This window comes from Dreissena polymorpha, chromosome 8 (genome assembly GCF_020536995.1).
Source record: "Dreissena polymorpha isolate Duluth1 chromosome 8, UMN_Dpol_1.0, whole genome shotgun sequence".
Taxonomy (NCBI): domain Eukaryota; kingdom Metazoa; phylum Mollusca; class Bivalvia; order Myida; family Dreissenidae; genus Dreissena; species Dreissena polymorpha.
In genome coordinates, this window is record NC_068362.1 from 87,820,330 (window position 1) to 87,964,508 (window position 144,179).

The 144,179-nt window shown below is 36.6% G+C and overlaps 5 protein-coding genes across 6 annotated transcripts; 2 read left to right on the forward strand and 3 right to left on the reverse strand.

The window, feature by feature from the left end:
* Nucleotides 1–385: 385 nt before the first annotated feature.
* LOC127842192 (uncharacterized) lies at nt 386–66,019 on the forward strand. The gene is made up of 22 exons (XM_052371551.1): nt 386–539; nt 1,198–1,356; nt 2,356–2,500; nt 4,073–4,207; nt 6,087–6,168; nt 9,818–9,893; nt 11,121–11,191; nt 12,296–12,374; nt 15,303–15,421; nt 19,587–19,717; nt 22,454–22,500; nt 31,788–31,963; nt 32,850–32,965; nt 33,752–33,926; nt 38,620–38,700; nt 39,620–39,712; nt 42,715–42,822; nt 44,593–44,745; nt 46,387–46,512; nt 51,130–51,328; nt 53,813–54,017; nt 64,520–66,019. The coding sequence occupies exons 1-22, from the start codon at nt 482–484 to the stop codon at nt 64,578–64,580; spliced, it is 2,595 nt and encodes an 864-aa protein (XP_052227511.1). The 5' UTR covers nt 386–481; the 3' UTR covers nt 64,581–66,019.
* A 3,110-nt stretch (nt 66,020–69,129) lies between these two features.
* Nucleotides 69,130–89,743, reverse strand: LOC127842026 (EF-hand and coiled-coil domain-containing protein 1-like). The gene is made up of 8 exons (XM_052371339.1): nt 88,229–89,743; nt 87,548–87,750; nt 85,013–85,116; nt 84,233–84,474; nt 83,929–83,969; nt 82,611–82,735; nt 81,581–81,812; nt 69,130–69,807 (listed from the first exon to the last, which is right to left on the reverse strand). The coding sequence occupies exons 1-8, from the start codon at nt 88,861–88,863 to the stop codon at nt 69,731–69,733; spliced, it is 1,659 nt and encodes a 552-aa protein (XP_052227299.1). The 5' UTR covers nt 88,864–89,743; the 3' UTR covers nt 69,130–69,730.
* On the forward strand, nt 71,254–79,746 carry LOC127842025 (uncharacterized). Of its 2 annotated transcripts, none has more exons than XM_052371337.1 (3): nt 71,254–71,665; nt 73,269–74,518; nt 76,344–79,746. In XM_052371337.1, the coding sequence occupies exons 1-3, from the start codon at nt 71,295–71,297 to the stop codon at nt 76,709–76,711; spliced, it is 1,989 nt and encodes a 662-aa protein (XP_052227297.1). In that variant the 5' UTR covers nt 71,254–71,294; the 3' UTR covers nt 76,712–79,746. The 2 variants fall into 2 exon arrangements, with proteins under 2 accessions (XP_052227297.1, XP_052227298.1); XM_052371338.1 differs by having other exon boundaries at nt 73,269–74,506.
* A 2,984-nt stretch (nt 89,744–92,727) lies between the features above and the next one.
* LOC127840970 (uncharacterized) lies at nt 92,728–94,122 on the reverse strand. Its single transcript, XM_052369442.1, has 2 exons — nt 94,051–94,122; nt 92,728–93,404 (listed from the first exon to the last, which is right to left on the reverse strand). Exons 1-2 carry the CDS (start codon nt 94,058–94,060, stop codon nt 93,040–93,042), a joined length of 375 nt encoding a protein of 124 aa, XP_052225402.1. The 5' UTR covers nt 94,061–94,122; the 3' UTR covers nt 92,728–93,039.
* A 989-nt stretch (nt 94,123–95,111) lies between these two features.
* LOC127840711 (monocarboxylate transporter 12-B-like) lies at nt 95,112–128,730 on the reverse strand. The gene is made up of 4 exons (XM_052369126.1): nt 128,588–128,730; nt 109,037–109,314; nt 99,306–99,449; nt 95,112–95,926 (listed from the first exon to the last, which is right to left on the reverse strand). Exons 2-4 carry the CDS (start codon nt 109,263–109,265, stop codon nt 95,112–95,114), a joined length of 1,188 nt encoding a protein of 395 aa, XP_052225086.1. The 5' UTR covers nt 109,266–109,314; nt 128,588–128,730.
* Between the last annotated feature and the right edge of the window lie 15,449 nt (nt 128,731–144,179).

Here is a 144,179-nt window from a genome sequence, read left to right on the forward strand (position 1 = left end):
AAGGGACAGTATTTTAGAATCATTCATGAAATGATTTTCCCATGATTTTCTCGAATGTCGTATTCTTCGCACTCCGTAGCCGTTTAATTGAATATTTTTTTTGAAACCTCTCAACTGTTAACAATGAGAACAAAATACAAAAATAAATATAACATTGTTTCAAATAGGAACAGGGGGTGTTAAACCTACTTCTAAACTCCTGGTTAATTTTTTCATGAACTCCTCTGAAAAAAAAACAAATTACTTTTTTCTCGGGTACATATTTTTATGTTATAGTTTTAATGTTTTTTGACACCATGATGCATACATTTAAGGAAGTTGTTTTCCACTACCTAGCATGTTGCAATTGTGGATATAAGTTTCCACAACGAATTTATAGTCGATAACGATAGCCAAGTTCGATAAAACAAAGCACCTGCATTTTGAGCGTGCATAGCAACAATTAGTCTGTTATTTAATTATTTCAAGTTGCAATACAAAAATGAGTAAAATTGATAAAATAAAACGCGAAGCAAGTGTTTTACAAGGTCACTCTCCAGGTTAGCAATGATATATTTCACTGAAATAAGCTGGGAGTGACAAATTGATCGTGCGAAAAATTGGACATTAATCCGGACAATATAACTATTCGGACAAGTTCATGATTGTTTTATATTATTTGTTTTGCAGAATTAAAATTAATTATTTGAAATCCTAAGTTAATTTCATCAGTGCGTGCATATTTTGACTGGCGTGTAATATACATTTAATTAAATGATGAGCACTAATAATTTTTAACCATGTAAAATTAGCACAACTGAACATCAGGCATATTTCTTAGTTTCAATGCATGATTAGAAATGGAAGTAAGAATGCTGGTAGAGAAGTTTGTTGTTTTTTTACATGAGGACTAAGATCACAGAATATTTTATTATTATTGTAAGATCATCTGCTGCCATTTGTATTTTATTTAACTAATATCACTTTGGTATTTGAAGGGTTTCAAAAAAAATAAAAAATTGATACCATGATGTGTGGTCTAGTTTTTTCCCTTGGGGCTTTTGTAGCAGGTTCCATATTGTTTCAATTCTACTGTCTAGCTTGTGATTCAGATAGGCACACTCTTTGACCGACATGGGGTGGCACTTAAGATTATGTTTTAAATACCCTTAGACCCTTGCAGGTCAAATGTTATATTGTGTCAATAAATCTTTGCAGTGAACAAGTATGAGTTGCTGTGTGTGGAAAGAATGTCTCGTGGCCAGTTGGGCCCAGATGAGGAGAAGATGCAGTTGGCTTTCCAGGCCTTCGATACCATCATTCCCAACCTCGGAGTCTATATAAGGATTTTTAAGCGCCTGAGAGACGATTTGTTTGGTAAACATTCACGTTTATTAGACAGATTTAAATTGGTTAATGTTGTTTGATGTTGACTTATATAAGTAACAATCACGCTCAAAAATATCAAATATTTTGTTAAATAAAGCTAACCCATAAAAAAATCAATGTTCCTTTTAGCAAAATGCAAACTTTCAACGTTAGATGTTGTCTGGTAGAATTGATTTAACGAGATACAAAATGCTCATTTTTATTTTTTTGTGGCCACAAATAATTCCATTTATATCTCCCGTGAAATATCCGAACATTTACGGGTGGACACGAGATTGGATACGGTAAGCGTCGGAAGCATGACGTAGCTCTCATGAATAATCATTCTGTGAAATCAAAATGAATTCTGGGTAACTGGAACTTAGCGAATGCGAAAATGACTTGTATAAATTATGCAAATGAAGGCAACCCGAATGAATCCGATCCTGACTCGAAAGCGAAAGTAGATTACATCGTGGAACGATATTTAGATATTTAGATGCTTAAAACTTGCCGAATGCTTGTAATATAACGTTTTTACATCAATGTTACTTGTTTTTAGGGTCTTCCTATTGTAATTAACCATCGTATGCTACTACTTGTTGTCGAATGTTTTTATATAGCATAATAAAGTAGCAGTATGTATTGGTGATAGTGACTTAAAGTTAATCTTTTGGTGTTCAGAAAATAAATGACTGTATGTTGTATTTTAAAATATATGGTAAGAGTATGATTTGATAAGTCATTGATTTTGATCTGTGTATACTGTATAATGATTTTGTTTAAGCCATTCAAACTGCAATTCTGTTTAAAACAAATAATAAAAGTTTCAATCAAAAATGTAAAAAATACCATGTATATGCCAAGTAAAATTCTTAAATACCAAATAAAGCTTGTTACATTTTGAAAGCAAGTGCAATTCTTCTTATTTTTGTGTGAACAACTTATGAATCCGGTAAGGACAATGATAAAATAGGGCTTTTTCAAAGAGCTTGTTTTCTTTCCCAGAGGCTGTTTACAGCGATGACCTGACTACAGCACAAGATGGCAGTGTTACCCCGATACCATACTTCATTCACATTGCTCGCCGTCAGAACACACAGTCAGAGAAAATGGATGAAATGGAGGAACAGCTAGAGACAGTTAAAAAGAGGTCAGTTTCTTTTTTCTCTATTATTAAAATGGTTTCAGTGAATGTATTTTAGGTCATTTTTAAATATTCTTTGGAAATTGAAGGTTTTGAGTCTCATCCCACAAACTGATGATAATTTTAGTGAGTTCTTGTTATTTGCTTTTATTTTAGGTAACATGCTTTTATTAGCTCGACTTTTATATATGAAATATATATAGTGGAGCTATCCTACTCACCCTGGCGTTCCCGTTAGCATAAGTGTGCAAATGTTAAAGTTTGCGTACCACCCCAAATATTTCCTAAGTCCTTTGACATATTGCTTTTATATTTTGCATACTTCTTTACCAACATGATCCCAATCTATTAACAAGAGCAGACAACTGTATCAAGCATTTTGACAGAATTATGGCCCCTTTTATACTTAGATAATTGAACATTTTGCTTAATTGCCATAACTTCTTTATTTATGATCACATTTGATTCATACTTTGACAAAACAACACTTACCTGACATACCACAATGCACTCCACCCAAACCATCCCCCATGCCCCACCCCAGAATCCCCCCCCCCCCCAAAAAAAAAAATTAAAAAATATTTGTTTTCCTTATTTTTGAAAGTTCATCTATTAAATGACCACACACCCACATTACACCTCTCCCCCTCTCCATGATGGCTTTCGTTATACTGCCAAGCACTCGAGCGCGCTGTCCTCTGACAGCTCTTGTATTGTTTGCGTTCAAGTTATTTGCTTGTAACTAATTTGAATTCTGGTACTTTGATAGTAATTTCTGTAAGTTCAATGATGATACTTGTATTTCAGCTTATTTGCTTGTATTCGCTCAAATTTGATGCTATTTGCTTGCATTTCATATGACTTGGTTATTTTATTTTTATTTCAAATTATTTGCTTCAATTTTATGTTATTTGCTTGTATTTGAGGTTTCCTGTGGATATTTGATTTCATTTAAGGTTGTTTGATTGAATTACATGTTATGCAAATGCAAATTCATGTGTTTATAGTCTGATTACTATACTAGACTCATATTCAATTGACTTTGACATTTGCCCCCCAATCACTGGGATATAAGTCGTCCGTTTACATTCGGCGCAGTTTGCAGCCATGGCACATTGGCTTTTTTCCCTCACAGGTACCCATTTATACTCCTGAGTGGAGAGGAGCAAGCGTGGGATTAATTTTTTGCTCAGGAAAATTACGTGGTCTGAGCGGGATTTGAACCAGTGACCTATCAGTTCCTAGACCAGCATCCTACTTCTAGACCATGGTCCCATTATTGTATTGTGTTTCAGGATATTCGCTTGTGTTTCAGGTTATTTGATTGCGTTTCATGTTATTTGATTTCAGGTTATTTTATTAAAGCTTAATTGATTGTGTTTTTTTATTATGCTTCAGTTTATTTGCTTGTAATACAGGATATTATCTTATATATCATGCTATTTGATTATTTTTAAGATAATTTGCTTGTATTTTAGGGTATTTTCTTGTATATCATGCTATTTGATTGTGTTTTAGATTATTTGCTTGTATTTCAGGGTATTTTGTTGTATTTCATGTTATTTGCTTGTGTTTCAGATTATTTGAAAAGCACAAACAGCTCGAAGAAAGTCACAGAGAGAATCTGCAGCTCAAGCAGACCGTGGCTGAACTCAAAGAGGTCATTGCAGACATGAAGGAAAAAATGGTGGACAAACTGGCTGACATTGAAAGGTGCGGTGCAATTTGTAACTCTTTTAATCAAACATTTTTAAAAACTCTTCCTCACATATTGGGCATGTTCAATTACATTTCAGCTTGTATAATAACAACTGAATCATATTTTCACAATTTTACTCTGCAGTGAAAATAACCAGAATGATTGCATTCTTGAACTGTCTAATTGCAAAAAAACGGATTCAAGCCATTTAATGTAAACATTTTAGTATATGGATTGTGCAACAGTGTGCTATTGTTTAATATTGAAATATGAACCTCTAATTGATCTTCTCAATTCTTGATTGACTGTATCCGATAAAAGCCTCCAAGAAAGTCCAGCTACCATTTAACCCTTTACCTCTTAGAAACATGTTTGGACATATTTGTATTCCCTTAGTAAATTTATTAAATTACAGACCTTTCTTACTAGATTCAAGTTTTAAAGGCTTCATTTTCAACAATTAGATACTGATGAGCAGCAAACAGCATAAAACCTTAACAGGCTGTGAGCTACTTGGTTGTTCTGGTTTTATGCTGTTTGCACATAGCAATTTTTACTTTGCTTCTGAGTGGGAAAGGCCGGGTTAAAAGGCCTGGAATAAAACCATTGAAAAGAAACATTAACACTGATTTGAGTCTGTCTGAAACTATTAACATTATTGTCATCATTTTTTAAATAATTGAAAAAAGCTTATGTATTATACAACACCTGGCTGATAGGCATCATTCCATCCATGTAGCATGTTTATTTGTGTGCATGCCTCTGTCTGTCACACACTTTTCTGTGAACAACTCATCCAGCATTTTACCTACAAATATTATCAAACTTACAAAATGATTATCTCTAAATGCTACAGCACAAATTGTCAAGGTTTTGCGATTCAATTCTTTTTGAAAGGAGTTATTGCCCTTGGTTTACACTCGCATATAAAGCTTTTGTGTGCAACATCTATATTTTGCATGTTAATTTTGTCACTCTTAATAATTATCTGCAAGTGCTAAAGAAATTATCAAGTTTTATGAATGTGTTATTTTAAAGGAGTTATTGCCCTTTGTTCAAAATTACATATGAAAGCTTAATTCTGCGTGCAACTTTTATATTTTGCATTCCATTTTCTTTTGCTATTGAGTTATTTGTGATGAAGTTGCTGCTGTTCATTTAATATTTCATTTATAAGCTAATTTAAACTCATCCTAAATTTTGAGTGAAATTGTCATCAAACATTTACAGAATAATAATTTCCCAGTGCTGCATGGTTGATAGTCAAGATTGCAGGATTGCTAAAAAAATTACGGAGTTATCGCCCTTTGTTTAAAGTTATTATAAAGCTTCTATGTGTGATATTTGTGCTTTACTTGTACAGAATATTTATCTGTTATCAGCATAGGGACCCGGCACACAAAAAATCATATATGATATATAATATATAGATAAGGTTATCGGTACAGCATAAATTGTCAAGGTTTGGTAATTAAGTTATTTGTAAGGAATTATTGAAATTTGTTTAAAATTACACATTCGATCTGCTGTGCGTAACTCCTCCTACATTTTGCATGCGATGTTTGTCAATCTTTTAAAGAATAATTATCTGCAAGTACTACAGTGCATATTATAAAGTTTCTCCAATGCAATCATGTTTATTACGTTACTGCCCTTTGTTAAAAATGACATATTAAAGCTTCTGTATGAAACTCCCCCTATTTTGCATGCCATTCAATTTAAATGTTTAAGCAATAATTATCTCAAAGTGCTCAGTATATTGTCACATCTGATGATTGCTTTTTATTTAAAGGACATATTCCTCCTGTACCCTTTTGATAACAATGCGTCCAAGGCAAGTAGTCAGTGTCTGTGACAGCTTCTGGTTTATTTATTGAGTTTATTTATTTGCAGTCTAAACAATGACCTGGTGAAGGAGAGAGACAATCGCCAACGTGAGAAAGAGCGTATGATGGCTGATATTAACGACTTAAATGTTAGTAATTAACTGAAACTCTGAGTGTGATATGCATTCAGGGCGCAGTGTTGAAAATGTGAAGTAACTAGTATGCACTGCCCTATCTGACACAGGTCAATATGTAGTAACTCGTATGCACTGCCTTATCTGGCAGAGGTAAACTTGTAGTAACTAGTATGCACTGCCCTATCTGGCACATGTCAACATGTAGTAACTAGTATGCACTGCCCTATCTGGCACAGGTCAACATATAGTAACTAGCATGCACTGCCCTATCTGACACATGTCAACATGTAGTAACTAGTATGCACTGCCCTATCTGACACATGCCAACATCTAGTAACTAGTATGCACTGCCCTATCTGACACATGTCCACATGTAGTAACTAGTATGCACTGCACTATCTGACACATGTCAACATGTAGTAACTAGTATGCACTGCACTATCTGACACATGTCAACATGTAGTAACTAGTTTGCACTGCCCTATCTGACACAGGTCAATATGTAGTAACTAGTATGCACTGCCTGATCTGACCCATGTCCACATGTAGTAACTAGTATGCACTACCCTATCTGACACATGTCCACATGTAGTAACTAGTATGCACTGCTCTATCTGACACATGTCAACATGTAGTAACTAGTATGCACTGTCCTATCTGGCACAGGTCAATATGTAGAAACTAGTTTGCATTGCCCTATCTGGCACAGGGAATCATGTAGTAACTTGTATGCACTGCCCTATCTGGGACAGGTCAACATGTAGTAACTTGTATGCACTGCCCTATCTGGGACAGGTCAACATGTAGTAACTAGTATGCACTGCCCTATGTGGCACATGTCCACATGTAGTAACTAGTATGCTCTACCCTATCTGGCACAGGTAAATGTGTAGTAACTTGTATGCACTGCCCTATCTGGGACATGTCAACATGTAGTAACTAGTATGCACTGCCCTATCTGGCACAGGTCAACGTGTAGTAACTAGTATGCACTGCCCTATCTGACACATGTCCACATGTAGTAACTAGTATGCACTGCCCTATCTGACACATGTCCACATGTAGTAACTAGTATGCACTGCACTATCTGACACATGTCCACATGTAGTAACTAGTATGCACTGCCCTATCTGGCACAGGTAAACTTGTAGTAACAAGTATGCACTGCCCTATCTGCTACATGTTCACATGTAGTAACTAGTATGCACTGCCCTATCTGACACAGGTAAATGTGAAGTAACTAGTATGCACTGCCCTATCTGGCACAGGTCAACATGTAGTTACTAGTATGCACTGCCCTATCTGACACATGTCCACATGTAGTAACTAGTATGCACTGCCCTATCTGGCACAGGTAAATGTGTAGTAACTAGTATGCACTGCCCTATCTGACACATGTCCACATGTAGTAACAAGTATGCCCTCCCCTTTCTGGCACAGGTAAACTTGTAGTAACTAGTATGCACTGCCCTATCTGACACATGTCCACATGTAGTAACTAGTATGCACTGCTCTATCCGGCACAAGTAAACTTGTAGTAACTAGTATGCACTGCCCTATCTGGCACATGTCCACATGTAGTAACTAGTATGCACTGCCCTATCTGACACATGTCCACATGTAGTAACTAGCATGCACTGCCCTATCTGACACAGGTAAATGTGTAGTAACAAGTATGCACTGCTCTATCTTGCACAGGTAAACGTGTAGTAACTCGTATGCACTACCCTATCTGGCACATGTCAACATGTAGTAACTAGTATGCACTGCCCTATCTGGCACAGGTCAACGTGTAGTAACTAGTATGCACTGCCCTATCTGGCACAGGTCAATTTGTAGTAACTAGTATTCACTACCCTATCTGGCACATGTCAACATGTAGTAACTAGTATGCACTGCCCTATCTGGCACAGGTAAACGTGTAGTAACTAGTGTGCACTGCACTATCTGACACATGTCAACATGTAGTAACTAGTATGCACTGCTCTATCCGGCACAAGTAAACTTGTAGTAACTAGTATGCACTGCCCTATCTGACACATGTCCACATGTAGTAACTAGCATGCACTGCCCTATCTGACACAGGTTAATGTGTAGTAACAAGTATGCACTGCTCTATCTTGCACAGGTAAACGTGTAGTAACTCGTATGCACTACCCTATCTGGCACATGTCAACATGTAGTAACTAGTATGCACTGCCCTATCTGGCACAGGTCAACGTGTAGTAACTAGTATGCACTGCCCTATCTGGCACAGGTCAATTTGTAGTAACTAGTATTCACTACCCTATCTGACACATGTCCACATGTAGTAACTAGTTTGCACAGCCCTATCTGTTACAGGTCAACATGTAGTAACTAGTATGCACTGCCCTATCTGACACATGTCAACATGTAGTATCTGGTATGCATTGCCCTATCTGACACATGTCAACATGTAGTAACTAGTATGCACTACCCTATCTGGCACAGGTCAACGTGTAGTAACTAGTATGCACTGCCCTATCTGGCACAGGTCGATTTGTAGTAACTAGTATTCCCTACCCTATCTGGCACATGTCAACATGTAGTAACTAGTATGCACTGCCCTATCTGGCACAGGTCAAAGTGTAATAACTAGATTGCACTGCTCTATCTGACACATGTCCACATGTCCACATGTAGTAACTAGTATGCACTGCCCTATCTGGTACAGGTCAACATGTAGTAACTACTATGCACTGCCCTATCTGGTACAGGTTAACATGTAGTAACTAGTATGCACTGCTCTCTCTGGCACAGGTCAACCAGCTTATCCAGAAAAAGTGTGAGAAGGTTTACTGACTGCAGTTGTATGACTTAAACACGGTTGAAAACAATAAGACAAAAAGCAAACCATTTTTAATATTGTAAAAGGTTGTGACTCTGGGAAAATTTATGGGTGTGGGGGGATCTTTAATAGTTCTACTGCTTGATATAGATATACTGAAATATGCATGCAAACTTTTTATAATGATAATGCAATATTGTAAAACCATTGCTTAAGACATGAACTTCAGCAATAAAAGCAAGTTTTGTAGGCTGAAGTTTGAATCCAACTGGAATTTTGTGTATGAAACAATACCCCCACCCCCCAATTTGAAGGTATTTAATGATTAGCATAATATTTGTCCGTCAGTTAGTCCATGGATCTCAAAGGTTGTTTTCAATTCCTCTTTTACTTAGTTTAAACCTATTTATTTTAGCTTGATTGCATTGACAGTAATACTACTTATTTGAAACGCTATCAGGTCCGTTTCCTGGAACTAGAACCAGTACTTGTTGTCTATGGGGGAGGTCTAAAGAACGCTCCCACAGTGGGGATTGAAACCGTGACCTCCCGATCGCAAGGCGGACACCATTTCCACTACATTACGGGGACATCTTTTACTAATGGTTCATGTCGCTCAGATTTGGGCAGATCTACCTGAATATTGTGATATAATTGCAAAGAAAATAGTTTTGGTTTTGACCATTTTTCACTACAATTATTGCCCTTTGTCTTTTCCACTATATTTAATGGGGGGGGGGGGGCATCAATGTCTATGACACATTAGGGTCTGATCGTTATGTCCCTGTAATGCAAATTGATAAATTTTGAAATGACAAAATGAATTAAACTAACCTGGTTTTCCTGTTTTAGACTGCTCTACAAGAAAACAAGGAAGAAATAGAGTACCTGTCCACTTTCAAGAAAGGCTATGATGATCTGTCAGTCGGTGAGTACTCATACACAGTGGCTACTTATCCAGGGCCCATTTTCAACAATTGTTTCTTAGACTTAACCCTTTCAGCACTTGAACCGAATTTTAAAGGCCTTTGCAAACAGTTTGGATCCAGATGAGACGCCACAAAACGTGGCATCTCATCAGGATCCAAACTGTTTGCTATTCTGATAGTATTCTTTGAAAAAAATCGAAGAAAATGCTAATTTTAGAAATTCAGCAAACAACATTTTAGAAGACGACAAATTTCCCAGCATGCAAAGGGTTAAGACATACAGTAAAGAATATTCTTGAAACTATTATACTCTTGAACTTCTTAAAAGTTATGTTTATCAAGGCAGTTTATAACACCCATAATTTGATTATGCCTTATTAAGAACATTAGGTTGATGACTGGAAGACCATTTTTAGCCTCTTTAAGTAGCTTAAAACTTAAAACATTCAAACTTAAAGTAGCTTTTCTTGTTTCTAAGTCTATTCTTCATTCTTAAGTCTAAGAATGGGTTGGTGAATGCCAACCCAGGGCTTTCCTAAGGTTTGAAAAGTCAAGAGTCAAAACTGCTTTGTAGGCTCACATATTTAAGAATATTTTGTTGTTGTTTTTTCTTCTTTGTCTATTATTTGTTAAACTCTTAAGTTGTAAAAATTAAGAAATTACATCTTCTGAAAATCAAGAGTAAAAAAAGTTAAAATAGATATAAAGGAAATCCCTTATTACCCTTTCGCTTATACATTTATGAAATAACCCAGCAACCCAGCTTTATTCCAATCATGTTGAAAACAAAAACACATGAGGACCTCATTTTATTTCATGACGTCAGTTGATCTCATCTTTTTTCGTCCTTTTTATATATTCACAATATAAAGGCAGATAAAACTGATATTTTTTTCCTGAGCACAAAAACCCAAAGACACTGACCTATCTGTATGCAATAAAAACTAAGTGTTCTTTACTTCTTCAGCTATGAATTAAGTATTTACTTTAATTAATAAACAATTAAAATATTCGGAAATGGTTTGAAAGGCTTGGAAATGGTTCTATATTTGGCATAGTTGTGATCCTGTGTTGATAAGAGATTAAATTTAAATTTCAGCTTTTACTGAAAATTTTATCAGCCTTTATTTTTCAGCCATTATTAAGTTTATTTAGATTTTTTACTTTTTTAACAGTATTGAAAGCTTTATTAATCTTGTTTTCAGTTTTTTCTGTTTTTGTTTCAGCTTTTACTGATCAGCCTGAAGATTCTGTAACACCACGAAGTCAGAAAAAGCCTGTGGTATCCACAAAGCGGGTATAAGACAAGTTACCAGTAGTTCATTTTATAACACAACAGGTTTATATAACCTGCCACACGTGTAACCACATGTTTGTAAACAATTTCTAATTTTAAGAGTATAATTATCATGCTTTTATGAGATTCAAAACCCAAAAATGTCATACACGATTTAAGATTTATGACACATACATGTAGTTTGCAGTTATTGGAATAACTTAATTTTAAAGGATTGAAAGTCTATAAAACTAACAATGCAGTTACTAAATGCTATATAAATCCTGAAGTTCGAGTCTTTCAGTCCAACATCATGACCAATATCCAGCTTGCCATGTACTGCAAAATCATGATTATTCAAAAGACATGATTATTGCTAATTGTGTGCGTTGACTTTTTCATGAATTTAATATCCCTATGAAAAACTACTCTCAATGCTTTTAGACCAAGTTGCAGTAGGCACAAAAGATATTAACCCTTTCCAACTAAGAAGCAAAGTTATAATGGCTATGTGCAAACAGCATAATACCAGAACAGTCTGTAAGTAACTTGCAGTCTGTTCAGGTTTAAAGCTGTTTAATTGCTGCTCATCAGTATCTAATGTTTGGAGATGAAGCCTTAAAACTTGAATTTAGTAGTAAAGATATATGATTAAATTTAACTTTCTATGGGACTACAAATGCGTCAAAATACGTATTTAAGTGGTAAAGGGTTAAAACCCAAGGTAATCCACACACACACATGATGCGTTTGATTCACAATACACATTGTACACAATCAAGAATACATCACATAATGTACATTTCTGGCACTGACATTTCCTCATAAAACTCTTAAAGCAGTAATGCTCTATCAATACCCTTGACTTCAGTGCTTAGCATTTACCGTTCCAAGGCAGTGACCTCAATTTTATTCTACTATGTTTGTATGTTGTTTCGTATTGTGCCGTACTGTTTTGGCAATTGGTTACTTGCCATAAATAAAGAACCACAAACGTGTGTATTATAGGAATGTAATACTGCTGGACCAACTGGAGTTTCACTTCTTTATATTTGTTTAGGTAGATTGGTAAGGAGCAGCGCTAATTGTGTTTTCCAGAGATGCTAACAAGTTCATGTCTTTTAGGCCAACATCATGACTAATATCCAGCTTGCCAAGAAGCTGGAAGAGCAGATCATGACAGTTCTCAACACGGCAGTAGAAGGTATGAATTTCATGGAGGTGAAGCATTTGGTGGAATTTGATAGTATTCTTATGTTAATGCAGTAACATATATATTTCTCGTTCCCTTCATTGATGTTTGAATATACCTCATTTTTTAGCTCAGCTGTTTTCGGAGAAAACCCGAGGTATTGTCATAGCCAGCGTGTTGTGCCGTCCGCGTTGTGCTAAAACCTTAACATTTTGTCAAGGTTTTAGCATTGGCTATAAAATCGAAGAGCTTCCTCCTACAACTTTGAAACATCATATGTAGCTGCACCTTGATGAGTTCTACACGCATCACCCATATTTGGGTCACTAGGACAAAGGTCAAGGTCACTGTGACCTCTAAAAAAAAATTAAAAATTCTGACAAGCTTTCATTTATTAAAAAATTCACCCGCAGCCGAGCGTTGGCACCGGTTATGTGGAGCTCTTGTTTTACTTGTTTATTTTCACAATGACACTGTTATAGCATGTAGATTTGAATTCAATGCTATTAATAATAGCATTGAATTCAAATATACAAACTGTAACAGTGTCATTTAATAATTATTGATGTTCATGATACTATTGTTCTTTCTTTGACATATTGTTCTGAGCAATCCACAATCAGCTTGTGAAAAAACAAAACACAAGAACGCTACAGTCACCTGCAATATTGCATGCAATAATGAAAATGTAATTATCTTCCTTTTAAGTTTTGATATGGCACCAAAAACAAAAGACATTTAATATATTCAATCAATTATGCATAACACCACTACACTGTAATATTTCCACCCTCATTCAGTGAGTTGATTTTAAATATCACACTAAAAGGTCAATATAACTGTCAGAGTTTGGAAAGTTTAAGGAGACTTGTATTGCCTATGATGTTCACACATCAATAGAAGAACTAAAATTGATCATATTAATACTTTTCTTAAGTGTTTATTATTTTATTATTAGATGTTTATAAGGCAAATGACGTTTGCATTGTTTATCTCAATTGACCAGTCGCCAACTCCGCCCACATTTTGTCGATCAGCCAATCAGATATCGATTTTTCACACACCCCTCAGCAACGCTTATCTGGCCGCCATTTTGTCCGACAAACAAAGCGTGTTGTACATATGGAATGGACGTAATTTTTAAGAGTTTACACAGATTTTATATCAAATGCATGATCATTACTGTTCGATCATTATTCAAAATTGTAGGTGCTATACATACTTTATAATAGGTTATTATTTGATCTTTATTTCTTGAACATATGAACGAGTAATGAGAAAACAAACACAATGAATAGTTTTACCACACCAGGTGTGTGTTCTATAAAACGTGTTATACCGTTTGATGCACAATATTATTAAGAAGTTTGGGCAACATAATAATTGCCACACGTGCTTATTAATCTCAGCATAATTGTCGATGATTAATAAATAACAGTATGTTGCGTGGATCTCAGAATGAATGAACATTAAGGCATTGTTAGGTACTGTACACAAGAAAAGAAAACTATTTAATTACTTAAATGATTTCCAATTATATATTTATTTTCTGTGGATCATAAACAAGGGAAATCATTATAAATTGTTAACTTAAATATTGTTTTAACTAAAGTAAAAACAACACAAAGGTGATTTCAACGCGGCTTAGCCAGCTTAAAGCGACTTCAAGTGTAAAATGTACGGCTTATATTACAACAACAACATTTCTTATACAACATATATTGATACGGGGAGAAATGTGAAAATTGCAATTAACATATAAGGGCCATCTTGTTATAAATAAGCAAATGCATAATATGCTAAATGTATTCAATTCGAATGTTCTTGAACAGCACCGTAATACCAACATTTCATTTTTTCATAGTGAAATGTAACAGGTTCGCATTAAACATAAATGTAATAAAATGCATATTAGACTATCTGTTAATGAAACCACGAAATCAGGCATGTATTAAATTATGGTTACAATCAAAATTTAATTTATATCTAAATAAAAAAAATCGGTGTCTTTTTAAAAATAACACAATAAAACAAAGATCTAAACATTTTTAATAAACAAAAAAACCATCATGATATGGATATGTCATTTGAATTTAATAAAAATATTTTCAAAATTATATATGAATAGCCACCGGGTTCACTGTCAGACGGTTGAATACAAGTTCAAAATCAATATGAAATAAATGCTCATTTTTACAACGGATTTTTCATCACCTCCCTATATAATATGTATAAGAAACGTTTCTGATAGTCAGTCTGCCGTTAACTCATTTATTTTGATTACGCCATTTCTCTCTAAAGTTTTTATGATTGTATTAACGTTTTACAAAGCAGTTTAGTTTAGTGTGTGGCATTAATAATTTATTTTATAGAAAAGAGCATAATACATCATTACAAATATAGAATTTCCCTCACGGTATTCGCTATAATTGCGATCTGCTTGTCGGAGTTTTCTAATCACTAGACCACGTGACTTTGTGGGCGGAGCGATCGATAATTTGGCGACTGGTCAATTGCTTATTGAAAGTCGTATAAATGGAGGTTTGCCAAATTCTTGAAACATTTGTGTTTAGATTGTTTTTTTTAAGCAATTCTTAATTGAAGCAGAGGCATATAGATTTTTTAAAGCGTTTGAAGACATTATTAAACTGATCAAAGAGTCTGAGAGGTTTTGGAAACAAGTGGGTGTTGTGTAACCCAATTTAAATGGGTGATATTATACAGATGGTCTCTATCCCTTTAAATGAGAATCCTCTCTAAACCGGAATCAAGTCTAAACAAAAAAATTCTCATTGTCACAGGAGCGTCTGGTCTCAAGGTTTTCCACTGTATATCACACTTACACGCTATAAACCTACAGAGTTTAACCTGCAAGTATGAGTGAGTGCTATACCAGCTTATGTCTCACTCACCACGCTAATATGCAATTATACCCTCCAGAGTTTGACAAATTCCTGGAAGGCCACAAGGAGGAGTTGCTGCAGTTTGAGACGCACGAGGAGCAGACGGACGCAGAGTTTGACGCCCAGCAGATCGACATCGACAACGCTGACCAGCAGGTGGGTGGGGGTCTTCGTGGGTCTCGTACAGGGAAAACTGGGCTTAATGTATCTACTGTCCGCACAGGCTAATCAGGGAAACACTTTCTGCCTAGACTAGACTTTTTTTTGTTTAGAAGGGACTTCTAATAAATGAAGCATTCCATAAAAGCGGAAAGCCGTGTCCCTGATTAGCCTGTGCTGATTTCTAAGGCGAATCTTGGACAACACTTTAGGCAAAAATGTTTAGCTCAGTGTTCCCAGAATAAGGCTTATATAATGTTATCCTATAAGGTAAGATTGTCAAGGTGACATTGGTCGTATTCAGGGTCGTGCAAACTCTATGAAGTTGTAGTCTCTTTGTTAAATGACCAACAGAAAGAAATAGACTGCTGTAACCAGCAATTGAGGGTCTGTGTCAGCTTTTATTATATAAGGCATATCCTGTGACAATCAGTCATATGTCACATACTATACCAGCCCTTGGTACAATTTTAAAGAATGGTTCTATTTTGATATGTAAGACCATACAATTGGTGACATTGCTTACAAATGATCCCTACTGTATTTCAGTTAGAGGCTATTCAAGAGAGGCTTAAGAACACAGTGGGTGACATTGGCTAACGAATGATCCCTACTGTATTTCGGTTAGAGGCTATTCAAGGGAGGTTTAAGAACACAGTGGGTGACATTGGCTAACAAATGATCCCAATTGTATTTCAGTTAGAGGCTTTTCAAGATTGGTGTAAGAACGCAGTTGGTGACATTGCTTACAAATGATCCCAATTGTATTTCAGTTAGAGGCTATTCAAAAGAGGTTTAAGAACACAGTGGGTGACATTGGCTAACAAATGATCCCTATTGTATTTCAGTTAGAGGTTATTCAAGAGAGTTTTAAGAACACAGTGGGTGATATTGCTAACAAATGATCCCAATTATATTTCAGTTAGAAGCTATTCAAGAGAGGTTAAAGTACACAGTGGGTGACATTGCTAACAAATGATCCCAATGTATTTCAGTTAGAGGCTATTCAAGAGAGGTTTAAGAACACAGTGGGTGACATTGCTTACAAATGATTCCTGTTGTATTTCAGTTAGAGGCTATTCAAGAAAGGTTTAAGAACACAGTGGGTGACGTTGCTTACAAATGATCCAAATTGTATTTCAGTTAGAAGCTATTCAAGAAAGGTTTTAGAACACAGTGGGTGACATTGGCTAACAAATGATCCCTATTGTATTTCAGTTACAGGCATTTCAAGAGAGGTTCAAGAACACAGTGGGTGACATTGGCTAACAAATGATCCCAATTGTATTTCAGTAAGAAGGTATTCAAGAGAGGTTTTAGAACACAGTGGGTGACATTGGCTAACAAATGATCCCCATTGTATTTCAGTTAGAAGCTATTCAAGAAAGGTTTTAGAACACAGTGGGTGACATTGGCTAACAAATGATCCAAATTGTATTTCAGTTAGAGGCTATTCAAGAGAGGTCTAAGAACACAGTGGGTGACATTGCAAACACATGATCCCTATTATATTTCAGTTAGAAGCTATTCAAGAGAGTTTTAAGAACACAGTGAGTGATATTGCTAACACATGATCCCTATTTTATTTCAGTTAGAAGCTATTCAAGAGAGGTTTTAGAACACAGTGGGTGACATTGCTAACAAATGATCCTGACTGTATTTCAGTAAGCGGCTATTCAAGACAGATTTAAGAACACAAGTGATGACTTTGGCTTATAAATGATCCCAATTGTATTTCAGTAAGAGGCTATTCAAGAGAGGTTTAAGAACACATTGGGTGACATTTGTTACAAATGATCCCTATTGTATTTCAGTTAGAGGCTATTCAAGAGAGGTTTAAGAACACAGTGGATGACATTGCTTACAAATGATCCCTGTTGTATTTCAGTTAGAGGCTATTCAAGAAAGGTTTAAGAACACAGTGGGTGTCATTGCTTCCAAATGATCCCAATTGTATTTCTGTTAGAAGCTATTCAAGAAAGGTTTTAGAACACATTGGGTGACATTGGTTAACAAATGATCCCTATTGTATTTCAGTTAGAGGTTATTCAAGAGAGGTTCAAGAACACAGTGGTCGACATTCGCTCACAAATGATCCCATTTGTATTTCAGTAAGAAGCTATTCAAGAGAGGTTTTAGAACACAGTGAGTGACATTGGCTAAAAAATGATCCCAATTGTATTTCAGTTAGAAGCTATTCAAAGGTTTTAGAACACAGTGGGTGACATTGGCTAACAAATGATCCGACTTGTATTTCAGTTAGAGGCTATTCAAGAGAGGTTTAAGAACACAGTGGGTGACATTGGCTAACAAATGATCCCCATTGTATATCAGTTGGGGGCTATTCAAGAGAGGTTTAAGAACACAGTGGGTTACATTGCTAACAAATGATCCCAATTGTATTTCAGTTAGAAGCTATTCAAGAGAGGTTTAAGAACACAGCGGGCTACATTGGCTAACAAATGAACGGACTTGTATTTCAGTTAGAGGCTATTCAAGAGAGGTTTAAGAACACAGTGGGTGACATGGCTAACGAATGATCACAATTGTATTTCAGTTAGAGGCTATTCAAGAGAGGTTTAAGAACACAGTGGGTGACATTGCTAACAAATGATCACAAATGTATTTCAGTTAGAAGCTATTCAAGAGAGGTTTAAAAACACAGTGGGTGACATTGCTAACAAATGATCCAAATTGTATTTCAGTTAGAGGCTATTCAAGAGAGGTTTAAGAACACAGTGGGTGACATTGCTAACAAATGATCCCAATTGTATTTCAGTAAGAGGCTATTCAAGAGAGGTTTAAGAACACAGTGGGTGACATGGCTAACAAATGATCCCTATTGTATTTCAGTTAGAGGCTATTTAATAGAGGTTTAAGAATACAGTGGGTGACATTGCTTACAAATGATCCCAATTGTATTTCAGTAAATGGCTATTCAAGAGAGGTTTAAGAATACAGTGGGTGACATTTCTAACAAATGATCCCTATTGTATTTCAGTTAGAGGCTATTAAAGAGAGGTTAAAGACACAGTGGATGGCATTGGCTAACAAATGATCCCTATTGTATTTTAGTTAGAAGCTATTCAAGAGAGGTACACAGTGGGTGACATTGGCTAACAAATTATCAAATTGTATTTCAGTTAGAGGCTATTCAAGAGAGGTTCAAAAACACAGTGGTCGACATTTGTAACAAATGATCCCAATTGTATTTCAGTTAGAGGCTATTCAAGAGAGGTTCTAGGGCACACTAAGTGACACTTCTAACGAGCTCCTGCTTCTATTTTAATATGTCAGACCATGCAATTGGTGACATTGCTAACTAATGATCCCGATTGTATTTCAGTAAGCGGCTATTCAAGACAGATTTAAGAACACAATTGATGACATTGGCTTATAAATGATCCCAATTGTATTTCAGTAAGAGGCCATTCAAAAGAGGTTTAAGAACACAATGGGTGACATTTCTAACAAATGATCCCTAGTGTATTTCAGTTAAAGGCTATTCAAAAGAGGTTTAAGAACACAGTGGGTGACATTGCTTACAAATGATCCCTATTGAATTTCAGTTAGAGGCTATTCAAGAGAGGTTTAAGAACACAGTGGGTGACATTGCTTACAAATGATCCCAATTGTATTTCAGTAAGAGGCTATTCAAGAGAGGTTTAAGAACACATTGGGTGACATTTGTTACAAATGATCCCTATTGTATTTCAGTTTAAGGCTATTCAAAAGAGGTTTAAGAACACAGTGGGTGACATTGCTAACAAATGATCCCTATTGAATTTCAGTAAGAGGCTATTCAAGAGAGGTTCAAGAACACAGTGGTAGACATTGCTTACAAATGATCCCTATTGAATTTCAGTTAGAGGCTATTCAAGAGAGGTTTAAGAACGCAATGGTTGACATTGCTAACAAATGATCCTTATTGAATTTCAGTAAGAGGCTATTCAAGAGCGGTTCAAGAACACAGTGGATGACATTGCTTACAAATGATCCCTATTGAATTTCAGTTAGAGGCTATTCAAGAGAGGTTCAAGAACACAGTGGGTGACATTGCTAACAAATGATCCCTGCTGTTTTTCAGTTTAAGGCTACTCAAGAGATGTTCAAGACTACAGTGGGTGACATTGGCTTACACATGATTGCTATTATATTTCAGTTAGAAGCTATTCAAGAGAGGTTCAAGAGCACAGTGGGTGACATTTCTAACGAGCTCCTGCTTCTCAAGCAGCACAGCACTATGCTGATGGAGCAGCTACAGATCCTGGAGGAGACACACCCCACCATCATGTGAGATCTGAAATCAGGGCAAATATTGTTATTTTTTGGAACCCTGAGAAAACTTATTTTGTCTAATTATTTTCATCACCGCCATCATGTGAGAAGTGGAATTGAAGCAATAGTTGTTTTTAGCTCGGCTGTTTTCAGAGACAACCCGAGGTATTGTCATAGCCAGCTCGTCGTCCGACGTCAGCCGTCCGACGTCAGCCCTCCGCTGTTGGCGTCGTGCTAAAACCTTAACATAGGCTTTAAAATCAAAGTGCTTCCACCTACAACTTTGAAACTTCATATGTAGATGCACCTTGATGAGTTCTACACGCCACACCCATTTTTGGGTCACTAGGTCAAAGGTCAAGGTCACTGTGACCTCTAATATAAAACTTTAACATAAACCTTTACATTCGCTCTAAAATCAAAGTGCGTCCACCAACAACTTTGAAACTTCAAATTTACATGCACCTTGATGAGTTCTACACGCCACACCCATTTTTGGGTCACTAGGTCAAAGGTCAAAGTCGCTGTGACCTCTAATATAAAACTTTAACATAGCCTCTACAATAAAAGTGCTTCCACCTACAACTTTTAAACTTCATATGTACATTCACCTTCCTCATTTTTACAAGCCACACCCATTTTTAGCTTGGCTGTTTTCGGAAAAACCCGAGGTATTGTCATAGCCAGCTCGTCGTCTGCCGTCAGCCGTCCGCTGAAGGCGTTGTGCTAAAACCTTAACATTGGCTCTAAAATCAAAGTGCTTCCACCCACAAATTTGAAACTTCATAAGTAGATGCACCTTGATGAGTTCTACATGCCACACCCAATTTCGGGTCACTAGGTCAAAGGTCAAGGTCACCGTGACCTCTAAAAAAAACCAAACAAAAAACTCTGACAAACTTTCGCAGCCGAGCGTTGGCCCCGTTATGCGGTGCTCTTGTTTGGAACTTAGAGCAAACTTTATTTGAGAACTGAAATTTTTATGAAGATCTTTTTTGGAATCTGGGGAAAACTTGCTTTTTTCTGTTTATATATATGAGGTACAAAAGAATGTGCCATAAATCCGTGGTCTGGTGATAAGAAATCAAACTTAGGTGACCTAAACACACCCCACTATCATATAAGGCCTGACATAGTAGCAGTTTTTCATTTGACTTTCATGAGGTACAAAAGAATAGACTGGTGATACCGTCTACCAGCTTTTGTCCTCAAATATACATTTTTTAAATAAATGAATCAAAGAAACATCGTCAGATTGACGTTAATTTACCCTTTTCATACAGAAATAATTATTTAGTTAAGAGTTGATGCATTTTTGCTCAGATATCTGCTGCATTATACACCTGGTCAACATTCATTTGATTTGTTGTGATGGTACCGTCCACCAATGCATTAATGATATCTGATCTGGATGGTTGCTAGAATTTACTGCAGTTTTGACTTTATGTTAACAAACAAGAGTAAAGGTTAGATGAACAAAATATATAGTGATTGACATTTTATTCCTTGTATTTCTGCATAATTTACCAAACGTCAACATTTCTTCCTACTTAATCCTTAAATAACATGTCAAAGTTAGTGTATATTTTGACCATAAAATCATATATTGTAAAAATAATTGTATCATACTATCATTATGTAGGCCAATATTGATCTTTTATACCGAATATGCTATGAGAAAATATTGGTTAACACTCAAACCAAACATAAGAAGTAAAAGAGCAGATATATGGCAAGTTTGTGATTACATTAGTAGATGGTACCAACTGGTAGTATACATTAATTTGTGGGGTAAATATGTATTATGATTCAAAGTAATGTGACCTCAATCTTAAGGGCTCCATGTGGCTTTAAGGTTTATTTTGAAAAATTTACCTTGCATGTCTGATTTCTGGATATTTTATGGGTTTTATGAAGAAACATGTGTAGCCAAACAAATATTTATATTTTGTAGACATTAGCTAAATTGGCAAAGGGCTTATAAAGCGCATATTTTTTGTCAATATAGACATTTTCATGAGGCTCTAATACATAGCAGTAAAACTTTGTATGTACCTAGGCATAAATTGAGTCCTTTAAAGGCCTGTTTGTTTATTATGTTGACAGAAATATTTTGCCCTATTTAGAGACATATTATCTGCAGTAGAATTCAATGTTGAACATTAAGAACCATACAAAACTGAAATATTTAGTTGAAATCACTTTTTATGTCCCCCAACACTATAGTAGGGGACATATTGTTTTTGCCCTGTCTGTTGGTTCGTTGCTTTGTTTGTTTGTTTGTTTGTTTGTTTGTGCAAACTTTAACATTTGCCATAACTTTTGCAATCTTTAAGATAGAAACTTCATATTTGGCATGCAAGTGTTTCTAATGGAGCTGCACATTTTGAGTGGTGAAAGGTCAAGGTTATCCTTCAAGGTCAAAGGTCAAATGTATGGATCAAAATCGCTCATTTAATTTACACTTTTGCAATATTGAAGATAGCAACTTAATATTTGGCATGCATGTGTATCTGATAGAGCTGCACATTTTGAGTGGTGAAAGGTCAAGGTCATCCTTCAAGGTCAAATATATGGGGACATAATGTTACTGGTACACAAACACATCGCTTGTTATTTAAATGTCTTTTTTTACGGAACAAACAGTAGTAAAATTAAAAGTCTTCTTATTACACAAAATATATCAATATATTGTCTGCATTTGAAATTTTAAAATATTGTAATAAGAATTTTAACTTTTCTTTTTTTTAGGAGAAAGGGTGAAAAGCTGAGAGTAGAGGCAGGTGTCTCTAAATCAGGTACAAACGGCCTTTTTTCTTATAAAACTGGGCTAAGTGCATGTGCAAAAAGGGTTGTCCCAGATAAGAATGTGCATTGACACGCGTTTATCAGGGACAATACTTTCAACCTAAACTAGATTTGCATTTAAGATACTTCCTTAAAATAAAAAATTCTGTAACAGCAAAAAGTGTTGTCCCTTATAAGCCTGTGTTGACTCCACATGCTCATCAGAGACATAACTTTCCACTTAAACTGGATTTTCATTCTTGAAGAGACATCCTCCAAACAAAAAATTCCTTAAAAGCAGAAATTTTCATCCCTGATTAGCCAATGTTAACTGCACAGGCTAATCTGGGACAACACTTGACTCACATGCGTTTAAGTCAGTTTTCAAAGAACGAGGCTTACATGGTTCTCCGACAATGTGTTAATGCAGTATCTGTTTCCTGTGTGTACATCATGCATACTTGTTGTATCATAGTGATAATAGAAATAATCGCTATTCATGCAATATCTGCTTTGTTGTATCATAGTGATATAAAAAATAATCGCTATTCATGCAATATTTGCTTTGTTGTATCATAGTGATATAGAAATAATCATTATGCATGCAATCTCTGCTTTGTTGTATCATAGTGATATAGAAATAATCATTATGCATGCAATCTCTGCTTTGTTGTCTCATAGTGATATAGAAATAATCATTCTGCATGTAATCTCTGCTTTGTTGTATCATAGTGATATAGAAATAATTATTATGCATGCAATCTCTGCTTTGTTGTATCATAGTGATATAGAAATAATTATTATGCATGCAATCTCTGTTTTGTTGTATCATAGTGATATAGAAATAATTATTATGCATGCAATCTCTGTTTTTTTGTATCCTAGTGATATAGAAATAATCAGTGTGCATGCAATCTCAATTTTCGTATTGATAATGCATTTACAGGGTTTATACCAAGGTTGAATCAATATCAGTAGAAATCATCCTGAGCGTAAGGATAATGTTGAATAAGCATGGTAAATGTACAAACCTTTTAAAAGTTCAGACGAAAACATCGAAAAATCAGCCATTGGCCGCCATTTTGAGCCCCAGTTACTTTTGTACAATCTACCGCCTGTCTTACGCAGCATGGATAAAAAACATGCTGTAAATTTGTAATGATGTAGATGTCAAGACAATTGTGTTGTGCGTGTGTGTTTTGTAAATAGTGCAGCTGAATTTTAAAGGTGAATTTTTTATAAATGACATCTATATAACAATTTCTATGTCAGAAAAAGAAAATACATAAAAAAAATCAATATTTGGTTAACAGCGTAATTTTATATTAACTTATTGGATGTGATAACTTTTCAGCAGCAGAATGTTCAGGTAACTTTATTAGGACATAGGAAATAAGTGATAATAAGGTTACTTTAACTTGCCCTGTTTTATGATTTTGATGTCTTCAGATCCTTACAGCAAAATGTTTTAGAGTAACCATAAAGAATTTTAATCAAATTTCATATTACAGTTTGTACATATAGTCCTTTGATAAGTTTGTATATTTAATACCAAAAAAACAACAAGATAAAAGTCACATCAAGTCTTCATAAAACTGTAACTTATCTATAAAAAGGAAGTTTTTGATAAAAATTAAAAATATAATTGTTATTGTTTCACTTGACCAACAGTTAAATATTTTCATAAATCACTGGCATTTTCCATTTTTCCACCTCCAATCAACACAACAAAAATTTCTGACATGGTTCAGGCGATCTGCTGCTCACAAGAGACCAAGAGAGGCGTGTGAAACGTCTGCAAGAAGAGAGTCTCAAAATCCAGGAGAATTTCATAACTTCTCCGTTTCTTAAAATATCCGATGAGCATTGGAAAGAGCTGCTAGGTTTGATTCTGCACCATGTGCGTGGCTGGGAATGGTGAATGAGAGGCACAGTTAAAAAAAATGTTTGCTCTTTTTACGAGATATTTTTAGCGTGCTAAAGACTTATGTGTTTTGTAAGCTCACTTGTCTGTAAACTTGTAATTCAAATTAGATCCTCTTAACCGCTTGCAGATTTTAACCAAATTTTACAGCAGCAATCCTTGGAGGACCTTGTTTCAATGCTTTTTCCAAAAAGTTCTTGTGTTCTGAAATGTTCACTGTAACAGGGTCAGCTGGGGTTTAATATTTTGTGCAAAACATCGTATAGTAGACCTCTACTAAGTTTCTTCAAATCATGCCCCTAGAGTTAAAACTGGTAAGGACCTGGGGTCACATGTTTTACATAGATTTATATAGTAAATAACTTTTAAAATGTTCTTGCCTGAAACTTGAAACCAGGGTCAAGTGACATCAGGTAGTAGAATTCTACACAAATTGTTTAAATGTTAACATTACTTTAAAAAATCTTCTAAGATCTAGAACAACAAAGTCATGAGGCGTAATATTTTGTATGCAACATGATATATAGTTGTTCTCAAATTAGATTGTTAACCCTTTCAGTGCGGGAACCGAATTTTGAAGGAATTTGCGAACAGTTTGGATCCAGATGAGACGCCACAGAACGTGGCGTCTCATCTGGATCCAAAATGTTTGCTATTCTGATAATATTCTTTGAAAAAAATCGAAGAAAATGCTAATTTTAGAAATTCAGCAGACAGCATTTTAGCAGACGACAAATTTCCCAGCATGCAAAGGGTTAAAATCATTCCCTTGGGGTCAAAATTGGTTATGGGTGCGATTTTTTCTGAGGTAAAAAATACTAATAAAGGCACTAGGCACTATCAATAGACATTTTTGTAAGCACATTCTTTTTCCTTCTTATGAAGAACAGTTATTTGTGAAACTTAATATTGTTTTTTTGCAGTCTCATTTTTGTATGTGTGCACAATTATGACAAGGGATGAAGTTGCACATTAAAAAAGTAAATTTGTTTATTCCCTTCTGCACAACAGGAGGTTATAGGAATGTGCAGTTTGTGTATCTTTTTTATGTAAAACAAAACATGTTTGTGTCTTTATATATTTCCATCATAAATCCTTTAAAACATTATAATTAGGTGAGTCTTAGAACAAAAGAACTGCTAGGCTTGCTGGGCTTGCCGAGCTTCATAAAATAAATTGGGCTTTGCTTTGTGTAAAGGGGTTTAACGCAAGTGAGTAAAGTGTTGTCCCAGATTAGTCTGTGCAGTCAGCACAGGCTTATCAGGGACGACATGTTCCGCCTTAACTGGATTTTTGCTAAGAAGAGACTTTCTTTTAACAAAACATATCATAAAAGCTGAAAGTGTCATCCCAGATTAGCCTGTGCAGACTGCAAAGGCTAATCTGGGATGACACTTTACGCACATGAATTAAACCTCATTTTCACAGAACATGGCTCAAATATTTTGAAGAAATGAGGGTAAAATATTTTCATCTGTGAGACCATTTGCAGAAAGGTATGCACAAGGCATGAATCACCAGGTCAATATCAACATTTCAAGCCTCTCTGTTGGTAGTGGATTGCACAATGCTGTTGTTTATATCAGCCCCTGAAATCTTTCCATAAATTCTTGCTGAAAATAAGCCTTGTTCTGGAAAAAAACAGGGTTTTATGCATCTGTATAAAGTATCAGCCCAGATGAGTCTGTATAAAGTATCAGCCCAGATGGGTCTGTATTAAGTATCAGCCCAGATGAGTCTGTATAAAGTATCAGCCCAGATGAGCCTGTATAAAGTATCAGCCCAGATGAGCCTGTATAAAGTATCAGCCCAGATGAGTCTGTATAAAGTATCAGCCCAGATGAGCCTGTATAAAGTATCAGCCCAGATGAGCCTGTATAAAGTATCAGCCCAGATGAGTCTGTATTAAGTATCAGCCCAGATGAGTCTGTATAAAGTATCAGCCCAGATGAGCCTGTATAAAGTATCAGCCCAGATGAGCCTGTATAAAGTATCAGCCCAGATGAGTCTGTATAAAGTATCAGCCAAGATGAGTCTGTATTAAGTATCAGCCCAGATGAGCCTGTATAAAGTATCAGCCCAGATGAGCCTGTATAAAGTATCAGCCCAGATGAGTCTGTATAAAGTATCAGCCAAGATGAGTCTGTATTAAGTATCAGCCCAGATGAGCCTGTATAAAGTATCAGCCCAGATGAGTCTGTATAAAGTATCAGCTCAGATGAGTCTGTATTAAGTATCAGCCCAGATGAGTCTGTATAAAGTATCAGCCCAGATGAGCCTGTATAAAGTATCAGCCCAGATGAGCCTGTATAAAGTATCAGCCTAGATGAGTCTGTATTAAGTATCAGCCCAGATGAGTCTGTATTAAGTATCAGCCCAGATGAGTCTGTATAAAGTATCAGCCCAGATGAGTCTGTATTAAGTATCAGCCCAGATGAGTCTGTATAAAGTATCAGCCCAGATGAGTCTGTATTAAGTATCAGCTCAGATGAGTCTGTATAAAGTATCAGCCCAGATGAGCCTGTATAAAGTATCAGCCCAGATGAGTCTGTATTAAGTATCAGCCCAGATGAGTCTGTATAAAGTATCAGCCCAGATGAGTCTGTATTAAGTATCAGCCCAGATGAGCCTGTATAAAGTATCAGCCCAGATGAGTCTGTATTAAGTATCAGCCCAGATGAGTCTGTATAAAGTATCAGCCCAGATGAGCCTGTATAAAGTATCAGCCCAGATGAGCCTGTATAAAGTATCAGCCCAGATGAGTCTGTATAAAGTATCAGCCCAGATGAGTCTGTATTAAGTATCAGCCCAGATGAGTCTGTATTAAGTATCAGCCCAGATGAGTCTGTATAAAGTATCAGCCCAGATGAGCCTCTGCAGTGTGCACAGGCTGATCAGGAATAACACTCTATGCCATAAATGGATTTTGATGTAGACGAAAGCTAAATCAAGTGAAAAATTCAATAGAATCGAAAATTGTTGCACCTGATTTGCTTGTGGGGAATGCACAGTCTAACCTGGGACAACACTTTATCCTCATGCATAAAAAAGCTGTTATCCCATATTGAGTGCGCAGGCTTACCTGGGAAGACACTTTATCCTCGTGCATGAAAAAGCTGTTATTCCATATCAAGGCTATAATGTTTTGTCCAGTCATGCCAACTAAAGGTCAAGGTCACACATAGAGGTTTATTGTTTGAGTCTGCATTGTCCCGTCCGTTCTATATCCCCTGTCCCCCTGAAAGGATTTTAATAAAGCTTGCCTTTTATTGTGTTTCACTATGGGTAGTGGTTGCATAAGTGGTTTGTTTTAGTACATGTATTTATTAGTACCCTTTACCCTTTCCCCCATAAGAAGCAAAGTGAAAATGGCTTTTGCAACCAGCATAAAACCAGAACAGCCTGCCAGTATTTTGCAGTCTGTTCAGGTTTTATGCTGTTTGCTGCTCATAAGTATCTATGGGTTGGAAATGAAACCTTTAAAACATGAATTTAGTAAGAAAGGTATGTAATTTAATTTAATTTTCTGAGGGTCTGCAAATGCGTAAAAATATGTATCTATGTGTTAAAGGGTTCAATTATGTGTCCTGTGTGATAAAGTTTCCACTAGACTAGTATCTATGTGTTCAATAGGTTTATTCTCTGCAAAACAACTGAATAATCTGGTTCATTAAATATACTATAAAATAATTTTTATTTATGGGACATTATCATAAGTACATTTCGTGTGTTAAAAGATACATGAATTTAGCTCAAGCACATCGCAAATGACAGGTGCAGATTCCTATTTTTTTCTCAAATCAGACATAAATCCACATAATGCAATAATGTTTGTGACCACAGAAGAGTCACTCTTTTAAAGACCACACATTTTCATGTTAACAATATAAATGATTGTACAGTACTTCTTTAGGATTTCTTCAGATTGATTGTATGCAAAATCGATATATTCTAGAAGACTAATTTGCATGTACTTTTTTTATTCATATTTGAAAAATGACAGATTTGCTAAGGTCATTCATTACCTAAACTATTCTTTACAGCTAGATGGACTTTGTGTACAAATTTCATTTTTATTAAAATGATATGACGTTTTTAAAATGTGTTCTGGTTTATTTGTGATATTCTGTTCATCAAACTTGTTTCCCTCCATTTTCTACAGATGAAGTATTGAGTGGAAAAAAAGGTAGGGCTATTTTGTAGTGAAGTGTGCTATACCATGGGTCGTGGATTGCACAATTATATGGGTAGTGGATTGAACAATACTATGGGTAGTGGATAATACAATATTGTGGGAAGTGGATTGCATTGTGGGTAGTGGATTACACGGTATTGTTGAAAGTGGATTGCACAATACTGTGGGTAGTGGATTACACAATACTGTCAGTAGTGTATTGCACAATATTTTGTTTAGTTGATTGCAGTATGATGTTGGTAGTGGATTGCACAATACGGTGGGTAGTGGATTGTGTAATATTTTGGGAAGTGGATTCCACAGTATTGTGGATAGTGGATTGCACAATAGTGTGGTCATTGGATTGCACAATGTTGTGGGAAGTGGATTGTTCAATATTGTGTGAAGTGGATTGCACAATATTGTGGGTAGTAGGTTGCTCAATATTTTGGGTAGTGGATTCCTCAATATTGTTGGTAATGGATTCCACAATAGTGTTGGTAGTGGATTGCTTAATATTGTGGGTAGTTGATTGTGCAATATTGTGGGTAGTGGATTGCACATTATATTTGGGGAAGTGGATTTCACAATATTGTGGGAAGTGGATTGCACAATATTGTGGGAAGTGGATTGTACAAAATTATGAGTAATGGATTCCTCAGTATTGTTGGTAATGGATTCCACAATATTGTTGGAAGTGGATTGCTTAATATTGTGGAATAGTGTGGGCAGTTGATTGTACAATAGTGTGGGCATTTGATTGCACAATAGTGTGGGCAGTTGATTGTACAATAATGTTGGAAGTTGATTGCACAATATTGTGGGTAGTGGATTGCACACTAGTGTTGGCATTTGATTGCACAATATTGTGGGTAGTGGATTGCACAATATTGTGAGTAGTGGATTGCACAATAGTGTGGGCAGTTGATTGTACAATATTGTGGGTAATGGATTTCTCAGTATTGTTGGTAATGGATTCCACAATATTGTTGGTAGTGGATTGCTTAATATTGTGGAATAGTGTGGGCAGTTGATTGCACAATAGTGTGGGCATTTGATTGCACAATAGTGTGGGTAGTGGATTGCACAATATTGTGAGTAGTGGATTGCACAATAGTGTGGGTAGTGGATTGCACAATATTGTGAGTAGTGGATTGCACAATAGTGTGGGCAGTTGATTGCACAATAATGTGGGTAGTGGATTGCACAATATTGTGGGTAGTGGATTGCACAATAGAGTGGGCAGTTGATTGCACAATAGTGTGGGTAGTGGATTGCACAATATTGTGAGTAGTGGATTGCACAATAGTGTGGGCAGTTGATTGTACAATATTGTGGGTAATGGATTTCTCAGTTTTGTTGGTAATGGATTCCACAATATTGATGGTAGTGGATTGCTTAATATTGTGGAATAGTGTGGGCAGTTGATTGCACAATAGTGTGGGTAGTGGATTGTACAATAGTGTGGGCAGTTGATTGTACAATATTGTGGGCAGTTGAATGTACAATATTGTGGGTAGTGGATTGCACAATATTGTGGGTAGTGGATTGCACGATATTGTGGGTAGTGGATTCCACAATATTGTTGGAAGTGGATTGCAAAATAGTGTGGGCAGTTGATGGCACAATATTGTGGCTAGTGGACTGCACAATATTGTGGGTAGTGGATTGCTCAATATTGTGGGAAGTTGATTGCACAATATTGTGGGTAGTTGATTGCTTAATATTTTGGGTAGTTGATTGCTCAGTATTGTTGGTGATGGATTTTACAATATTGTTGGTACTGGATAACACAATATTGTGAGTTGTGGATAACACAATATTTTGGGTAGTGGATTGCTTAATAGTGTGGGTATTGGATTGCACAATATTGTGGGCAGTTGATTGTACAATATTGTGGGTAGTGGCTTTCACAATGTTGTTTTAGTGGATTCCACATTAAAGTGGGTAGTGGATTGCACAATATTTTGGGTAGTGGATTGCATGATATTGTGGGTAGTTGATTTCAGAAAACAAAAGTGGGTTTTCTTAAGCAAACAATCATTTGAGGATGGCCCATTTTACATGAATTGTTTCTTAAAATATGGAGTTATGCATTTGCAATTTGTATTATTCCACTATTAAATAATACCTTGCTTATTTTTAATGTTAAATTTGTATCACATGATAATTCAAATATGCTACATCAAACAGGCATTATACAGGTATTCTTAATTACCATAATACGCTCTGTGCCCAGTATCAAGAACTTTCTCTTTTCGCTCAACTCAGAAGATGATAATTAAGTATCCACTCAGCTGAGTATTGAGAATTTAAGTCAGCTCATTAACAATCTCAAATCTCCATGTCAGAACATGCACATATTCCTCCTCAAACTCAGGGTTGAGTCTGAATTAAAACTCAGAGAGAAATTGCTTTTGTGCATTGTTTCCAAATCCCATGATTTTCTGCAATTTTTTCCTGATTCCAGATTCCATTCTTCCTTCCATTGTTTCCTGATTCCATTCTCTCCTTCCATTGTTTCCAGATTCCATTCTTTCATCACATTGTTTCCAGATTCCATTCTTTCCTAACATTGTTTCAAGATTCCTTTCTTTCCTAACATGTTTTCCAAATTCCATTCTTTTCTGACATTGATTCCAGACTACATTCTTTCATCACATTGTTTCCTGATTACATTCTTTTCTCACATTGTTTCCAGATTCCATTGTTTCCAGACTCCATTTTTTCCTCACATTGTTTCCAGATTCCATTCTTTGATCACATTATTTTCAGATGTCATTCTATCATTTTATTGTTTCCAGATTCTATTCTATTATCACATTGTTTTCAATTCTTTCCTCCAATTGTTTCCAGATTCAATTCTTTCCTCCCATTGGTCCCAGATTCCATTCTATCCTCATATTGTTCAAAGATTCCATTTTGTTCTCACAATGTTCCCAGATTCTGTTCTTTCCTCAATGTTTCCAGATTCCATTATTTAAGGTTTCCTCATGTTGTTTCCAGATTCTGTTATTTTCTCACATTTTGTTAAGATTCCATCTTTTCATCAAATTGTTTCCAGATTCCATTCTGTCCTGCAAATGTTTCCAGATTCCATCTTTTCTCACATTGTTACAGATTTCATTCTGTCCTGCAAATGTTTCCAGATAAAAAATTTCCTCACATTTCCCCCAGATTACATTCTTTCCTTTTTCCAGATTCCATTCTTTCGGCGGGTCTGGGTGAGGATGAAGATGATGCTGACAACGACCCATTCATTCCACAAGAGCGGGTCTTCAGCAAGTATGCCGCCATGGTTTACACCTCCAACAACCAGGGCAAATCATTTGAGGAATTTAAAGATGCCAAGTTTTGTCAAAGCTGTGGTGAAAAGGTAAAGTGTACATTGTTAATTTCTAAACTCTGCTTCTACTTTTTATTCAATTTGAAAGTCAGCTTTTTTGCTTGAAGTACATGCAGTCTGCCGAGTCTTGTTTTAAAGTGTTGTGCGTTTAATTTCTTTAACAAACATGTATGCAATTATAAAATTCAATCAGGGCAGCAAAGTCTCTTTCCATAACACTGTGTTAAAAAAAAAAACATTTTGCAATAGTTTTCTTTTTTACAAAATCTTGGTTTGAGTGCAATTTACCATATCAAATTAATTAATTCATAAACTGTTTATGTTGGTAGCAGACCTTATTGGCAATGCATTTGAAACCAGATGGATCAAGTACAATGTGACTTAAAGTAGAAAAACTGTTTTCCGTGCATTAACTTTGTTTGGATGGAAGTATATTGAACTTAAATTTTGAGTGTAGGAAGCTGAAATGTAGACTAAGCATGGAATTGCACAATAATTGAAATTAAATAAATAGCTGAAAGTCTGGTTTTGTGGCAAAGCCATGTTGCATGTTTTTGTCCCCTACCAGTTTCACCGGAGCGGACTTATGGTTTGTGCTCTGTGCGTCTGTCTGTCTGTCACACTTTTCTGGATCCTGCGATAACTTTAAAAGTTCCTCATATGTTTTCATGAAACTTGAAACATGGATAGATGGCAATATGGACATTATGCACGTCATTTCATTTTTGTTTCTACATCAAAAATTCTGTTGCTATGGCAACAACAACAAAAATCTGACAATGGTGGAGACGGATGGGGACATATATTGCTTTGCAATAGTCTTGTTATTACTGTGTTTCTTGATTGCTGGTTTAATCTGCATTAAGTATTGCAGTTAAAAAAACGCTTCCCTTTGTGAAGATGTTGTTTGTTTCAGACTGTGATTTGTCCTCACAAGCTCCCAGGTTCAGAGAAGGTGTTCCCGTTGCCCATTAACTGCACCCACATCAAGATTTCACGTCCAAAAGTGAAAATCAACAAGGAGTTGATGAGGTAAAACATGTACTACATAACTTAAGTAAATGTTTTTGTGTGGTGCATGATTCTTTAAGTATAAGAGTGTGTGTTTTGTTACTGTTACATTATGGTAACATAGATTTAACCATTTTTGATACAAAATGCTCGTTATTATTTTTTGTGTGACAATATATTCCATGTGAATTTCTTGCGACTATCCGAACATTTACGAGCGAAAGCGTGGACCTAATCTATTTTACCAGACATCATCTAGCGTTGAAATTTCACCTATTGATATAAGGAACAATGATTTTTATGCTCCTGAAGGAGGGCATATAGTGACTGCACTGTCCGTCTGTCCGTCCGTCTGTCCATCTGTCTGTCACACTATGCGTTAAGGTTTCGAAAAATGCTCATAGCTTTTATGTCGCCTTAGATGTAACGTTCATATTTTGTATGCATGTGTATATGGACAAGGCCTTTCCATACGCACACAAATTTTGACCCTTGTGACCTTGACCTTGAACTTAGGGTCTGTGTTTAGGTTTCGAAAAATGCTCATAACTTCTATCAAAGCGTTTTTGGGGGCATAAAGAGGAAAGCATTGTCCCTGATAAGCCTCATTGTGCACATGCATATTGCCTGGTTATCCTAGAGCACATAAAAGTTTTTTAACCTCCATTTGAGAGAGCTATTTTTTAACCTCCATTTGAGAGAGCTATTTTTTAACCTCCATTTGATAGAGCTATTTTTTAACCTCCATTTGAGAGAGCTATTTTTTAACCTCCATTTGAGAGAGCTATTTTTCAACCTTCACTTTAGAGAGCTGATGAAGGCCCAGGATGATGAGGAGGTGTCCTTTGATTTCCCATCCTCTGTTGGCAAGCAGTTTGACACGAGTCGAGAACAGAGTGTCCGGGGTGGTCCAGGCTCCTTAGTGTCCATTGACTCGAGTCGAGACGGGATGACCAGTGGGGCAGGCAGTGAGATTCACATGGTGAGAGATGTTTCAGTGTTTCTGTTGTTGATGATTGTTTTAAAGCTCAAATTGTCTCCTTTTTACTCTTGAGGGAAGGCAGATTCCTTTTGATTTTTCAAGATATATTTAACCAGGTTTTCCGAAGGAAAAAACTGGTCATTAGATTGGCAAATGTTGGCGGGCTAGCTGGCGGGCTAGCTGGCGGGCTGGATGGCTGGCTGGCGGGCAGAACACGCTTGTCCGGGCCATAACTTTGTCTTTCATTGTGAGATTTTAAAATATTTGGCACATTTGTTTACCATCATTAGACGTTGTGTCGGGCGAAAGAATTACGTCGATATCTCCAAGGTCAAGATCATACTTTGAGTTCAAAGGTAAAAAATGGCCATAAATAAGCTTGTCCGGGCCATAACTATGTCATTCATTGTGAGATTTTAAAATCATTTGGAACATTTGTTCACCATCATTGGACAGTGTGTCGCACAAAAGAATTACGTCAATATCTCCAAGGCCAAGGTTGCCATGACTAAAAATAGATTTATTTTGAAACAAAGGGGGTTAATTTTAAACAATCAATTCAGTTTGACTTGTCTCCCTTTATCAGACTTTTTTTTTCAAATTGAAAACCTGGTTGTGTGACAATTTTGTCCCTTGTTTAGGATAAGGTCACAGAGGCATGCATATATCATTTAACATATTGAAGGCTGTGCTGGAAGTCAGGGCCATATATTTTCTATATCTTGTGTGATTTTAATTTTCACTTAAGCAAAGGTCTCCAAAAATGTTTACAAATTCTGCATTTAAATAATTTGTAATCTTGCTTTACTGGATTATTTTCTAGAATATTTATAAAAGCAATGCTGTTTACTGTATAAAAAACATAGACACATTTCGGAGGCAAGGTAAAACTGAGCACATGATTGTTGTTATAGAAAATCACCATGGTTGCACAATTTTGATGTTTTCACAAAATAAAAACTAGCAAATCAGGCAGTTGCCATCAAAGCACCAATTTTATTGATAGACAATTTGATGTCTGAAATACTGGATTTTTCAAACCACCATCTTAAAGTTTAAAAAAATAATGTTGTTTTTTCAAGTACTTAACAAAATTTAAGCAGGCATTGTCTATTGGTAGTTACCATTTAAACTAATGATACAGAAGATAAATATTTATCAAAACATGTTTACAAAATTAACTTCTATTTTGAGGTGTATTTATAACAGACTTCTTTTAGTATAATACTTTAACATAAGAGTTCTTTCCTAGAGCTGCTTACAACAATCTTTAATTTATTAGTATGCCACCACGGAATGTGACGCTTTAAGCATTGCACTTGTCCTTCCATTCTGTTTGTCTGCACATCCAGTAGCTGGTGTTTTTAATGCCTCCTTAAATACTGTGTGCCTCTTGCTTAAACTTTCAAAGTTGAATGTATTGTTGATCGTAAAGAAAGGAATTTTTGCTGTGACAAGTTTTGTCAGAATAACATCCCTTTATCTGTGTTATTTTTGAAGGAATATATAGTCCCAAAATATTGTGTCGTCAGGTCCTCTTATTGCTTGGTGGATTTAGTTCAAACTTTCACAGCTTAATGACCTTTAAGTTAAGAAAGGAACTCTGACTTAAACCAGTCGTGGAGGAATTATGGCCTTTATTCTTTTTGTCCATTATAAAATGTATAGTGGATTTGTCTCAGTTCGAATATGTTTTGTGGAGGCGTCAGTGTCTGTAACACTTTTATGTTGACACATGCTTTTTGAAATAGGTGCATGTCACACATTTTGTTGAAATTTAATATGGTGCATTTCATGTATTTTTGTGGAAATCGATGCACTTCACATTTTGTTGTTGAAATGGGTGCATTTCACATATTTAGTTGAAATAGGTGCATGTCACATATTTTGTTAAAATAGGCGCATGTCACAAACTTTGTTGAAATAGGCGTATGTCACACATTCTTTTAATATGTGCATTTCACACTTTTTGTGGAAATAGGTACATTTCATACTTTTTGTTGAAATGGGTGCATTTCACTCATGGTTTGAAAAAGATGGTATTGGAAAAGCCCTTTAAATGCAACACATACATTTTTTTTTATAGGTTTTCAATTATTTATGAGTGGAATTTGTTTACATTTGGAATCATATGTCAATAATTCCAAGAATTTATTTGTATAAATCTACTTTTTGAAGAATCATCAATAAACAGCATTAAAACTCTAAAATAAAAAGTCAGACTATGACAACATCTTAAAATATTTACTTTCAGTGATAATCATTAAACAATTAATCTTGTTGGAAAATGCACTCAAAAAGACTGGTTGCTGAGTAAATGTTAACTCTTTATTTTGATGACTGGTTTACACCTTTATCTTCTAGAGGACTAATTATATTGACTGAATTCTCTTTGAACACTTGTCCATTCTTTAATATGGGTCCATTCAAGATAACATACACTACAAAGTATTCAAGGTTGTGTCTTTATGCCTGTGGTGAACTTGTTGCAAAACTGTTAAATGATTTTTGGATGGGGTAATGTTTATGTCAGAGCATATGTCTGTCATGTGTTATGTGATACTTTTGTAATGCATGTGTCGCATGTGGGGGAAGAGCTTAGTGTGTTCCACAACATGGTTGCTATTATGTTCTACCAGTCTGCAATTTGTTCTCGAAAACATTCACTTTTAATCAACTATTAAAACACATTTTTTGTATTTTCAATCATGTTTTTGTTAAAAGCAATAATAGGAAAAAGAACATCAATGTTGTTCATGTACATTCATTTGCGCGTGCAGCACAAGAAAACCACACCAGCCTTAATTGGTGCCAGGAGAGTCATGGATGAATTATTTAAATGTAACTTTGTAGAAAATGTGCGTAATTTCAAGTAGATATCCTGAGCCATACAATTTTTTTATTTTTTTTTGTAGCATTACAAGTGTCTTTGAGTGTATTTGTAAAACCAAATATGAAGCAAGTCACATCATTTGTAAAAACTTTGTTGATTTAAGCAGCCTGTTCACAGATTTTTATATTTTTTCAAAATGTCAAAAATGAGCTTTGCTTTGGCAAACTTGGCTGAATGCATGTGTAGTCCAAGCAGGGTAACCCTTTCCCACTTAGAAGCAAGGTGAAAATTGTTATGTGTGTAGCCGGGGTTTGAGATTATGACGCAAGGGTTTCAAGTTCCTAGCTTTTAATACATTATAGTATAAATGATGGTCTGAAGCATGAATTAGAATCATGTTATAATTAACAACCAGCATGTAACCAGAACAGCTTGCACATAACTTGTAGGCTATATGCAACAACAATAAAACCAGAACAGCTTGCAAGTAACTTGCAGGCTATATACAACCAGCATGAAACCAGAACAGCTTGCACCTAATTTGCAGGCTGTTCAGGGTTTATGCCGCTTGCTGCTCATGAATATCTCAGGGTTTATAATGAAGCCTTTCAGACTTGAATATAGTAGGATAATTCTTCAATTTAAATTGATTTTCTAAGGGACTACAAACACATGAAAGTGGGTATTTTAGCATAAAGGGTAAATATCCATCTGATTTAATTCTTTGGCATCAGATCTCCTGATGGTAAGCTGTTTTTAGCTCACCTGAGCAGGAAATGCTCAAACTGAGCTCTTGTAGTTAGTCTATGTTCCGCCTGGAGCTTGGTGTGTTTTGCATTGTCAATATTGTGCTCTTAACCACTCTAGTAGCCATAGTTTATTCTTAATTCTAAGGAAACTTAGTCATAATGTTTATCTTGACAATATTTAGTTCAAATCCAGGTCAAGTGGGTTCAAAATCTAGGTCACAAGGTAAATCCCTTATAAACACGTATTATCACTCTTATGGTGTCATTTGTAACCTACTTAAACTTAAACTTGAATGTTTGTCTTGACAATACCTTAGCCAAGTCTAAAACTGGGCCACATGAAAACAAAGTCATAAGGTCAAATTTAACAATTGTTGTACCACTGGAATGTTTAAGGGCCATGGTGGCATTCTTGTTTACATGCAGACAAATGCAAAAATAAGTTCAGGGGCTTGACATTATGTTTTGTTTTTTATAAAATGATTGATAATTGATTTAAAATGATTGATTATTGAATAAGCCTTTTTTTATGGAAGAACATTACATGTAACACAGCTAGAAAAATGTCATACCACAACGGGGATTGAACCGGGGCTTTACTTGTTCCAAGGCAGACACTCTACCGTGTTGCTATAACATCCAGCTAATAAAGCAAGGCAGAATAAGTGCTGCTTATACGTGGCCATAATACATATAAAACACAGTTTTGTCTTAATTGTAAGGAAACTTAGTCATAATGTTTAAGTTGACAATATCTAGTTCATATCCAGGTCAAGTGGGTTCAAAACTAGGTCACAAGGTTAAAACCTTATAAACACGCATTATCACTCTTAAGGCGTCATTTGTAGCCTAATTAAATTTAAACTGGAACGTTTGTCTTGACAATACCTAAGCCAAGTTTAAAACTGGGTCACTTAAAAAAAAAGTCATGGAGACAAATCTTCTACAATTGTTGTACCACTTGAACTCAGATGTGTTGACATTCATATTATGTGTAGTTCAGGTGATTGACATTATGTTTTGAATTGAAACATGATTGATTATTGATGAATGTTTTATGTATGAAAGAACATTAAGCAAACACACTTACAATTGTTAATGTTGTTTTCAGAGATACAGTCTACTGTCGGTGTTTGATGACTTCAAACAGAGGTCCAGTCTGGAGAGGGATGTTCCACGGCCAATCCCTCTGGTATTTGTTTGTTAATAACAGTCTCATTAAAAAAATTATTATTAAGGACCTTTTCTGCATTATTTAACCCATTTACATCACATATAGGCATTTTGACTTATGTATAGCCCCTAATAAAATAAATTGTATTCAATACTTTTCTTAATGGGTTTAGGTTTAACAGGCTTGACATTTCCAAATCTCAGAAACTGGTGAGCAGCAAACAGAATAAAACCTGATCAGCCTGCCTCTTTTAAACAAAAACTACCATTAAAGCAGAAAGTGTCCTCCCTGTTTAGCCTGTGCAGTCCACACAGTCCAATCTGGTACGTTACTTGACGCACATGCATTAAGCCCAGTTTTCCCAGAGCTTTGCTCAAATAGATCTAAAGTTTTATACTTTATGAAACCTGTGCCTACGTTGAATACTGATTTGCTATAGGGCAGAGATAAACTGGTTAGCTCAGATATCAATTGATCCCCGTTGGTTGCCCAATGGAGGAGATCAAAAGCAGTAATTTTTTTTTCGCTTTATATTTTACAGCCTGTGTCTTTTTGATTGGGAAAAAAGCGAGACCATAAATTTGGGAAAAAATTAACATTATGAATATGATTATAAATAACAGTATACCAATTATATATAAGTGCATATTTAACTGCTGTCTAAAATTTATATTATGAAGTGCTATGGAATTAAGTTGCTGTATAATAAACTCAATAAACCAATTATTGAGTTTGTTGGAAAAGTTTTGCATATTTTGTGGGAAATTTAGTCAGATTTTTGGGATAAAATGTTACTTTTTATTATTGGGAAACAGACTTAAATACTTTTTGCAATTGCGAAACAGCCTGTAAGAGGCAGTAATTTTTTTACAAAAAAGTCACTGTAAAGTAAAAGCATTTACATTTTATTAAATATTTGTATGCTTGCTTTGTTTAGGAGAGGTGCATTTCCATCATAGAACAGTTCTGGACGTACGTCATATTTGAAGATGACAACGGTAAAGAAGAGGACATGCACGATTCTATTATGGTATTGATTGATTATGTACAAATTTGTTAGGGTCAGTTGCATAGCCGTGCGTAGGCAGTGTAGGCACGTGCCTGCACATCATTATGAAAAATAAAAAAAATAAAACGCCGAAAATGCAAAAAAAAAGAAGACTGTGGGGGGTTACCCTTAGAGAATTCAAACATCAAATATTATACTGTTTCAACGAGTTCATAGTCAAAACTAAGAAAGCAAGCGTAGCCTTTTTACTCTAGTTGAATGCACCCAAATTAAGAATAGATAGCACATTTTTAATAGTATTATGTAACCTCTCCAGCGTTTATGGTTTAAAACCATTATATTGTTAAGACCGTCTGATTGAGTGACCTGTGTATGTAAATAGCTGTAAACAAAGTTTTTTACTGTGCCGCAAGTATTTCAAAGCAATCAATTCCTGTGATGTTCCAACGTCATATCCAGATCCATGTTGTTCAGTTGAAACGGTGTGGATGATGACCAACGTCATATCCTATGCCTCTACCAAGAGTTGGAACATGCAGTTCCTCTAACCAAACTTCAGCTATGCTAGTGAATTGCCATCTTTCAAAGAAACGAATAGTTTATTATGCTCCCCCAAAATTTTTGGGCGGAGCATATAGTCGCCGCTTCGTCTGTCCGTGTGTCCGTCCGTCCGTGCACAATTTTTGTCCGGGCTATTTCTCAGCAACTAATAACCGGAATTCAATGAAACTTTATGGGAAGCTTCACTACTAAGAGGACATGTGCATATTATCAGCGGGTTCTAGTCAGATGATTTTTCACAGAGTTATGGCCCTTTGAAATTTTCCATTAACTGTACATATAGTGCAATTCTTGTCCGGGCTATTTCTCAGTAACTAATGACCGGAATTCAATGAAACTTTATGGGAAGCTTCACTACTAAGAGGACATGTGCATATTATCAGCCAGTTCTGGTCTGATGATTTTTCACTGAGTTATGACCCTTTGAAATTTTCCATTAACTGTACATATAGTGCAATTCTTGTCCGGGCTATTTTTCAGCAACTAATGACCGGAATTCAATGAAACTTTATGGGAAGCTTCACTACCAAGAGGAGATGTGCATATTATCAGCCGGTTCTTGTCGGATGATTTTTCACAGAGTTATGGCCTTTTGAAATTTTCCATTGTACATATAGTGCAATTCTTGTCCGAGCTATTTCTCAGCAACTCATTACGGGAATTCAATGAAACTTTATGGGAAGCTTCACTACCAACAGGAGATGTGCATATTATCAACCGGTTATGGTCGGATGATTTTTCACAGAGTTATGGCCCTTTGAAATTTTCTATAAACTGTACATATAGTGCAATTCTTGTCCGGGCTATTTCTCCCCAACTACTGACTGGAATTCAATGAAGCTTTAGGGAAGCTTAACTACCTTGAGGAGATACGCATGTTATTTGTAGGTTCTGGTTAGATGATTTATTTAGAGAGTTATGGCCCTTTGAAAGTTTTAAGTTTCTAAACCATCCATCGTATTATTTTGTCCAAAGTTATGCCCCTCAAGACGTTTTCTTTTATCTGAATATATAGTGCAATATTGTGACAAAAAAAAACTTTGGGGAGCATCACCCGTCTCCGATGGTTTCTTGTTTTTAAAAACTATAGTGAGAAAAAGTATGTCTGCGCCCATTACTGCCATTTTTTCCCAGGGGTTGGAGGTGGGAATTCCCCCGGACCACCTAAAATGTTCCTTCACATCCTTGGTGGGCTCGCTATGCCCTTGGGGGTAGTACTTGTTTCGCGCTTTCTGTCTGTCGCCTTTGTTTTATAAAATCTCAAACTCAAGATTTTCTTGTCCAGAGCATATCTCACAATTAAGCTATTAGAGGTATCTTGTAACTTCATACGTAGGTAGATCTCATTGAGGCGGTGTGCAATGCACAAGATCCATATCTCTTTTTTTCCCTTTTCTCAATGTTATATCCAGTTGTTATTTGTATTCTTACATCCTCAAACTATTAGAGGCATCATTTTGAAACAATGTAGGTACGTAGATCACATTAAGGAGGTTTGCAGGGGGCAATAACTCTTGCTGTAAAATTTTGAGAGTTATAGCCCTTTATTAATTTATTCTATTTAAATGTTGCTTGGGTAACATCTAGCAAAATATTCAAGGTATCAACTTGACATTTCATAGACAGATAGATCTCGATGATTGGATGCACAGTGCGCAAGAGCCCTCCCTACTGCTTTTGTAATTTCACAGTTATTGCCCTTGTTAATTTTCATCCTGAAATTTTGACCAGGGCATAACAATATTGTTATATGAGGTATCAAGGCAAAACTTCATAGATATGAAGCTTGCATTGTTGGGAAACCAGTTCTTAGTACTGAACTGCCTATGCCCTCTGACAAAGTGATTGCCTCCTCATCATCATCATCATCATTATCAACGTCATCTGTTAAAATAAGTCCCAGTTTTTGTATGTTGATTCATTATCTGCTGTAACAGTTCAAATGTTTTTTAGCATGATGATGTTGTTTTGACAGCCATACTGCAAATATTACCTTTTTTGTTAAAAGACCTTCAGTGTGTGTTTAAATCTAGTAATTATTCTTATCTATTTTTATTTACTTCAAATATATAATATGTCCATCTTAAAGAAACATATTCATCCTAATTGTCTTTTTGTTTTGCCCAACAATGCCAGGTGTGTTTTAAATATCTTTTAAGAACTTTGATAATACAGATTTTATTCCCAAACGCTTCTGTAGTTTTTGAGCCCTATTCTAGGAAAACTTGGCTTAATGCATTTGCATAAATTGTTGTCCCAGATTAGGCAGTGCAGTCTTCACAGGCTAACCGGGGACGACACTTTCCACTTACACTGGATATTTGCTAAGGACAGACCCCCTTTATACAAAAAAATCCATAAAAGTGGAATGTGTTGTCCCTGATAAGCCTGTGCAGACTGCACAGGCTGATCTGGGATGACCTGGTAAGCACACGCATTAAGCCCAGTTTTCACAATTACAGGACAAGCTGTACAAGTTCATGGAGGAGAGGTACATTGTGAAGGACATAATGCTTCTGTGTAACTATGACTTCCTGTCGGCCATTGTGGAGTATTCAGAGCAAGATAAGGTAAACACAGAGAAAGATAAGGTTTATTCAGAGCAAAATAAGGTAAAGGCAGAGCAAGATAAGGTTAACACAGAGCAAGATATGGTTAATGCAGAGCCAGAAAAGGTAAATGCAGAGCAATATTAGGTTCTTGCAGAGCAAGCTATGGTTAACGCAGAGCAAGATAAGGTAAATGCAGTGCAAGGTAAAGTAAATGCAGAGCAAGATATGGTACTGCTAATTGCAGAGCAAAATTTGGTAAACACAGAGCAAGATAAGGAAAAAACAGAGTTAGATAATGTAAACTGGAGAATATTTTGAAGCTTCTATGTAAACTTTGGGTAAAATAATGTTTTATGATTATAAAAGGTCAACATACAGGACAGAAACAGTAATTATAACTGTCTAAGGTAAAAATATCAGAATAAGGTAAACATATCAAAATAAAGTAAAGGTCACCTTTAAAGGTCAGCACTTAAATATGAGCATTATTCATCTTTTAACCAACTGCAATTTAAGCCTTATTGGGCATTTTTCATGCAACTTATGGTATGTGTTCTTCAATTAAAAACAAAGTGCAACATTTGTATCAATATCTCCAAGGTTAAGGTCATGAGCATAGATTAAGTTATCAAAATATGAACATAATAAAGTTAAGTAGGTTGTTACATAAAAATTCCAACAGCAATTTCGAAATATTTGATGCCACACATGTCCAGCCTTATGAGATGACAGATGGTGCACAATACCTGTTACCCCAAGCTTTAAAGTAAAGGTTGCACTCAATTTTTAGCTCGGCTGTTTTCGGAGAAAACCCCAGGTATTGTCATTGCCAGCTCGTCCTGTCGTGTCCGTCGTCGTGTCCGCCGTCCGCGTCGTGCTAAAACCTTAACATTTTGTCAAGTTTTTGAATATTGGCTCTAAAATCAAAGTGCTTCACCCTACAACTTTGAAACTTCATATGTAGCTGCACTTTGATGAGTTCTACATGCCACACCCAATTTTGGGTCACTAGGTCAAAGGTCAAGGTCACTGTGACCTCTAAAAAAATTAATTCTGTCAAGCTTTCATTTATTCAAAACTGCAACCACAGTCGAGCGTGGCGCCCATTATGCTCTTGTTGATTATTATAATATGAGTGGAAAATTTACCAAGGGGCTTAACTGGTTTCTGACAGTATGTGAATAGCAGCAAACCATTCAATACATTAAAGTTTTATTAAATAGAAAAGCAATCGTTTGTAACGATATGTCTCATAACTTATAAATAGTGCAATACACTGATGTCTCATAACTTATAAATAGTGTAATACACTGATGTCTCATAACTTATAAATAGTGTAATACACTGATGTCTCATAACTTATAAATAGTGTAATACACTGATGTCTCATAACTTATAAATAGTGTAATATACACTGATGTCTCATAACTTATAAATAGTGTAATACACTGATGTCTCATAACTTATAAATAGTGTAATACACTGATGTCTCATAATTTATAAATAGTGCAATACACTGATGTCTCATTACTTATAAATAGTGTAATACACTGATGTCTCATAACTTATAAATAGTGTAATACACTGATGTCTCATAACTTATAAATAGTGCAATACACTGATGTCTCATAACTTATAAATAGTGCGATACACTGATGTCTCATAACTTATAAATAGTGTAATACACTGTTGTCTCATAACTTAATAAGTGCAATACACTGCTACAAACGAACACATTTGTTTACTTTTCATACATATTAATCCAATATTATTACCGGTGATCTGCAGATAGTCCAGCTGTTTGCCCACATCCTGGTGGGTAACCTAGAGGGCGCCGTGTTCCGCTACACGATGCTGCTGTGCGACTTCATTGACGCCATCGACTGGCATGAGGTGGAAGACTTCAGGGCGTTTGCCTCTGTTGTCTATCCATTCCTAGGGGTAAGAGCCGCAGAAATACATGGGCTGCGCTCTGTGAAAAGGGGGTTTAATGCATGTGCGTAATTTCCGCTTTTATGGTACTTATCATTTACAGAATGTATCTTACTTGCAAAAATCCAGTTTAGGCAGAAAGTGTTGTCCCTGATTAGCCTGTGCGAACTGCACATCTGGGACAACACTTTATGCACATGCAATAAACCCCCTTTTCACAAAGCACAGCTCATATATGAGTTAATTTTCTGTAAAACCAATGTTATTCAATTATATAATGTCCTTTGTCTGGTATGAACTTGATATTAAAGGGTGTTTACATGGTTGTCTACCCTTTCCTTGGAGTAAATAGTCCGCAGAACTGAATGAGTTTTTGTGTGTTTAATGTAATGGAAATTTTAATGAGCCGCCCATTAAAGAACTAGGCTTAACTCATGTATGTACATGTACTTAACTGTTGTCCACTCTGCACAGGCTAATCAGAGACACGTTACTGTCTGCTTTTACATTGTTTTTGGTTTGAAGGTAGTTGTTTCTGAACAAAAATCAAGCCTTGGCAGACAGTGTCGTCCCTGATTAGCCTATGTTGACTTCAAAGGCTAAGCTGGGACAACACTTTACTTGTATGCAAGAAGCCCTGTTTTTCTGGCTCAATTTGATGATATTTTTTGTCTGGCACGAGGTTTGTGATTTTAGGGTTATTTCATTGGTTTACAAAAACCTTAAGAGTATCCCTATGTGCTGCTCATAATTTGTATGCACCCATGAAGTGGGAGGCATTAAACATTGCCCTTGCTCGCCCGTCTGTCCTCACGCCCCAAAGCTTGTGTTTAAAAAAAAAATTGTGTGAAATTTAGGGCCAAAATTCAGCCCTGTTCCTAATGTCAAAAAGTGTATATTTATCCCAAATGACAGCCTAAAATTCCTATTTGAAGGTAACGCAAAAGTATTTTTAAAAAGTATTATATAGTATTTATGATTTTTTGCAAATTGAAACATTTAGATAACCTTTCTATGCATGTCAGTAAGTTGCACTTTTGTAAGTATCATTTTGAAAACACTTAAATTTTTATGCTCATTTTTTTTGTATTTGTAAGCAGAACATTGACCACTGTAGACCACTGACTGCTGACCACTGACCACTGACCACTGTTGACCACTACCCTCTGTTGACCACTGACCACTGTTGACCACTGACCACTGTTGACCACTATGCTATGTTGACCACTGACCACTGTTGACCAATGACCAATGTTGACCACTACCCTCTGTTGACCACTGACCACTGTTGACCAATGACCAATGTTGACCACTGACCACTGTTGACCACTACCCTCTGTTGACCACTGTTGGCCACTGACTACTGTTGACCACTACCCTCTGTTGACCACTGTTGACCACTACCCTCTGTTGACCACTGTTGACCACTGCCACTGTTGACTACTACCCTCTGTTGACCACTGACCACTGTTGACCACTGCCCACTGTGGACCACTGACCACTGTTGACCACTTACCACTGTTGACCACTGACCTCTGTTGACCACTGTTGACCAATGACCACTGTTGACCACTACCCTCTGTTGACCACTGACCACTGTTGACAATTGACCACAGTTGACCACTGTTGACCACTGCCCTCTGTTGACAGGAAGATGATCTGGAGACCCTGCAGATGAACTACACGTCATTCAGCGAGAACAAGGTGTCCAAAAACATGGTGTCCCAGTTTATCATTCGTCTCATACTGAAGTACCGGGAACCGCGCATACAAGATGTGAGTGCATATTGTAGCCCGTTTGGTTTTGTTGGATGTATACATAGTGGATAGCAGAGCCTCTGAATATAGTGCGCGATTGCGCAGGCTGAGCTGGAGTTATGTTTGCTGCATATTGTATATGACCCATTTTTGCATGGTGTGGCTCATTAATAAGCATTATAGCAATGTACTGGAAGGGAACAAAGGCAGGAATAGCAACACACTGACAGTCAAATCTATATAATAGTTGGTAAAAGCTGTTTCTTAATCCATTACCACTTAGATACGTATTTTGAAGTATTTGTAGTTGTTTAGAAAGTTTAATTTAGTTTAAGACCTTTCTTACTAGATTCAAGTTTTAAAGGCTTCATTTCAAACCCTAAGATACTGATAAGCAGCAAACAGAAGCACACCTGAACAGACTGCGAGTTACTCCAGTTACTCACAGGCTGTTCTGGTTCAATGCTGTTTGCACATAGCCATTTTTCACTTTGCTTCTGAGTGGGAAAGGGTCAAGTACAGAAAGAGAAGCGAATAATCATTAAAAAGCCAGATGGCAGACAATCTGGTTAAACAAACAGTCAAGCCTTCTTTATTATTAGGGATGCAAGAGGTTACAAAAATCATTAACCGGTTAACCTTTTTTCCGTAACCGGTTATTAACCGGTTAACCGAAACACCTTAAGTAGTAAAAATGATTAATGGTACGTAAAAAATGTCAAACCGCTCGAACCGCTCTGTAGAAACAAAAGTAATTTCAAATTTGAAATCGTTTGTGTTGAAAGCATGCCAGTTTCGTAATAAAATGTATTATACAATTAATTTAAATGATTTTGTAAATGTATGCTATATATTTTATTTATTTTTCCTTTGTTAATGCATAGGAGTAAAAAATTAAAAAACTACTCAATATTCATTTTCACGTGTTATAAACTTATTTTTTGGTTGGGCCGCTTATATTACGTTTGCGTCGTATCGCTCAGAAAAATGGTGTGTTCCTTTGTTCATTCTCTTTTAATTTTTGAAACTCAAATTGGCTTAATATGGAAATGTGTTTTTCCCCTTTCAATTCGACGTAAAGTGGGTCATGTGTGTTCAACAAATTTGCATCTCTTCTTTTTTTGATAATTGCATATTTTGTTGTTTGCATTTTAACGTTTGTAGCCGAAGTAGTATCATTTGATTTTCATTATACAATTAAAAAATGTGTGAAATAAAAGACACGAATGCAAATTAAATTCATTTTGAACGAAATGAAAGTTGAATGTTTAATATTATCAGTACATTTATTTAATAGCGAAGTAATCAAGTATTATGATCTCAAATACTGATAGTTACGTATGTTTGTTAACGTACCATTACGCGCAAATTTAAAGCAATTACACAAATACTAAAGCTAACGGTTTTATTTTTATGCTCCCCCAAAAAAATTAGGGAGGAGCATATAGTCGCTGCTTCGTCTGTCCGTCCCTCTGTGTGTCCGTCCGTGCACAATTTTTGTCCGGGCTATTTCTCAGCAACTAATGACCGGAATTCAATGAAACTTTATGAGAAGCTTCACTACCAAGAGGAGATGTGCATATTATCAGCGGGGTCTGGTCGGATGATTCTTCACAGAGTTATTGCCCTTTGAAAACTTACCATTAAGTGTACATATAGTGCAATTCTTGTCCGGGCTATTTCTCAGCAACTAATGACCGGAATACAATGAAACTTTATGGGAAACTTCACTACCAAGAGGAGATGTGCATATTATCAGCGGGTTCTGGTCAGATGATTTTTCACAGAGTTATGGCCCTTTGAAATTTTATATAAAAAAATTCTTGTCCCCCAACTACTGTGCCCTCAAGGCATTTTCTTTTATCTGAATATATAGTGCAATATTGTGACAAAAAAAACCTTTGGGGAGCATCACCCATCTCCGATGGTTTCTTGTTTAAATATATTTAATTGATTTTTAATTATTAAATTAGTTTATAATTTTCTTTCTTAAATAAAACTTGCATCGGGCGGTAATGGTGGAATCGTTGGACGTAACTTATCATTATGATATTAGTTTTTGATAAACAAAACAACGTTAACTGGTCAAGATTTTAACTACGAATGCAATTCTTCATAAAATTGTTACTTATAAACACGGTATTTTTGCGAGCAATCAGCAAACATCAAAATAAGCCGTTCAATGTCTCAGCTGTTTTTTATCGCAAGTTCAATAAACGTGTCCAATACGTCTTCGCTAATAGCTCCCACTCACCACAGTTCGCTATTTTAATTTTAGCGAGTCAAAAAGCAATAGTGTCAGTTATCAAAACGTACCCCCTATTTGTTATCACAACGGTATTGATTAATTGCTTTATTACTTGACACGTTCTTTATTACAGTCGATGGTGCGGCATGTTGTTGTAGCTAGTCGCCAGCGAAAGTTGGCAGCATGTCACGCAAAAAAGTAAAATCGAACGAATTATTCCATAAAAATACATAATCAAATATTTTTTCTAGGTTAACCTTTTCCCGAAAATGTAACCGGTTAACTGGTCGTTTCGGTAGGTTAACCGGTTAACCAGTTAACCTCTTGCATCCCTATTTATTATGTAATGTTCTCGCTCCCTGAAAGATGAAGTAAAAATACTAAACCATGCAATTGAAGATACAGCCTGTGCGGAAGTAGTCTGGTTTGACCGCCTCGCTCTGTTAAAATTGGGCTTAATGCAAGTGTGTAAAATGTAACAAAGTCTCTTGGAAACTAAAATCCTGTCAAAGCAGAAAGTGTGGTCCCTGATTAGCCTGTGTGGACGGCACAAGCTATTCATGAAGGACACTTTACACACATGAATTAAACCCAGTTTTTCCAGGGTGCCTCTATTTATTTTTTTTGGTCATAAAGATGCCTTTCCAGTAACAAACAGATTGTATTTATCAGCTTTAACAGAGTGGTAGTCAAGGCTACATAAAACATTGCTCAGCTTTAACAGAGTGGTTGTCAAGGCTACATAAAACATTTCTCAGCTTTAACAGAGTGGTAGTCAAGGCTACATAAAACATTGCTCAGCTTTAACAGAGTGGTAGTCAAGGCTACATAAAACATTGCTCAGCTTTAACAGAGTGGTAGTCAAGGCTACATAAAACATTGCTCAGCTTTAACAGAGTGGTTGTCAAGGCTACATAAAACATTTCTCAGCTTTAACAGAGTGGTAGTCAAGGCTACATAAAACATTGCTCAGCTTTAACAGAGTGGTAGTCAAGGCTACATAAAACATTGCTCAGCTTTAACAGAGTGGTAGTCAAGGCTACATAAAACATTGCTCAGCTTTAACAGAGTGGTAGTCAAGGCTACATAGAACATTACTCAGCTTTAACAGAGTGGTAGTCAAGGCTACATAAAACATTGCTCAGCTTTAACAGAGTGGTAGTCAAGGCTACATAAAACATTGCTCAGCTTTAACAGAGTGGTAGTCAAGGCTACATAAAACATTGCTCAGCTTTAACAGAGTGGTAGTCAAGGCTACATAAAACATTGCTCAGCTTTAACAGAGTGGTAGTCAAGGCTACATAAAACATTGCTCAGCTTTAACAGAGTAGTAGTCAAGGCTACATAAAAAATTGCTCAGCTTTAACAGAGTGGTAGTCAAGGCTACATAAAACATTGCTCAGCTTTAACAGAGTGGTAGTCAAGGCTACATAAAACATTGCTCAGCTTTAACAGAGTGGTAGTCAATGCTACATAAAACATTGCTCAGCTTTAACAGAGTAGTAGTCAAGGCTACATAAAACATTAATATGAACCTCGCTCTGAGAAAATGTGGTGAACATCGCAATAAACAACCAACATCGCAATAAACAACTAACATCGCAATAAACAACCAACATCGCAATAAACAACCAACATCACAATAAACAACCAACATCGCAATAAACAACCAACATCGCAATAAACAACCAACATCTCAATAAACAACCAACATCACAATAAACAACCAACATCACAAAAAACAACCAACATCGCAATTAACAACCAACATCGCAATAAACAAGCAACATCACAATAAACAACCAACATCTCAATAAACAACCAACATTGCAATAAACAACCAACATCGCAATAAACAACCAACATCGCAATAAACAACCAACATATAACCAGAACAGCCTGCGATTATCTCTCAGTCTGTTCAGGTTTTATGCTGTATGCTGCTCATCAGTATCTAAAGCTTTGACGTAAAGGCTATACTTGAGTCAAGGAAGAAATGTCTTAATGTTTTTTTTAAGGGACTACAAACACCTCAAATTGTGTATCGGTGTGGTAAAGGGTAAACAGATTGGAAGTCAAACCTACATAATACATTGATATGTGCAGTGCTCTGTGAATAGGGGGTTTAATTCATGTGCGTAAAGTGTTGTCCCAGATAAGCTTGTGCAGTGTGCACATGCTAATCAGGCACAGGCTAATCAGGGACGACACTTTCCACTTAAACTGAATTTTTGCTAAGAAGAGACTTTCTTTAAACAAAGAATGTAATAAAAGCAGAAAGTGACGTCCCTGATTAGCCTAACCAAACTGCACAAGCTAATGTGGGACAACACTTTCCGCAAATGCATTAAACCCCCTTTTCACATATTCTTATTTTTCCTGCACAGATGGAGAATAGGATCATGCCGTTCCAGACGCAGCCGGAGGGCCGTCAGTCTGGTCTGACCGAGCGGGAGTTCAAGGAGGCCATCGACAACATCCTGCCGCTCACCAACGACCAGCTGAGGCGCAGGCTGTTCTTCGAGACCGAGAAAATGGTGCGCCGAGAAGGGACGCTGAACTGCGTGTCCGTCATGAGGTGTGCACGTATCCTTTGTGGGGGCAAGTTTGGGTTTGTGAGGTTTTATGTTAATCATTAGTTATATATGAGACTTATTCTTGAATAACCGAGCTTTATGCATGTGTTTGAAGTGTCCTTGCAGATTGGATTGTGTAGTCAGTACAGGCTAATTAAGAAAAAAACTTTCCGCCTAACTGGATTTTTGCTTAGAGATGACTTCCTCTAAACGAAAAACACTATAAAAGCAGGGAGTATTGTCCCTGATTATTCTGTGAGGACAGCACAGGCTAATCTGGGACGACACTTTGCATACATGCATTAAGCCCCCTTTTCACAGAGCACGGCTAAAATCTATATTCAACCAAATTCAACAAATATCCTCTATATAACTAAATTGCTATGATAGTATAAGATTCCAAACGTGTTAACACTCCAAACAAATGTTGATGACTCTATAGTGATACTTAGTGATCTAAACAACGAGATTAGAAAAAGAGAACCACCGTTTTATTATTACCCTTCATAGATACCATCATATTCTGCCTACTTGTTTTTTAAAGTCAAAACATAAGTTTCTGGAATAAAACGTGTACTTGATAAAACTAGTTTGGATAGTTAATAATTATTATGTTAATTTTGTATTTGTAAAACAAATCAAGCTATGAATTCTTTTACATTTTAAACGCATACATGTTTTAACACTACAAATTTCTGTTTGCCAACACCAACTTTCCACAACATTAGATACCAGCACACCTAATACAAACATGTTGCTCAGGATCCTCATACACCCATAATCCCACATTGACATATGAGCCATTTTCTGAGAAAACAGGGTATAATGCAGGTTCATAAAGTGACATCCAGATTTAAGTCTGTGCTGTCCGCACTTAAAAAACCCGTAGAAAAGTGAATTGGTAGATTTCTTATTAAGAAAAAAATGAAGAGGGACTTTGCATTGGTCATTTTCTGATGTAATTGTGTTAAAATTAAGGAAAACAAGATGAGTTTGTGAAACACTATGTCCCCCCCATATATTTGACATTTGACCTTGAATAATAACCTTGACCGTTCCCCACTCAAAATGTGCAGCTTCATGAGATACACATGCATGCCAAATATCATGTTGCTATCTTCAATATAATAAAAGTTATGGCAAAAACAATATGTCTCGCAGTATAGACTGGGGGACATAATTAATGTCACACAAATGATAATCATTTGCAGCACACAGGTGATATGTATAAGTTATGGAGGGGAGTTATGGACGTGAGCTAGATAATGCTGAATAACATGTTTGTCATAAGGCATGTACATACCATTTAGGTTGGCAAGAATAAAATGCATATGAGCAACCTGGGGGTCATTATTCAGGGTTTTTTTACCGGTATTCTCCCAATTTTGAATGCCCTTTTAAAAATATTGAAAACTTACGTACAAATGCTTGAAAGAAAATCAAATTGTTAAGAAGTTTAACATGTGTGTTAAATTGTATCTAATCAGTTAAATTTGTGATCAAAATGTTTAATGAAACTCAACATATAATTGTTTTTGAGAACTTAAATTACCTATGGGATAGAGCTTATATGCACTTCTAAGCAGGTTATTATTTTTGCCTCAAGTAGTTAGTGTACTACATATCTGTGTTTAGATTGGGCACATTTTCAAGTTCGCCTATATGGATTCCAAATCTTTCGATCGAAACCAGATACTTAAATTTCTCAAAATTCCCAAATCCTGCTAAATATCACTGTAGCTTTTTATGCCCCCGGATAGAATGATCGGAGGTATATTGTTTTTGGCCTGTCTGTCTGTCATTTTGTCCCAAAACATTAATCTTGGTCATAACTTTTGCAATATTGAAGATAGCAACTTCATATTTGGCATGCATGTGTATCTCATGAAGCTGCACATTTTGAGTGATAAAAGGTCAAAGTCATCCTTCAAGGTCAAAGAAATAAAACAAACATTTCAAAGCGGCGCATTAGGGGGCATTTTGTTTCTGACAAAAACATCTCTTGTTTTGTTTGAATGTGATGCCTTTGAAAATTAATGTTTTAACTGTTAGAACAAACTCTTATAAAAAAGACATTGATTTTGCAGCTATAGAATTTAAAGATAAAATAATCTGAACACACAATGCATCATTTACATGGTTCATGTATATAAAGTTTTAAAACGTAAAAAACTGATGAATTTGTATGCATCAATTGAAAATAGCATTTTTAAATTAATAATATACATTAAACTCTTTACCAAGTGTTGCCATTGCATAGTATAATTATGGTGTCCCCCTAGCGACCGTGAGGTCCCTACTTTCGGAGAGTTCTTTAGATCTTACCCAAAAACATCAAGCACTGGTTTTACTCAGAAAATGGAGGGAGCATTTAAATACGCCCAAGTAATCTTATGCAATTGAGCTTAAATAAATAGGTTTGACTAAAAACTTAAAAAACGAAAGATGAAAAAAGCTCCTGTATTCATCGTGGTCCTTAACAGACGTGACTCAGAAATTGCAAGTTACCTGGGACTTCTCAATATCACGAACGTCGTGCGGGACACGATCAATGGCAAGGTCACAGAGTGGCGTCGTAGACCAAGCAGCTCTGGGTCAGCGCGTGTGGTCCACGAGCACGAGGCTCATCTGCTGCATGATGATGATAGTAAACTGATCACTATGTCCAAGGTGAAACTCCTCTCAGCAAATATCTCAAGGTATGTGAGAATTCATTTGTGAACAATGTCACAATTGATTGCTCTTGTTTGACATTTTCAAACAGACATGTAATTATGTCTGCATAGCCAGTTAAATAAGATTGAGACTTTCTGGGAAAATGGTGTTAAATATGTGTGCGTAAAGTGTTGTCCCAGATGTCCTTGTGCTGTCTGCACAGGCTAATCAGTGACGAAACTTTTCGGCCTACTTTCTGTCTATCCATCAGTCTGTACAACACTCTCACTTGCAGGCATTGCTCCATCTGGTATGAAGTCTTGCATGTTCAATTTTTATCATCCTTTGTTAAACATTACAGAAGTTACGCTCCCTTTTTAGCTCACCTGAGCACAACGTGCTCATGGTGAGGTTTTTTGATCGCCATTTGTCCGTCGTCCGTCGTGCGTCGTCAACATTTTACCTTGTGAACACTTTAGAGGCCACTTTTATTGTCTTATCTTCATGAAATTTGGTCAGAACATTTGTCCCATTGATACCTCGACTGAGTTTGAAACTGGGTCATGCTGGGTCAAAAACTAGGTCACTAGGTCAAAAATAAGAAAAACCTTGTGAACACTGTAGAAGTCACATTTGATGCCCAATCTTCATGTTAATTTGTCAAAATGTTTGTCTTAATGATATGTTGGTTGAGTTTTAAAATGGTTCCGGTCCGTTGAAAAATATGGCTGCCAGGGGGCGGGGCAGTATTCCTTATATGGCTATAGAGAAACCTTGTGAACACTCTAGAAGTCACAATTTTTGCCCAATCATCATGAAACTTGGTCAAAACATTGATTTCATTGATATCTCGGACAAGTTCGAAAATGGTCCAGATCGGTGAAAAAACATGGCCGCCAGGGGGCAGGGCAGTTTTCCTTATATGGCTATAGTAATACCTTGTTAACACTCTAGAGGCCAAATTTATTGTCCAATCTTCATGAAATTCGGTCAGAAGGTTGGTCTCAATGATATCTTAGATGAGTTTGAAAATGGTAACGTTTGCTTGAAAAACATTGCTGCCAAGGGGCGGGGCATTTTTCCTTATATGCCTATATATGGCTAAAGTAAAACCTTGTGAACACTCTAGAGGCCACATTTATTGTCCAATCTTCATGAAATTTGGTCAGAAGATTGGTCTCAATGATATCTTGGATGAGTTCGAAAATGGTTACGTTTGCTTGAAAAACATGGCTGCCAATGGGCGGGGCATTTTTTCGTACATGGCTATATATGGCTATAGTAAAATCTTGTTAACACTCTAGAGGCCACATTTATTGCCTGATCTTCATGAAACTTGGTCAGAAGATAAATCCCAATAATATCGTGGACGAATTAAAAAATGATGCTGGTTGGTTGAAAAACATGGCCGCCAGGGGGTGGGGCTTTTTTCCTTATATGGCTATAGTAAAACCTTGTTAACACTCTAGAAGCCACATTTACAGGCCTTCAACCGTTCCTAATTTTAGCTCACCTGAGGACAAGGTGCTCATGGTGAGCTTTTGTGATCGCCTTTTGTCCATTGTCCGTCGTGCGTCTTCAACATTTTGCCTTGTGAACACTCTAGAGGCCACATTTATTGTCTGATCTTAATGAAATTTGGTCAGAACATTTGTCCCATTGATACCTCAACTGAGTTCTAAACTGGGTCATGCTGGGTCAAAAACTAGGTCACTAGGTCAAAAAAAAAGAAAAACACTGAACACTGTAGAAGTCACATTTGATGCCCAATCTTCATGTCACTTTGTCAAAATGTTTGTCTAAATGATATATTGGTTGAGTTCAAAAATGGTTCCGGTCCGTTGAAAAACATGGCCGCCATGGGGCGGGGCAGTATTCCTTATATGGCTAAAGAGAAACCTTGTGAACACTCTAGAAGTCACAATTTTTTCCCAATCATCATGAATTTGGTCAAAACATTGGTTTCATTGATATCTCAGACGAGTTCGAAAATGGTCCAGATCGGTGAAAAAACATGGCCGCCAGGGGGCGGGGCAATTTTCCTTATATAGTTATAGTAAAACCTTGTTAACACTCTAGAGGCCACATTTATTGTCCAATCTTCATGAAATTTGGTCAGAAGATTGATCAGTATGATATCTCGGATGAGTTCGAAAATGGTTACGTTTGCTTGAAAAAACATGGCTGCCATGGGGCGGGGAATTTTTCCTAATATGGCTATAGTAAAACCTTGCGAACAATCCAGAGGTCAGAAGATTGGTCTTAATGATATCTTGGATGAGTTCGAAAATGGTTACGTTTGCTTGAAAAACATGGCTGCTAAGGGGCGGGGCATTTTTCCTTATATGGCTATAAATGGCTATAGTAAAATCTTGTTTACACTCTAGAGGCCACATTTATTGTCTGATCTTCATGAAACTTGGTCAGAAGATTCATCCCAATAATATCTTGGACAAGATAAAAAAAAGATGCCGGTTGGTTGAAAAACATGGTCGCCAGGGTGCGAGGCATTTTTCCTGGTATGGCTATAGTAAAACCTTGTTAACACTCTAGAGGCCACATTTATTTTCCGATCTTCATGAAACTTGGTCAGAAGATTTGTCCTAATGTTATCTTGGATGAGTTGGAAAATGGTTTCCGTTGCTTAAAAAACATGGCCACCATAGGGCGGGGCATTTTTCCTAATATGGCTATATATCATGCTTTTGTAAAACCTTGTTAACACTCTAAAGGCCACATTTATTGTCCGATCATCATGAAACTTGGTCAGATAATTTGTCCCAATGATATCTTGGATGAGTTCATAAATGGTTCCGGTTGGTGGAAAAACATGGCCGCCAAGGGGGCATGGCATTTTTCCTTATATAGCTATAGTTAAACCTTGTTAACATTATAGAAGCCGTATTTATTGTACGATCATAATGAAATTTTGTCAGAAGATTTGTCCCAATGATATTTTGGACAAGTTCGAAAATGGTTCCAGTTGCTTGAAAAACATGGCCACCAGTGGGCGGGGCATTTTTCCTTATATGGATGTATGAATCTTCATGAAACTTTGTCAGTATATTTATTTAAATGGTATCTTTGATGTGTATTTTGGTCTGTTGAAAAACCTGGCTGCCAGGGTGTTCACTAGTCATGAAAGTTGGTAAGAACATTTTGTTCTAATGACATCTTGGGCTGCACAGAACAGGTCAGTTCCTTTGAATCTCAGGTGAGCGACTTTGGGCCTTTCAGGCCCTCTTGTTTCAACTTTTACATTCTATGACATCCTGCTTCATATGATGATGTTCTGATTTTTTAGGGGTTCTTTGATGCATTTGAAGCGGTTTGGAAAATCAAATTAAATTTAAGTACATGCTTAATAATATTCAAATTTGAAAGGCTTCATTTCCAACCCTAAGATACTGATAACTACTGGTAGCAAACAGCATAAAACCTGAACAGACTGCGAGTTACTCGCAGGCTGTTCAGGTTTTAATAGCTTAATTACGTTACCTGCTATCTAATTGCTTCTTACTCCGAAGGATCGTATTTTATCCGGAAGCTTTCTGTCAGAATCCCACACTTGTCATAAACCTATCAGGTCAGGTCAGAACGGTCACATTGTGCCGTGTAACCAAAACGGGATATTACCCAAAAACCTTCACTCTTATTCCGGATAGCGTTAAACAAGGCCGACATTTTTGTTGTTTACTTAATTGTTGCTCTGTTTCGCTGGATTCTTCTGTTTTACAGAACTAGAGAAGTTTTGAATTGTGTTAAAATATTCTCCTTATATATATCCGATTATTTCTGTATTGTTTTGTGATTTTGTTTGTTTGTTTAAGGCAAAAAATGCCTCAAACACGTGGTTCGTGTGGCCACATTAGAGCAGCTTGGGACAACCATGAAAGCCGCCTTTTGTGTGCCGGAGGCAACAAGGACAACTGCTGCCCTTTCTGTGAGAATTGGTCAGTAGATACCTGGGTCATCAAGCGTAGACCATTCAAGAGCCGGAGACGCAACATGTGTGGCTCAGGTAAAAGTCGGGAAAGTTCAGTTAGCCGTGACTTTTTCCCACACGACCTCGACCACATGCCATCAGGAGATGCCATGCATCGGTCCTTGCCCAGTGACGACACCGGTCAAAATTTGACCGGTCCGTTCATCGGGAACGACCAGTTGACCGGTCCGGAGACTTCACCGGTCACCGGTCAACATGACCGGTCCGGTCACCGGTCATGCTATGACCGGTGTTGTCACCGGTCAACTGGTCACTGACCGGTCCGGTCACCGGTTATGCTATGACCGGTCTTGTCACCGGTCATTGACCGGTCTGGTCACCGGTCATTGACCGGTCCGGTCACCGGTCATGCTATGACAGGTCTGGTCACCAGTCAACCGGTCACTGGTAATTGACCGCTCCGGTCACTGGTCACGACCGGTCCGGTCACCGGTCACGACCGGTCCGGTCACCGGTCATGTTATGACCGATCCGGTCACCGGGTACCGGTATGTGCCACAGACCGTTCCGGTCACCGTAGATGTTGACACTACCTTGTCAGTACTCCACAAAGGTAGACGCAGCCGCGTTTCTACTGTGAGTCACAGACGTAAACGTGTAGTGTCTGATGTTTCCGACTACTCCTCCACCTTGGGCTCTTCGTCGTACGACTCATCGTCTACTTCAACTAGCCCTCATCATTATCGGAGTGGACGTCGTTCACGCTCACCGAGTGTTTCTCGGCGTAGATTGCCTCGTAAAGAGCGATAACGCCAGCGCTCTGGGAGATGTTCAATCAGGAAACATCATTCCCAGCGCCGCGGAACAGTGTCTCGGCATCGCAGGGATAAGGGACATAGACCTTCCTCTATTAGGCGCTCTCGCACTCCTAGGTCCCCTAGGCGATCCTTCTCTGAGGAATCTAGTGACACCCTTCCACATGTGTCGGCCTCTATTTTGGCCTCAACACACTCTTCAGCCGTTCCTACAACCACTGAGCATAATTTGTATTCAAACACTAGTTCGCATACATATCAGGTTCCAGGTACAGGGGTTAACCTAACCACTTCGGCTGCGTTTTCAGCCCCACGGGTCTCTTCCACATTGCATAGAAGTATACCCGGGGCTGCCGCTACACCATCAAATCCCAATACTTTGTGGACCGCTGTTATTCAAAGTGAGTCTGCTGACCTGATCTCTGATAGACCTAACTCACCAGCTATATCTTTGATGGTGCCAGAAAACAATCCTCTCATGATAGAAGCGGATGAATCTAGTATTCCTACTTCTGTATCCACCGGTTTCAATCAATCCAATGCTCCCGCAAACGGTTCGATTGAGGCGGGTTCGGAGTCTGAAGAGGCCGAACTTTATTATTTGGCCTCTATCAATCAGGTTTACGAACTAATGTTCAATACCTTAGATGAGGACTTCTGCCCCCGCCCTTCCTTGTCTCTCACAGGATCTGCGGTTACCGCTACAGAACAGGTAGCCCGCAGACAGGAGCCCGGCAGGATAAGTAAGGCGACTTCCCGAGTGGATCTCCGCCTTCCTATTGGCTCTTCCACAATGGCTGTATTCCAGTCACTTGAGCCAGCCAATAAACCTTTGCCATCTCCATGGAAAGCCCCTAAGGAGCTGACGGAGCCTAAACAGATGGACGGCGGTTAAAGTTATAAGACCCCGGTACCGGACCCTTCTACCGGTTTGGACCTTTCCAAACTTCCGGTTCCTGATGCTGACATTAGTAAGCTGTCCCTTACAATGCCTTCATCATCTACCCATACAGCAGTCCCTCTTTCCCTGTTGGAAAATTGGGAGCTGAGAGAATGCCGTTCCATAGGTCTGGCTAACCAGCTAAATCTCATGGCAGCCACAGCCTTAGACTTGGTTTGGGAGCTCTCTGATTCAATCCCAGAGGAGCTCCGTGCCTTGTTGATACACCTTTCACGTACTACGCAGTGTTTATCACACAATGCTGCGTCGTCTATGTCTGAGATGTTAAGGCTTCGGAGAGACCTCATCCTCTCTTCCTTGCCCAACAATTTCCTTTTGGAAACAGGCGTTAATCCCTTCGAACTGCTCCACTAACAGCAGATTCTCTTTTCGGAGGGAGGATACAGTCGGCACTTACTGCTGATTGTGAAGATCAGATACATGGGTCCTTAGCTAGGAGCAACTCTGGCCAGCGCCCTGTGGTTTTTAAGCGCCCTGCTTCTAAGCCCCCAGGAGCCCCGCCGGCCAAGAACGCTAAAAGGGACAGTTTCCCTACTAAGGGTCCGTCTGCTCCACGTCAGCCCACAAATAGGCCTCCTTTTCAGAACAGAACATCTTCCTATCGGAAGCCGTCTGTAAACCAAAATTGGAGTAAGGGCAAACCCAAGCGGACAAGAAGTCATTTAATCCTTCTTCCGGCAAGGGTGGACCTCCAAAAGGTCAGCCTTAGGTCATACCCATTTCTACCGCCACAACCTCCGATGCCGGAGGTACCAGTCGGGGCCAGACTTATGCACTTCGCAAATTGATGTCTCCAAATAACTTCGGACGCGTGGGTTCATTCCCTTGTCACACAAGGCCTTACTTTTCAATTCGAAAAAAGGCCCCCACTCTCTCGCGTCCCAATAGATCTGGTATCTCCGCATCCACAACTTCCAGACTCCATTCTCGGACTCCTGGAAAAACAGGCAGTAGAAAGGGTTCACGACCCTTGTTCTCCAGGATTTTACAGTCGCCTTTTCCTTGTTCAAAAGAAAAGCGGCTCCTGGAGACCAGTCATAGACTTAAAAGTGTTCAACACGTTTCTAGTCAAACCTACTTTCAAGATGGAGACTCCTGCCTTCATTTGGCGCTCCATCAAACCCAGGCACTGGGGGGTTTCCTTGGACCTGGAAGATGCATTCTTCCATGTTCCTATCCATCCCAAGTACCGGAAGTACCTGCGCTTCTCCTTTCGAGGCCAGGTCTACCAGTTTCGGGCGATGCCCTTTGGATTGGCCACAGCTCCACGAGTTTTCACCAAACTCATGGCCGCAGTGGGCGCACACCTCCGAATACACGGGGTTCAACTGCTTCAGTATTTCGACGATTGCCTCTTACACCAGCTCGATCGTTGACTGCTTCTGCTACACCTAGAGTTCTCTTGGAAGGAGCTCCTCTCTTTAGGACTCCTTCTCAATGCAGCCAAGTCAGACCTCATTCCCTCTCAGGATTTCATATTCGTGGGAATGAATTTTCTGACCCACATCAATCGGGTCAGGGTCTCACCGCAACGTGTATCAGACCTCCTTTTGAAGGTCAGATGGGTGCTGTCCCAATCTCATACCACAGCTCAACATTTCCTCTCACTCAACGGTATCCTGAGCTCTGTAGCAGACTTCGTGCAGTTGGGATGTCTCTTCCTACGTCCTCTTCAGCACTATCTCTCAGCTCGATGGAAATGGTCTCCCGACAATCTGCTAACACAGGTTCCCATCCTTCTGTCCTTAGTCCCCCACCTTCAATGGTGGCTAGACGAGGAGACCCTGTTGGCAGGAGTACCGCTTCTTCCCCCACAACCTTCTTTACACCTCATAACGGATGCAAGCATGGAAGGTTGGGGCGCTCACCTGGAACCCCTTCAACCTGACATTATCAGGATTGTGGTCTCCTCAGGAGTCTCACCTGCACATAAACAATCTCGAAATGCCAGCAGTCTTTCTAGCTGTTTCTCAATTCCAATCACATCTTCGGGACTCCTGTGTGATGGTATCGACAGACAACACATCAGTCGTGGCTTACATCCAGAAACAGGGAGGTACACACTCTCACTCCTGTATCTGGAAACAAGGAACTTACTTGTTCTTTGCAAGAGCCTCAACGTCTCTCTCTTGTCCAAACACATACCAGGTCGTCTCAACGCCCTGGCTGACGGTTTGTCTCGCAAACACCAGTTACTTCCATCGAAGTGGACACTTCATCAGGAAGTGGCCAACCAGATTTTTCTCACATTCAGTTATCCACTGGTCGACCTGTTTGCGACCAGAGACAACCACAGACTTCCTCTGTATGTGAGTCCAGTGTACAAACCAGCAGCGTGGGCGGTAGACGCGCTTTCGTTCGATTGGGATCAACTGGACGCTTACGCTTATCCCCCACCCATTCTAATTCCCCAAATCTTAGGGAAAATCAGTGTGAGCTCTTGCCGGATCCTCCTGATAGCCCCTTGGTTGCCCAGGAGATCCTGGTTCAACGACCTTCTCGGTCTCCTGTGCGAATTTCCCAGGGAACTCCCGCACAGGTCAGATCTCCTATCTCAGAGAGGCAGACTTCACGTGGATCCTTACATGTTCCACTTACACGTCTGGCCGTTATCAGGCAATCCCTGCAGAAAAAACGCTTTTCTGTCAGGGCTTCAACGCTCGTTGCCTCTGCAAGGAGAAAGTCCACCAGAGCAGTCTTTGATGCTCGCTGGAAACTCTTCTCTAATTGGTGTGTTCGAGGGAAAATTGATCCCCTCAATCCCTCTGCTAGACGCATAGCGGATTTTCTAATCTATCTATTTGATGATAAGAAACTTTCTCTTAGCTCCATCAAAGGATACAGATCTGTGCTTTCGCATACCTTGGCTTTTCGTAAGCCATCACAAGTCTGTGCTGACCCAGCACTTTCGGAACTGATCCGAGCCATGGAACTTAAACGTCCTGTGTCTCGTTCTCTTACCCCCAAATGGGATTTGGCTTGTGTTCTTGGATCGCTTATTAAAGCTCCCTATGAACCCCTTAATCAGGCTTCTTTACAGTTCCTAACCTGAAAGACCGTTTTCCTTCTTACCATGGCTTCATCCAAACGTAGAAGTGAAATTCATGCTCTTTCTATCGAAGAAAGCCATCTTCGTTTTGATTCCTCCGATGGCTCCATCACTTTGTTGTGTCAGCCAGGATTCCTTGCTAAAAATCAACTCCCTTCAATGGCTTCTAAACCCTTCAAGGTCCCAAGTCTTTCTAGAACTTGTGAAAATGAAGATGAAGATAGACTCCTCTGCCCTGTCAGGTCTTTGAAGTTCTATCTTAGTAGAGTTAAGTCTATTTGAGGTTCTCGCAAGACACTCTTCATTCCCTTAAAATGGGGGGGGGGGGCGATGTGTCTGCGGCTTCTATTTCCCGTTGGGTAGCCTCGACTATTAAAAGGGCTTACTCTTCTCTTTCATCAAGGGATTCATCCCTTTTTAAGATTAGACCGCATGAATTACGAGCAATGTCGGCTTCTTGGGCGTATATTAATCATACCCCACTCTCTGACGTGCTTCAAGCTGCTTTCTGGAGGAATCAGACCACCTTTTCATCTTTTTATCTTCGTTCTCTGGAGTGCCAACAGGACAACTTGTATCTGTTGGGCCCCCTTGTGGTTGCACAAACGGTAGTATCTTCTACGGCATAGGTATATTACGCTTATCCGTGAATTAAGTTAATACCAGAATAACGAAGATTAGCTGAGAACCCGAGATATGGGTTCCGCTGTGATGGGGAGATTTTCGCGAACCTTCCCGCCGCAGCTGCAAAGTCAGCAATTAGATAGCAGGTAACGTAATTAAGCTATTAAAACACATTTTTATAGTAAAATTCATTTTAATTAGTAATTACTTACCTGCTATCGGTAAGTCCCACCTCCCACCCTGCTCATCGTCTTATATTTTCATATTGTTTATTGGAATAAGAGTGATGGTTTCTGGGTAATATCCCGTTTTGGTTACACGGCACTATGTGACCGTTCTGACCTGACCTGACGGGTTTATGACAAGTGTGGGATTCGGACAGAAAGCTTCCGGATAAAATATGATCCTTCGGAGTAAGTAGCAATTAGATAGCAGGTAAGTAATTACTAATTAAAATGAATTTTACTATAAAAATTTGTTTTAGTCTGTTTGCGCATAACCATTTTCACTTTGCTTCTCAGTGGGAAAAGGTTAAGTTATGTAGATTGTAATTGGGGTACAATGTCTAAGGTGAACATCTCCTGGCCAACTGGGCACTCTTGTTTTTATGACAAGAGACATTTCATCTGTAATATATAAATATATATATTTATCACATGTCATACCCTGTTTCCCATGTAATATAACCATTACGAATATTTTTAGCTTACACATGTGTAATATACTTTTTAAGCGTTTTGATTGGCTTAGTTTTCGTTCGATTTACCAATCGCATTTTGTTATTTTGCTGAAATGACGTTGCAACGTCAAATGAGGTCACAAATGTAAACAACATTCAGGATTTATCATTATGTTTGCGTAAATATTTATTTAATTTGCTCATTTAAAAGCATTTGATAAAAAGATCTGACACTCGTTGTCATTTCATACCATATTTTAATAATCTCGTCCAGGAAATTCTTTAGTAATCTCACCAAAGGCTCGCTTACTAACAAAATTCATGAACTCTTTTAATAAAATATGGTATGATATGACAACTTGTGCAAGATCCTATATATATATATCATCTTATTGTCATATCTGATGTTAATATCAGCCCTTCAACTATATATATACTTGAACTCAATACATGTTTTGTGTTTTTGTCTCAGGCGAATACAGCTTCGTCAAGAACGCTACGATGTAGCCGAGGACCAGCCATACTACAACTGAACTGATGAAGGGCACTTATAATGGAGTCACAGTTCAGGGGCCTGGTACTCACAAACATCATCTTAAAGGCACTTGTTCACATATTGTGAAAATGAAGTTTTTCCTACTTTTTGTCATGGCTTCAAAACAGAAGGACTATGTGCATCAGGAAGCAAAAAAACAACTAATGATGTACACTTGCGAGTTATGATCATTTGAAATAGATATGGGCCATGCTCTGTGAAAAGCGGGTTAAATGCATGTGCTTAATGTGTCGTCCCAGATTAGCCTGTGCAGTTCGCACAGTCGTATACAGTGAATCTGATCTTAGCAAAAATCCAGTTTAGTGGGAAAGTGTTGTCCCTGATTAGCCTGTGTGGACTTAACAGGCTAATTCGGGATGACATTTTACGCACATGCATTAAACCCCCTTTTCACGGAGCACGGCTCATATTTGAGTATAATTAAATGAGTATTTACTTATGTTTCTGCTGTTTTCTTTACATTGTGTGACATATCATGGATGCCTTATAAACAGTTTTAAATGCATGTTGTGATATAATATCATAGTATGGATTGTTCAATGGTTAAAGAATATCCTTTTTATCTAAGGTCACTGGTTCAAGTCCTATGCAGCAAAAATAAATAAATTACTTTTAAATTTTTTTCATTGTTATTATACAAGAGCTTTCTAATTTAATATTACATTCATCAATTCAAAGCATATAATGAGAAACTTTTAAAACATTCCAAAACTCTGTGAACACAACCCTTTGAATTATTTTGTTCTTCAGGGAGCATTTCGGATAAAATGTTCAATGGTTTGCCGAGATCCAAATTTGCTAGTTATAAATTCTTAATGCTGAAGTTTAACCTTGAAATTTTAAACATGGAAACAATACTTTTTTGCTCAAAGTTTCAATGCAGAAGTTTGATACATGAACATTAGTAAAATGGTTTCACAAAATTCACATAAAACAAGTTAAGGTCAATAATTACTTGCATTCATATTTTGGTAACATTCGACTATATGGCATAGGACAAATAGTAAGCGATATTTACCCTTTCCCACTCTGAAGCAAAGTTAAAATGACTATGTGCAAACAGCATAAAAGCAGAACAGCCTGCAAGTGACTCACAGTCTGTTCAGGTTTTATGCTGTTTGCTGCTCATCAGTATCTATAGGTTGGAAATGAAGCCTTTAAAACTTTCATTTAGTAAAAAAGGTCTTTAATAAAGTGTAACTTTCTAAGGGACCACAAATACGTTGCTCGCAGACTGTTCTGGTTTATGCTGTTTGCACATAGCCATTTCACTTTGCTTCTGAGTGCAAAAGGGTAAAATGACTTGTTCTATAACAGTCTTTGTTTGTTTTGTGTTGTCTGATTAAATCATGCATCACTGTTATATACATGATCGTGTTTTAATTTTTATGTTTTGTGATAAATCTTATTTTGTGATATTATTATTTATATGAATACCCCTGCTTTAAAGGTATGTTATTTTACATTATATTCTGTATGCGACATGCCCATTTACAAAAATTACTGTGACTTGTTGACACAGAGTTTTGTGTTTGATGCATATTGAAATACCGGTAATAAAAACTGAATCTTTACAAATGCTTTGATATATGGAAGGCAATAAATACCATAATCAGTATGTGACTAATTCAGCGCAAGATAAGAATGGAAGATTGAGACGAAAAGGAGGTTTATAAAGGGAGGGTAAGGGAAATTGAGAGGGAGGGAGGATCATTGGGGGAGATATGGGGGGACTTAGAGGAGAAACGGCGGTGATTGAGAGGGAGGGTTGAGGATCATTGAGGGGGATAGAGGGGGACTGAGAGGAAAAAGGGTGGTGATTGAGAGGGAGGGTTGAGGGGGACTTAGAGGAGAAAGGGTGGTGATTGAGAAGGAGGGTTGAGGATCATTGAGGGGGATAGAGGGGGACTGAGAGGAGAAAGGGTGGTGATTGAGAGGGAGGGTTGAGGGGGACTTAGAGGAGAAAGGGTGGTGATTGAGAGGGAGGGTTAAGGATCATTGAGGGGGATAGAAAGTGACTAAGAGGAGAAAGGGTGGTGATTGAGAGGGAGGGTTGAGGATCATTGAGGGGGACTTAGAGGAGAAAGGGTGGTGATTGAGAGGGAGGGTTAAGGGGGACTTAGAGGAGAAAGGGAGGTGATTAAGAGGGAGGGTTGGTGATCATTGAGGGGGATAGAGGTTGACATAGAAGTGAAAGGGTAGTGATTGAGAGGGAGGGTTGTGGATCATTGAGGGGGATAGAGGGGGACTGAGAGGAGAAAGGGTGGTGATTGAGAGGGAGGGTTGAGGGGGGCTTAGAGGAGAAAGGGAGGTGATTAAGAGGGAGGGTTGGTGATCATTGAGGGGGCTAGAGGGGGACTTAGAGGAGAAAGGGTAGTGATTGAGAGGGAGGGTTGAGGATCATTGAGGGGGATAGAGGTTGACTTAGAGGAGAAAGGGTAGTGATTGAGAGGGAGGGTTAAGGAGCATTGATGGGGATAGAGGTTAACTTAGAGGAGAAAGGGTGGTGTGAGAGAGAGGATTGAGATCATTGATGGGGATAGAGGGGGGCTGAGAGGAGAAAGGGCATTGATTGAGAGGGAGGGTTGAGGATCATTGGGAGGGATAGAGGTTGACTAAGAGGAGAAAGGGTGGTGGTTGAGAGTCATTGAGGGGGTAGAGGGGGACTTAGAGGAGAAAGGGTGGTGATTGAGAGGGAGGGTTGAGGATCATTGAGGGGGATAAAGGTTGACTTTGAGGAGAAAGGGTGGTGATTGAGAGGGAGGGTTGAGGGGGACTTAGAGGAGAAAAGGAGGTGATTAAGAGGGAGGGTTGGTGATCATTGAGGGGATAGAGGGGGACTTAGAGGAGAAAGGGTAGCGATTGAGAGGGAGGGTTGAGGATCATTGAGGGGGATAGAGGTTGACTTAGAGGAGAAAGGGTAGTGATTGAGAGGGAGGGTTAAGGAGCATTGATGGGGATAGAGGTTAACTTAGAGGAGAAATGGTGGTGTGAGAGGGAGGGTTGAGATCATTGAGGGGGATAGAGGGGGACTGAGAGGAGAAAGGGTGGTGTGAGAGGGAGGGTTGAAAATCATTGAGGGGATAGAGGGGACTTAGAGGAGAAAGGGTAGTGATTGAAAGGGAGGGTTTAGGATCATTGAGGGAGATAGAGGGGGACTGAGAGGAGAAAGGGTAGTGATTGAGAGGGAGGGTTGATGAGCATTGAGGGGGATAGAGGGGGACTGAGAGGAGAAAGGGTGGTGTGAGAGGGAGGGTTGAGAATCATTGAGGGGATAGAGGGGGACTTAGAGGAGAAAGGGTAGTGATTTAAAGGGAGGGTTTAGGATCATTGAGGGAGATAGAGGGGGACTGAGAGGAGAAAGGGCATTGATTGAGAGGGAAGGTTAAGGATCATTGAGGGGGATAGAGGTTGACTGAGAGGAGAAAGGGGTGGTGATTGAGAGGGAGGGTTGAGATCATTGAGGGGGATAGAGGGGGATTTAGAGTAGAAAGGATGGTGATTGAGAGGGAGGGTTGCTGATCATTGAGGGGGATAGAAGGGGGGACTGAGAGGAGAAAGGGTGGTGTGTGAGTGAGGGTTGAGGATCATTTAGGGGGATAGAGGGGGACTTAGAGGAGAAAGGGTGGAGATTGAGATGGAGGTTTGAGGATCATTTAGGGGGATAGAGGTTGACTTAGAGGAGAAAGGGTGGTGTGAGAGGGGGGGTTTAGGTTGACTTAGAGGAGAAAGGGTGGTTTGAGAGGGAGGGTTGAGGAGCATTGAGGGGGGTAGAGTTTGAATAAGCGGAGAAAGGGTGGTGATTGAGAGGGAGCGTTGGTGATCATTGAGGGGGATAGAGGTTGACTTATAGGAGAAAGGGTAGTGATTGAGAGGGAGGGTTGAGGATCATTGAGGTGGGTATAGATTGAATTAGAGGAGAAAGGCTGGTTTGAGAGGGAGGGTTGAGATCATTGAGGGGGATAGAGGGGGACTGAGAGGAGAAAGGGCATTGATTGAGAGGGAGGGTTGAGATTATTGAGTGGGATAGAGGGGGGCTGAGAGGAGAAAGGGTGGTGATTGAGAGGGAGGGTTGGTGATCATTGAGGGGGATAGAAGGGGACTTAGCGTAGAAATGGTAGTGATTGAGAGAAAGGGTTGAGGATCATTGATGGGGATAGAGGTTGACTTAGAGGAGAAAGGGTAGTGATTGAGATGGAGGGTTGAGATCATTAGGGGGATAGAGGTTGACTTAGAGGAGAAAGGGTAGTGATTGAGAGGGATGGTTGAGGATCATTGAGGGGGATAGAGGGGGAACTTAGAGGAGAAAGGGTGGTGATTAAGAGAGAAGGTTGGTGATTATTGAGGGGGATAGAGGTTGACTTAGAGGAGAAAGGGTAGTGATTGAGAGGGAGGGTTGAGGATTATTTAGGGGGATAGAAGAGAAAGGGTGGTGATTGAGTGATGTCAGAGTGGTATTTAGAGGAAGTAACCCCCTTCATATAGCATATTTAGATTAAATGCATAACATGTTATCATTAATCATGTTAATGATTCATACACTTTATTGATCCCATACACATGAACAGAATACTTTTTATATAATAATGTGATATTGAGCTATGTAAATTTCAAATGTGCACATTGATCATTATTGGTATATTATATATGGAGTATTGATTGTCCATTATCAATAATGCAGGTACATACTAACAAGTATATATAGCTTAACATTTTTTTAAAGTTGAAAAATCATATTTAACGAAAAATAATTAGACTAATGATACTACCAATGGAAGCAAATATACATACTGGTTCAATAATCTTTTAAATAGATAGTCAACAAGCAAACAATTGTGTCCGAAAACAGAACAAAACGATTTCAAAATAAAATATTTTGACACGTTTCCTTCTATACTGATACCTAGCTCACAGTCACAAGCATGGTCTGGTCTGCGTGTGGCCATTTATTAGTATGAGCCACGCCCTGGAAAAAACGGGGCCTAATGCATGAGCGGTCCTCACAGGCTTATCTCTGTGACGCTTTTTTACGCTCATGCACTAAGAAAGATTTCTCAGAGGAAGGATCACATATGTTCCTTGCCTGGTCAGTCAGTCTCTAGATCAGCGCGAACTTCTCTAAACGGATCACGTTGCCATTAGAAACAGCGGACAGTCGGACAGCGTCTTCTGGAGGATGCGTATGAACTGATCGGCCGTCATGTCTGAAAATAAACGAAAACACCATGGTTCTTTTTTAGGTTGCAAGTGATTTTTTATGCATATCCTCATATTTGAGAATCGGCTTAACAATGAGTTTGTGATGTTGGTAATTAAAATTAGATTATTACTAAACCATCAACAAGAAACAAAACCAGGCGTTCGACGTCTTACCAATCAATTTACTGTGCAAGTTCAAGGCAAGTCTTAATGCAAACTACTAATCGGTACCCCTCGCAGATTATCATTAATCCGATGTTTGACGGAAAGGGCCGGGAATATGCGATTGGCAAACTACATACGCATCTATTTTAGCACAATACCTACCATTGTAAACTCAAGTCATTGGAAGGTAACTTTCTCATGGAAGGTGATCTATTTTGACCACCCCATGTTAATTGCTTAAACTTTAAGCTTGTTAAAACTATCCAATTTCGATGAAACTTGGTCAGAATGTTTATCTTGACAATATCTAGGCCGATTTTGAATCTGATACATGTGCATAAAAAACTAGGTTATATATAAGAAAAACAGTCTGACACTACAGGCCACATTTATGACTGTATCTTGATGAAACTTGGATACAATAGTAATCTTTCCAATAGGTAGGGCTAGTTTCAATTTGTGTTACAGGTCTGCGTCAAAAATCGGATCACCAGGTCAATCCCAGATAAAAAAAACTTATAGCTTGTTAACAATAGAGGCCTTTATTAAAACCCAATATTGATGTAACTCGGTCAGAATATGTATATTGACAAGATCTCCCTTAAAAAAATATTTTAGCTCTATTGACCTACATATGCAACCCTCTTCAACAAGTAAAACAACTATGAACAACAGTCACCGAAGGATCATTCCTGTGAAGTTTCATAGAAATGCCCAACAGTGCAGGAAAAATATTGTTGTTGAAAAAAGTTATTGGACGCTTGCAAGCACTGACTGAAGCTTTAATCAAAATGTTTTATTAAAAGCATCAAAGAAGTTCAAGAAGTTCATGAGGGAGAGTCATTAGAAGAAAAAGATAACGCACACATTCATGAAAGTACTGACCGATGACGGACAACGTGTTATCCTTAAAGTTACCCATGAGCACCATAGGCTAATGTGAGCTGTTCACTTTCCCCTCTAACAAGTTTCAGGTCATACTTATAGCTCTTGATATAAGAAGCATGTATATTTGACTCAATTTTGATTGTATTCTACGTGTTCATTTTGCATGAAAACTTGTTTAGTTTCCTGAAGTTATCTCTTGCCATGAATAAATGAATAAAAAAATACCATGTTTATTTGAAGATAAATCGATTATTGGTAAAACCTTTACAAACAACTTTTACAGCATAGGAAGCGTTCTGTAAACATTTTAAATAATAAAAAGTAAATAGTTTAACGTGTTTGCAAATAAATTCACTGATAAGAGTGTTTATTACAACGAAAGTAGGACAAGACATGTAGTCACATATCACCTGACATCGGTTACAAAGATTGCATTTCAATGTTTAAGCTAACAACCAAAGAAGTTATTAATAGTGACAAAATGGCTTCCAATATGGAGAGTTCAATTAATATAGGATCAGAATCATTCTTTGGCTTTTCTTGTTTCACATGTCAGGAAGATGACAAAAACACAAAGGCTGATTTTTACTGTGAGGAATGTTATAAATTTTACTGTAGCAAATGTGTTGAGGATCATAACTATCTTTACAAAAAACATCTAATTTTGGACAAGAAAAACATCAGCCAGTGGCGTGAGACTTATGTTATCCAACTAGAGCAATGTCAGGAGCACAAGAAAGAAAAACTGACAGGATTCTGTGAGGACCACAGTCAGCTGATATGTCATGCCTGTCATGTCCACAATCACCAGTAAGTACAGGACTGCACTCTTTATAAATATGTTTTATGCGTATGTTTCAACTAACTTTTGACCATCCTTAATATCTCTCCCAATGTTGTACAGATTGCACAAGAGTGCCCCGAAGGACCTAGGACGCTCATCTGATACCCTTTTTCAACTGCGCCACTGGTGAAAATATATGTTCTATGATCACTCGTGAAATAACAAACAATCTTACACTGACATGAACAAATATCCTCTATTTACATAAAAGAATGTAAATAAATTGGTTCAAAATGACAATGACACAATATATAATTATTATTATTGTGTACTACTGCTTCTTTGTAAAGCGATACACAAATCAAGCATCAGGAATACATAAATCAAGCGAAATATGAATACAGACATCAATGTTACCAATAAGTTCATAAATGACAACAATTAATTATAAATACCTATCTTAGTGGAAGACCAACAACTTGTAAAAAAAGGCTGTAATCTTATTTTGAAGTCCACATGTAATAATTCGCATACAAAATGATTCATATAAAGGAACACAAGATGCATTTTGACTCTTGAAAAAAAAATCATGTTCTGCAATATATTAGTCGTAAATTGACGTATTTGTTCTGTAGTTAACCTGACACCACATGATCACCAAAAGTTTAAGACTTTACCTGGTGATCTATCTGTGACCCAACTTGACCTAGATTCAATCATGGCCTCGATTATATCAAGATAAATATGCTAACCAAGTTTAATCAAGAACGAGCCATATATTGAGACAAGTTTCTATTGTGTGACCAACTTTTTGGACGTTAATATTCCATATTCAATTCAGGCAAGGTTATGTCAAGATAAACGTTCTGTCAAAGTTCAGACATGATTAGATGACAAATGTGGCCTCTAGAGTGCAAATGAGCTAAAATAGTGGTAACAAGGTTTTTCTAAGATTTGAGCTTGTGAATTTGTTTTTGGGGGTATCTGACCCAGTTTTGAATTTAAACTAGGCCAAGACAATGTTAACACTATGAACAATTATCATCAGGATTTAGTAATACATGTGTCCTTTAGAGTGGTAACAAGATTTTTCTGAGATCTGACCTGCATGGTGACCTAGTGTTCTGACACATTATTTTAATGCTTCTTTAATCACGATATTGTCAAGATTAATGTTCTGGCCTTGTTTCATCAAGATTGAGTCGAGCATGTGTCCTTTAGAGTAGTATCAGTGATTATCTAACAACCTACTGACCTTATTTCTAGACATACATGACCCGCATTGAAACTCATTCTAGATATTGTCAAGATAAACATTTTGACCAAGTTTAATCAGTATCTAACTAAACTTAGCAAAGATATATATTTCCTTCTTAGGTGTGTTACTAAGTAAAATATTATTTAATACCATGTGCCCTTCTGGTCTGAATTACAGTGTCAAAATATTTATGTTGGAAATTACATCAACAATCTTTATTAAAAATTTTACAGCCACATATATGTGATTAAAAATGTTTTCGTTTTTTTATAGATAGTCCATGGTTTCAAATAATAAAATTCAAAATAAATAACAACTCTGGGAATATTTAAAAACACATGATGTAAATTTAAGTGAGTTCCTTTTTGCAGGAAATGCAGTCATGTTGTACTTATAGCTGACAAAGTGAAAGACCTCCATCAAAAAGGAGACTTCAAACAGTTGTCAGCAACAATTGATACACAATACCAGAAGTTGATACATAAGAAAGATAACTTAGAGGAAAACATGAAGTCTATTGAGAAATCATACAATAAAATTCTGGAAAGAATCAATGCTTTACGAAAGACAATAAATGATGCCTTGGATCAACTGGAAAAGAATACCAAGAAGGAGTTGGACACACTACTGGAAACCACGAGGGCATCAATTCAAACTGACATAGAAAACTGCACTGAGTCCATCAAAAATATTACATGCTTAAAAGAAGGTTGGATGAGAATAAAAGAAAAAAGTGAATCACTGAATTTTATCAAGTATAGAAAATGTTTTGTCCATTCCATCAAGGTAGACGCAGTTTTACAAGAAATAACAAAAAATAATGAGATCAAACTTATCTTTAGACCTGACACAACTATCCAGCAAAACCTGTCCACTCTCTCAGTATTGGGACTATCATTTAGCTCAGTAAAAACTGTTCAACCTGCTCAAAGGATTACACAAAACCAGAATAAACCTGAAGCATCCAGCCAGTCTGACCCTGGAAACCAAACAACTTCAAGATTAAAGGAAAATAAAAATATTCCAGATCCCAGTTCATCTAGAAAGTACACACGAGGAAACCGAACAAGTGATCTGACCAAGACAGGTCAGGTGTCTGATCTAGAATCAAGTTCATCAGACCAGCTGGTCAAGGGATTTCAACCAGGGGCAGTAAGCAAGCCTGATCAAATAATCAAAATGAAGAGTAGAAAGAACTACGGTGTGAAGCTTAAAGGTGATAAATACAATTTTTGCGTGATAACTGGTATCTGTGAGGCAGCTACTGGAGGACTCCTTATCACAGATCAGAACAACCGTAAAGTGAAGCTCCTGGATCAGACTTACAACGTGGTGGCCCACTGTGACTTGCCTAATGAACCATGGTCCATGTGCAGCATTGACTCGAGTTTGGTGGCTGTTACTGTGGATAACAATGATGTCCACTTCATCGAAGTGACCAATGGTCAGTTGATAAAGGATAGGATACTGAATCTCCGACATTACTGCAGGGGTATTACCCATCAGCATGGTAACATGTACATTACAGATGGTAGAGCTCTGTATCTCTATACTCTGGAAGGAAGAATGGTGCGTGAGATGTATAGGGATACATCATGTGGACGGCCAGGTAATAAGCCAGGTAATAATTATTCCTAGCATTATTCTAATGTTCAGAACTTTAAGGTCCATGCTTCTACTTTCATTGCAATCAAGAAGTAATAAGCTACATATACCAGTAATCTTATCAAACAAAGTTATTTTTTTGTAAATAATGAGCTAAACATGATCAACCAAATACAAAATTGTAGTGTTTTATGCATATTCACACAGGCAGATGACTTTCAAATGAAAAAAAATATTTTTATTATCATAAGTTAACAACTTTATATTGAAGTTAGACAATGATTTGTTTGATAACTATTTCCAAAATAAATAAAGAACCACACTATATCTCATTCGTGATACAACTGGTCTTTATAGTTGATATTTACTGCACTTTATGTAAAATGTGTTCTTGTATGTCTATTTATTCATGTTTATTAATGTTGTGTTTTAGTGTGCACTAAGGATCGATTGGTCATTGTCGGCTCGGGTACTACTTACATGTACCCCGGGTGCTCTTAAGTATACTTAGATGTACCATGGGTACGGTAAATATACTTAATCGTACCCGGTCGATACTAGACTGTACCCGAGTTGTATTACCGCCCAAAATCCGATGTAAAACGCGCTACCGATTATCTTAAAGCCACACATCTTGAAATGAAATACATGTTAATCAATACATATAGATGCAATTTGAAAGCGTTCTAATTGTCATTAAATTTATAGCTTAGTCGGTAAGTTATTTATTATTTTTTTAATTTTTAAACCGAAAGTAGGATTTCTATACGTATACGTCCATTTCGACAAACGCGATTATTTTTTAAATGTTAAAGAGCAAATAAGACGGATTTCTACCTTGAAACCACCAGATATATTCTAATTGGCATAGATAAAATTAAATATATAGCCTAGTTAGCAAGTTATTTATTTATTTTTATTTTTTAACCGAAAGTAGGATTTCTATACTTATACATCCATTTCGACAAACGCGATTATTTTTAAGTTTTTAAGCACAAACAATGCGGATTTCTACATTGTAACCACCAGATATATTCAAATTGGCAAAGATAAAATATGTTTCTTATTTATACTTAAATTTACATTCATTTCAAGGTTTGTGGCTTTGAACAAAATTCTCTTTAAAACAAAACTGCACAACATGCTTTTTGTCCCCTACCGGTGAAACCAGTCGTTCAGTCAGTCAGTCAGTCAGTCAGTCAGTCAGTCAGTCAGTCAGTCAGTCAGTCAGTCAGTCAGTCAGTCAGTCAGTCAGTCAGTCAGTCAGTCAGTCAGTCAGTCAGTCTGTCACACTTTTCTGGATCCTGCGATAACTTTAAAAGTTTTTAATATGTTTTCATGAAACTTGAAACATGGATAGATGGCAATATGGATATTATGCACGTCATTTCATTTTGATCCTACGTCAAAAATTATGGTTGCTATGGCAACAAAAAATGACAATTGTGGAGTTTCACCGGCAGGGGACCATATTGCTTGACAATGGTCTTGTTGAGTATGAGTTTCGATAATATAGAGGCTATTATACAGAAAATTTACATAAATGTGAATAAAATTGATTTTAAACAAATAGCCGACAATCACCGATTTAGTGTTAAATTTCCCGTGTACGTTTTAGTATATTTACTGTACCCGGGGTATGTGTAAGTATACTTAAGAGTACCCGGGGTACATGTAAATAGTACCCGAGCCGACAATGACCAATCGAGCTGCACTAAGTTCCACAATAAATTTTATAAATTAATTACATAACAAGAACATCAGACTTACTACTTTTTCTATCACACCGTTCATTTCCACATAGTAACAACATCTCATCATCCATGTCTTCCATACCACAGTTGCCTCCTGTGCAGTGAGTCCAGATGGAGACAGGATATATGTGGCCAACATGTCCAGTAAACAGCTGGTCACACTGTCCAGGGATGGAACAGTGATCTCCACCCTGACTGACACTGCACTGGACTCACTAGGAACACAACTTGGCCTACATGTGACAGATTCAGGACAAGTTCTGATGTGTGTATACTGGTCTTCAACAATCATCCAGGTGGACAGGGATGGGAGACAGATACTGGCAGAGATGGTCACAAAAAATGATGGTGTGACTCGCCCTATATCTGTCTACTACAGTAAGCATACAGGCTCAATCATTGTAGGAATGGGGGAAAATAATAAAATCATAGTCTTTAAGGCACTATTGGAGTAGGATGATGTTCATTTATAATCATTTAATTATACACTCACATATTAAGTGTCATGTAATGAGTGGTACAGTTTTGAATACATGGTTTTATGTTAGAAATGACTGTAGGACATATTCATTATTTTGTGTTTTAAGCTATTACAAGTTTCCAATGACACCAGTCTTTACCAAGCCTGTATCAATACGAACTTTAATTGAAATATGCTCAGATATTAATAGCAAAACAATAAATAAATTATTAGTTTGAATGTAACAAGTTTTATAAGGATTGTTTGAACATATTAGAATAGTCTATTCATAGGATTATATTTAAGAGAATACATTTATTTGTTGCTTATAAAAACTATATTCTTGGATTGTTCATGGCGTGCAAGTGAAGTACTGTTATTGAGATGTTTATGAATATATTGTCTGAGTCAGTATGTAAAGTATCATTCAAACTTATATGTATGACGTGAATATGATATCATACAGTTATCTTTTTACAAACTGCACATTTAATGAAACCAATATGCAAACTCTGCCACCAGTAATGTCAAGATACAAGGCAGTGCTTTTATGGCAACTTAGGGGCCGATATTCGGCCCCATTCCCCTCAAGAAAGAGTATATATTTTCCCCCAATTTTGTAGAAAAATCCCCTCCAAAAGATAAAAAATTTTTTTTGTTTTTAGAAAGAACTGTCAAGTGATAAATATATCTCAAATTTATTTTATAAACAACTAAAAAAGTATATAACCATAATTAATATTATTTTGAATTATTATAAAGAGTTATATTAAATTAGTTTTTCCCAAATCAGTTGACTTTTCACATGAATTACATTTCTTTCCCTAAATGGCCAGGAAAAGGCCTGATGTATCTATATTGTGTCAATATGTGTTGATAGAAACATTCCAATTTGGTCCATTTTATTCCTAAAATTCGCAATTTTATCGATTTAAAAAAATCCCAATTAGACTCAAAATGATTAGGAAAACTGAGACTGTGCATGAAGGCTGAACTGTCTGAAACTAATGTTGAAAAAATCATTGATATATATTTAAGAAAAAGGACAGAGACATTCAGCTGTGAACATTACATTCATACATACATGTGTATTCATATATTAAACATCATTACATATAAAAGAGTTGTTTTTTTATTTTCCCCTTTTCCTAAAAAACAACTCGTTTTTCCCCTTTAGACGGGCCCCGCCACCATTCCCCTATAGGTGAAAAGAAAACACTGATGAAGGATTGAAATCAAAGGATAAAAATGTTTCACCGACACTGATTCATACATATCGTATGTTTTAACACAAATCCACTATTTATTCTTTAGTAGATAAACAAATAATGGGCCATATTATGCCAAAAACTGGTCGCACACACTATTACTTTTTGTTATGATGATCTGCACATTAAGATCATTCAACTGTGAAAGTTTGATCCAGATCTACCCAATATTTAAACAGAAGTTGAAAACTTAACATGTTTGGACTTCAGGGACTTCAATTGAAGCAGGTTCCAGCTTCTTGATGCAAGCATTTAAAAATCTTCTCTCTTTTGACTCCTGACAAAATCTGCCTTGAATCATTTTGATGCAAATGTTTCCAAGAAGCCAACTCCAAAATATATCTTTTATCGCCCAATTAGCGCTGTCTGCATTATGAGTATTTTACTTAAGTTGATGCAAAACAACATCTTCAGAGTATCGGTATGCACAAACTTTCAGAGACGAAATAACTTTTGACTAAAGTAAGTTGACCCCTGAACATTTCATAAGAGACCTGTAAATATCAAGCACGGGGTAGTTTGACTCCTGGTTTTCAAAATCTATTGAAAATAGTGCAAAAAGCGCTAGGTTACTCACTTGAGACATGGTGAGACTTAACTTTTATGTGCAGATTTTATGACATTAAATAATAACTGTGGTTCCTTACAAGGTTTTTAACTCTGTAGGACAAAGATTCTAATTGTGGAGCGTCGTGAGAAAACTGGGCTTAATGCATGTGCTTAAAGTGTCGTCTCAGATTAGCCTGTGCAGATCGCACAGGCTAATAAAGAGACGACACTTTCCGCCTAAATTGCATTTTTGCTAAGAAGAGACTTCATTTAAACGAAAAATATCATAAAAGCGGAAAGTGTCGTCCCAGATTAGCCTGTGCGGACTGCACATGCTAATCTGGGGCGACACTTTACGCACATGCCTTATGTCCAGTTTTCTCAGAACGCGATTCTATGTAGTTTGAGACATTATACGATTTTATTAATGTTTTTACTACAAACATATAAAAAAATAGTGCCTAAAAGCCCTAAGTTGATCACCTGAGAAATATACTAACTAAACTAACCTGTTTTGTGTAGATTTTGTGATATTTGTGTAATAACTATAGATTTTATTACTGAGTTTTTTTATTCTGTATGACTCAGACATAATGAGTTATGAGACATTATTATTACAAATTTGATTGAGCTCTTACTACTTACATACAGAAATCTTTGTATTTCACAGCTTTGACCTTAGTTCGTACATGTGAGACGTTGTCTTGATATATTGATATCGAGCTTAGTTCCTGCATGTGAGACATCTTCTTGATATGATGATACAGTTTGCCAATTTATTTCTGAATTTTTCATCATTAATATATTTTGCCAATTCATTTCAGAATTCCATTACGCACGAAAAATACCCATCAGTGACATATAGATTGCTATCACCATATATATAAAGACACACATTTCAATTGAGCGTCCACTGTGACCTTTACCTTTATGTGATCAACAGTTGCTGCATTTTGGTCAGGTCACGAGATACAATCTTAGAAAAAATTATCACCACTTTTGATCCACATTTATGACTCAAAATTGATAAAACTTGTAATAGTATAGGCCTTAAATTGAATGCATGAGTCATACCCTGTGCCACTCTGTTAGTATATACATACATGCCTCCACAGTTAACTCAGTCTACTGCTAGCGTTCATCAAATGCACGCGCACTATCAACTTGCCTGATAATATATTTATTTTGGATGTATAATAAACTTATAAACCATGCGTGTAGTTTATTAAATACACCATAAACAAAACTTGCCATACCTGCCATACCCCACTCTTATAACCAGACTATCAACTTTTAAAACCGTTTAAAAATAATAATACGTCGGGTAGAAATAAATGAGTAGAGTTCATAATTGATGAATTGATACACTTATTTAACAACAAAACGATACGTACGATCAGTCTGCAAGATAAAAATATAGGCAGCGTCCATAATAAAATACTAAGTATGTCCATGGACAACACACCTACATTCACGAAAAGAAGCAACACTTTTTATCGAAATGGCCCGTTTCTGATAATGTCCCCGGGCAATTACGAATATATGAGTGAGGTTCTAAAAAAAGTTCTAATACATGTAAACCGTTTTTTTTCACAATTCTTAGTTTATATTGATTAAAATATCAAGATTGATATATTACATTACTTGAAAAAGTTCATATTTTCAGAATATTCGGTCATAAAATTTCGCGATCTGAAATCGAAAGTACATCGCGTAAATAGTTGACATAACGATATATACACTATGAATAACGCAAGTAGATCATTTTATATATAAAATATATACAATTCACTACGCATGCACAATTTGCATTCCTGTGTTTACCACGTGACGATGATGATCAATCTAAATGCGTTTTTTAGATCTATACCAGTCGTGATATTTCAATCAATATCAACTAATAATTGTAAAGAAATACGGTATTTTATAAATTTTCTTTTGTTCACAATCTGGTTGACGGTCTCTTTAAAGAAAGTTTATTTTCGTGCGCCAAGAACCGTGAGTACATGTATACGCAATAGACGGTCCCTCATGAATAATGCAAAAAGTATATTGACCCTATTGCGACATGCTCTGTCGAAATGCGTTGCATAAAATGACGGAAAACGCCTTATACCACTACAGTTATCTGCCTGATAAAAAGTGTCTGATATCCTTTTTATAACAAGTCAACAAGGTTTATATCAATCAATGTTTGGAGGTAGGTGATATTACACGGGATCAATTATGAAGTCATCAGTGATTATAAAATGGAGTCAGATTCAGTAAAACAAACAATTTGATACCAAGATGTAATACATTTAAGACACAAACAGCAACAAAAGCCGCAACAAACTTATTTTAAAAATAATAAGAGCAAGTTTTCGCCGTCCTTTTTGTGTGAGCTCTAAACAACATATAAGACACGTTCATGAGAAATTTACGCACAGTCACTCGATAGACACTCAAATATTAAGGGCCGTGTTTAAATTTACTCCATACTATTTCAACTGGGCGCATATTCACCAAAAGCATTTTAGACTGATAGACTTAAGACTGAGCGTTACCCCTCATTTTATCCTTTCCCGCTCAGGACCAAAGTGAAAAGGGCTATTTATGTAAACAGTATCAAACCAAAAAGGCCTGCAAGTAACTCGCAGACTGTTAGGTTTTATGCCGTTTGTTACACATTAGTACCTTAGAATTGGAAATGGAGCCCATAAAACTTCAAGTCAGACAGGTCTTAATTTAAGTGGATTTTCTTATTGAATACACACATAATAAAATGCTTTTCTGAGCGGTAGTTACATTTATTTTGAGAAAACAAAAAGCCCTCGACAAAAAGTCGTATGCCGACACTAAAAAATCTCACCGAGTTTAACTTTTTAAGTGGGCGTACAATGAAGCACTTAAACTGATACATTTAAGACTGAACGTAAATTTACTCCCAACGCCCCCACCCCTACCCCCCCCCCCCAAAAAAAAAAAAAATTAAATAAATATGAATAAATAAAATAATACTAGCTAGAGATAACAAAACATGTCGTCTGCCGACACTTCAATCTCACCATGGTCCTCCTCCCCGAAGCTCGAGTCGATGACGTCAAGAAGCAGCTGTCCAAGCGTCTTGCGACTCAGACACTGCGAGCGGCCTCTCTGCAGGAACCGGAAGACGCTCACGAGCTGGTCCTCCAGGGCGAGCAGACGACTGCACTCCGTCTCTAGGGCCTCCACCTGGAAGTTGGTCGTCTGCAGGTGGCGCCGACACATCGTCACTTCCTGGTCCAGACGGGCGAACTCCTGTAGACAAGACGTTTTTTTTAGTTGTATATTTTGCTCCATGACCTTGTTATAATATAGTTTTATTTGTTGTTTTTCCGTACTTCTTTGCGGTATCTGTCATCATATCAAATCCTTTGCCGTCAGATGGATTTGCTTCAAGAGTAAGAAAACCAGAACCAGTTTCAATCTTAAAAAATGTTTAAGATAATATGTTATTATTTGATTGACTAACTTTTGAGAGACTTTTCGAATCACAAAAACTAAATAGTCGTTATTTTAATCGTCAAATTACTTTAGTTCAGTTAACAACTGATAAAATTTAGGGGAAAAAACTTTGCAGGTTGTGGGATTTTAAACATATGTGATAAAAACGATTGTTGCGATTTGTGTCATTATATAAAACTGTGTAGGCTTAAACCAGGAAAATGCTTGCTTTCATACAAAATTCAGAACACATTAGTATGATTTGAAATGAATGAATGAATACATTAAATAATGAAAGAAAGAAAGAATGAATAAATGATTGATTGATTAATGAATTAATTGAATGGTTTACGGAGGGACTGTCAAACCGACTGACTGATTTACTGACGGATCGATCCATCGATTAAAAAATCAATTCACTTATTAATTAATTAATTTATCAAATTACGGACCTATAAAGGCCCATGTGTCTGTATAAGTCCGTGTTATCATTTACGATTCAATTTTCCACGCCTTTTTATTCACAAATAAAACACAACGCTTGCGAAGAAAACACGAAACACCATTTGAAAGACATATGAGTAGCTCTCTATCTCTAACAGCCCGGGATACCTGTAACTGGGCGGAGATAGTTGCCGCCTGCGCGCTTATCTCGTGCTCCAGCCTCTTTATCAATACCACTTCCGGTGCCGTGTGATCATCTGCGGTAAGGTCACGTGACCCGGTGTCGGCGTTATCTAGGCGGAGAGAATTAATGGCGTTTAACTCGATGTTTATCACTGCCTATCTAACGATATTTGTATCATCTTTATCTTAAAATATGAAGCCCCGATAATCTTTTTTGAAGGTGTCTGTTGGTAAATGGAGCGTGGTGATACATTTGGAACAGAAGTTGACGAATAAATAGATAGTTCGTACTGAGAAGTTTATATCTGATTTCAACTCTTAATTGACATGTCTGCAAAATATCATGATACAAAGAAATTTAAATTTCTGTTGCTGTCACTTATAACAAATTAATGCGATATTTTCAATCATCAATTACTGCCGTTCACTGCATAACTTTATTATGATACGAAATCGTATGAATGCATTTATTCTGTCATGTGTAATCATCGGTTAATACATAATGAAATAATATGGTTTGTTTGGAAATAGATATTTATTATCTAATTACGTATTAATTTTATGGATATTAACTACCTGGCATAACCTTTAAATTGAATCGGACGAAAAACTATGGTTGAAAAACGCAATATTCGGTTCTTTCTTATTGGATAATAGTTTTCATTTGTAAAGCCGTAGGTACTGAATAAGCTGTACAGTCGGAAAGACGTAGACATATTTTTAAGATGTACAGCCAGAAATGCTAAGTCGTGTATTATAAGATGTAAAGCCAGAAAGACTAGTACATGTATTGTAAGCTGTACTGCCGGAAAGACTAGGACATGTATTGTAAGCTGTACAGCGAGAAATACTAAGACATGTATTGTAAGCTGTACAGCCGGAAAGACTGAGATATGTATTGTAAGTCGTACAGCCGGAAAGACTAAGACATGTATTGTAAGCTGTACAGCCGAACATACTTAGATATGTATTGAAAGTCGTACAGCCGGAAAGACTAACATATGTATTTTAAGCTGTACAGCCGAAAAGACTAAGACATTTATTGTAAGCTGTACAGACGGAAAGACTAAGGCATGTATTGTAAGACTAATTAGTGTTATTTGGATGTTCAGACGGAAAAATTATTTTAAAAAAAGGCAGTCTAAAGGATAGATTTTTTAAGCACAAATCCGGAGAGACTAAACATGTTTTATAATTTTCACTGCTGGAAAGACTAACGCAATCATAATGGAATGTACAGCAGGAAAGATAAGGTCATTTGTGGTTAACAGAACATATAAACTGTGAGAACAAAATCATATACCGGATATAGTACTTTCTGCTACAGATTTGTCGGGGCGACACCTGCAGACGAAACAAAACACGATCAAATTTATAATTGATACACACGTTTACACCTATATTAAAAATTACATGTATTAGGTTTCTAAAAAAATAAACAGATATTTTTTAACATTTAAAGTCATATTACATTTTAATTTCGGAAATTGTTCATAAGTTGCTATTTTAAATGTCTTTAAATGACAAATCAAACATATGCGATGAACGATGATCCAGCGATCGAAAAGGTAAACCAAACGACAACAAAAACTAAATAAATAAATTACCCGCCAGAAAACGAGAAACGTCTCTGCAGACTTGGCGTCCGCGTCGGTGTGCGCAGCGGTGACGGCGGAAGTTGCATACCGGATGTGCCCGCGGATTCCACTTCCCTGAAGCTGTCAACGCAGACGGCAAACAGTTCCCGGCAGCAGGTGTACGTCTTCACGATCAGGTCAAGCTGGCCCGACTGCCGCTTTTTCTCCGCTTCCAGACGACAAATCTCGCGAGAGAGGTCTGTGACGTCATGCTGCAAGCAAATAGAGACCTACATCGTACAGAACGCTCGCAGAAGTAATCGTCATCATCGTCATTATCATCAACACCATCAGCAGCAGTATCGGCATCATGATCTTATGCAGAATCAATACCATCAACGTCAGAATGGTACAATCAGCAACAGCAGCAGCAGCGGAGTGCTTGTAACAATAATGATGATCATCAGCAAAATTCAACATCATCGCTTTGATCATTATCATATTTACTGTCATCATTTTAGTTTTTTTCTGGGATAATGGGGCTTAATGCATGTGCGTACAGTTTCGTCTCAGACAAGATTGTGCTATCAGCAAAACTATTTAGGCACGACACTTTCTGCCTAAACTGGATTTTCGTTTACAAATCCTTGAAACGAAAAATTTCATAAACGCGTTAAATGTCGTCCCTAATGAGCCTTTGACAGCACATGTTAATCTGGGATGAGACTTTACGCACATGCAATAAGCCCGTTTTCCCAGAAAAGTAAAACAAACAGGCGGTGCGCAGCCCTTTCTGCGACGTCACCCTACCTGCAGTTGGTTGTTGTAGTTAATGAGCTCTCGCACTTCGCGATCTCGAAGTTCCCGGATATGACTGAGCTCGCGCGCGAGCATCGCCACCGACTTCTCCTCGCCTGAAATCGGAAGGATACCGGTACGAATTTTTGCATGTACGAAAAATGATTAAATGTTGCTCAACCACTAATGCAAAAAAACAACACGAACACGTACTACTTAAACTGTCAAATGTTACATATTACTCGCATTTTGTTGCAGAATATGCAGACAACCACTAGTATTTATAAGCATGTATTTTATTTTATTTGTAGTTTGATTGCGTCTATGTAAGACCAATTGAAACGTGCTTTGTGAATAAGGGGTTTAATGCATGTGCGTAAAGTGTCGTCCCAGATTAGCCTGTGCAGTTCGCACAGTACTCAATTGAGCATCGTTCTGGGAAAACTGATTGGCTGTATGCCTGTGTCGTCCATGATTATCATTGATTGGCTGGATGCCTGTGTCGTCTATGATTATCATTGATTGGCTGTATGCCTGTGTCGTCCATGATTATCATTGATTGGCTGTATGCCTGTGTCGTCCATGATTATCATTGATTGGCTGTATGCCTGTGTCGTCCATGATTATCATTCCTCGTTTTCTCAGAAAGCGGCTCAATTTAGATTCTTCGCACAAAAACTCAACATTTAAAATGGATAAATAAACGCTAATTAGAAACGTATTTTATAAAAATGTATATTTAAGTCAATATGTCTAAATTCAATTTACATCTGCACGAATAGTACTTCCTCTTACATGTATCTATATGCAAGATATTCGGCGTATATCCTGATTTAAAAAAAACTGTTCAAATGTTACTTTTCTCAATAATTAAATTTACATCAAATATTTCACTTGTAAGTCGCTTACATTCGTTGCATAAAATTTGTAGTGTGTTGCATGTATACATTTTTATTAATGTTAATACAGTAAATGAATAATGCTTAGTACATGTACATATTACATTTCGTATGCACTTCTATGTATAACAGTTTATTTTTTGCTGGTATTTGCAGGATTGAAGTGATAGAGGAAATAGTAAAAACCCATACAATTGTGCACGCGTATATTTCAATAGCACCATTGTGTACATCAAAGAAATCATAAAGAAGAAAGTATATCTGGTCGTATAAGGAGTGAAATCATATGGCACATTACGAATTTGACATTAGTTTGTTCGGCACGATTTGAATATAATTATGGTATGTATTAAATTATCACGCACTTTTCTGTCACACATTCAAGTCCCACTGCGTTATTAAGGACTTTTTTCTGGGCAAATGGGTCTTAATGCGTGTGCATAAACTGTCGTCCCAGGCCCGTCCGCATAGACTCATCAGGGCGACACTTTCCGGTTTCATAGCATTTTTCGTTTAAGGGGAGTCTCCTCTTAACGTGAATCCAGTCTAGGCGGCAAGTGTCTGCGGACTGCACAGTCTAGGCGGCAAGTGTTTGCGGACTGCACAGGCCAGTGAGAGGTGACACTTATCGCACATGCATTCAGCCCTTCCAGTCTAGGCGGCAAGTGTCTGCGGACTGCACAGGCCAATGAGCGGTGACACTTACCGCACATGCATTCAGCCCTTTTCACCAAAGGGCGACTCACATGAAAAATATAAGCACGATTTCCAGATAGGCTGACCTTGATATCATGCGAGATCGAATGTAAGACGCTTAACCCATTCATGCCTAGCGTCTAGAAAAAGAGCCTTGGCAAACAGCGTAGACCCAGATGAGACGCCGCATGATGCGGCGTCCCATCAGGGTCTGCGCTGTTTGCTTAAAATAATTTTTGTAAGAAATATTCTTAATATAAAAATAAATATACTAGACATCCCTAATTTTCTTACTTTTTTTATCCAATTTAGAAGGATGGGAGAGTCCACTAGGCATAAATGGGTAAAAAAAAGTGCACAATATTTGTGTAAGAACGCTGGCTTATGCAAAACCCAACAATTTGTCTGTCTGTCTGTCTGTCTGTGTGTCTGTCTGTCTGTCTGTCTGTCTGTCTGTCTGTCTGTCTGTCTGTCTGTCTGTCTGTCTGTCTGTCTGTCTGTCTGTCTGTCTGTCTGTCTGTCTGTCTGTCTGTCTGTCTGTCTGTCTGTCTGTCTGTCTGTCTGTCTGTCTGTCATTGCGTCAGTCATTGTATGTGTGTGTCACAAAACTTTAACCTTGGTTAAAGTTTCGCAATAACTTTTGCAATATTGAAGATAGCAACTTGATATTTGGCATGCTTGTGTATCTCATGGAGCTGCACATTGTGAGTGGTGTTAGGTCAAGGTCAAGGTCATCCTTCAAGGTCAAATGTCAAATTTATGGCTTCAAATCGGCGCAATAGGGGGCATTGTGTTTCTGACAAACACATCTCTTGTTTATCATAAATACCCACAAAATAGTCAGAATTAGTAGAATAAAGTGGTCATATTTGGTTAAAGACGCTTTATAGCAAGGAGCCCTAATGACTGTATTGTGGATTAATATGTTGATGTTTTTGTGTTGAACACGAACCTTTCAAAGGCTGATACACTAGATGACCGCTATCGATCGGCATGGAATGTCTGTTGTTGGAACGCAGGGGACGTGTTTTAGAATCGCCATTAACAGTACCCGGATGTAGCGTGACATCATTGTCGCCAAGGAGGTAGCGCTGGTACCGCTTTACGGCGACCTGCATCCCGATATTTTGTGCGTCAGACGACTGTAGCATGGTTCTGGAAACGATATAAAAGTACCGTCACACATTATTCTCGGTACAGCAATTTGTAAATATGTATGCATATGGCGCCATGAACAGTTACACATTTTATGTTTGGAACAGCAATTTGAATGTTTGTGTTCCTATGAGGTTTTTTTTCTCACGTTGTATCTCTTTGATCATAGGGCACGTTGTACAGTGGACTATTAATAATTGGCATGATTCACCAATTTGTTAATATTTTTTCATGCGATACCTTGTAATATTACATAGTGTCCTTGCTCCAGCAATTTGTAAATCTCTGTATATAAGTCACTTTGAACAGTGAAATAATAAAATATGTTCATTGGCGATACAAAAATTTAAATTTGTTGCATTAAACTTCGGTTTGTGAAATAGACCCATATATTTTGAAAAATATTCTCAAGAATTGTTTTCCAGCTATTGTGACGCTAAAAAGTTTGTATCAAAATGTGAAATTCGAAACACGATACCTGAGGTCATCGATTATCTCCCTTAGCGACTGGGCTTCCTCTTTATGGAAGGTCACTTCGTACAGTAGGTGGTCGATCTGCTCCCGCATCTCGCTCAGCCGGAAACCAGACAGACGGAGCTTGTCCCAGTTCTTAAACAGCTCCGCGTCGTGAATGCATTGGTGGTTCTTGGACTTCGACATCCGCTTCTGAAACGAGGACCGTTTCGTGCAATCCGGAATGGACGAGTTTGTTTCAGTGCCGATGGGATTATTCGTATTCGTATTTTTGGCGCGAAAAGTCTGGTTCACCAAGAAGCCTACATAGTCGCCATAACAGGCGAAATGCTCACACAGACGCTCGTGGAAATCTTTGAACGACAAATCCTCGTCGCAATTCATTTCAGTGCCGGCGTCCTTGAGGTTTAACACGTCGCACAGCAGGGCGAAGTCAGTTGGAGTGATTTTACCTCGGCCTTTGGTGTCAATACTTTGGAACATGTCCTGCAGGTATTGATCAAGGTCATTGGTGAGCACGAGGATTTCGTTCTTTTTTGAGCCGTTGTTGCCGTACTGATAAGCCATTGTACTGGACAGCCATTTTGCCTTCAGTCTCGGAGAACGCCCGATACGTGGGGATTGAGGAACGATATTCATGTTTTTTTTTTTCAGATTTCGTTTTTCAAGGATTGCCGCTACATGCTCTAGTTATGAACCAAAACTCACGCAGGATTCACTGAATGTGTATCATATGTGTTGTTTATGTTGTCTTATCAGTCCATTGCACTTGGACAACCATACGATAAACATACTATACGTTAATTATACTAAACATAAATGAGGAAGAACGATTTACTTAGCCGTTTGTAACAACTATGCACATTTGGGTAAAACCTTAGCATAACAGTTTTTTTTTATTTATGTTATTTTTGCTTTAGGTTGGTGAGGGGGAACACGTTATTCTTATAAATAGATTTAAAAATTAACTTAGAAGAAAATGGTCACGTAATTTGCCTTAAGACCACAATAGTCACGTGGTAAAACGTATATTGCAAAGCGTTTTTGAAGCAAGATGCATAGCCAATCAGAAAACTTGGTAATAAATTTAAATCTTTAAGATCAAATTTGGCTTACATCCGTCTTATTTAGTGTTTGACTTTCCTTACATGTATTTCCAAGAGTTACTGAAAATGACTAGTATTATGTAATACGATTTCTAACATGTACATTAGTCCGATGAATTCATTCAAATATTTATTAATGACATAATGCTCTTCAATATGATTAATTATATTATCCACGTAAACCAAACATAACACAGCGATGTATCCGGTCTGTAAAGTCTGTAAGGCTTAGTAAACTGTTTCACCACAAAAGAAACGCAAATAAATCCAACACTATCTAATTAGCACATAGCCATGTATATTTTTAAATCCTATTCCCTTCAAATTTAATCGCTTTTTTTTTCTAAAAGCACATCCTAACCAAACAAGTTGAGACACATCATGTCTGTAAATTAGCAAGTCCGATTGCAAAAGAGGATGTTGCTGGCAAAGTGGAGTTCCGAATCGTTATCGGCTACAGATCAGTAGGCGGCTCTTATTAAATCCACAGGAAGTTGGAATAAAATTCGAGTATCTGAGATGTAATCTTCGAGATATGGCCAAACTTCTTTGGCTTATAAAAACGGCATTTTGACCTTTAAACATTTGTATAATACGGTTGGTTTACTACGAGATCTGGATACACCTGTCTGCGGAGGGAGTCCTGTGATATACGATATAGAACATGAGTCTGGTTCCGGTAATAGCAAATTAAATTCGCGCATCTGTCTTGGCTATTAAATGATTTAAAGGTTTACCATTGAATTAAGAACTACATAAGTTTATTTTATTTTTATCACATCTTGTGAGTGTTTCGTATGATTTATCTGTTAGCTATCAAACACAATTAATAAATGCTGTTTATCTTGCTTGTAGAGGCTGATAGTTGTTCATTCATAATTTTTATTTCCACGTGGTTTTTAAAAATGAAATTCTTGACAGGAATAACCTTGAACCACTGGCACAAACAGTACCTTATGATTGGTTCAGTATACTAATTAATTGAGCTTTTCAATGCGATACTCTTAACAAACCATCGTGATTCACTGGGAGACATTTTTAATCCATTTATGCCTAGCTTCTAGAAAAAAGGCCTTGGCAAACAGCGAAGGCCCAGATGAGACGCCGCATGATGCGGGTCATCAGGTTCATGCGGCGTCTCATCAGGGTCTGCGCTGTTTGCTGAAAGGAATTTATGTAAGAAATAGTCTAAATATTGAAATAAATATACTAGTCATCCCTAATTTTGGAAATAAATTGATCTAATTAAGAAGGATGGGACAGTCCACAAGGCATAAATGGGTCAAGTTTGAGGCGCTCGTTATGACATTCTCTATCTAACTGGTTTGCATTGAAGCTCACCAACAAATCACGGATGTGCTTTGAGATTGGGGTCGACAGTGGAACAACTACCTGGTTAAACTAAACAGAACAGCTGGAAAAAGGGCTTTGTTACTTGTATAGCTCTGTCTCACATTTCGCATGACATGCCATTTTTAATTTTTAGCCGTTTTCAGCTTAAAATGTTCTTTAAGAAAATGTAATGGGATCCCGACGTGCAAAATGTTGAAACAAATTCTTACTCAAATTAAAGGTTTTACATCAAATAATAAGGGGAATAGAATGAGAATATTTTAGCTTATTTTCCTGTATAATCGGCTATTAAAAATAGCTTCAACAAATGTGAGGCATTTGATTATTTCTTATGTCTTTTCAACAAAATAAAAATAATTAGTTTAAACCTATTTATTTTAGCATGATTGAATAGAAATCCTAAGGCTTATTAGAACCTCTCTCGAGGCCGTTTCCTGGGACTAGAACAGTACTGATTGGAGATCTAAACAACGCTCCCAAAGTGGGGATCGAACCCATGACCTACCGGTCGCTAGGCGGACACCATATCCACTACGCTACGGCGAAGAAAAATAAATTAATATATGTCCTACTTTACAGACTTACTCTAGAAAGGCACACTCTAGTAAACCTTATCGGTTCGTATCGTTCCTACCAATCCATTCATTCATAATTTTAAGACGTTTGTAATATTTTTTTAATCACTCATTAAATAAATCTCATTAATTAATAAACACCAATACACTTGTTGAAACTGAATATATTAAGACATGTAATTATTGCATATGTAGCAAATTTACGTACAATTGATCAAAAAGTTATTTGATAATAATACAAATTAAAATTTTGTTTATAACAAAAATTAAAATTCATGTTTTGAACCAATACGTATGGATTTTTTGTGTGGATAGAATGTTCTAGCTAAAGATAACTTTGTATCTAGGTTTGTTCGAAAGCTGTATGGTTATAGAGACACTTAATATAGAGTCCGCTTCTTAGGGAGAACCAGTACTTTCCGTATTTGATTAGATCGTGCATTGCTCAGTAACCGATTGCCAAATCAAGTATTTGATTAGATCGTTCATTGCACAGTAACCGATTGCCAAATCAAAGCACTGGACATTTAATTTATCGCATACTATTGTTGTCTAACATTGAGAGTTTAAATAACTTGACGCTACTTCCGGGCCATTTTGACTCGACTATTCGAAGAAATGAAGGCGATTTATTATTGTCACTCTGTTGTCTACAAGAGAGTTAACATTGTGACTTTAATTTTCAGAGTTAAATGCCATTTTTACATAAAACTTACAAAAGGTTGGCTCCTTTTTGTAAGTGTTTTTTAAACACAAAGACATTGCACTGAAACTCGAGCCAGTTGTTGTCGTATTTTGTTGACTTAATTCTGAAGTCAAAAGGAAGTATTTCTTTCTTATATGTTGTTGGTGTTATGATAAGTGATAAGGTTTTATTTAGTTTTTGGAAAAACTCGCAACACATTTCCGAGCTTTTAAGATGAAACCTTATGAACATGAACTAGTTACTGAAACAAGTTTGCTCTTACTTTCACTGAGAACGCATTGATGGAAATACATATGGGCTATGCTCTGTGAAAAGGGGTTTAATGCATGTGCGTTAAGTGTCGTGCCAGATTAACCTAAGCATTCCGCACAGGGCAATCACAGGGACGACACTTTTCGCTTTTATGATATTTTTCGTATACATAGATTCTCTTCTCACCAAAACAAAAATTTAGGCGGAAAGTTTCGTCCCTGATAAGCCTGGGCGGACTGCACAGGCCAATCTAGGACGACACTTTACGTAAATGTATGAAACCCCTTTTTCACAGAGCAAGGCCCATATATAGATAGATTTAAAGAATACCACACTGTCGATTGCCTGAGAACAGTCGTTTATGCTCAATTTCAAATTGAGAAAATAATAAATTGATAGGATGACATTCATTTATACCAATAGAATTGTTTACTACGCTGTTATTGACTGAAATAACGAATAAAAACAAAACTAATCGGTATGCCAAAGGTAAAGAAGCAATTCGATAAAGTAAATATTTGTGTATTTAATTGATAAATGTATTCACTTACATGTTTGTTAGAATAAATTAATTATCTACGAAACAAAGTTTTTATGTCCAATAAAATAATGAAAACAATAAAAACAACAGGCAAAGTTATACACACACATAAAACGAATCACTAAATTAACATCAAGATGGACAAGCAAATAATTTTTAAACAAAAACATGTTAAAAGACGCTTCTACTAAAATATAAAATGAATTATGCGCCTACCTATATCCAATTGAATAATGAATTGAGCGGAGTATAACCTCGTATATTTTACAAAAGTTTCACATGTCAACTTTCATCTATAAACTTTAGTTCTTCCCCGTTAAAAAGTCGCTGAATTTCTTCAGAAAAGTCTACGTCAGCTGACACATTAAATATATTATTTCTTAACGAGCATGCGCTACCGGAACAAGAAGCAGATTTCTGCTCTGCAGTGAATTCTTGCGTTTCCGTTTCCTGTTTTTCGTTTATTTCTTCGAGATTGAAACGCTTGTTGGGAATATGGACGCTATTCAGCATCGAAGACACTGTTTCATTGACGTCACCGTTGTTGCTGATGACGTAATCAGTATCTGGTACGTCCGGTTTGTCGTTGTTAGGCTGGAAAACGACCGTAGCCATTCCTAAGGCGGCACCAATGAGAATAACGAAGGCTAAAATAGAATCGAATTGAAGCACATGAACAATATGTTTTGAGCAATACGCATTACATGTATAACAACCGTCACATTATATGAGTCGGAGAAAACTGGGCGAAATGCATGTGCGTAAAGTGTCGCCCCAGATTAGCCTGTGCAGTCCGCACATGCTAAAATTGGACGACACTTTCCGCCTAAATTGGATTTTTGCTTAGAAGAGACTTCATTTAAACAAAAAATGGCAAAGTGTCGTCCCTGATTAGCCTGTGCGGACTACACAGGTTAATCTAGGACGACACTTTACGCACATGCATTATGCCCAGTTTTCTCAGAACGCGACTCATATAAATGAAATGAATGCTTTGCTTAAAAAGGTGGACGATCATGTCTTCAAATGACTGACACAACCTCAGCCAACAACAACATAACAACCCCCTCATCATTTTAATTGTAACCATCCACATCATCGTCATAAGAAAAAAACCATCATAAGCAATTGCAAAAAAAAACAAAGACAGCAATTCACACAAAGAACACAAAATATCATCATCAGCGACAATACATGGTTATCTATAGATCTACCCGAATGATATACATATGGGACATAGTTATGAAACACATATGATATATATCAAAGAAAATAAACACACGGACATCTCACCTGCAACCATAAACGCGTGTTCAAAAGTCCCACCTCTGTCAACTATAATACCTGAAAAGAGATTGATTGATTGATTTTGATTCAGGTTTTAAAACACATAATATACAAGTTATCTTTCAAAATTATATAACAATTTTAACTAAAGGCATTTGTGAGATTTCTGCTGATCAAAACCTATGGTATAAAAACTGCCATAAAATAATATGAAATATGAAATGACAAGGAAAATGAACACAAAAGTGAAACAATAATAAATTGTCTTAAGGAAGCGTATCACCTCAAATTAGATTTGAAGGGAACAGATCAGCAACTGCCTCACACTTAAAATATGATTTAATGTGACTATACTGGAATATAATATATTGCTTGATTATCACAGTTAAACATGTCACATATATTTGTTATCGCAGATTTTCAGCACAGACTAGTAATGTGATATATTATAGAAACAAATTCACAACTTTAGGGAAAACTTATTATGTAAAAAGAAATAACTTGGATAATATAGTGTAAAAACCTAGGATTGCCCATGAAAGCTCGAAAGCTAATTTCCAATGGGGTCCAGTTTAGGTTATACTTATATACTATAATATAATCCTGGGAGAAAGTTACACAATATGAACAATAAGTCCCTGATAATTTGAGTATACATGTAAGTTGTTACAAAGATAACAAAGATTTGTTCCAGATCTAGTCTTATTTTGATGTTTGTTAACAAAAAGCAATTTCGAGTTATATAAAAAAACAGGCAATACAACTTTTGTAACTTCATTTTCGGTATGTGTAATATCAAGTGTGCTGTGTGTTAATGTAAAACATCAATTTGTACATTATTAGAAGACTCAAAGCGGAGGATTCATATTTTTTAAATGAACATTTAAAAATACATAAAGCCCCGCTGTGGGAAAACCGGGCTTAATATATTTGCATAAAGTACCGTCAAACATATGCCTGTGTATTCCGCACAGGCTTATTTGGGACGACGATTTCGTTTAGAAGAGGCTTCCATTATACAAAACCTTCAACTACATTTAGTTGTTTTTTTTTTATTCAGTCACAGGTCAGTCCCCATTGCATTCTAAGTCATATTGGTACTTGCCTGTAACGATTGGTCCTATTGCGGTTCCTATGGCAGTGAAAACCAGTTCAACACCGGTCGCTATGTTGAGAAATTTCAAACTGACCAAGTGAATATTTATGGAGTTCATTACCGCATAACATCCTCCGAAGTATGCCCCTAATATCGCTGAAAATATCACTAAGCCCACTAATGTTCGGGAATATATAGGGAACAGAAATGTCGCCAACGCCAGTGAACCAAAAGAACCGGAATATAACACTATTCCGTCGACTGACTTCTTTTCGGAAACAAACGTTGTCATGATACGGGCGAGTATCGTTGAGGCGCCACATGCGGACAAAAGAAGCGCCGCTGTCATACGTGAGTGACCTTTTGAAACGGCGACGGCTGGTAGATGGAGAAATATCATGTAGGTGCCTACACTGAATAGCATCAGACTGAGCGAAAAACATATGATTAGTTTGTTAGCGTAGACGTTTGCATAGAGCTTCATAATTTGTGATTTTGATAATGGGGCTTCGTCGTTGGTTTTTAATGACCGTTGTCTCGCACGCTCCAGTCTAGACGGGCGACACAGCACCGCGAATAAACACTTATGCAAGCTGATTCCCGCAAGCATAATGAAATAACCGCGTCTGCCGTATAATCCACACATGAGTTCCAATATGGGTGAAAATATGCACGTGCCGACCCCTACACCGGAAATCGCGACCCCTAATGCCGTGTTGCGCCATCTCCGGAAGTTGAAACCCACGACCATCATAGTTGCTGTGTAACCAATGCCGCCACCAAAACCTGAGAAACAAATAAGATACGTTTTTTTTAAAGAAAACAAAGAACACTTAAAGTGAGGTTATAACAATTAAATATAACATTATGCTAGCTGGTATGATATTTTGAAAATAAGTATCTGTCGAGTTGGTTGTGTAAATTAACATAGAACGAACGGCGCATCATATTTGACATAGTATGGTTGCAAATCACACCACTACGTTCATATCAGCCACTGCTCGATATATAGAGAATAACAAGTTTCTGCCTGATCTTTTTGTAATATATCAGGCAAGGCTTAGAACTCATTAATTCGTGCCGAGCCTGATATATTACAAAAAGATCAAGCAGTAACCTACAAATCGCTAAAAAGCTGCAGTTTTAGCGGGAACGAATATGACTTTTGTCGTTTAACGTGTTAATAAAGACGTCATGAGCACGCGCGCTTAATATTGTAAAAAAAGTTTTTTTGCTGTTTGTGTTGCATTTTGTGTTTAAAATATATAACATATTGGTATCAAATTGTTTGTTTTGTTAAATCTGATTTGATTTTACTAAAAATGATGACTTTATAGTTGATTCCGAATAATATGGCCATCCCCCACACATGACTGATATAAGAACTTCCAATTGACCATGATATAAAAATATCAGGTAACGTTCTACCAGGCAGATATCAATGCGGTAGTATGATAAAAATTCATCACTTTTGAAAAAATATAATCAGATTCAGCAAAACAAATCTTTATACCATGACCTTATATATGATAGACACAAAAAGAAACAAAACGGCAAAACAATATTTTACAAATATTTAGCCACAATTACACATGACGTCATTATTAACACGTCAAACATCGTATTTAACCCGATTAAAATGCAGCGTCATAGCAATTATATTGAGAACAAGCAAACTCGTTGAATCGATATCACCCGCCATATAATTTTTGTTTATGAATGGATGCAAATCCCGTGATATACGGTATAATAATACAAAATAATTAACTGAAGGATAATTGTTTTCATGCATTGCAATTCTCCTCCTTGATTTTTATACAACCATGAAGTTTTACGTTGAAATTTTGTAGCGTATCTGAGATATTAATTGAAAAATTACATCATGCAAATACAACAAAGTGCAATAACTCTTAGTTGAAAAAGTGAAGGGATGTGGTTCTTGTCCATGACACTTCTTCATACTGATTTCTACACACCCATTTAGTTTCATGTTGTAATGTTGTATCGTATCTGGGATATAGTCCTAAAAAGTTCCATCAAACAAAAACAACAAAGGGCATTAACTCTTATTAAAGAAAGTGAAGGGTTATGGTACTTAAGCATGGTACTTCTACTCATTAATATCAATACACCTATGAAATGAAGTTGCATGTTGAAGTCGTTCATGGTATCTGAGATAAAGCCCTGAAAAGTTACATAAAATAAAAAAGGGCAATAACTATTATAATAGAAAGTGTATGGCAATGGCTCATGTGCATGGGACTTCTCCTCATTGATATCTATACACGTATGAACTTTCAAATTGACATCTTATTTAGTATCTGAGACATAGCCTTAACAAGTGTTGTGGCAGACGGGCGAACTGACACGCGGACAACGCCAATTTTATATCCCACCGATTTTTGCGGGGGATATTAACCTATTTATGCCTAGCGTCTATAAAAGCTGCCTTGGCAAACAGCGTAGACCCAGATGAATGGAATTTCTGTAAGAAATGTTCTAAATATAGAAATAAATATACTAGACATCCCTAATTTTGGAAATAAATTGATCCAATTTAGAAGGATGGGAGAGTCCACTAGGCATAAATGGGTTAATAATCGGTTACTGCCCTATGGTTGCATTAGAAATCAAACTCGGCGCGAATAAAAAATACATTCTTAGCCTCACCTGATATATAACACAACAAAATGGCGGTACCATGTTATTCTCTATTTACGCTTCTGATCTTGCATTTTCCAATTGGAAGATTGTACGATTAAGTCCGATTGGACATATAATGACTTGAAATGGGTTAAATTTATAGGTCACGTCATTCTTTCTCTTGTTTCTGTGCTATTCCGACGCATCATAGCTCGATATTCTGCTTCTTTGATTGAACCGATTTAACGCAATCGGATCGGCTTTGGTATCCGCTATCAGCGGAACTCCCTGCATTTTAAAATCAGTAATCACAGTCTCTCTGAAAACTTAATTAATCAAAGCTCTTTACAGTAGAAGCCCATTACGCTTGTTTAAAAAAGGAATACGGTTTTTAATTAAACCATGTATTCCGTTAATGCAAATGGTTAAAAAAAAGTGTTTATTTCTACTAAGCTTGTCAACTTGATATCGCGTGCTCAGTTAAGTTTCGAATACAATCATTGGCTCCATATCTCAAAGAATAAGAGATTGGAAATATAACATTGTTTGTAAGAGTTTTATTTACGATGTGTTTTTGCTATTTCAATTCAAGCAAAAGCTTAACCCATTTATGCCTAAAGGACTCTCACATCCTTATAAATTGGTTCAATTTATATTCAAAGTTAGGGATGTCTAGTATATTTATTTCTATATTTAGAATATTTCTTACAGAAATTCCTTTAAGCAAACAGCGCAGACCCAGATGAGACGCCGCATCATGCGGCATCTCATCTGGGTCTACGCTGTTTGCCAAGGCCTTTTTTCTTGACGCTAGGCATAAATGGGTTAAGCTTAATACATTTATATTTCTATTTGCCGGTTACCATAAAACGGTAAAGCCAAAAGGTGACAAAAACCATACTGTTGATTTAATTAAACATAAAGTAAGTATTTTCATAGAAAATCGACCATTTCAGCAGGTTTAATTATGATCAGAATATTTGAGTCGCGTTCTGAGAAAACTGGGTTTAATTCATGTGCGTAAAGTGTCGGCCAATATTAGCCTGTGCAGTCCGCACAGGCTAATAAGGGACGACACTTTCCGCCTTAACTGGATTTTAACGCGTCCCATTTATTTTGAAAACTTCCCCACCACCTGCACATGCTAATCTGGGATGACACTATACGCAAATCTATTAAGCCCAGTTTTCCCAGAACGCGGTTTATATGGGCCTTACTCTGTGAAAATGCAGTTTAAAGCATGTGCTTTAAGTGTCGTCCCATCTTAGCCAGTGCAGTCCGCTTTAATGATATTTTCTGTTTAAAGAAAGTCTCTTCTTTGCAAAAATCTAGTTTAGGCGAAAAGTGTCGTCCCAGATTAGCCTGTGCAGACTGCACAGGCAAATCGAGGACGACACTTTACGCACATGCATTATACCCAGTTTTCTCAGAACGTGACTCATATATTTAAGTGGTTGTAGTGTTAAGGTTGTGCAATATATGTATTCGGCTACATGGCGACATATTATGACATTGCACTCACCCGCTAAGATACCGTACGTGAAGATGACGAGGTACAGGCTGGGGCTGAACGCCGACGACAAGAGGCCGACGGTGGTCAGGACGCCGTCGATAAACATGGCCGTTCGACAGCTCCACCGGTCGATAATAAGGCTTGACAGTGGGCCTGCAACCATTAAGAGAAAATAATTGTTAATAGAAAGACTTTCCGAGTGAAATATACTGACCGTTTGTATCTATAGCAAGGTGTCCGTTATACTCAGTTGAAATATAGAATAATTTTCGTCGGGGGATAAAGAATGGCCGCTTTAACGAGGTGACCGCTCTACTCAGTTGACCGCTTAGTCAGGTTGGAACATAAATATAGCACAAACAAACGTAACGAGAAATATATGAATTGCAAGCATAATCTGAAAGTTAAACAAGAATTTGAACAGAAACAAAGAAGAGAAACAAAATTGAAATAGAGGTAATGTCGAAATAATGATTAATTTCAATGCATAACGATGAATATAAAGCGTTGCGACATTAGTACATTCAATTGTATGTCTCTTTCGCGTAATTGTGTTGTTTAATATTGTTAATAACTTCATTTTGTTTACAAACAATTTCCGTTTTTGGAGTGAAAAATCAACAGTAGCAAATCAGCATGCTATGGATTTGTCGTCTGGTATTGATTTGTTTCACTTCATGTTGGATATACGAGCCCTAAGAGGAATAAATAATAATGACACCCTCTCCACGCTCTTTAGACTTTTGAACAAACATTTCAAGAAATAACACGTCGAGACGCGTTGATTAGCAAACAAGCCCGCATCAACATCAAGTTAACCCATTTATGCCTAGCGTCTAGAAAACAAGGCATAGGCAAACAGCGTAGACCCAGATGATGCGGCGTCTCATCAGGGTCTGTACTGTTTGCTTAAAGGAATTTCTGTAAAAAATATTCTAAATATAGAAATAAATATACTTGACATCCCTATTTTCGGAAATATATTGATCAAATTTAGAAGGATGGGAGAGTGCACTAGGCATAAATGGGTTAACAATTCGTTGCCTCGTAGTTCCCCAAAGGCCTATAGTGTATGTCTGGAATGAACACATATCTTGTTTTCTTGTGTCTGATTTGATGACAAACTGTTGCAGATTAAATTATGGAAACGAATTACGGCATCGGCGGAACTAAAATTGAGTTTCAATAGCGACGTTGCATGGACCCGTACTGGTAAATAAGTTTTTTTTCCATATGTGTTACGCACAATCCATGTATCTACATGAACTACATTTACCTTCTCATGTATTTGTACACCAATGCATGAACGTCATTGTCGAGTGTGCAGCTCAGCCGACATTAAAGGGATCTTTTCACGGTTTGGTAACTTGACAAAATTGAACAAAGTTGTTTCAGATTCGCAAATTTTCGTTTTAGTTATGATATTTGTGAGGAAACAGTATTACTGAACATATACCATAGTCCAATATAGCCATTATATTATCTTTTGGCGATTTGAAAACCTAAAAATTATAAAGCGTTGCAACGCGAAACGATTGAATAATTTGGAGAGTTCTGTTGTCGTTTGAATTTACGAAACTACGAAGATTGCTTATATAAGGTATAAAATACTTACGCTGTGTATACTCGGCGAAATAGCCGAGAGGGCTTATACTTTTTTACTTCAGACTAACTACAGGACTCCGGGGGTCACTGGTTCGAGCCCTGGTACCGGCTCCTTTTTTCCCTTTTTTTAAATTTTATTCTTGATTTGTTACTGGAGCTTTTAAGATCCAATGTTTACATTTATTAATATAAAGCATTTAATGACAAACTTAAAATATGCCAAAATCTGTGAAAAGGCCCCTTTAACGACGAAGACCCTTTTGTATATGTTTGTACAAAGTATTCAGTTGTTACCTTTTTGACATTTAAAACCTCATGAATACGTCATTCGGTTTGTGAATACATAGAACAATTAAAATGAAATGATAGAATTGAACAGATTGTGTGTGTGTGTGTGTCTGTGTGTGTGTGTGCGTGTGTGTGTGTGTCTATGCGTGTGTCTGTCCGTGTGTCTCACGGTCAGTGAGTCTGTCTGTCTGTATGTCGGTTTTTAAGTCTGCTGTCTGTAAGTCTGTATGCAAGTCTATTCGAAAGTCTGTTTGTAAGTCTGAAATTATCCCTGGTTTGACGGATGAGAGAAAAAACGGACTATACATGCACATTTTCAATTTAACCAAAATTTTATTTTTAAAGTGAAACAATAAGAAAACAAATATAATAAAATCAATACATTTTTCGATGTTAAGTAGGTTGGGAAACATGCACATGTTTTTTACGTCTCACCGCTGAATTAGATCTTCCATATATGTAAAATATTATTCTCCTTTGATTCTCCGCCATTTAAGTACAGCAATAAATATACTCGTGTTACTTGAAGCATAAAACATGTGCGTGTTAAAGGATTTTGCGTGTTAGAGGATTCTGCGTGTTAGAGGATTCTTGCCGATCCACGTTGCCCGAAGAACTAAGTGAAGACCATTAACTGAAATACAGATACTGCGCCTGCAGTTATCAATAATACGGTTTTGATGATGAAAACTGACGTACAAAGTATATCATAATATTGTAAAACGCGTGCGTTATAACTTGTATTCATTGAACATGTGCGTAAAGTGTCGCCCCAGACACTTTCCGCTTTTATGGTATTTTTAGTTTCAAGGAAGTCCCTCCTTACCGAAAATCAAGTTTAGGCGGAAAGTGGTTAGGCGGTTCTATTAAACTCCGCGGAACTTAATTTATTGTATAGTTGATGGAAGCTTATTATGCTTTCGTTGTCGTGTCATGCAAGCCTGGTGAATACTTAGTAATATGATCCCAATAGCTATTAGAAGCGTAACACGTGAGGTTTTTACGTAACCTAGGAGTCGTGTTCTGAGAAAACTGGGCATAATGCATGTGCGTAAAGTGTCGCCCCAGATTAGCCTGTGCAATCCGCACACGCTAATCAGGGACGACACTTTCCACTTTTGTGGTATTTTTCGCTTGAAGGAAGTCTCTTGCACACAAAAATCCAGTTAAGGCGGAAAGTGTCGTCCCTGATTAGCCTGTGCGGACTGCACAGGCTAATCTTGGACGACACTTTACGCACATGCATTATGCCCAGTTTTCTCAGAATGCGACTCATTTAGGAGCGTTTTGCGATGTATAACAACGGACAACCTTCTCAGATCTATACTTTCCATGCCAAAATGATACCGTAGACCCATATGTTTAAACATAGTACGAATACAACGTTTTGTGATTACTCATTATATTAAAATATAACTCGGGAAAAAAGCGAAAATTTCTATTAACTCTTACATGTCGCCCATTTTTAATCAGGATATACGAATAAATATACATCTTTTAGTGATATGTATTGATAAAAGTGTTCTGCTTTAAAATTCTGTGGATTGGATAACACATGAATTGTACACAAATGAAAAGTGCGACGGACATATGTTATTTGTTGAAATATAAATGCCTAAAGGTAGACCTACCTTTGTGGAAAATAAAAAATTCGTGATTCGTAAAAACTGCTGGGATTCTCATGAAAGAGCTGATGATAGTATACTGACTGTGGTTAGTCATTTAAAGTTGTTGACGATAGGCACTCAATTATTTAAGATGACCGAATGACAGAACTGATTCAAACCTTTCGTTGTGCATCCATGCGTTACATTAAGAACTGTGCAACGGCACAGGTCACATTAATTAAGATTGTATTTAACTCTGGGCCCATGGATCATTTTAAGAGGTCAATAGTGGCGAAAGATTAATAAATGAGAAGATTTGAATGTTTCGAACAGAAATGTTCAATTAATATGGGCATATCTTTCTATTATGCGCGTTTGGTCGCCTCTAATCTGATCGCAGACGCAGTACAATATTAGCCAAAGTCCGTCGAACAACTGACAACCTTTTTATCACACTTTAACAAACCCCAGATGATTGCCTCTCGGCTATCTTGAATGTGAAAAACGGGAAAATCATGTCACGCACTACAAGTCGTATTAATTTGAATGTTTAGAAACAAATTTAAAGGGGCCGTCCAACAGATTTTGGCATGCATTGAAGCTTGTAATTAAATGCTTTAGATAGTTTATATTGATAAATTTTAACATTTGAACTATAAATATCCAGTAAAAAACAACAAAAAGAATACAATTTAAAAAAATGAAAAAAGTAACCCTCAACAGGGCTCGAACCACTGACCCCTGGAGTCCTGGAGTAAAAAGTCTCCCGCCATGACCACTCGACCATCAACGATCATCCAACGAGCGGATGTATATTTTAGGGATAACCAATCCTCGTAGTTTCCCAAAATATCGTTTCGCGTCGCACGACGCTATATCTGTTGGATGGCCCCTTTAAGGAAATAATGTACAAGAAAGGGAAGTCCTAGATTGGTGCAATTTTACCATCGTATTGGGATTGTATTTGGATGTTGGTAACCTAAAAAAAACTATCACGTTATACAACTTCTTCTGCATATATGGAGTGATAAGTGTCATTTAAATTAAAATATTTTGCCCGTCCAAAAAACACCGGTAGTTGTCGTATCAAACATCACATTCGAACGTATCATCCATACATCTTTGAAGAAGTGGGGTATAGCAATAATCATTAAAACAAATCATTTCGTTGCCAGGAGGTGTATTTAATAATCATTTTTATTTCGGGTATTCATAGTATCTTAATACTATATATATACATGTCATATTTTCGGTCAATTGACATTTGCGCAGGAAGCATTGATATTTAGTCGTTCATTAACATGATTTGACTATTTTGAAAATGAAAAAACAGCACATGTACTTCTTTTAAATTCTTTGTGTTGCGAAAAGCGCGAACATTTAATGAAAACATGTTAAATCGAAAAATTTAAAGCGTGTACGTATCGATTGCTGGTTGAATAAAGTAATGCATGTAACAATTTTATATTTTATAAAAGTTTCACGGATTACAGCACCTAACGTGTGCGTCCTTAGCGCAAATAATTTTACGTTAATATGTCCTGTTTGCAAAAGAAACTGTCAGTAGGAACACATTCATAATGGCGCAATCGTTCCACTCCATGAAGGTATGCAATTTGGCTGCTTAAACATGTAATTGTATGTGGGACGCGCGATCTAGTTGATGCTTAGAGATCAATTCAGCGAACGCGGATTAGTGTTATCAATAAACGTCCGTTTTGACATGTGGTTCGTACCTATGGTCAAAAGAATCAATTAATGGATTAGCAATGTGCACTTGAGTGCTGCGGAACCGTAACTCGTATCAATTTTTGTTTGAATGAATGGCATTTCATCTAGAGGGGGGGGGGGGGGGCAAACTGATGCTTCGCTTGACAGAGATGCTGATAGCTTCTTTTATGTCAATTATAAAAACAATCATCTCGCTAATTGAAGATCAGACCATTAACCAATACATTATCAGATCATTACCCAATGCACAACAGTAGTTTGCACAAAACTTAAATGCGACTTTGCAGGTGTACCAACTTCAGTTTTTATGATACATATCAAATAACATCTTTAAAAATTGAATATTCGACCGGCTTTCTAAAATTTGAATATCCCTTACAATCTCTAAAACAAGAAAAGCGGTTCGATTTGACAGTCTTTAACAAAAAATACCGTAAGTCATTTTGAATGTCAACGGGAGAAAAAAAATCACGCATTACTACACTTTTTGTAAATAAGGCGTATGGAGTTTCGACTTAATAGAACCAAAGAAGTAGTTTAATCGTCAAGAGATGCTAACAGATGACCCAAATAAACAATAGACTAACCAAACGTATCACTCCTGCATACGTATTTATAAAGAACGGAAATGGGAAAGATCTATACACGCCACAAATAATGATTTAATCCATCAATAGAAGCCTCGTGGGACACTAAATCATCTCTGAAGAAACACTATAATATCATTTATAAACGCCGAACTTTTTTTTGGAGAAAAAAACACGCTTTCCAACAACTTCTCTATTATTTCCGTTATTTATCCACCAAAACAGAATGTGGTTTTCAAAATAAATTGTTGTTTATATAACATAATAATAATAAATATTATTAATGCACGTTTTAAGTTTTTGTAAATGAATTAAAAAAAAACTACGCATTCTTTAAGAAATTTGCAAATTCTAAATTATTGGACATTATAGACATTATAGACAGGATGTCTAGTCTCGATAAATCACGATTTATGTATGACAGAGCAATTTACTCCGAAAACGTCTGGCTGATCGATTTCCTACTGTAATAAAGTATATGCATTAAAATGTTTCTTTTTAATTCACGTGCAGCGTTCAAATCATAGTATAAGTGAATCTAAAGTTATCATTCCACGTAAGTGAATATCGGTATTTCTGGCATAATTTACATTTAACGTTAGTGAAATCCTAAGCATAGTTTTAATGGTTATCCTTGTTAATTTTGAAGCAATTTTTTAACAATGAAATGAAAGTAAATTCGTAAACATAATTTATCACATGCCATACCCTGTTTCCTATGTAATATAACCATTACGAATATTTTTATCTTACACATGTGTAATAAGCTTTTTAAGCGTTTTTATGGGCTTAGTTTTCATAAGGTTGACCAATCGCATTTTGTAATTTTGCTGAAATAACGTTGGAACGTCAAATGAAGTCACGAAATGTAAACAACATTCGGGATTTATCATTATGTTTGCATAAATATTTATTTAATTTGCTCATTTAAAAGCATGTGATAAAAAGATCTGACACTCGTTGTCATTTCATACCATATTTTATTAAACTCGTCCAGGACATTCGTTAGTAAGCTCGCCAAAGGCTCGCTTACTAACAAAATTCCTGAACTCGTTAAATAAAATATGGTATGAAATGACAACTCGTGCCAGATCCTATATATATATACCGCAATATTAGTAAATTGTATTAAGTTAAGTTTTCTTTGCAAAATCAGTAAATTCCTAAGAATAGGTATCATGAAATTGTTACTATTTCTTATGCATAGTTTACTTTTCCATAGTATTCGAATGCATATTTTTCACTGCCTTGCTAGAAGATTCTCTAAAGTAAAGTCTGCATGGTTATGTTTGTAAATTCCTAATACAGTTACTATATTTCAATGCAATGATAGAAAACTCACATGCAATTGTTTTATTGCAATCCTAGTGGAATATATTAAGTTAGGTTTACATTGCAATATTAGTAAAGTCTTATGTATAGTATTAATTGCAATAATAGTAAAAATAAAAGGTTTAGTTTACAGTGCATTATTATTAAATTCCGAGGCATAGGTTACAAAGTTCGTATGCAATTATTTCAATGCAATGATGGTTTCATTATAGTCCTAGTTTTTATTACAACCTTAGCAAAGTATAGTTGACATTGTAATATTACATTACGAAGCATACTTTACAATGCAATGTTAGTAAATTCCTTAGTATTGTTTACATTGAATTAATCGTAAATCACTAAGTATATGCTATAAAATTACTAAGCACACTTTAAAATACAATGTTAATAAATTCCTAACAATGCAATGTTAGTAAATTCCTTAGTATTGTTCACATTGAATTAATCGTAAATTACTAAGTATATGCTATAAAATTACTAAGAACACTTTAAAATAAAATGTTAATAAATTCCTAACAATGCAATGTTAGTAAATTCCTTAGTATTGTTCACATTGAATTAATCGTAAATTACTAAGTATATGCTATACAATTATTAAGAACACTTTAAAATACAATGTTAATAAATTCCTAACAATGCAATGTTAGTAAATTCTTTAGTATTGTTTACATTGAATTAATCGTAAATTACTAAGTTTATGCTATAAAATTACTAAGAACACTTTAAAATACAATGTTAATAAATTCCTAACAATGCAATGTTAGTAAATTCCTTAGTATTGTTTACATTGAATTAATCGTAAATTACTAAGTATATGCTATAAAATTACTAAGAACACTTTAAAATACAATGTTAATAAATTCCTAATCAAAACATACAATTCAATGTTTATGAATTCTCTTAATTGAAGTTTTGATGGCAATGTTAGTGAATTGCTACACATATTATTCAATGACAAATTCATAAATTCCTAAGCTTAGTTTTTATTGAAATGTTAGTACATGCCTAAGTATGGCTGACATTGCACTGTTAGTAAATTCTCAAGTATAAATAAGATTGCATAGTAAGTTAATGCCTAAGCATAGTTTACAATGCAATGATATATATTCCTTCGCAAGGCTCACATGACAATGTTAGTGCTTATTTCTACGTGTAACTCGCGTCACAATGTTACTAAGTTCCTTCGCAACGCGTAATCGTTATTAATGCATGCATAAATAGATTAATGCATGCATTAAGCTTATATTGCAATTGTGTGAATTCATACTTAAATAGAATGTTATTAAAATTCTGTGCGTGACTTTCAGTGAGATGTTGTTAAACTTTCCATACATGAAGTTCCTCGAAATCCCTGTATATAAGTTACTTTTAAATGGTATCTTATACCTGTATCGGTGTAATTATATGAACTTACTGTATATAACTAACATTTAAATCGTATTACATTCCTGTATCAATTTAATGCTTTCTCTGTATATGACATTAAACTGTTCAATAATTGCTGTATGTTATAGAAAGTTTGGTATTCGTTGATATAACTTACAATTCAGAGTTATTAACTCTCTGCATATGCATTACATTCCAATGTTGCAAAATTCACCACTACTACTAGTGCTGCTGCTGCTGCTACTGTTACTATTACTACTACAACTACTACTACTACTACTACTACTACTACTACTACTACTACTACTACTACTACTACTACTACTATTACTACTACGACTACTACTACTACTACTACTACTACTACTACTACTACTACTACTACTACTACTACTACTACTACTACTACTACTACTACTACTACTACTACTACTACTGCTGCTACTTCTACCACCACAACCATTACTACTACTACTACTACTACTACTACTACTACTACTACTACTACTACTACTACTTCTACTACTACTACTACTACTACTTCTACTACTACTATTATAATCATTATTATAATTATTATTATTAGTATTATTATTATCATTATTATTATTATTATTATTATTATTATTATTATTATTATTTTTATTATTATTATTATTATTATTATTATTATTACTATTATTATTATTATTATTATTATTATTATTATACGAATTAAATAACTGCTACGTCACACAGTACAATGAACGCACAAATAGGACACAGTGAAGAGTGAAGTCAATTTAAATAGACTGATAAATCATATAGTTACAGTCGTCAAAAGCTGTACGAACTGTATGTACGGTAGGACGTATGCAAGAACCAGTTCATAGCAGTAAGCTTACCACTTTACAGGCGATCAGCAACAAAACCCAAATCTTATGACACTTTACACCATTCTTGACGAGGCAACTAAGAATGATCGATTGGTCGTTGTCTTCTCAGGCTCTTCTTGCCCGTATCGCGGGTCTTTAAATATACTTCAGTGTACCTGGGGTTACGGAAAATATGCTAAAAATACCCCGGGGTATAACCGGTGCCTTTAAGCGTCTTTTAGTACCCGGGGTACATTGTAGTATACTATAGGGTACCCGGGGGTACTTCAGAGTAGTACATGAATCGACAATGCCACACATTGAGCGCAACTACGTTCAAATCAAGTTACCTCCAAGAGATACAAGCGACGCATACAGACTTCCGGCCCAGGCGGTCGCCGACGACGGCTTGTCGTACTCCTCCAACAGCGTCACGTGCACAATGCCGACGCCGTACAGAAGCATTCCGAATATCATGAAGTAGCCGAAGGAGGCCGCCAAAACCACCCAACTCCAGCCGCGGTCCAGCTCGTCCATGTTGGTCAGCGGTGACGTCACTTCCGGCTGAGCGGGCCGCATCCGGTCAGCGCTTCCTCTAATCGCTGCTTATCGTTGAACGTTATGCGACCTTGCAAAGAAAGAAAATACTCAAGTTGACTTATTTTGTGGTTTTTGCTATACAATTTTAAAGATGTTTTTGCTGGGTTGATAACGCGTAACTTCATCATCGGATAGGTACATAATTATTAGTTTGATGGAAATTGTCGCCCTTTACAGTGATGCCTTAATGCGTTTTCAAAATGAAAAGAAACTAAATTCCTTTTCAGTTTATGCTTTCGGGATTCTTATCACTTTCTTTAAGTGTCATTCATTCATTCATTCATTCATATTTTTCTCACTTTAACTGCTTAGAATACGTAAAAATATATGTATAATCAGGCCCGTAGCCAGGTTTTTGAAAAGGGGGGGGGGTGCGAATTTTTGTCATTGACGATTGTTATTGAGCAACGAAGTGGAGAAGGGAGTATGTGCGGGAGGGGATGTTGAAACGTAAACTCCTGCATTCTGGTCATTTTTTAAATGTATTCAGAGACTGAAGTTATATAGCATTTATATGAAAATTCACTTTCATTGACCATACTCAGTGACTGATCTACATGAATATGATACAATAAACATGTATTCCCCACCAAGTTTTTCAATAACCACCTTTTTCGACCAGTCACGGGAATACATCATTTTATACGGTGTTTAACCCGACACTAGTATGCGCGCACACACTTTGTTTACCTATGCAACACAAAATTATAGAATGTGAAATCAGCAATAAGAACGGTATAAAATATCATTATTTATTGGAATCTTGATAAAATTGCTGTGTTTTACCATTTTAACATTCTACCATTCTACCATTCATAAATCGAGCAAATTAAATGGAAATTTTTGACTTTTTTTACAAAACAAATATTTTTCTACTACTACGATAGTACCAGAGGCCTAGCATTGCTCAAAACGTACTAATAGTGTATTGTACAGTAAACACTGATTATAAAAACTGGGTCTTCTCTAATGTGCATCAATTCTAAAAAGAAATCAAAATGATATAATTGGTTACTTATTTTTTTTAAAACTATTTTAACAAATAAGTTATCTTTTTCAAAACGAATTTCGGAAACATACGAACACTTATGGCTTCATTAAGACCCTATAACCACAAACTACTGGCCCTTCGGTCTCAAAGTCCTAAACAATGTATACCAGGACGTTGAAGCAAAAAGATGTACTTATTTGCCCATTATATGCTCAAGATCCGTCACAGTTGATGAAAATTAAAAGTTAACGTCCAGCTGATCATATAACGTTTTGAATTCATTATAACAACTGTTTAAGAGTAAGACATTAATAGTGTGAAGTTTGACATAATTAAAACATTGTGGAAAGTTCTGGATGTGGAGCAGAACAGATGCCATTTAGTGTTGGTAAATAGAAAAAAGCTATATTGCTTTGTAACAATGATTTGTTTTCTTGTCATTCAAAAAAACATAATCACCTAAAACATATTTTCTTGTTTATAAGATTATTTATTTATTCAAGTTAATCAAATTGTTTTTCCAGCCATTTAGATAATTTTCGAAAAAGGTTATTGGACTGGGATTTCAACCGACAATAAGTAGGCTTGAACATTTTGTTATGATATATGTTGCAGTTATAGCGTTAACAGACATTAAAAACGATTACAAAAGTTATAAAACAATCATTAAGTCTCAAATATCTATAAATAAGTATCGATTGTATACGGATGAGAGTGCCAGGTTAATAATGTTGCATTACATTTACACAGAAATCAAACATATATTTGTAACAAAGATTCCAATTCCACTTTGCGAGGACCGGCTTCTTAGATCTTCTAAAATTTGCTTTCACTACTAATGATTTTAACAATTCTACGGTTAAAACTTGTCAATAAAAATCACGCACTATCTTGGCATTGACTTAATCGAAAAATTAATTATATGGAATCCTGTCCGTTGCCTATTGAATAGAACATTATTTTAACGCTTAAATACGAAGACTCACTGGGTTCCTGGAAAAAATAAATTTCTGTTTTTGCGTCCAATAAAGTTGGGTGCAACTTAGAGTACATTTTTTTACTCATCCAAAAAGATTGAGTGCGAACGCACCCAACGCACCCCCCCCCCCCCCCCCTGGCTACGGGTATGAGTATACAGAAATGTCAAACAATGAGAGAATAGCCAACTCAATTTTAGGCAAAATATTCATATTTCTTATTCACCTTCCCCTTTTGACCAACATGGGCCGAGAAAACGTGTACACTGTGAGCGAGCAACCTTTAAATAGATGGGTGCTTGCTGAATATATTTCTGCCACTCTGGTTTGACAACACAGAAATGTTGGATTACTTTTTTAATGAACTAAAGTTTGCATAAATTTTTGACTAAAATAACCAGAACATAGAACATAAAATATTTTTTCTCTAATAATATACAGATGGGATGTTTTCGAATATTGGATGAAATAATTGTTATTAAAACGCCATCAAAAACGTTGACCCCCCCACAATGATTTTCGAAATATTTCTTACTTATAACATGATATACCTTTTATTTTTCTAAAATGCATTCGCCTAATAATTATCTTTATGAAAATATATTGGCATGGGGGTCCCTATATTCAAAATGCTGATATTTATCCCCCGCCAAAGCTATTTAAATACAAGTAGGAGTTATTGCCATTTTGTTTTTGTATGATTAAAATTTTCAGGGCTATATTTCATATACATGTATATATATCAATGAGGAGAGGTAACACACACAAGAACCACAACCACGAGCTTTGTTAAATAAGAGTTATTGCCCTTTGTTGCTTTTGTATGATGTCAATTTTCATGGTAATTATAGCTTATATCATGCTGCAAACGCATCGCAGATACAAATAAGTGAGAATAAGTGAGAATAAATTTTAAAAAACAACAAAGCTAATTCGGCGAAGAATATCAATTCAACGAAATTGCTGTGTTTTTTTTTTAACTTAAGTTGACGATTTTATTTTAAATTACATAAGAATTGTGGTTATTATATGGTGACTTGACGTGCAATACGTAATAGCTATGACGTACGCACGCGATAGTTAGATATTTTCCTTTTTGTACGAAAGTATTATTAAAATAATCACATCGGAAGAACTGCATGGATTTGCAATACATTCTACACTTTTGTGACACGCTACATTTATGTTAAAAACTTAAGATGATGATGATGTTCTTGTTCTTGTAGAAGCTTGGTCGTATAGGTGGCATCCGGACCTAGAACATTATAGAAACCCCACCCAAATAACAAATAGAAATAACAGATGCTACCTTAAAATACTCACAAATAATAACTTTATTCGAGTAATAAGGGTTGATAGGTATGTTATTTTGAAAGGATTTTAAATATTCAACTATAAAATCTTAGTGTTTTATTTAACATAATCTTGCAGATTCCGGAGTAAATATATTTAGCAAGATTCACCAGGCGATTTTGTTTTCAGCTAATATGTTAAGGAATGCTGTTTATACGTCTCGTTGTCAGCCGCCACTCATATTGCTACGACAAAAACAACAGTGCCAAAACATCAAATGCGTTTCGTTTCGTTGCGGAACGTTCTCGCCGAACGGTCCGTTCAGTTACGGAAACGCGCGAACTGTCCCGAACGTTCGTAAAACGTTCCGCTTACTGAACGCACTACAGGGTACAGAAGCTTTAAAATGTGCTCCAATCGATTAATACATTCATGTTAAGCTGAGTACATTTTGTATTTCTTTATTGATACAATGTGTGGTTTGTGGCCGTTTACTAGCAAATACTGTTGAATGCCCCAACCTTAATAAGTTCAGTCAATAATTCATTGACTAGAAAGTACAAAATGTTTATATATAAATATTTACGACGATGCTGGACACGTGGTACTTAAATACTGACACACTTTTAGTTATCTAGCGCATAAAGTTCAATGCACTTACTCTTGCGACTAATCGGAAATTCGATTGCGACTAATCGGAAATTCGATTGCGACTAATCGGAAATTCGATTGAGACTAATCGGAAATTCGATTGAACACAAAATGCGAACATTCGAATACCGAATAAGGTGTTCGATGCCATTCCTTACATACAGTACAATGTATCCGTATATAGCCAGATCTTTTACAATGTCAAAAGTCTGGTCCTGGGTTTCGCCTGGGCATTTTTAAGCATCATTACACCTGGAATTGAGTCTATTTTTCTTTAAATATTGCACCCTGTCGTCATCTTTCGACACTGGCATTTTTGTTGATTTTTCCAGGACTGCACAGGCTAATTTGGGACGACACTTTACGCACATGTATTATGCCCAGTTTTGTCAGAACGCGAATCATATATCAACGGAATGACATTTATGAAGTCCTATAAGATGAGGATGTAATCGATCTTGGCCGGATAACGCATGGCCTACCATAAATCACCCAATGTAAGAGGTTATCTTTCATCTGGGATTTATTCCTGCTATTAATTTAATTGATGTATCGACGACAGAAAAGCGCCATCACGGGAAATATATTTCTAACGCGGACACTTTCTTCGACAAAACACTGTGTTTTAAAGCGCTATGATTATAGAGAATAGGTACATGATTGGTGCCGAGATGGAAAAAGTTTATCCAGTGAGGCTTAGAAAAAGAAATAGGGCGAGCTTTAGCGAACCCTACATTTCTTTTTCGGGCCGAACCGGATAAACTTTCTCCATCTCGGCACCAACCATGTATTCTATTTATCCTGCTTCATGCCGTTGACACATTTTATCAAAGACAAATGATTAATTGACATTAGTCTTCAATGTATTCTTTTTGAGCCTCCGACATGTACACAACCTTCCAGACGACCGAATAACTACCGATTGTATCACGTAAATAATAGTTCCACTTTAAACTGTTCCTTTTAAAACTTTCCTATTGAAAATATGAGAAGAACTAAAAAGAGTTTGATATTTTTCTTAGTAAAAAATGAAAAAAAGCAGCAGCGAAACAAAAACAAACAAAATGTTAGTTTCCAGAATGACAACTACTGCAGTATAATCCATTGCTTATAACAATAAATTTACAACGATATACACATCCATTTTCTGTTATTCCATCCCTTTGTCGAAATCCATTTTCTGTTTTTCCATCCCTATAATCGACATGTATATTAAACCACTCTTTTTGATAGCGTTTGTATCGAATGCTAACGATTCCAATATCAGAGGGTGGGGATTTTTTTTTCATGGCTCTTTGTCAATTTTTTCTCTATAACGATTCCAATATCAGAGGGTGGGGATTTTTTGTCATGGCTCTTTGTAAATTTTTCTCTCATTAAACATGGTTTTATATATCTATTTGAATATATTGGGCTCCTAAAAAACATACTATCCATGGTGGATCTACGTTTCTTCCACTTGTGTAACCACTCTGACCCAAAACCCAATTTACAAAAAAAACCGATTTACAAAATCGTAATCCTGCCGCAGCGAATTATTTTATTCCTATCGAAGTTAACAATTATGAACGACAAACACACAATCCGAAATACGTGCGATGCTTTAAAAGTATTAAAGAAATACTGTTTAAACCACCATGTCAAAATTTTTGTCCCTAAAATCCTGAGAGAAACTTGATAGTATGTTTGAGAAATGACGTCACAATATATACGTCATAAATTGCGTAATCAAGTAAACGAAAATGTTAATACGGAAAGCTGGTTCGGTAATATAATTAACAGAAGAAAAAAAGATGATATATAATATAACGACAACATTCATGATGCGTCCCAATACATTTCAAAGGTCAAATATTAGAACATGTTAATCGTCATAGCGTGCGTAAGAAAACACTACTTCCTGTTGACCAGAGATAGGAAAATTTGTTCGACCCTGCTTTATTTTTATTTGGTCAATCTTTGCAACAGAGGTAGGATAGAAATACTTAGAAGAACGTTAAAAGCTTAGATTTTTTATAACACATGCTACGACTTCAACCACTAAACTATAATTCGGAGCTTGAATTAAGGACGTAGGCGGCAGTTTTAATGCAAATTATGCTCCACCTAGAATTTTATATTTTTTGGTATTTAGATAGAACCATCTGTTGTGGATAGAAAAATTAAATATAAATCATGGGTCACCAAAAATCTGATAAAGGGAGAAAACTCAAACTGAACTTTTGAAATGAACAAACAAAAATAACCCCCTTTGTAAGTTTGTTTTTTAAAAAAAATCTATTTTTAGTCGTGGCGACCTTGACATTGGAGATATTGACGTGATTCTTTCGTGTGACACACCGTCCCATGATGGTGAACAAATGTGCCAAATGATTTTAAAATCTCACAATGAATGACATAGTTATGGCCAGGACAAGCTCATTTATGGCCATTTTTGACCTTTGAACTCAAAGTGTGACCTTGACCTTGGAGATATCGACGTAATTATTTCGCGCGACACACCGTCCAATGATGGTGAACAAATGTGCCAAATGATTTTAAAATCTGACAATGAACGACATAGTTGTGGCCCGGACAAGCTTGTTCCGCCCGCCCGCCAGCCCGCCAGCCGCCAGCCAGCCAGCCCGCCAGCCAGCCAGCCCGCCAGCCAGCCAGCCAGCCAGCCAGCCAGCCAGCCAGCCAGCCAGCCAGCCAGCCAGCCAGCCAGCCAGCCAGCCAGCCAGCCAGCCAGCCAGCCAGCCAGCCAGCCAGCCAGCCAGCCAGCCAGCCAGCCAGCCAGCCAGCCAGCCAGCCAGCCAGCCAGCCAGCCAGCCCGCCAGCCCGCCCGCATTCGCCAATCTAATAACCAGTTTTTTTCTTCGGAAAACCTGGTTAAAAACTTGAGTAAATTAATGAGAAAAGTGTTGAAAACAACCTCTATTAATGACAAAACATGTAATACTGATTTAATTTGACTGCAATTTTAAAGAAAACAAGGGACAAAATTGTCACAAAACCAGGTTTTCATTGTGAAAAAAAAATCTGATAAAGGGAGAAAACTCAAACTGAACTTTTGAAATGAACAAACAAAATTAACCCCCTTTGTAAGTTTGTTTAAAAAAAATAAATCTATTTTTAGTCGTGGCGACCTTGACATTGGAGATATTGACGTGATTCTTTCGTGCGACACACCGTACCATGATGGCGAACAAATGTGCCAAATGATTTTAAAATCTCACAATGAATGACAAAGTTATGGCCAGGACAAGCTCATTTATGGCCATTTTTGACCTTTGAACTCAAAGTGTGACCTTGACCTTGGAGATATCGACGTAATTATTTCGCGCGACACACCGTCCAATGATGGTGAACAAATGTGCCAAATGATTTTAAAATCTGACAATGAACGACATAGTTGTGGCCCGGACAAGCTTGTTCCGCCCGCCCGCCAGCCCGCCAGCCAGCCAGCCCGCCAGCCAGCCAGCCAGCCCGCCCGCATTCGCCAATCTAATAACCAGTTTTTTCCTTCGGAAAACCTGGTTAATTAACAAGAATCGATTGATTCATGTTTTTCATCACTTTTTTAAACATAAAAAAAAAACAGAATTGCACATGTGAAAATAAATTAAACGCATCAAAGTCATTTTTAATTTTATATGCCTTCGTGCACCTAGATTTTTTCCAAATTTACCTAAATGTTAAATGAGTTATAACTTTATACAAATATACAGAGAAAACAAAAGGTCACCGAAGTCGTTTGTTCACAAAAGTAGTTTTACTGCATGTATTAAAATACAATTTAAAAACACAGTGAAAACCATGTACATGGTGAAGATCAAAACACACACTAGAACATGTATTGCTGTATGCCAATGAAAAAGTAGATTTAAATGTAAATGAAAACACAAGTTATTTGTAACAAGATCAGAAAACGTAGGTAAATACAGCATCCAACTCAAAAAAGAGGTATACAAAACTATTAAAGGGGCATATCGACGGAATAAGTTGTAATTCTTGACATGACTTGGTCAATGTTTTTATGTATGCCAATGCAAAAGTAGATTTTAATTTAAGTGAAAACACAAATTATGTGTAGCAAGATCAAACAAATATTAGTTTATACTGAACCAAACAAAAAAAGGTAATTTAATACATTTAAAGGGGCATACCACATTTTGTTTGAAATTCTTGATATGACTTTACCATTTTATTGTTGTATGCAAATGTAGATTTGAATATAATGAAAATACAAATTATAAATGATGTGTATCGAGATCATTACATTAGGTCTATTAAGTATTCAATTAGAAACAATACGTATACAATTCACTTAAATGGGCATATCAACGGTATTAATTGTGATTCTTGATATGACTTCACCAATTCACGGCATTTCATTTGTATGATTAATATATATTAACGCAGTACCATATTATTGGAATTGTAAGGGAAATATATATGATTTTTTGTTATCTTCACAGTTTGTGTACGATAAAAATCTAATCCAACACAACTATTGCATTTTAAGGAAAACGTTAAATACCTTGCCGAATATAGATTTCATTCCAATTTAAACAAATGGCTCGTGGGCTATAAATAAGATATCAGAAAACAGATGAACAAGCAAATTCGTTGAATTGATATCCCCGGCAAAAAATGTGTTTGTGACAGACGGACGGACGAACTGACGTATGGACGGACAAAGCCAATTCTATATATCTCCGCTTTAAGAGGGGAATATTGACTTAGTCACCAGGATCTCTTTGTTCACAATTACAATTCAAAATACAACTCGCAGTCAAACAATAAATATTAAGTTCAAACACATCACGACTGAAAATGAACTAAATAAATAAATATCCGATCCTGTTTGCTCAATATAATGCAGATTATTGTTCTGTAATGTTAGAAGAATATATCTTATTGAGAATCGAGAATCGATTATATACTTGTATTCTAAAGGCTGTTGTTTTCCCGTTCCATAATGGGCCTTATCAAATTCCTCAATGCTACATGTGTTCCCATGTCTTATCTTAAGCATTTCAGTGTGTCACAAAAGTAAAAAAAGGATTACACTTTATTAAGTTAGAAAGATTTAGATTGCGTTGCATTCGTGTAATATGACGTTATTTGTGTAGTATAAATGCGTTGCAGGTGCGGTACCGGCGCACGTTCAAATACTTTGCTTAACGATTGACCAGCCTGTAAATGCCTTAGTGTTCATAAATGTGTTTTTTTTAATCAATTGCTTACCAAAAATAAACACAATGCTAGTTTTTTCCCAATCATATTGGTCAGAGAAAAATAAATTAAGCGCAAAAAAGTATGCAAGTATTATATACACGTGCGGCAAGATGCACCACCATCCGTACATGGTTCAGAAGTATCAGAGCGTCGTGGATGAATAATTTTAATTCATCAGATATTCTATGTAGTAAATTATCTCAAACAACACTACATAAAAGTTTATACCTTAAGCAGTTGTTTGAGAAATGAAAGTTTTCCGATTTGATTTTAAGCATAAGATGAAACGTGCATAACGATTTGGATTATATTCTTTATATAAAACACATAATTATACTTTGATGGCATGTTTTAAATATATGATGATTCAATTACAAATTGCTTAATTCGAAGGAAAGCTATCCGTTTTAAACAAGCCGTTCTTGCGACACAAACATTTTCAGTTATAAGAAAGTATTGACTGTTTTCCGTAATGAGATTCTTGATTATTGTTACAAACAAGTAATAAATAAAAGGTTTTTAAAGTCGCAGGAAAAAAGGTCGAATCTGACTGTTTTATTTAGGGGCTGCACATTGTTTATAAATTTTCTAAACTTCATAGTACTTATTTATTGTCATAATTCCCTTATTGAATATGCATCCCGTTTTTATTCGAATATCCGAAAAAGCATACACTTATTGCGCAACCGGTGTTACAGTCAAAATAAATTTGCGTGAAACTGCCGCGTACGTCCTTAAGCGAACAATGAGTCGCTGAGAAGGACTACTAAGAACTGAATTTCCCAGAACTGTATGAGCCTCGTTCTGGGAAAACTGAGCATAATTAATGGGCGTAAAGTGTCGTCACAGATAAACCTTTCAAGTCCGCACAGGTAAATCAGGGAAGCCATTTAAAACCTTAGTTTGATTCCTCTTAGAGGAAACTTCCTTAAAACGAAAAATACCATACAAGTGAAAAGTATCGTTCCTGAATAGCCACAGCGGCCTACAAAGTCAAATCTTGGGCGATATTTTACGCAAATGCTGTTAGCCCGGTTTTCCCAGAGCGAGGCTTATTTTTCTAAGTACCGGTATCATTATTCTTTATTTGAATTGCTGTCTCCGCGGCCATTTTGCTCCAAGCACTTCGATGTTCATCTGATTCATACAAATTTAGCAACGCAACCGACTCGTTAGGGCGATTTTATTATCTATACAGCAAAAACCGTCAGCAGAATCGCAAACTTAAACAAATAGGAACAATACATAATATTTTGCTGCAATTTCTCATTGAAGTTATTTTTAAAAAGCGCCGGGAATGCCATTATGGTATTTATCCAAGCACAATACAAATCACAATATCCATTAATTAATCGTTCAATGAATTCAAACGACCCCCCCCCCCCTTTTAAAGGATGTCTCTTCTTAGTGAAAATCCAGTGTGGGCGGAAAGTCGTTATTGACATTGTTTTTACAAACGACTCAGTAATTACGCGTTATGTATATGATCGTTATTTATAAGACAGTACGGAATACCGTTAGGGCCACCGTGGTAACACATTAAAATCCAAAGGGCGACACTGCGATTATACGATGACGACAGTGCAACAAAACGATGACGACAGTGCAACAATACGATGGCAACTATGCGATAGTTCGATGGCGACAATGCAACAACGCGATAGTACGATGACGACAATGCGAAAGCACGATGGCGACAGTGCGACAATGCGACAATACGATGACGACAGTGCGACAATACGATGACGACAGTGCGACAATACGATTGCGACAGTGAGATAGTAGAATGGCGACAATACGATAATACGATGACGACATTACGATAACGCGATATTACGATGGCAACATCGTAATATGTCGCCATCGTGCTGTCGCATTGTCGTCATCTTACTATCGCGTTTTCGCATTGTCGCCATCGTACTATCGGATTGTCTCCATCGTATTTTCGCACAGTCGGTATCGTACTATCGCACTATCGCATTGTAGCCCTCTGGATTTTAATGTGTAACCCAGATTGCCCTAACGTTATTCCGTAAGTCAAGCACGTATGCATTCGTACTTTGGCAACGTTTTTTTTAAATGCAAAATCTTACGTATTTAACATTATCATTATTTACTGTATATTTATCGGTAACAATATCAATTGTGTTTTAATACAAGAAACTCGAGCTTATGGCTGTTATGATAAGTCTTACAAATGGAACCGAATACAAGTTTGGCATATGTTATAACTTATAGATTCGGATAAGTTTGTATTAATTATATTAAAATAGACACCTGATAACGCCACAAACCAGGATTTCAACATGTAAGTAATATGTGTTTATCAAATCATTGTACAGTCCCGCACAAGATCGGATTCCTGCAGAAAACATTTCAGCACTGAAGTTTCTGGTGGAAACTGTTTTAAATTGACCTCAAATACAATCTTAAGCTAGATTTCCAAGAAACCTAACGCTTGTTTTAGTTTGATATAATTCACATGTAATATTTTTACAACAAACATATACGACATTTTATTCGACCTAGATAAAACGCCAAGGCGTCAATTGTGCGAGACAAAACTTTCGTTTCTCCGTAGATTTATCATTGAATTTCAATACCGCATATAATCAAGTTGGATCCTGAAAAATAGCTTTGCTTTTATAGCACACAACATACAAACAGTGGTTCACGTGTTCGCAATATCAATTCCTAGAGCAATATGAGAGCCTCGATCTGGGAAAATGGGGCTTAAAGCATTTGCCTAAAGTGTCGTCCGAGATTAGATTAGCCTGTGCAGTCCGCACAGGCTAATCAGGGACGACACTTTCCACCACAACTGGAGTATCGGTTTGAAGAGACTTCCGATAAACAAAAAAATCCGTAGCAGCGGATTTTTTTTGTCCCTGATTAGCCTGTGCGAACTGCATCGGCGTTCATATTCTGGTTTGGTTGTTCTCAGAATAAGTTTCTTTAAAACAGGTAGCCACATGAACATGTCTATACTTGTTCCGCTTCAAACAGATCACGTGAAACTCAATTATTGTGTTTATGTAACAACAAGCCAAAACAAACGTGCGTGTGTGTCCCGTACTTGATTATATATTTATATCGCCGAAGAATGTGAATGCAAATCAAAGGACCGGATATAATACACTCATTAGGCTCTTTATTTATTTGCTTAATTTCAAATTCATACGTGATTAGTATTTCCATGCCGTCAATTTTCAATTGAAGACGAATATACAGAAGGCATAATTATGATAAGTTATCAAATTTATGTATTCAGACGCAACCGCATGATTGCAATGTCGACAATAGCTATGGATGATGCTTAAATACAACGGATATTAAAGATAATTGCAATATAATATCCGCATTATTTATTCTCCGCAATAAGTGTCAAAGCCTATGCTGGTAATTGATGATGCTTTTACAAAGGATTCGTTAATTATACTGTTGTTACAAAATTTAATGGCAAGAACTTAATCAATCGTGCACATTTACCCTTTTTATGCCTAGCAGACTCTCTCATTCTTCTTAATTGGATCAATTTATTTCCAAAGTTAGGTATGGCTAGTATATTTATTTCTATATTTAGAATATTTCTAACATAAATTCCTTTAAGCAAACAGCGCAGACCCTGATTAGACGCCGCATCATACGGCGTCTTATCTGGGTCTACGCTGTTGGCCAAGGCCTTTTGGTTAGACGCAAGGAATAAATGGGCTAACATTGCGAAAGTTATGTCAGTCATGCTCAAAGGTTTACAGACTGATTTGTTAACATTGTTGTATTGCAGTGGTGAGGCCAATGTAGAAACAAAGTAAGCATGTTAATATAATCTTAGTAGTATCATTAATATTCCTTGGTAATATATGTACATTTGTGCGCAAGTCAGTCTTTTAAGGAACCTTTTAACGTTTTAATAAAATATAAAAAATGATTTTTTTTTCAGATTTGCAAATTTTCTTTGTAGTTATGTGGTTGTTTTTTTGGCAAGGAAACAGTACTACTGAACGTTTACCATGCTCTAAAATATCCCTTATATGCATCATTTGATGATTTAAAAACCTGAAAATGATAAAGCGTTACAACGCGACACAATTGTATTATTTGTAAAGTTCTGTTGTTATTTTTATATTTTGTGACTATACGAGGAATGTTTAATTTTATTTTTGTTTAAATGAAAACTTCAAAACATGTCAAAATCTGTGAAAAGGTCCATTTAAATTGAGACTACATTCAACACTGATTCGATGCTTGCTTTTGTGTGACGTACATATGGATTACTGTACGTCAATCTATGTAAACTTGATAAAAAGCGAGATGTAACTATTACGGTTCACTCAATATCAACCAAAATGCCAATGTATGTAAACTTAATAAAAAGCGAGATGTCACTATTACGATTTACTCAATATCAATCAAAACAGTTATTTCTTTGATAATTCCCCATATGGATTTACAATGCTGGAATTTTCAAGTTGGATCCTACATGTACATAATAACTTTCCTATTTTGGCACAGAATTTGTGCCATTCAGTCTCATGCGTTAGCAATTACTAGAATAATTATGGGTCTTATGCGATCATCGGTCAGCGAAGCAAATCACTGCGTGATTAAACAGCAGACAGCGTAGCTTCTGACAAAATAGCACCATAAAACGAATTAACGTTTTTGTTCTCTTCAATGTGAGACTAGTAAAAAAAGTCTTATGCAATATAACTTGCATTCGTTTTCACATTGTGAGACTAGTAAAAAAGCCAAATGCAATATAATTTGCATTCGTTTTCACAATGTGAGACTATTAAAAAAAGCCAGACGATATATAATTTGCATTCGTTTTCACAACGTGAGACTAGTAAAAAAGCCAAATGCAATATAATTTGCATTCGTGTTCACAATGTGAGACTAGTTAAAAAGCCAAATGCAATAAAATTTGCATTCGTTTTCACAATGTGAGACTAGTAAAAAAGCCAAATGCAATATAATTGGCATTCGTTTTCACAATGTGAGACTAGAAAAAAAAGCCAAATGCAATATAATTTGCATTCGTTTTCACAATGTGAGACTAGTAAAAAAGCCAAATGCAATATAATTTGCAATCGTTTTCACAATGTGAGACTAGTAAAAAAGCCAAATGCAATATAATTTGCATTCGTTTCCACAATGTGAGACGCGTAAAACAGCCAAATGACATATAATTTGCATTCGTTTACACAATGTGAGACTAGTAAAAAAGCCAAATGCAATATAATTTGCATTCGTTTTCACAATGTGAGACTAGTAAAAAAGCCAAATGCAATATAATTTGCATTCGTTTTCACAATGTAAGACTAGTTAAAAAGCCAAATGCAATATAATTTGCATTCGTTTTCACTATTTTAGACTAGTAAAAATGTCAAATGCAATATAATTTGTATTCGTTTACACAATGTGAGAGTAGTAAGAAAGCCAAATGCAATATAATTTGCATTCGTATTCACAATGTGATAATAGTAAAAAAGCCAAATGCCAAATAATTTTCATTCGTTTTTGCTTACAATTATAGTTTTCATACAGATCAGTTTAAAAGTATTTTATCGTGTGTCACTGTGTTCCTTACAATACGAGATATCGCCACTTTTAATGTAAAAAAAACGAACTAAGATTTCGATTAAGGCCACGAAAACACGATATAAAATGTATATCCATCCCTGCCACGTTTGCTCATTAGATTGTCACTGACATAAAGGCGCCGTTCTGGGAAAATGTGACTTAATGCATGTGGATTTCGTGAGGCTGTACAGTCCCCACAGGCTTAACAGGACGAACACTTTACGCCTTAACTTGATTTTCAATTGAATAGACCACGATACAACGGATTTAAATTCTAAAGAAAGAGAAAAATCGTCTTTCCGGACTGCACGTGCCATTCTTGGATGACACTTTACGCACATGCATTCAGCCGAGTCCTCAACTGAAAAATTAACTGTTTCCAGCAAAAGTTTATCCAACAGCCTTATCTTGTACACCAGAACATGCATTTTATGGTAACGGTTTTGTCCTCATGTTTACATTTTTAAATCGATGATAGTTTACTATAAAGCTCTGTGCTTCTAACACAAGCCTGATTCATTAAAAGTCCCTGCTAAGAAGAGTCGTGGGCCGATTGTATCAACAATGAAGCCGATACCGTCAGCAAAAACGCATCATAAATCCGCAATGTACAATAATACATGGAAGATATTTACAATTGACTTGTTCTACAGCCGGTTATGCCATAATGTGGTTTCAATGCACCGGATATTTGTTATCATAATACTAATCATTCATTTGTTCAATCGTCTATTCAAGAGACTTGCATAGACGCTTATTGACAATGTCCATAAAGAATGTGCTCTTACTAGAAGTGAAATTATACATGATTTATTTATTCCGGCGTTAATTCAGTCATTTAATTGGCGATGCTGACAACTGATATTGCTGTTGCTTTCATAAATATGAGTACAAACAACCCAAGCGATATATTTATTAAAGGGGCCTTTTCGCGTTTTGGTGAAAATATAATTTTTGTTCCAGATTCGCAAATTTTCGTCGCAAATATTATATATATGCGAGGATGCATTAATATTGACCATTTACCATCCTCTAAAATACCAATCATATGCATCTGTTGACGATTTAAAAACCTGAAAATTGTAAAGCGTTACAACGCGAAACGATTGAATAATTTGGAGAGCTCTGTTGTTGTCGTTATATTTTGTGACACTACGATGATTGCTTATATAAAGTATAAAATACATTACTCATTGTATGAGCACGGATGGCCGAGTGGTCTAAGCAATAGACTTTTACTCAAGGGGTTAGTGGTTCGAGCCCAGTTGAGGGTTACTTTTTTTTCTTTCATCAATAATATTCTTGTTTTTTACAGGAGCTTTTTAAATCCAGTGTTTACATTTAGCAATATAAAGCATTTAATGTCAAACTTCAATACATGCCAAAATATGTGAAAAGGTCCCTTTAAGTCGTGGATTGTTCAACCGAGTAAAGTTTTCATTCTGTAAGCACCAGACTAGTTGTGTCGCTTTGCTCTATGATCGTTCTAGTGCATTTATACTCATTCCTTGATAATTAACTAAATATTGCGAGCCTTTAAACAATCGAACCGATGTTTATCGTAGAAATTCATTAAATTCAACTGTTTTCTTGGTAAAGTATTATTGAATTACATATACTTACACTTTTTTATTTCATCGTGCATCAATTCTTGTTAAATATGAATTGCAATGCTATGAGATAACATTTATTTATACATGTGTGTTTGGCGATTCATTCTGGGCCAATCGTGGGATTCGACTAGCCATGAGTCGGTTTGTTTAGTTTAGTTTAAACCTATTTATTTTAGCTCGATTACATTTAAAGTACTGCTTCTTATTTGAAACGCTATCAAGTTAGTTTTCTAGGACTAGATTCAGTACTTAGAGTCTTTGGAGGAGATCTTAAGAACGCTCCCACAGTGGGGATCGAACCCATGACCTCCCGGTCGCTAGGCGGACACCACGTCCACTACGCCACGGCGAACTCTAATCGGTTTAAAACCATATTGCATTGCATTAATCGTTCAATGGCTTTTACAGCTTTAAGCTTTTAATTGTTGACTTGTATGGTATATGGAATCGGTCAATTGACTAAATAAAAGGACGCGAGCCATGCGAAAATGGGTTTTATACCATGTGCGGTCAGCGTCACACCATACCAGCCTGGTCAGTAAGTACAATGCGTGGGTTTATAGCGGACAGTGTAGCTCCTGGTATGACTGCGCACCTGCTCAGGCTGGTCTGGAGCAATGTTTGTCGCATAAGGCATTAGACCCATGTCCGCATGACGCAGCTCAAATAATATTGAAGGTTATCAGGGTTTTTTTTCCTGGTAATGTTTCTGGAATTTCATATTAGATTGAAACTTATGTTATCGTCATTTTCAATACAACTTTTAAACAAAACGAGTTGTATAACATAAACGGTAAGACACAGATATGCGTATTGAACCGACGTTCCCTTTATTTAAAATATTAGCTAGAAAATCCGTTTTTACAATTACTTTTTTTAAATACTAGTAACCTCGACTTCTATGTATGTGTCTTAGGCATGCTTCAACGCAATATATTTACTTGATGTTATCGTCATCTTCGTTGGCAATGTTTTGTTTTAAATGTCCACTCGTTAAGTTGTACGTCTGTCACATTGTGATTGAGAAAATTCGTTGCATACATTAATCTTACTGAGATTTCCGGAGATAGTCGATGTATCACGCGCGATCACGTCTGTCATTCCAATCAGAAGGCAACAGCAAGTAGCGTAGATTACTACAATTTACTCATCATCAACGCAAACGTTTTTTCTCCAATAATTGTACATCGATTTCCCCCGCTACGCGTATTCCAGTTTGATCATAAACTAAATAACTTTGGCATTTTGGCACAGCATGGCTGCCATCAATTTTACTCAATACGTTAACAAGAACCAGGCCAATATTAACCAGCGGGTATGTTGGTAATGTTACATATACAAACGTCTTCCATATGGAGTATCTCGAGCATTACGAGATCATGTTTGTGTTCCTTGTATGTTGCACAGTAATGTTTCGTGCACATATGCTTTTTGTTCTTATTGTTCACACAATGACATGCACCTAAAGTGCCTGTTTCCATGTTAAACACCAATGACTTTTCTGTTTCTGTCCCGATCTTTGGGAAATGTGTATATCTCAAAATTGATGTATGCAAAATATATACGACTTTACGTTTGTGTACTGACCTCTTTGGAATTGTTTTTATCGCAAAATTGTTTGATGACACCTACATACTAGTATGATTTGATTTTTGTCAACATATTGACATGAATTTTTGCCCATTTGATCAGCTTGCTGACATACTGGTATCTCTACAAATATGTGCATGGTCATATTGCAAAATCACAATATAATGGTACTTCGGGTGGGTCAAAAGGGGAATGATTCTTTGAATACAAAATACGAAATACCTTTGTTTGCCTGTGTTTTTTTAATAATGAACATTTCCTTAACGTCTTTCGGATCGTTAATTGCAAACGACGATTCATATTCGCTGCTAAAACACATGATTATACGGTCCGTGTTCTGTGAAAAGGTTGTTCAATACAAGTGCGTAAAGTGTCATGCCAGATAAGCCTGTGCAGTCTGCATAGGCTAATCAGGGACGACACTTTTCGCTTTTATGATATTTTTCGTTTAAAGAAAGTCTGTTCTTAGCAAAACTCAAGTTTAGGCGGAAAGCGTAGTCCCCGATTAGCCTGTGCAGTCTGTACAGGCAAAATCTGGGCAAAACTTAACGCACATGAATTAAACCAAATTTTCACAGAGCGAGGCGCATTTCTTTTTATCTGATTGTAAATATGTTTTTAATCTGAGATCTGTATATGTTTTAATAAAATTACAATGCGAATTCAACAAACAGTGCAAAGGCAAAAGATGGCGGAATACCCGTTCAACAACATCATCGTACCTAAATAACGACAGTGGAATAGTATTCTTTTTTGTATTACACATTGTTTGTTCCATGTTTTTGTTATCTTATCCGTATGCAGACAGCAATAAAAAATAGCATCTAAAAATGTGTGTATTTTCAAGACGTTGATTCTTGCTACGTTTTTACTCTCTTTTGCTTATGTAAGAAATAAAGACAGACAATGAGGTAATGGTTGGGCATATATAACACCAAGTAAGAATGGAACACAAATAAGTTAATTTGCTTGGAAAGAAAATTTGAAGGTTCAGATTTTCTAAGGCTCGCTAAATACACTTACCTGTATTCAACAATAACACAGCATTCTCAGAAAACAGATGCTAGTCAATCTTTTGCAACTGTAAAAATTATAGCACACGTTTGCACAAAAAGCCCGTATTACATACTGACGTGTATATATCATAAGACTTCAAAACTATTATTTAATCGCTGCTCGTCAAATCTATGTGGTTGTCTTGGAATATACAGAATACACTTACCTGTACTATTAGCCGGATGGGTTACATTTAAATATGATGAGAGAAAATGTTGAATATTTAACATCATGGGCGATCTGACAGCACTTTATCTTCACTATGAATCGAAATGAATTGAAATGCATAAGTAACAACATGTTTAAAAGCAAGTCTTAGCTCACCATGATATTAATCTTAATCCATGGGCCCACTGATTCACTATCCACGCAGCTTTGAGTATATATTACACTATAACAACCACTTTTTAAATCGAACCAAGATTAAATTCTAAGCTAAGTCAAAACCACACTTTTTTATCATATACTATCCCCACGATTCGATACCATCTGCGCTTAAAGATCCATTTTACGAGTTTCTCTGTTTTTCCGTGTTGCTCATTCACTCTGCTGCTAGAAGAGGCATGCCGTCAAAGACAAATGCCCTATAAGATTAAAGCCAAAGTCCTACTAAATTCGTACCATTTATTTCCCAGTGCGTGTGGGCAATCAATCGCAGGCTTTTTATTATCATTGATTGAAACTCTTTAATGAAAACACCAATAAAACAGTATCACTGACAGAACCAGAGCTTTAAAATAATCAGCGAATGTGTCCGCAGTAGGGATTTGTTTTCTATGACTACAAATACGGTGCTGATATTGATTTTCTTCGTAAAGTTTGCACACAAAGACACACAACAGTTCAACTCACAGTTTTGTTCCGAACGACTTGGCACTTCGCCGTTATCCTTCATGGCGCTCTGGCTCCGTGGACGCAATGGCAAAAGTTCATCAATTATGAATATCGTTTAGCTCTTAATTTACCTATACTGTTCACACAAATGACTCTCATAATACTAGCGGTCGTTGTAGCAGTTGTCCGAAATTAGAACATTCTGGTGACAATAGGATTGCGGACAGGTTGTTAAGAACAGTGTCTCTTATAACCAGATGAGAGTATTCAAAGACCCTGTCACGAAAGTATGGCCTATTATAGATACTAAGATCATTCAGGGAGGACATTGGTCTTGAAACAATTTATTATGTTTGCAGATGTACATGCTGTTATACAAACATACGAACGAAAGCTATTTTGGTGATTTGAGCATCTACTTCGTAAGCACAAAGTGAGCTAAGTAAGTATTTTTTTATTTTTTTCAAGAACGTTCGAAAATTTTGTGAAATTATAACTAAACAAGAGGGCCTGAAAGGCCCATAGTCGCTCACCTGAGATTCAAAGGAACTGACTTGTTTTGTGCAGCCCAAGATGTCATTGGAAAAAAATGTTTTTACCAACTTTCATGACTAGTGAACACCCTGGCAGCCATGTTTTTGAACAGCCCAGAACCATTTTCATGAGATTCAAAGGAACTGACTTGTTCTGTGCAGCCCATGATGTCATTAGAACAAAACGTTTTTACCAACTTTCATGACCAGTGAACACCCTGGCAGCCATGTTTTTGGACAGACCAGAATCATTTTCATACAAATCCAAGATATCAACAAATATTCTGGCAAAGTTTCATGAAGATTCATGAAACCATATAAGGAAAAATGCCCCGTCCCCAGGTGACCATGTTATTCAAGCAACTGGTACCATTTTCAATGGAGAAAAATAACATACACAAGAAACACAACCACAGACTTTCTTCAATAAGAGTAATTGCCCTTTGTTGCTTTTGTATTATGTAACTTTTTATGGTTAAATCATGCTGCAAACGCATCGCAGATACATATAACTGAGAATAAAATTAATAAACAAAGCTTATTCGGCGAGGAATATCAATTCAACGAATTTGCTAGTTTTTTTACTGTATAAGAATTGTGATTTTTATATCGTGACTTGACGTGCAATACGTACTAGCTATGACGTACGCACGCGATAGTTAGATCATATCCTATTTCTTTACGAAAGCATTATTTCAAGAATTACATCGGAAGAACTGCGTGGATTTGCATTCTACACTTTCGTGACAAGCTTCCGTTATGTTAAAAACTTTAGATGATGATGATGTTGATGTTCTTGTAATAGCTTGGTCCTATAGGTGTAATCCGGACCTAGAACATTGTAGAAACCCCTCTCAAATAAGAAATTACAAATGCTTCCTAAAATTACTCACAAATAATAACTTTATTCGAGTAATATGGGTTGATAGTTATGTGATTTTTAATATGCAGTCTAACGGTACCATCATAGCGTTTTATTTTACATAATCTTGCCGATTCCGGATTAAATCTATTTAGCAAGATTCACCAAGTATTTTGTGTTCAGCTAATATATTAAAGAATGCTCTTTATACGGCTCGTTGTCAGGCGCCACTCATATTGACACGACAAAAACAACAGTACCAAAAACAACATGGTACAGAAGCTAAAAAAAGGTGATCCAATCGATTAATAAATTAATGTTTAGCTCAGTGTTTCTTCATTGATAACAAAGAGTGGTTGCTTTTTAGTAACAAATACTGTTTAATGTCCCAACTTTATAAGTTCAGTTAATAATCCGTAGATAAGAAAGTACAACTTGTTTATGTATAAATATTTACGACAATGCTGGACACGTGGTACTTAAATACTGACACAATTTTAGTTTTCTAGCGCATAAAGTTAAATGCACTTAATCTTGCGAGTATTCGAAAAATCGATTGCATAAAAATGCAAATATTCGAATACCTGATATGGTGTTCAATGACATTCCTCACATACAGTGCAATCTATCTGTAAAAAGCCAAATATTCGAATACCTGATATGGTGTTCAATGACATTCCTCACATACAGTGCAATCTATCTGTATAAAGCCAAATCTTTTAAAATGTCAACAGACTGGTCCGGAGTTTCGCCTGGTCAATGTTAAGCATCATTACACCTGATATTGAGTCTATTTTTCTTTAAATAATGCATCTTGTCGTCACCTTTCGACACTGACATTTTTTGTTGATTTTTCCAGGTTTAGTGATTCCTTCGTCCGCACAGGCTAATCAGGGACGACACTTTCCTCATAAAGTGGATTTTCGTTGTTCTTTTACATAAATGACATTAAGTCCTGTGTTTCAGTAAAACTTTATCAAGATTTAGTGAGGAACGCCATGCCACTTTTAAGGACCCTTAGAAAGCTCTTTGTAAGACGACAATATTTTCAATATTCGGCCAGTTTCAGGGGAAATGTCTTGTTAAGGGTAAGTTCACATGCGGAGGAACGTTGAAGCGCACTCACGACTGACAAACCATCATGTCATAACTTCGTATTGTCTATGGTCTAGCCCATGACTGAAATATCATTGATTTTGGGACTTACTATATTAGATCAACAGCAACTACCAACACCACTAAGCATCGTAGAGAACTGACTTATCAGACTAATTTCATTTGCTGTATTACATCAACTATATATTAACGGAAGTCCTATAAGATGAGGATGTAATCGATCTTGGCCGGATAACGCATTGCCTACCCTAAATCACCCAATGTAAGAGGTTATCTTTCATCTGGGAGTTATTCCTGCTATTAATCGAATTGATGTATCGACGACAGAAAAGCGCCATCTCGGGAAATATATTTCTAAAGCGGACACATTCTTTAACGAAACACTGAGTCTAAATCGCGAAGATAACATAGTTAGACAAACGTTAAAAGGTTAGATTGTTTTTATAACACATGCTACAACTTCAACCACTAAATTATAAGTCGGTGCTTGAATTAAACGAAAAATGAGTGCCTGAAAAGGACATTAAAACTGACCACTGAATTTCCCAATACTTTATGAAACTGAGCATAATATATGGGCGTAGAGTGCCGTCACAGATAAGCCTCTGCAGTCCGCACAACTTAATCAGGAAAGCCACTTAAACCTTAATTAGATTTGTTATAAGAGGAGACTCCCCTCAAATGAAAAATACAATACACGATACACGAGGAATGTGTCGTCCCTGATTAGTCTCACTACACATGCTTAACTCTGACGATACTTTACGCACAGGCTTTAAGCCCGTTTTTCCCAGAGCGAGGCTTTATTTTTGTTAGTACAGTTATCATAATTGTTTATTTTAATTTCTGTCTCCGCGGCAATTTCTCTCCAAACACTGCGGTGTTCAATCTGATTCATACAAATTTAGCAACGCAACCGACTCGTTGGAGGCGATTTTATTATCAATACAGCGAAAACCGTCAGCAGAATCGCAAACTTAAACAGATAGGAACAATACATTATATTTTGCTGCAATTTTTCATGAAGTTATTTTTTCAAAAGCGCCGAAAATTCCATTATGATATTTATCCACGCACCATCAAAATCACAAGATCCATTAACTAATTGTTCAATCAATTCAAACGACACTTCGCGCTTTTTTGTTTAAAGGACGTCACTTCTAAGCGAAAATCCAGTGCAAGTGTCGTCCCGTGTCGTCCTGGATAGGCGGACTACACGGGCATATCTGGAACGACACGTGAAGCTCATGCATTAAGCCCCTTTTTCCCAGAACGAGGCGAAATTATTAATATGATCGTAGAAATATTGTTATTCTTCGTTCAAATATTTTGTTAACAGTTCTTTGATAACATAATGTAAATTTGTGCACCAGTCTTACAAATTGGACCGAATATAAGTTTGGCCAATGTTATAGTTTTGGGATAAGTTTGTATTCATTATATTAAAATAGACACACGGCAGTACTACAAATCAGGATTTCAAAATTTAAGTAATATTTTTTTATCAAATCATTGTACAATTCCGCACTAGATCAGATACCTGCAGGACACTTTTCAGCACTGAAGTTTCTAGCGGGAACTGATATAAATTGACCTCAAATACAATTTAGCTAGATTTCCAAGAAACCCAACGCTTGTTTTAGTTTGATACAGTACATATGTTATATTTTTGCAGCAGTTATATACGACATTATAATCGACCTAGATAAAACGACAAAGCGCCAATTTTACGATTTACTTCATAGAGACAAAACTGTCGTCTCTCCGGGGATTTACCATTGAATTTCGATACGGCATTAAATCAAGTAGGATCCTGCAAAATAACTTTCCTTTTTTAGAACACAAAATCCAAACTATGGCTCAACCGTACTTTGGCAAGTTTTTTTAATAATCTTATGGATTTAAAATTATCGTTCACTTTATATTTGTCGCTAACAATATGCAATGTGTTTTAATAAAAGAAGTGGTTTGCAAAGTTGAGCTTATGGCTATAATGCTGAGGCGAATTATTGATATGATCGTAGAAATATTGTTGTTCTTCGTTAAAATGTTTCGTTAATTGTTCTTTGATATCATATATAATGTTTAGTTGTGCGCCTGTCTTACTAATGTGACCGAATAAAAGTTTGACAAATGTTATAGATTCGGAAAAGTTTGTATTCATTATATTAAAAATTTACAATAGTCACATGGTTACGCCATAAACCAGAATCTCAAAATTAAAGTAATATTTTTTTTTTATCAAATCCACAACCCGCACTAGATCAGATACCTGCATTTCAGCACTGGTGTTTCTAGCGGAAACCGTTTTAAATTTACCTCATCTACAATCTTTAGCTAGATTTCCAATAAACCCAAGCTTGTTTTAGTTTTATAAAGTACTTATGTTATATTTTTACAACAGTAATATACGATATTTAAATCGACCAAGATAAAACGCCAAGACGCCAATTGTACGATTTTCTTCATAGAGACAAAACTATCGTTTCTGTGGGGATTTACCATTGAATTTTAATACTGCGTATAATAACGTTGAATCCTGCAAAATAGCTTTCTATTTTAAACACAGAAAATCCAAACAGTGGCTCGCATTTTAGCAATACCAAAGACCTATAGAGATAACTGTATTCTATAGGTCTTTTGCAATACCAATTCATAGAGCAATTTTGAGCCTCGATCTGGGAAATTTGGCTTAACGCATTTGCGTAAATTGTCATCCGAAAAAAGCCTGTGCAGTCGACACAGGCATATCAGGGGCGTCACTTTCAACCTCAATTGGAGTATCGGTTGCAAGAGACTTCCGATAAACGAAAAAATGCTTAACCCATTTATGACTAGCGTCTAGAAAAAAAGGTCTTGGCAAACAGCGTAGACCCAGATGATGCGCATGATGCGGCGTCTCATCAGGGTCTAAGCTGTTTGCTTACTGGAATTTCTGTAATAAATATAGAAATAAATGTATTAGACATCCTTAATTTTGGAAATAAAATGATCCAATTTAGAAGGATGGGAGAGTCCACTAGGCATCAATGGGTACACAGCGGAAATTTTGTCTCTTTTTAGCCTGTGCGGACTGCGTCGGCGTTCACTTTCTGGTTTAGTTTTTTTTTCAAAATAAGCTTCTTTATAACTAAGACAGGTAGCCACTTGAAAATTCCCATACTTGTTCCGTTTTAAAAAAGATAGATACTCTTGGATAGGTTTTTCCACAGTCATCTGCCCTTTTGTAGTATATAACTAATAGAATTATGGCGTATGTTGGTACATTCTTTTTTTTCAAGAATTAGATGTAGACAATCACGTGAAAATCAATTATTGTGTTTATGGTACAAAAAGCCAAAAACAAACATTAATAATCAATGCAAACCAAACTGGACTTAGTGTGTGTGTACCTTTCTTTATTATTTATTTATATCGCCAAAGAATGTGAATGCACATCAAAGGACCGGATATCATACACTCATAAGGCTGTTTATTAACTTGTTCAATTTCAAATTCATACGTTATCATCTGCTATTCTTTTCCAAGCCGCCAATTTTCAATTGAAGATGATTATACACACGGCATAATTATGATAAATCAATTGTACTTATTCAGACGCACCCGCATGATTGCAATGTCGACAATTGCTATGAATGATGCTTAAATACAACGGATATTAAAGATAATTGCAATATAATATCCGCATGATTTATTCTCCGCATTTAGTGTCAAAGCCTATGATGGTTATTGATGATGCTTTTACAAAGGATTCATTAATTATACTGTTGTTACAAAATTGGATGAAAAGAACTTGACCCATTCATGTCTAGCGTTTAGAAAAAAGGTCTTGGCAAACAGCGTAGACCCAGATGAGACGCCGCATAATGCGGCGTCTCATCAGGGTCTACGCTGTTTGCTTAATGTAATTTATGTAAGAAATATTCTAAATATAGAAATAAATATACTAGACATCCCTAATTTTGGAAATAAATTGATCCAATTTAGAAGAATGGGAGAGTCCACTAGGCATAAATGGGTTAATTTTGCGAAAGTTATGTCAGTCATGCTCAATGGTTTACAGATTGATTTGATAGCATTATTGTGTTGCAGTGGTGAGGTTTACCCGTTTATACCCATTTAAGGCCCCTTTAAACATGCGACCCGATGATTATTTATTGCTGAAATTCCTTCAAACACAAATGTGTTCTTGGTAAATTATTATTGAATTGCTAATACTTGCACTTTCTCTCTTTCATCGTTATGTTTTTGCTGGCGTATCTAAAGCATTGATTCTTTAAATTGCAATTCAATCGCAACACTATTCTCCTACTTAAAAAACTAATATGAATTGCGATGCTGTGAGATAACAATTATTTATAGTGTGTCTTTTGTGATTAATTCAGAGGTTAGACTAGCCATCAATCGGTTGTTTAGTTTAGTTTAAACCTTCATGTATTTATTTTAGCCCGATTGCATTTCTTCTTATTTGAAACGCTCTCAAGTCCGTTTCCTGGGACTTAAACCAGTACTTGATGTCTATGGAGGAGATCTAAAGAACGCTCACACTGTGGGGATCGATCCCGTGACCTCCAGGTCGCTAGACGGACACCATATCCACTACGCCGCGGCGAACTCAAGTCGGTTTCAACCCCTATTGCATTGCATTAATCGTTCCACGGCTTTCCCAGCTTTAAGCTTTTACAATTGTTGATTTAAGGAATCGGTCCATTGCCTTAGATAAAAGGACCCGAGTCATGCGAAATTGGTTATATACCAGGTGCGGTTAACGTCGCTCTAGTCCAGCGTGGTCAGTAGCTACGCTGTCAACGAAACATTTTATGAGTTTATAGCGGACATGGTAGCTTTTTATAAGAATTGTCATTGGCTACGCTTTCCATTAATGAGACAACGGAATATTGCGTGAGTTTATAACGGACCAGACTGCGCATCTGCTCCGGCTGGTCTGGAGCAACACTGGCCGCATGAGCCATAAGACCCAGTTTCGCATGACGCGGCTCAAAAAATAGTATAGGTTATCAGGATTTTCTTCTCCTGATAATGTTTTTGGAATTTAATATTCCTTATTTTATTGACACTTGTGTAGTCGCCAATGGAATGTGTCCCGTAATCGTTCATAGTTCATAGACGACACATAGTTACTGGCAATGTTTATTACTCTTAAATTACCGGTGTGTAGCCTATCATTCGATATCTCGTCATGCGCGAATTGCCAAGATGACGAGATTTGCATTAACTACCATTTTCTCGTGTCACGCATGGGACAAGTCGGTCCCTCTCTATTATATCGGTTTCTCTGCATAATATAGGATAAAATATTCAACAACACCATGTATCAGTTTCTAGTCCAATTTAATGTCTAACATACTTAATATTTTCGGTTATACAAATACAGTCTGATAGCTACATGATCGTATCTTTATAGATCCGTATACCTCCAAGTCTAAACGCTAACTGTCTTGTTTCCCTCTAACACCTGACCCGTGAAACTCAGTTATGAATCCCATTGGTCAGTGTTCTATACGTGCTTGTTTCTGGTTGGATGGATTACTTAAGATACTGAATCAATGAAGCCCTGGGAACGGGATAAACAAACCACCCAAATATTAACAAGCTTTATCCAACCTTTTGATGAGAGATTTAACTGAATAAACACTTTTGCCTGACCAATACAAACATACCCGGCCTTGTGTCAACTATACTATGCTTTAATCTCTACCTCATCGATAAGCTTATTTGAACATATGTGCACTTTGTGACCGTCATGTTTACTGGCCCTTTTGATAAAATTTTCAATATTTCTTACATGAGATAAACCCACATATTCTACCTACAATTTCTAACCATAATGTGACAAATGCATATGAAGCATACACGTGTGATTTTCAATACAACATTTAAACAATACGAGTAGTGGAAATATTGTAACATAAAAGGTTAGACACTGAATTGCGAATTTGAACCGACGTTCCCTTAATTTTAAAGATAAGCTAGGAAAAAAACGTTTCTTCAATTAAGGTTTTTATTCGTTTAAATAACCTAGCCCTCTATGTTTTTGTGTCGTGGGCATGGTCCAATGCAATATATATAATTGATGTTATCGTCATCTTCGTTGGCAAAGTTTACTTTTAAAATGTCAGTCAAATTGTGGATGAGCAGACGAATCGTTGCATACAATCTTACGGACATTTCCGGAGATAGTCGATGTATCACGCACGATCGAGCCTGTCATTCCAATCAGAAGGCAAACGCAAGTAGCGTAGATTACTACAATTTCCTCATCATCAACACAAACGTTTTTTCTCTGGGAATTGTACATCGATTTTCCCCGCTACGCGTATTCCAGTTTGATCATAAACTAAATAACTTTGGCATTTTGGCACAGCATGGCTGCCATCAATTTTACTCAATACGTTAACAAGAACCAGTCAAATATGACATAAACTGATCTGATTAACCAGCGGGTATGTTGGTAATCTTCCATATGGAGTATCTCGAGTAATACGAGATTATGATTGTGTTCCTTCTATGTGGCATAGTAATGTTTCATGCACATATGTATTTTCTTATTGTTTACACAATGACATGCACCCAATTCGTCTGTTACCATGTTAAACACCAATGGCTGTTCTGTTTCTGCCCCGATCTTAAGATATATTTTTTTATCAAAATTGTTGTATGCAAAATATCAACGACTTCACGTTTGTATACAGACCTCCTTGGCATTGTTTTTATCGCAAAATTGTTGGATGCCACCTACTTACTAGTATGGGTCGTTTTTTGTTAACATAATGACATGAATTTTTTTGTCCATTTGATCAGCGTGTTATGACATACTGGAATTTCTACAAAGTTGTGCATGTTTATGGCAAAATGATAAATATGGTACTTCGTTTGGGTCACTAGCGGAATGATTCGTTGAATACAAAATTATACATTTCAAGCCTTGTTTGTTTTTTTTATAAATAAACATTTCATTAACGTCTTTCGCATCGTTTATTGTCACTGACGATTCATTTTCGCTGCTAAAACACATTATGATATGGGCCGTGCTCTGTGAAAAGGGGGTTTAATGCATGTGGGTAAAGTGTCGTCCCAAATGAGCCTGTGAAGTCCGCAAAGGCTAATCAGGGACGACATTTTCCGCTTTCATTATATTTTTCGTTAAAAGAAAGCCTCTTCTTAGCAAAAATCCAGTTTAGGCGGAAAGTGTCGTCCCTGATTAGCCTGTGCGGACTGGACAGGCTAATCTGGGACGAAACTTCACGCACATGCATTAAACCCCATTTTCGCGGCCCTTATCTATTTATCTGATTGTATCTTTCTCAATTGTGTTTTCAATCTGATATATGTATTTCTTTTAATAAATTTCAATGCAAAATCAACGAACAGTGCAAAGTCAAAAGATGGCGGAATAACAGTTTATCAATATCATAGTGTATAGAGAATACATGGTTGGTGCCGAGATGGAGAAAGTTTATCCGGTGAGGCTTAGAAAAAGAACATAGGGCGAGCTTTAGCGAGCCCTATTTTTCTTTTTCGGGCCGAACCGGATAAACTTTCTCCATCTTGGCACCAACCCTGTATTCGACTTATCCTGCTTCATTTTAATTTGTGTCTTTAACACATTTTATCAATGACAAATGATTAATCGGCATAACACAATAATTATTCGAGTCGGGCCTCCAACATGTACATAGAGAATAATAGCCAAGGCTCGTGCTTTTTGTTTTCTAAGCCTCGCATGATAAACCTGATCTATAATCAACACTAACCTATTATTCTATTTATCCCACTTTTTATTCAGTAAACTTTTTTTATTTAAACAAAATAAGTTTTCATGAGTGTTTGTCGTACTTTGATAATGACTGTAGTGTAACCAAGGTCAGTGTATTACTCCGCGTTCCAAAAATAACCGCTGATCAAATAATCATTTTTTTAAATAAGAATATCGTTCTGTAACAAAGTGTCGAGCGTTATTAATTACAATTTTAATCATATTGAATTGCAAATCTTTAAGTTTTATGATATCAATATGACATTAAGTTGTTATATACAAGGAACTACATTTGTTTACAACGTAGCCTAACACCACACACAATTCACTTTCGATATCAAACTATCGAGTCGATCACGAGGTGCACAATATTTGCTTCTTTGTTTGTGGTTATTTCGTGACGAAATAACAAAGATTACTTGGATTTAAGCCAATTATATACATTAACATTTTGAATGTTGAAAGTGGCACCAAAGAATTGTGAGGCAAAGTAGTTGTTCGAACTAGAGAAAGACATTTGCTGGTGAAGTGACTGGGTGGGGCGAACATCAAGATCAACTTGTTCGACGGTAGACAGTGGTTGTCTAGGCTGCATTTTGGCCATAGTTTCGGTGCATGAAGGTGAACAGGAGGAATCTGTTGGATTGTAACATTTACTGGACTGAGCAAGAATGATCACTTTTGCTGCTGTTCAACAGATATGTTGGAATAATTGGTTATGGACTGGACATTTTTGTGCCCTGTTATGGCCATGGTTTCAGTGGGTGGAATGTTTGCATTTCGAAGTTTTTGGACCAGTAATTTGCGAACTGAGTGGTTCGTTATTCTCTTGTGCTTGAGAAAGCCGGCGTCTTTTGCCATGGCCTTCAGCATCTGACCTAACTTGTTGACACCCAATTGTTGACGCAAGAATCACCGGGATGCAGTGTCATTTGTGCGTATTGCCAGGTAGAAAAGATGCTTTGAAGAAAAATCAGATGGACGCATATCCGAGTACAGCTTGTAAATGAACACAGGATTTCTTGGTCCAGACGATTGTTTTCTACGGTCAAAGGGGAGCAACTCGAACTGACTTCTTCATAGGGGAGCAACAACAACAGAACCTATTTGCATAGTGTTAAATTTACCTAATACTAGGTTTAAATGACAATAAATGACAAAAAACTCGTTTTTGCTACTTTCCTTTGTTTTAAGGTCATTAAGATTGACAAACATTTGAGATTGTTTTTATTATTGATGCACTTGGCAAATACAGGTGACGAGGTGCGTGGGAAAAAGTAGTCCCGGTTCGGCAGTTGATGACGTCATTTCGTGCCATTGATTATAGCCTTGACGTTGATTATAGATGAAATTTAATCAACGGGGCTTTAATCAACCGATTTCGCTGTAAAAGTGGGATAAACAACATTCCTTTCGACCAAATAACTACCGATTGTGACACGTAAAAAATAGTTCCACATTAAACTGTCATTTTAATAATTTCTTTTGGTAAATATATATATATAAGATATATAAATATGAAAAATTAATTCAAAATTTAATATGTTTATTTGCTAGAAATTGAAAAATAATCAATATCAAAACAAAAACTAAATTTTTGTTCAAGTTCAAGGTCGTTGACTGAAACAAGTGTTTGTTAAAACGGATGAACAGTGAGTTGCAGTAACGTTTACACTTCACGTGAATTATTTCATGTAAACTGAAAAATTGTGGATATTAACAGTTGCGCCTGCAAATAAGGATTGGACGCTTTGATTGATTCATCCATCTATGTTTACGGAGACGTTTGAAGCTGCTGTCACGGTGGGAGTCCCAGAAGATGGCAGATTTGAGACTAGTTCTGGCTTCCATAACTTTAAATGTCGCTTTTTATGATTTTTGACTGGCGCGACTTTATATATACTGTATAAATACTATATAAACTGTACGCTGAAGTTTCTTTAGCTAATTTGAGACGTGTACTGGACGAACATGTGGGTCAGTTGCTTCGGGGAGAAATGAAGCTTCCTGTTGTTGGAGATGCAGTGATTCTTGAACATCAGTTGAGGTACAATTTTTTGTGATGGTCGTCATGCTTTCATTTTTCATCTTTTTATTGTTGGTTTTATTTAAAATTTCAGAAATTTGGCGATGCTTTGTTTCTGACAGTGAAGAGTAATTCAGGACAGATTACATGTTTTTATGTCCAGATATCTGAATAATGTCCGTCGGTGCTATACCATTGTCCCTAAGTTTTGAGACTAATGTCTTCCGTGTTGCATGGTTAGTAAGTTTCTTGTTTTTGTCAAGACCAGCCTCTTCGCAAATAACTTTCAATAATTTTCCAAGTTTTTTTTCTCCTACTCTATTTTTTGTGAACCATTTGTCATCTTCATTGGTGGCAGGAATTGTTCTAGTGGCCAAATAAAATGAATCTTCAGGATTCAAAAAATCTAAAGGTCTTTTAATAGCATAAAGTTTGTACATGTTCACAGGGCATCTCTGTGGGTCGCTGGTCGCCCAAACTTTAGGCCTTACTTTCCGGATATCGGACACAATATCGCCTGTGCGAGTTTTTGTCTGCCTTTCATTAAGTTGAAGGTATTCAACCCCATTTGAATCTTTCTGAAGAGTAACATCACCCCATCTGTAAGTGAAAATTGTTTCCTGATAAGTAAGGTAACCTTGTTTAAATTTAGTTTAAAACAGTATGACTAAACACTGAAAACCTATGAAAACCCTGACCAAACCAAACTTTGCATCTGTTTTCAGGTCGTATTTGTAGGTGTTCGCTTAAACAAAATGTTAAAAACTTTTAAAGGGATGAATTATTTAAAAAAATATTTAAGTTTGTAACGGGTATGTTGGCTCTTGTTAGTTTTCTGTGTTTAATTACTTGCAATCATTTAAATTATGTGTATAATGGTTCAACTTCAGGGCTTTTTCCCTGTTTTTGTGAAGCGGCCTTGGCCCCCTCATTTTGTGAAAAATTGAGTCGCAAACTTATGACAATATTGTGAAAAATGAGTCGCGCACTTTCTAAAATTGTGAAAATTAGAGCCACAAACTTCTTGAAATTGTGAAAATTTTAGTCGCAAACTTCTTGAAATTGTGAAAATTTTAGTCGCGAATTTCCCAAAATTGTGAAATTTGACTCGCAAATTTCTCAAAATTGGGAAAATTTGCCATTCTCACAGAAGGAAAAAAAGCCCTGATCTCTTGTTATTATAATCATGTATTCACTGCAATTATTTTGCAATATTATTTAATAATAATAATAAAATGTGTTTTTAAATCTATAATAGATCTAGGAAAACATATTTAATTTTTTTTTTAGCAGCGTTTAAATGTAACTATTATAGATATTTTTCCATTTTTTAATTCCCTTCTTAATGGAAAGTTTTATTTTATTAGAAGAATTGAATATTTTTGTATTTCGAATACATAATAGTGAATTTTATTGAGACGCATCAAATGACAGATGTTGTCCGTGGGAGTTTGATTAATTTTATTCTATTTTAATTGTAACTTATTAGATATCAGTGATTTTATTTGCCCTTTTGGAAAAAGTACCGGTACCTGCCCAATCAAGAAAATATCTGTTAAAAAACCCTGAAATCGCAAAAAGAATTCATATCGGGAATTGGTGTTATTTAGTTTTGGCTGCCGCTACAAAAGACTTAAAGATTGTTAAATAAGTGTTTTCAAGTTGTCAATATTATATTGATTTAGGTTCAAGCCAAAGAGCTGCATAGGGAAACTATCAAAATGTTACATTTATATAAAAATAAAAATTATTAAATGGGATTTTTTTTACAGCATTAAAATTGGGATAATTGTGGGTTTTTTTATGAAGAAAGTTCCATTTTCTGGTACTTTATAAAAGAAGGATAGCTTAATTGCTGGATATTGTGATCATGATACATCTGATAGTTGTTGCTGATATATTTAATACTTATTGCAAAGCCATTAAATTGTAAAATCAGTTCTGTAGTTCAATGGAGAACAACCTGTCTTCATAAAGATAGGGATATCTGAGTTCAAGTCTCAGCAGAAAGTTTACACTTGACTTTGCAATAAGACAGTTCAATATAATATTTGATAAATAAGTGTCTGTTTTTGGGATAATTACCTCAAATTATAATTCTCCGTAGTTCCTCGTAATCCAAGTGAAACACAATTGTTGAACCACAATGTGTTTAATAAAGCCTTTGGCGATGTACCGCCCAGGATTCCACGGTCATAGAGTATATCGATTTCTTCGTCACTTATTGGATCTGTAGCATTTGGTTTGTTTCCCTTTCCCATTTTTTTAAGAGTTCTTTGTGTTGCCTTTAAAGAATCCCTTGTCAGCTGAAAGTGATTGGTGTTGGTTTCTTGCATTATTTGCACATGATATTTGTTGCGTTTGAGTTTCCGGTCAATGCTTGAGATCATGTTTCTTATTGTGCTTGGTTCATATTCCGAACCATCACATTTTCTAACTGAAAGAACATAATTTGCCAAATATTCGTCCAACATATCGGGGCCTATGTCATGTATTTCCCTTTTTTCTTGTTTTGTCAATAAAAATCTTTTGAATTTGTTTACATCAATCATTGTTTTTTTAGAGTGTTCTTGTTGTCCGCTTGACATATTTGTTGTTTTACTTCATCATTTGTTAGTTGTTTAAAACAGTCCTTTACATTGAGGGTTGAGGGCTTGTTAACTGGAGAGGTATTTATCTGGTCCATTTCGGAGGCCTCATGACAGTCAAAGTCATTAAAATCAATGCCATACATTGTTTGAAAATCAGATAGACTTATTTCAGTGACA

Bases quoted from the DNA above. Each gene is read 5' to 3' on its own strand.
- LOC127840711 (XM_052369126.1), bottom strand. From the start codon at position 109,265: ATGCGGCCCGCTCAGCCGGAAGTGACGTCACCGCTGACCAACATGGAC. The intron at 99,450-109,036 runs GTAACTTGATTT...TAATGGTTGCAG, and splicing joins GTCGCTTGTATCTCTTGGAG to GCCCACTGTCAAGCCTTATT. The intron at 95,927-99,305 runs GTGAGTGCAATG...TTTGTTTCTCAG, and splicing joins CACGTACGGTATCTTAGCGG to GTTTTGGTGGCGGCATTGGT.
- LOC127842025 (XM_052371337.1), top strand. From the start codon at position 71,295: ATGTTTAAGCTAACAACCAAAGAAGTTATTAATAGTGACAAAATGGCT. The intron at 71,666-73,268 runs GTAAGTACAGGA...TCCTTTTTGCAG, and splicing joins TGTCATGTCCACAATCACCA to GAAATGCAGTCATGTTGTAC. The intron at 74,519-76,343 runs GTAATAATTATT...TCCATACCACAG, and splicing joins ACGGCCAGGTAATAAGCCAG to TTGCCTCCTGTGCAGTGAGT.
- LOC127842026 (XM_052371339.1), bottom strand. From the start codon at position 88,863: ATGAATATCGTTCCTCAATCCCCACGTATCGGGCGTTCTCCGAGACTG. The intron at 81,813-82,610 runs GTATCCCGGGCT...TCTTGTCTACAG, and splicing joins CTATCTCCGCCCAGTTACAG to GAGTTCGCCCGTCTGGACCA. The intron at 69,808-81,580 runs GTGAGATTGAAG...GTTTATTTTCAG, and splicing joins CTTCGGGGAGGAGGACCATG to ACATGACGGCCGATCAGTTC.
- LOC127842192 (XM_052371551.1), top strand. From the start codon at position 482: ATGAGTAAAATTGATAAAATAAAACGCGAAGCAAGTGTTTTACAAGGT. The intron at 42,823-44,592 runs GTAAACACAGAG...GGTGATCTGCAG, and splicing joins AGTATTCAGAGCAAGATAAG to ATAGTCCAGCTGTTTGCCCA. The intron at 44,746-46,386 runs GTAAGAGCCGCA...CTCTGTTGACAG, and splicing joins TTGTCTATCCATTCCTAGGG to GAAGATGATCTGGAGACCCT.